Source organism: Phoxinus phoxinus (genome assembly GCF_949152265.1).
Source record: "Phoxinus phoxinus genome assembly, chromosome: 1".
Taxonomy (NCBI): domain Eukaryota; kingdom Metazoa; phylum Chordata; class Actinopteri; order Cypriniformes; family Leuciscidae; genus Phoxinus; species Phoxinus phoxinus.
In genome coordinates this window covers 43,044,087-43,187,544 of record NC_136876.1, presented here as the reverse complement: position 1 = coordinate 43,187,544, position 143,458 = coordinate 43,044,087, and the positions used below count along the sequence as shown (strand labels likewise).

At 40.6% G+C, this 143,458-nt stretch overlaps 8 protein-coding genes across 10 annotated transcripts; 1 reads left to right on the top strand and 7 right to left on the bottom strand.

Moving 5' to 3' along the window:
• Positions 1-14,872: 14,872 nt before the first annotated feature.
• LOC307003009 (tripartite motif-containing protein 16-like) lies at positions 14,873-23,788 on the bottom strand. 2 transcript variants are annotated; one of them, XM_079621046.1, is made up of 6 exons: positions 23,105-23,788; positions 20,290-20,385; positions 19,971-20,204; positions 19,455-19,614; positions 19,116-19,163; positions 14,873-16,402 (listed from the first exon to the last, which is right to left on the bottom strand). In XM_079621046.1, the coding sequence occupies exons 1-6, from the start codon at positions 23,672-23,674 to the stop codon at positions 15,825-15,827; spliced, it is 1,686 nt and encodes a 561-aa protein (XP_079477172.1). In that variant the 5' UTR covers positions 23,675-23,788; the 3' UTR covers positions 14,873-15,824. The 2 variants fall into 2 exon arrangements, with proteins under 2 accessions (XP_079477172.1, XP_079477173.1); XM_079621047.1 differs by lacking the exon at positions 19,116-19,163 and having other exon boundaries at positions 14,879-16,402; positions 23,105-23,770.
• Positions 23,789-36,200: 12,412 nt separating this feature from the next.
• On the bottom strand, positions 36,201-38,395 carry LOC307003596 (uncharacterized protein). The gene is made up of 3 exons (XM_079622244.1): positions 38,122-38,395; positions 37,480-37,611; positions 36,201-37,079 (listed from the first exon to the last, which is right to left on the bottom strand). Exons 1-3 carry the CDS (start codon positions 38,204-38,206, stop codon positions 36,418-36,420), a joined length of 879 nt encoding a protein of 292 aa, XP_079478370.1. The 5' UTR covers positions 38,207-38,395; the 3' UTR covers positions 36,201-36,417.
• A 5,958-nt stretch (positions 38,396-44,353) lies between these two features.
• LOC307003732 (uncharacterized protein) lies at positions 44,354-47,821 on the bottom strand. Its single transcript, XM_079622487.1, has 3 exons — positions 47,538-47,821; positions 46,915-47,046; positions 44,354-45,513 (listed from the first exon to the last, which is right to left on the bottom strand). Exons 1-3 carry the CDS (start codon positions 47,620-47,622, stop codon positions 45,035-45,037), a joined length of 696 nt encoding a protein of 231 aa, XP_079478613.1. The 5' UTR covers positions 47,623-47,821; the 3' UTR covers positions 44,354-45,034.
• A 10,665-nt stretch (positions 47,822-58,486) lies between these two features.
• LOC307003468 (uncharacterized protein) lies at positions 58,487-62,188 on the bottom strand. 2 transcript variants are annotated; one of them, XM_079621888.1, is made up of 4 exons: positions 62,098-62,188; positions 61,815-61,980; positions 61,196-61,327; positions 58,882-59,847 (listed from the first exon to the last, which is right to left on the bottom strand). In XM_079621888.1, exons 2-4 carry the CDS (start codon positions 61,897-61,899, stop codon positions 58,982-58,984), a joined length of 1,083 nt encoding a protein of 360 aa, XP_079478014.1. In that variant the 5' UTR covers positions 61,900-61,980; positions 62,098-62,188; the 3' UTR covers positions 58,882-58,981. The 2 variants fall into 2 exon arrangements, with proteins under 2 accessions (XP_079478013.1, XP_079478014.1); XM_079621887.1 differs by lacking the exon at positions 62,098-62,188 and having other exon boundaries at positions 58,487-59,847; positions 61,815-62,095.
• Positions 62,189-64,841: 2,653 nt separating this feature from the next.
• LOC307003659 (uncharacterized protein) lies at positions 64,842-67,963 on the bottom strand. Its single transcript, XM_079622368.1, has 4 exons — positions 67,873-67,963; positions 67,587-67,752; positions 66,962-67,093; positions 64,842-65,620 (listed from the first exon to the last, which is right to left on the bottom strand). The coding sequence occupies exons 2-4, from the start codon at positions 67,669-67,671 to the stop codon at positions 64,962-64,964; spliced, it is 876 nt and encodes a 291-aa protein (XP_079478494.1). The 5' UTR covers positions 67,672-67,752; positions 67,873-67,963; the 3' UTR covers positions 64,842-64,961.
• A 10,255-nt stretch (positions 67,964-78,218) lies between these two features.
• sco1 (synthesis of cytochrome C oxidase 1) lies at positions 78,219-86,831 on the bottom strand. The gene is made up of 7 exons (XM_079622117.1): positions 86,608-86,831; positions 85,167-85,280; positions 82,480-82,570; positions 82,154-82,351; positions 78,966-79,058; positions 78,759-78,874; positions 78,219-78,599 (listed from the first exon to the last, which is right to left on the bottom strand). The coding sequence occupies exons 1-7, from the start codon at positions 86,764-86,766 to the stop codon at positions 78,465-78,467; spliced, it is 906 nt and encodes a 301-aa protein (XP_079478243.1). The 5' UTR covers positions 86,767-86,831; the 3' UTR covers positions 78,219-78,464.
• Positions 86,832-88,421: 1,590 nt separating this feature from the next.
• tbl3 (transducin beta like 3) lies at positions 88,422-116,284 on the top strand. Its single transcript, XM_079620932.1, has 23 exons — positions 88,422-88,615; positions 88,755-88,806; positions 89,135-89,230; positions 92,280-92,327; positions 92,413-92,554; positions 95,683-95,767; positions 95,884-96,054; positions 96,153-96,228; positions 96,357-96,453; positions 98,009-98,220; positions 98,313-98,454; positions 100,842-100,900; positions 101,047-101,153; positions 103,830-103,965; positions 104,234-104,464; positions 104,803-104,873; positions 105,081-105,237; positions 110,043-110,101; positions 111,148-111,251; positions 112,694-112,765; positions 112,853-113,011; positions 113,106-113,199; positions 114,444-116,284. The coding sequence occupies exons 1-23, from the start codon at positions 88,584-88,586 to the stop codon at positions 114,805-114,807; spliced, it is 2,766 nt and encodes a 921-aa protein (XP_079477058.1). The 5' UTR covers positions 88,422-88,583; the 3' UTR covers positions 114,808-116,284.
• Positions 116,285-117,305: 1,021 nt separating this feature from the next.
• noxo1a (NADPH oxidase organizer 1a) lies at positions 117,306-121,645 on the bottom strand. The gene is made up of 8 exons (XM_079621767.1): positions 121,495-121,645; positions 120,585-120,665; positions 120,404-120,476; positions 120,138-120,321; positions 119,854-120,041; positions 119,655-119,762; positions 119,032-119,149; positions 117,306-118,322 (listed from the first exon to the last, which is right to left on the bottom strand). Exons 1-8 carry the CDS (start codon positions 121,558-121,560, stop codon positions 117,707-117,709), a joined length of 1,434 nt encoding a protein of 477 aa, XP_079477893.1. The 5' UTR covers positions 121,561-121,645; the 3' UTR covers positions 117,306-117,706.
• Between the last annotated feature and the right edge of the window lie 21,813 nt (positions 121,646-143,458).

The window sequence follows — 143,458 nt, the reverse complement described above, 5'->3', positions numbered from 1 at the left end:
GGTATGTTCTTACAGAGCCTGCCAGTCTCTTTAAATGTGCCAAATTACACGTTTCTGCGACATCCTTGCTCTGAGCTATGAGTCTGTGAATTTTGGTTGCTAAGGTGCTCGACAATGGTTGCTAGGGAGGGGCTAGGAAGTGTTGATGTGATTCACGATTGGCTGTTTGCTGCCCCGAGTCAAACGAGCCCACCCTCATGTTTCTATGACTCTTCTATCCAGAGATATCCATTTGATCTCTTTCAATGGAAGTCTATGGAACTTGTTGCTAAGGTGCTCTAAATGGTTGCTAGGGGCGTGGCCTGATAGCTTCACAATGATCCTGAGAGACTGATTGGTCGTCTGAGTAAAATGAGCCCGCCCCCTTGTCTCTATGACACTGTGATCCAGAGTTATGTTCAATACAAAATCGCTTACTATGGTGTAGGACGGCCCATTTCATGGGCCGTCCTATGCCATAGACAATGAATGGGAAAACTTTGGGCCGCTCCTGCCCCCCAGGGGTGCAACTTTTACCCCTTTGTGAGGTATATTCTTAAAGAGCCTGCCAGCCTCTACAAATGTCGTAAATTTCACATTTCTACGAAATCCTCGCTCTGAGCTATGGGGCGTTACGTGCTTTTCGCAATGTAAGTCTATGCGTTTTTTTTCGCTGCTATTTCGCCCGGCGGGCGAACATCGTACGCCCGATCGCTTATAAAAGTCATAGCACACCATTCCCAAATAGGCCGCACGTTTTGACACCTCATTCATGGGTCTGTGACAAAAACTGCGGGAGGAGTAGCGAGACGAAAAAAAAGTGGAAGAAGAAGAATAAGAACTAGAACGTACATTTCCAGAAGAAAATGTGAATGGTGCTTGCAGTGGCAAAACTCGACACTCGGATGCTAGAGTGTGGTACATGATTGCATACGAGCCAACAACCATGTCTGTACGATGTTCTGCTGCTGAGATATGGCTTATTCATGTTGTTCGGGTGGTTGCTAGGGTGTTCTGGGTGGTTGCTAGGGTGTTCTGGGTGGTTGCTAGGCAGTTGCTAGGGTGTTTTGGGTGGTTGCTAGGCGGTTGAAAGGCGGTTGCTAGGCAGTTGCTAGGGTGTTCTGGGTGGTTGCTAGGGTGTTGCTAGGCGGTTGCTAGGGTGTTCTGGGAGGTTGCTAGGTGGTTGCTAGGGTATTCTGAATGGTTGCTAGGCGGTTGCTAGGGTCTTCTGGGTGGTTGCTAGGGTGTTGCTAGGCAGTTGCTAGGGTGTTCTGGGTGGTTGCTAGGCGGTTGCTAGGGTGTTCTGGGTGGTTGCTAGGCAGTTGCTAGGGTGTTCTGGGTGGTTGCTAGGGGGTTGTTAGGTGGTTGCTAGGGTGTTCTGGGTGGTTGCTAGGCGGTTGCTAGGTGGTTGCTAGGGTGTTCTGGGTGGTTGCTAGGCGGTTGCTAGGGTGTTCTGGATGGTTGCTAGGCGGTTGCTAGGTGGTTGCTAGGCGGTTGCTAGGGTGTTCTGGGTGGTTGCTAGGCAGTTGCTAGGGTATTCTGGGTAGTTGCTATGGTGTTACTAGGTGGTTGGTAGTTGTCACAGATGGTTACTATGGAGTTTGTAGCATTTTCTTGGCATGATTTAGCACTTAGCTAATCAAAATTAGCATGTAGCTATTCACTGCTAGCATGTGTAGCATGTAGCAAGTCCTGTTTGCTAGCATGAGTCAAAAGAGCCAACCCCCATCTCTATACGATGTTCTGATGCAGAGATATACGCCTTGCAAAACGGTTGCTAGGGTAATCTGTTTGGTTGCTAGGGAGTGTCTTGGCATTTACCAATCATGAAGCTCCAAAGTCAGTGTGAATGTATAAACCAACCCCCATCTCTATACGATGTTTTGATGCAGAGATATAGGTCTTGCAAAATGGTTGCTAGGGTACTCTCTTTTGTTGCTAGGGAGTGGCTTGGCAGCTGCCAATCATGAAACTCCAAAGGCTGCTTGTCAGTATGAATGATATAAACCAACTCCCACGTCTCTGTGACATTCAGAATGGAAGATATCCCTCTTTGGATTTTGGTTGCTAAGGTGCTCGACAATGGTTGCTAGGGAGGGGCTAGGATGTGTTGAGGTGATTGGGGATTGGCTGTTTGCTGCCCCGAGTCAAACGAGCCCACCCTCATGTTTCTATGACACTTATATCCTGAGATATCCCTTTGATGTCTTTCAATGGAAGTCTATGGAGCTTGTTGCTAAGGAGCTCTAAATGGTTGCTAGGGCGTGGCTTGAAAGCTTCACAATGATCTTGAGAGACTGATTGGTCGTCTGAGTAAAATGAGCCCGTCCCCTTGTCTCTATGACACTGTGATCCAGAGTTATGTTCAATACAAATGCGGTTTCTATGGTGTAGGACAGCCCATTTCATGGGCTGTCCTACACCATAGTACGTGAATGGGGCAACTTTGGGTCGGTCCTGCCCCCCAGGGGTGCAACTTTTACCCCATTGTGTGGTATGTTGTTACAGAGCCTACCAGCCTCTTCAAATGTGATCCAGAGTTATGTTCAATAGAATATCGCTTACTATGGTGTAGGACAGCCCATTTCATGGGCTGTCCTACACCATAGTACTTCATTGGGGCAACTTTGGGCCCCTCCTGCCCCCCAGGGGTGCAACTTTTACCCCATTGTGTGGTATGTTGTTACAGAGCCTACCAGCCTCTTCAAATGTGATCCAGAGTTATGTTCAATAGAATATCGCTTACTATGGTGTAGGACAGCCCATTTCATGGGCTGTCCTACACCATAGTACTTCATTGGGGCAACTTTGGGCAGGTTCTGCCCCCCAGGGGTGCAACTTTTACCCCATTGTGTGGTATGTTGTTACAGAGCCTACCAGCCTCTTCAAATGTGATCCAGAGTTATGTTCAATAGAATATCACTTACTATGGTGTAGGACAGCCCATTTCATGGGCTGTCCTACACCATAGTACTTCATTGGGGCAACTTTGGGCCGGTCCTGCCCCCCAGAGGTGCAACTTTTACCCCATTGTGTGGTATGTTCTTACAGAGCCTGCCAGTCTCTTTAAATGTGCCAAATTACAAGTTTCTGCGACATCCTTGCTCTGAGCTATGAGTCTGTGAATTTTGGTTGCTAAGCTGCTCGACAATGGTTGCTAGGGCGTGGCTTGATAGCTTCACAATGATCCTGAGATGCTGATTGGTCTTCTGAGTAATATGAGCCCGCCCCCTTGTCTCTATGACACTGTGATCCAGAGCTATGTTCAATACAAAATCCCTATGCAATTTACCATAGTAGGAAAAACGCATGCATTTCATGGGCCGTCCTACACCATTGTAAGTCAATGGGGAAACTTTGGGCCGCTCCTGCCCCCTAGGGGTGCAACTTTTACCCCATTGTGAGGTATATTCTTACAGAGCCTGCCAGCCTCTTCAAATGTGGTAAGTTTCACATTTCTACGAAATCCTCGCTCTGAGCTATGAGGCGTTTTACGTTTTTTTCAATGTAAGTCTATGCGTTTTTTTTCGCTGCTATTTCGCCCGTGGGGCGAACACCGCACCCCCGATCGCTTATAAAAGTCATAGCACACCATTCCCAAATAGGCCGCACGTTTTGACACCTCATTCATGGGTCTGTGACAAAAACTGCGGGAGGAGTAGCGCGCCGAAAAAAAAGTGGAAGAAGAAGAATAAGTATGACGGATAACAATAATGATGCCTTGCTAAAGCAAGCACCATTAATAATAATAAGTATGAGCAATAACACTAATGTTGCTTTGCCTATAGGCAAGCACCATTAATAAGTATGTGAGATAACACTAATGTTGCTTTGCCTATGGCAAGCACCATTAATAAGTATGAGCAATAACAATACTGTTGCCTTGCTAAAGCAAGCACCAGTAATAATGAGTTAGGAACTATGCTTTCACATACTGTACCACTTGTCACTCCCACACATACTGTACTCCCCCTCAAACTAGATGTTGTCCCCAACATCCTAATGTAACCTTTGACCTTTAGTGCAAATAAGGGGTTAAACCATACACTATTAATCCACAATGCACCGTTATTTCAGATCAACACTTCCGCTACATTGTATCTTATATAGTGCAGTATTACAGACTGGAACTCTTTTCATACATTCCTTCAAGCACAGGTAACCCAATAAAACCAAACTGTCCTCTCTCTCCAGTGAGTTTTCCATTTGGTTTGACGTTCCTTGTTCTCTATCTGGCTCAGGTGGCATGTTTTCCTCAGCCCGTGTTCTTTCGAGCTCCGGAGGTGTACTACACAGAGGATTCATTGTCTCAGGTGGGCAAAGCTCAGATTGCTGCTGAAGTGACACTGGATAATACTCATCTCCATCGTCCTCTTCTTCTGACTGCTCTGCTTCCTCGATTTGCTCCACATTTCTTTTCCTAGCTCGTGGCTGCACTGTCGTTTCAAGTGGCAGGTGGTCACATGGGAGGAGAAGATTACGATGTAAAATCCTTGATCTCCCTTTTCCTTTCTCAGGTCTGAGTTCATAAACAGGAATATCTGGACTCACTTGGCACACCACTGTGTGGATCGTATCCTCCCAATGATTCCTCAGTTTTCCTGGACCACCACGAGGTGTCATGTTCCTGATTAAAACACGATCTCCAGGCTGTAACACTGAGCTTTTAACTTTACTGTCATGATGTCTCTTACTTCTGATCGTAGCTTTGTGAGCATTCTCTCTTGTGATCTTGGAGGCTTCTTCCATACCCTGCGTCCACTTTTCCATGTAGTGATGGTGATTACAGTTTCCTTGTTCTGAGGTCAAGTTGAATAACATGTCAACTGGCAACCGTGGGGAGTGTCCGTATAAGTAGAAGGGGGAAAACCCGGTCACTTCGCTGCGAGTACAATTGTGCGAGTAGGTCAGTTTGTTTAGTGAGTCTTTCCAGTTACTTTTTTGTCTCTCTGTGAGCGTCTTTAACATCTGAAGTAGTGTTCGGTTAAACCGCTCTACCTGTCCGTTCCCTTAGGGGTGGTAGGGAGTAGTCCTCGACCCAGCAACTCCACAGTACTTTTTCAGTTGTGTGAACAGTTGGTTTTCAAATTCACCGCCCTGATCGTGGTGTATTCTTGTGGGAAAGCCAAATCTCAGTGCATAATCATTAAATATTTTGTCTGCTGCTGTTTTTCCTGACTTTGAAGTTGTGGCGTATGCCCAGTGCTTAATTTGTAAAGTGGGAGGTCCCGGAGCGCAGAGGGGGGGGTGGATCCGGCGACTCAAAACGGGGGTTGGAGGTAACGGAAAAAAAAAAAAGAAAAAGAAAAAAAAAGACACTGCCTACGTAGCTTCTCTGCAGGGACAGCATGTGCTGAGTGGGTGCTGCGCAAAACTTGGTCACTAAATATTTAATATTCAGTTATGTTCATGATCACAATTAAAGTTTTAATTTTATTAAATTGAACAAGCGCAACATTCAGCATTCAATCAAATAGATCTATTCTAAAAGATGTAGGCTATTATTATTAATAATGTTATTTCAACACAATATCTCGTTATTTCGAAATAATATGTGTGCGTGCATCTGTAAATCCGGTGACATGTGTATTGATTTTTATTAATAAACAAGTGTTTTCTCTAAAAGTGTCGACTCGGCTGCAAAGATGAAGTTGACGATCGCCATCTCTGTGTGAACGCGCTTATAGAGAGAAATGAACATAAATAAGCCTAATAATGGATTACTACATAATCAGAGAGTAGCCTTTTTCTTTTTTCGTTTTGAATTATTTTGTTTAAAGACATTTCAAGCTTTGTGTATTTGATGTATCTGTCATGTCTGTGTGAGGCACACACTGAGTTTCGCGGGCGCCTCCGTTATATTTGTTTCGTCGGCCTATTCATTAAATACAGGCAATTGGTTGATGAAAAATTTATTAAAATTAAGATACAATTCATACAAAACGAAATTCACTTTAAAGAAAGGCTTTCTATAACAACTTCAACTTCAACGGTCAAAATCATGTCTGACCCGCTCCATGTCTCATATTGCGCATCCTATCTTACTCGGTCGTGCTGTTCACTTTTCATAAATCAATAACATTATAAAATTTTAACAAATATGAAACGCGCTTTTTTTAATGGCTACAACAGTATAGTAGACGTACATAGCCTACTCTCTATTTGTACAAATTTCTGCACATTAATTTAATTCTGAATTTTGCACACACAAGTTGAAAGGCATTTGTTCAAATCAAGTTCACGGATAATTGTGCATGCATTTATTAGCCTAATCATTATGATACTAAAATCCTAACAAATAGGCTATGTACAAAAAATCAGATGAGCCCATAATATGAACGGTTAAGCATTTTCCTCCCATAGAAAACCATTAGGCTATAAGAACGCTTAATGTGGCTTAATGCAGATTAGAATGTCCCCTTATTTATGTCGAAATAACGAGATATCGATACTAGGCTACTGTGTCCACCGTGGTCTCCTTTTTGATCAGCGGAAACGATTTTTGATTGTTTGGGATCTGACTGTCCAGCGTATTTGAAAAAGTTAAGCAAACTTTCCTGTCTTTTTGACATTTTTCTCGAGTGAAACGATCGAGGCTAACAGCAATCTCAACTCGTACAACAAGCGCGCAAGTCATGCGTCACACACATTGAACACTACACAAACAGTCTTTTTTTTTTCATCTAGGCAATTAATTTTAGTGACACAGCTGGAGGTGCCGGATCCAATAAAAAAGGTTCCGGATCCAATGTCGGAGGTGACGGAACATGTTCCAGCGTGTTCCGGCTCAAATTAAGCCCTGCGTATGCCTGGGCAAAATGTGTAAAGTGGTCAATGATTACAAGAATATATTCATACCTTTACATTTGTCAAGATGCAAGAAATCCACTGAGACAAGTTCGAACGGTTGAGTGGTGACAATGCTCGTCAGCGGGGCTCTTGTCTCACGGCTTGGCTTCTTGTGTTTGAGACATGTGCATTTCCTTGCGACATAATCTTCTATCTCTCGTTGCATATAGGGCCAGTAAAACCGGTCTCGTATCAGTGACGTAGTCCTGTCTACACCTTGTTGGCCCATTTCGTCGTGAAGCTTCTTTAACACAGAACTTTTATATTTTTCTGGAAGCACCAGTTGTTTTCTGCTTGTAGTTTTCCTGTACAATACTCCACCTTCATTCATGTCCAGTTTGTCCCACTCTCTAAGAAGGTATGTGATCTGTGGACTGAGCTGTCTTAGTTCAGGACCTGATGGTTTGTCTCCTGTCAGTTTGAACTGAACCACGGGTCCAACAGTGGGGTCATTCCTCTGGTCATGTTTAACTTGTTCTGCTGTTAGTGGACTGAGTAATGTGTCTGTAGCTAGCATTGCACATTTAGCGGAGATACCCATGGACCAAGATACCCTGGACTCATCCTGACTTTCCACTGCCTGTGTCGCTGCTCCAATCACATCATATGACATTTCCTCTGAACACTCTTTCATAAACATCTCCTCATCCAAAGGCATTCTGGACAAACTGTCAGCATCAATATTTTCTTTACCAGGGCGGTATTTTATTGTGAAATGGAAATCGGCCAGTTCTGCTACCCAGCGGCAACCTATTGCATTCAGTCTAGCAGTGGACAGCACATAGGTGAGAGGATTATTGTCACTGTAGACGGTGAAGAATGGTGCATAGTATAGGTAATCACGAAATGTCTCTGTGATCGCCCACTTTAGGGCTAGAAACTCTAACTTGCCTGAGTGCAAATGGCAATTCTTCTCCACGGCAGTCAAAGTACGGGAGCCATAAGCAATCACACGTAGCTTTCCATTCTGCCTTTGATATAATACCGCCCCTAGCCCCTGGTTGGAAGCGTCAGTATGGAGGGTGAATGGCTGGGAAAATTCTGGGAAACCTAGAACAGGAGGCTGAATGAGACAGTCTATCAACTGTTCCAATATGGTCTGATGCACATCAGCCCACTCAATGGGTGTGTTGGATGGAACTCCTCTACTGTTTTGTTTTGTTTGCCACTTTCTCTTTTTATTTTTCAGGGTCTCAGTCTCGACAGGTGCTTTGAACAGGTCATACAAGGGGCTGGCAATACGTGAAAAATCCTTGATATACTGCCGGTTATAACTCAACAGTCCTAAGATTGCTCTCAACTCGCCAACAGTACCTGGTTGCTTGTCTTTCAGGGCTCTTACTGCAGCAGTATCGGCAGGGTCCATTCTGTTTCCCTCAGCAGACACAATTCTCCCAAGGTACCGCACTTCTGTCTTAAACAGTTCACATTTTCTGGGTTTCAGTTTTATCCCATGCTCCCTCAGTCGTTGCAGCACCTTTCTGACGTCACTGACATGATTCTCAAACATTCTGCTAAACACAAGAACATCATCGAGATATGGCACACATATTTCATCCCTTAAGCCTTCTAAGCACTGTTCCATGCAACGTTGAAATGCTGCGGGTGCATTCACGAGTCCAAACGGGATCCGAACGCACTCATATAGGCCCCACGGGGTAACAAAAGCTGTCAAACGTCTACTTCCCTTTGCCATGAATCCCTGGTGGTACGCCTTACACTGATCCAGCAGTGAAAAAAGGGTGTTTCCTCCCAGGGTGTCCATAATGTCCTGCACTCTGGGGATGGAGTGGCGATCTGGATGGGTTTTCTTGTTAATCTCCCTGTAGTCAATGCATAAGTGCAGAGTACCGTCTTTTTTTCTGACACAAACAACTGGAGAGGAGTAGGAAGAGGTCGACTTTTCAACCCACCCTTGTGCTATCAAGTCCTGTAAATAGTCTTTCATCTCTCTATATAGAGGTTTTGGTTCAGAGAGGTACGTTTTTGACACTGGCTCACCGTCTTTTAATGAAATGTCCATTTGCAGATCCTCCACACAGCCTATGTCATTATCAGACCTGGAGAATTACTCTGACTCTTCTCTTAACATCCGACTGACTATCTGCCTCTGGTGTTCATTAAGGTGAGTCAAATCAACAGGAGGTTCCCATTGTTCTTGGGTAGGGGTGCTTTCACTGGAGTTCTGAGCCTGGACATGATGAATGGATGCAGTTGGTAGGTCATCTGTTTTAAATATGTTGGCAGGATACACTGATCTGGACGACTGTACAGTCCCAATAAACAGTCCTTCCTGACAGCATAATGTCATGACTTGTAGGATTTTGCACACTGACAATAATTTTTGGGGTCATCCCTGCCTTCACTGACACAAGAGTGTCACGAAACTCTAGTCCTTCAGGCCAACGTGGGTTCTCATCAGGTTCAAAGATAAGAGTCTTGTCTTCTCTGAAAGGTGAGGCCTGTACTCGACACTCGACTTGGATGGAGGTACGTTTAGGCACACTGACTCTCTCATTTGCTGTCTTCACATTATGGTCACATGTCTGTCCTACACTCACTGCATTAATAAAAGTTTGTGCTTTGTTTTTCCTGAGATGAGGAAAAGCCATTCTTACTGCCTTCACAAGGTTGTCTTTATCCACGTGCTTTGTTTGATCTCGCAGGCTATCTAAGACAAGACGCTCTATGACATTAAAGCCAATAATAGGACATTGTTGTTGTTTGCCCTTTAACACTAGCATGGGTATTAGCAGCTCATCATCACCAGCAGTAAGTTTAAAGGACACTTCGAGCCATCCAACGTATGGCATTTCTGTTCCATTGGCTGCTTCGATTTGCAAAGGGTCAAGAGGGTCAACTAGCTCTGATACGTCTCTGAGAGGAACATCAGGTAAATGGCTTTTTTTCCATACCTCATCTATCGCACAAACTTGTGAACCTGTATCCCAAAGTGCCTGGGTTTTCTGTTTGTGTAGGAAACACCTGATGACACACTTCTTTCCTACTAACTCACTTACAGTAGGTGTTTTCGCTGGAGCACCATTTTCCTTGCACTTGACTTTATCTCGTGGCTGAGTTGCCTGCTTCTTGATACCTGAACATACATATGGCTTACAAAGTATTATGTGTGTGGGCCAATGGTTTCCCTGACACTCCTTTGAGCAGTATAGAGTGATTTTACAAACTGAACAACATTCTAGTTCTTCACTTCCTTTCTCTTCTTTACAGCCTGCACAGAATTGGGACTTATCAATATCACTGGTTGCTCCATGTCCCGTGGGGGCAACCCCTCTTAGTTTAAAGGGAGTCTCCAAGCGGGCTCTACTGGTCTCTGTGCTTTACAACCTGCTCTGAAGTGTTCACTGCTTCCACACCTAAAACAATGCTGACAGTACTCCTCACCTGCTTGAGTACATGAGAAACACCTTGGCTGAGGGCGTCGTGTTGGGTAAAACCTCTGCGGTGCAAACCTCTGCTGGAACTGGGCCGTCTCTCTCATCCGCCCAGGGCCAAATGCTGGTCGATATTCCTGCACTGCTGTTGGTGACTGCTGGTGGTAAAATTGCATTTCATTTAACTCAGTCTTATAAGGTGAAGATTGTGGGGGTGAAAACACTGGGTAAGGAGAGGGCACAGTTGCTGGTTCTCTGCTTGGTGTGAGGTACTGTGGCGGTGCAGGTGTGGGTCTTTGGATGGTTTCCCTGATTTGACAGATCTCAGCTTTCAAGTCTTTCAATAGCACTATGTCAGAGCCCATTTCTTTGATTTCAGCGAGCAGATCAGGGGGAAGTGTAGCTGGGCTTTGTGTGGTGTCGCTTTTCTTTTCCACCGGAGCTTCACTTGACTGGACTGTATTCACATTAGTTAGAGGTGATGGGGCAACATGTTTCTTTTTGTCCTGCCTCTCTTTTTCATTGGCACATGAAATGTTCAGTTTCTCCAACAGCAGCTCATCTGAGGTATCCGTCTGGAGGAGGTAGGGCTGCAGGTCACCTTTAATATTGTCACTCTGAAGGCCAGTTAGAACTGTATGCATAAACAGACTCTGGACTAGTACTGGGTCATATTTTAGACTTGAATCAGCTTCCTGAGAAGTAAACAGGATTTTTTGTCTTAGGTCCATTGCCTTTATCAGGAAGTTTTGAGGGGTCTCTTTACTATTTTGAACCTCAGAAGTGAGTTGTTTATATAACTCTGTGGCGCCTCTCTGCTGGTAATGACACCTGAGGATCCTACGAAGGGCAGGTAGTGTTAGTTTATCTTTGCCTTCAAGGTAACTTCGTAACTGCAGGCCTGGTGTGATAGCACGGATTACAGCATCAATAATCTCTGACTCTGGGTAGCCTTTGCTGAGCCCACTTTCAATTTGTTTGGCCAGACTAGAAAACGTCAGCTTGTCTTTTTGCCCTGGCTCGCCTATCTGGCCAGATATCTTCAAATCTTTGCGCCACATGGAGCCATTAGGGGGTGCTGGGACCATATTCTTTTCTGGCTCGCTGGAACTGGCAGGGGGGTTCATGCTTGTTTTCATTAGGTCATACATTGCGTTCTCTTTTTCTTTCAATGACAGCCTTAGCGCCTCTACCTCTTTCTGGAGGTTTTCCTGTGACTCGGTTTGACTGGAGATTTCACTTTCACTTACGTTTGTTGCCGTATCGATTTTGTCTATTATGTCGTGTACACTAAGGAGGTCTGACATACCCTCATCCTCTAGGTCGGCCAATTCTTCCCGTTCAAGAAACTTTATTACATGCGAAATCACTTGACTGCGAGTTTTGCCAGTTACATGTTCTTTCCCTGGTCCTGAAATCTGCAGTGCATTGCATACTTTAATCAGCTGTTCGATAGTCAGTTTGTACAACGCTCCTTTAATCTCCAGTTGCAGGTTCTCCAATTCGGACTCCATTTTATCAGTGAGGGCAAAAGCAGTAAAATGAGGATTAATCTGACTTAATTGGCTTTTTGCTACTCCCTAGTGGTCAGTTTTGCTCACTTCAGGATACAAGGTGCCAGGTTCGTCCGAAGACCACTTCCACCGCCCTGCTGAACTCTTTTCTCTGATACCTGGGTTGTTTGAGGGGATGATCGACGCAAGGACTCCACTTACAGTACAGCTCAGGGGTGATCCTCAAGCCAAATATCCCAGCGGGGCCTCCAAATGTTGTACCCTTAAAAAGGGAAAAAGTAACGGGAGAAGGTTTAAGGAACACACATGACGCAGCTCTCGCCTTCGCTCGTCTGTATTGAATGCTAATGTATACAAGAAAACATACATTTCAACATTTGTGCACTCATCAGATTCAGGACAACAGTCACAACCTTTTTAATGCTTTCTAAATAATCTTTTTAACTAAATTACCATATGAAATGTGAATGGTTTTAAACAAAGTTATCAAAATACATTTTAATACTCCTTTTTAAATGAGTTCTCAAGCAACACTAAAATTAATTGTACTTTTAGCAGTATTCAGCAGTATTCAGTATCTCAACATAACATGAAATCACCCTTATAGTGATAAATACACAATAAACTTTACAGCAGAAATATGTGTACGTAGTAGTAACTAGCTTAAACACAAATGACACAGTAAACTCTCGTATATGTCGAGATTCGGTCACGACTGAACCACGAGGTCTCCAGCTGCTAGCATAAAGTTACATATCTTCGCAGTTAGCACGAAACTTTTTAAACAATGCAAAACCGTCTATTTTACGTGAAATAAACCAATCAGAGCGTACTCTCACATTCCCTTTAAGAGCAGGCGCGCTTGTTCCATGGCGGATCGCTATTATAACGGCGGATTTGCCAGGCGCAGTTCACAGCCGAGGAGACCGAAGTTCTCGTCAGGGCCGTAAAACACAGAGAAGTGACATTGGGGATGATGGGAGAAACCCTATGGGATCAAATTCCCGCCAAATATGTAGCGGTCACGTATAAAAAAATAATAAGCGAGAATCAAACATTTAAAAACACATGTAAAAATATATTGCATAAACTGAAAAAAAAAAGAAGCAAAATGATCAGAATAGCAAACAACGTGGTCACGGATCAAAATATAATAAGCGTGAATCAAGAAATAACAAGCATGAATAAAAACTTTAAACACATTAAAAGTTGTTTTGCACAAAACTTAAACTTATGGTCATGCTTTCTTAAAAAGTATGTTTTCCTTGGTTTTATTACTGTGTACTTTGTGCTTTCTTGCATTTTCTGCTCATATTTTACTTTTTTGTACGCTTGTGCTGTTTTTCTCTTCACTCTTATTTCTATGTTCTGCGCTTGCTTTCCCAAATGTTGCAGTTCGAGTTTCATGTAAATTAGGGCGGGCTTAAGCGTCACCATTGGTCCACTAGTTCTAGATTGACAGCTACTCCTCTAGCCAATCAATCGAAGAGGGGAGTTGACGTCACACCAATGCGACTCGTGGCTACTGATGCTTTGTTTATATACTGTCTATGTGATGCTTATGTAGGAGTACAAGCTGTTTATGTTTGTACAATTTCTTCAATTCCGTTATAATATATTAAAATGTTATTTTTCTAATACTTGTATATACTGTTCAAATTCTTATTTGTGCTTTGTTATGTGCATTTATTAAATTAATTATTTTCGCTTGGCATACCAGCGTGATTAAGTCACCGCACACTTCAGTGGGTGGTGCGCGCCCGTGATGCACTTCATTCTGAGTAAATATAACAACAAAGAAGCACTGCTTCCAGGGGAAGACGGCTAAAGCTATCTGAACTCTGGACATAAATAATTAAATTCATCTTTTTTGAGATACATGAGAATGTAAAATGTGCACACTTGTAATTGGTGTTAAACAATATTACTTGCCTCATGATGTCAATATGCTAAGGCTGCTGTAAGTAAAACATCCTGCAGTTATGAAACATTACAATTCGTTGCAAAAACTAAAACGGCCATTGTCTGAAGACTTTAGGACTTTGACCTGTCACCGCTACGCATTGCCTACCTTTTTTTATTAACCTCGCCAAATTTGACCAGATTATTGAAAATGATTGTGTTACAGAGAAGATATACAGAAACCAGTTGAATTTAATACAGTGATTTATTACAAACGTATTGTGTTTACTTACATAGCTACATAATTGCTACTTTAGGATTAATGTTTTAAATATAGCTTAACATTTTAATACAGCACATCTCCATCAGCGATAGGTAACGTTGTTTCTAGAGTGCCGCTGTCCTGCAGAGTTTAGCGTCAACTCCGATTAAAAGCCTCACCTGTCTTAAATATCCTACAGACGATGATTAGCTGGTTCAAGTGTGTTTGATTAGGGTTGGAGGAGCTAAACTCTGCACCCAGGACCGACATTACCCATCCTTGTTATTGATTAAATATGAAAGTAAAACGGCCAGGTCCAGTGCATTAGAGGTGAATGATGGATCATCAGACAGGCAACTGTAACAGGTCGTCGTTAGGATGATGAAGTTAACGATAGGCTACCATATTGCCAGGTATACGTATATACCGGCAACAGGTTGAGTTGCAGGCACACATGCAGTTTAAAGGTGTCCTGCCACGGAATTTTTTTTGCCAACTGAGTTGATGCTGGTCGTCTTCTGTATAACAAGTAAGCATCAGTAGCCACTAGTCGCATTGGTGTGACGTCAACTCCCCTCTTCGATTGATTGGCTAGAGGAGTAGCTGTCAATCTAGAAGTAGTGGACCAATGGTGACGCTTAAACCCGCCCTAATTTACATGAAACTCGAACTGCAACATTTGGGAAAGCAAGCGCAGAACATAGAAAGAAGAGCGAAGAGAAAAACAGCACAAGCGTACAAAAGAGTAAAATATGAGCAGAAAATGCAAGAAAGCACAAAGTACACAGTAATAAAACCAAGGAAAACATACTTTTTAAGAAAGCATGACTATAAGTTTAAGTTTTGTGCAAAATAACTTTTAATGTGTTTAAAGTTTTTATTCATGCTTGTTATTTCTTGAGTTACGCTTATTATATTTTGATCCGTGACCACGTTGTTTGGTATTCTGATCATTTTGCTTTTTTTTTTTTAGTTTATGCAATATATTTTTACATGTGTTTTTAAATTTTTGATTCACGCTTACTATTTTTTTTATACGTGACCGCTATATATTTGGCAGGAATTTGATCCCATAAAACCCACCCAAATTAGTTTCGGTTAAACAGGCGTATAATTTGGGTAAATGTGTAGCCTAATCTATATATATATATTTTTTTAATCTAGATAGATCTTTTTCACATCTTCACGGACACAACAATGATTTCCCTCGTATGTTAATATTTTTCCTTGTAATAATGTATGATTTGCAAAAAATGAACACTGCTGCGTCTGTTTATATTAGAGAATCAAAGTGGATGCCCGTTAACACGCTACATTATGGCCAAGCACGCGCCCTTAAAATACCATATCACTAAAGCGCAACGCGCCACTGTCTCTAGACTGTTTTTTTTCCTGGTCAGTGGCGCAATTGCTTTCTAAAATTGGAAAATAGCACCAGGGAACTTTTGCGCCGGAACACGCCTCCTCTTTGCACTGAACCGCCCCCGCGAGCGCAAGTTCATTCCCTAATTTACGGACGTGCGTCTGTGGAGGGAAAAGTCCGCTGTGCGCGGGTGCAAAATAGGAATGATACATGCGTCGGTGTTCAAAGTCAATTGCGCTGGGTGCAAGATAGGGCCCATAGTGTGAAATATGAAAGTGTTCATGGATTTTGGGAAATGTGGTCATTGAATGCATTTTGTGTGAAAGCAATGAAAAATTATCCACAGTTTCGCATAGACTTCTGTTTCTTCAGTATCGACCGATGCTTGTTAGCAATTGAAAAAAACTTTAATACACACATTTATTCTGATGTGTTATACAGAAGTTCAGCTATATTAATGAAAATTAAAATAAGAGTCTCTGTAATATCTCACTGTTAATGATTTATCGTGCAGCTCTAAGTATTCTGGGTAACATCTCTCTACAATCTATTCTGAAACATCAACACAGTTTCACTGATGATCCAGAACAAACCCTAAACCCAGGATAGAGCGGCTGAGTGAATGTGGTCTGGACTGTGTGGATGAGGCTCATTGTGTCAGAGACGCTGTAGAAGGAAAGAGTTCCTGCACTGTGATCCACACACACTCCTATTCTTCTGTTATCCACACACACTCCTATTCTTCTGTGATCCACACACACTCCTATTCTTCGGCTGATGGGCTTTACAGGAAGATCAGTTTTTTTTTTATTGTGCCAGAATATGTAACTGGAGGAAGAGCAGAACAAACTCCAGGACTGATCATTACGTCCAAACACACACTCAATACCCGATCCCTTCCTGCTGATGCTCTTATATGACACTGATATAAACACATGTTCACCACTGCACTCAATCTCCCAGTAACAGCGTCCACACACACTCTCTCTACACAACACCTGAGGCCACCACCAATCAAATCTGTCTGGATGATCAGGATACGACTGTTGTGTGTCAGTGTAAGTAATCACTCTGTTCCTCTCAGACAGATGGAGGCGTTTATTCACTGTGTTCAGATCCAGAGTCAGCTGATGAGAATCTGATGGAGAGAAAACACATCAGAAACAGGAATTATGAATCTGTCTGATCTTTTAATGTATCTGAACAATGTATCATCAGTGTCTCAGTGCAGCTGATCAGATATCCTGTGCCAAATCATCATTTACATCCGGGATAGGCAACTCCGGTCCTGGAGGGCCAATGTCCTGCAGAGTTTAGCTCCAACCCTAATCAAACACACCTGAACAAGGCAATCAATGTTTTCAGGATTACTAGATAGATACAGGCAGGTGAGTTGTTATCAGGGCTGAAGCTAAACTCTGCAGGACAGTGGCCCTCCAGGACCGGAGTTGCCTATCCCTGATTTACATGATCAATTATAAAACTCTTCTATCATGATTTATTTCTCCTTCTACAGGATGAACATGAACACACTCAGTGAGTTTTTCTGCTTGTTTCTTAGTGACTCTGTCATGATTCTGCCCTTGTGTCCTTGATTTTCTCTAGTCTTGAGGCAGGATCATGACAGAGCCATGTTTTGTGTGAAAGCATTGCGTTGTCTCCTCGGTAGGCATTATTGTTTCATCTGTGTCACCTGTCGTCATTATTAGTTTTTCCCTATTTAATCCCCTTGTGTTTGCTGTCCTGTGCTGGTTCATTATCTTTCATTGTGATTCTTTCCTGAGTGTTAACTTACCTGTGAGTACCTTGTCTAGTGAATTACTGTTTCTGTTGTTAGTTTGTAGTCCAGTTTGTCAAGTGTTAGTCTAGTTTAGTCTTCCTTCGTCTGTCTTGCCCTTGTTTTACCCCCTCGTGGGTTTTGTTTTCCTTGTTCTCTGTGGATTAATAAACCTTGTGTCATATACCGTCTGCATTTGGGTTCATCCTCCACACTTCATAACAGAATGAACCAGCCAAAGAAGAACCCAGCAGACTGTATGTCCTCCCTTGCCAAGCGACAATTGGAGCTCCGGGAACAATGGTGGTCGTCGTCTATCTCCGACACGAAGGGTGGCAAGAGTCCGTTTCCCCCTCCTCTGTCTGAACGAGAGGAGCTGTTTCTTCGCCCATTCCGAGATTTGGTGGACCGTTGTTGTCGGGAGGAGCTGCAGGCTTCCTCCATGAGATCTCCACCTCCCACACTGCCAGTGATCCAGGAGAGTCGCATCTTAGGCGTTGTTACGCAGGAGGAACAGGCCCGCTCCACTTTGACTCCCGAGGCGTCATCTGCACCTGTAGGTCTCCGCGGTAAACGAGGGAGACAGATTTCGTGGGAGTCGGCATCAGAGTCGTCCTCCACAGAATCCTCCTTGCCTGCGGTGGGCTCCTCAGTCCCAGCAACGCCCCTCGTTGCGCCCCCCTTACCGGTCACAAGTCCGGCTACGGTCTCTGCTCCGCGACCCAGGAAGAAGAAGAGGAGGAAGGGAGACTCTTGTCTTCTGTCTCTGTCTTCGCCTGGCTCAGTGTTGACCTTCCAACCCGCTGCAGCTGCTGAGAGCGCAGATACCAAGCCAGCTGCTGTGAGAGCTGCGGCCGATCAAGCTGCAGAAGCAGTCCTGCAATCGGTTTCAGCCCGTAAGAGGATGCCTGTTGTCGTTGCCGCTGAGACTCTAGCTGACTATCTTACTAGTCTTGTCAAGATCCTTGAAGTGCCTGTCAAACCTGTCATGTCTTCTAGTCCCGAGCCCACTGTGTCACCTAGCGCTGTTCCCGAGTCTGCGGCTGGAAGCGCTGTTCCAGGGTCAGCGCCTGTTACCGAATTGGAGATGAGGAGCGTAGATTCTGAGTCCACTTCGGGCGGCACTGGTTCTGAAGCTGCTTCTCAGAGCCCAATCCCTGTTCCCGCTCCACAGCCGCCTGCTACACCCCCTGTCATGTGTCCTGTTCCTTTTCCCGCTGTTTCCCCGGTCAAGATTCTTGTCTCGCCACCCTCAGCTTCCCCTGTCGTGATTCCCGCTCCGCCGCCCACTGTACTTCCTGTCCCGGTTCAACCCCGGACTGTTTCCCCCAAGACTTTACCTCATGTTTCTTCACCCAAGTCTCCCCAGATTCCTCAACCCTCTGCCCGAAGACCCAAGACCCCCAGTCCACCCATCCACCCTGGACTATCCCCCATGAACTCTCTTGTTCCCCCGCCCCCCTCCCGTGTTATTTTTATTGTTGCATCCCAACCCTGTTATTGTTTTTTCATGTTTGCCATTGTTGTTATTTGTCATGTTTTATTGGTTCGTGTCTATGTCTCAGTCTGTAATGTCCCGTGTTTGATGTCCCCTTGAGGAGCGTCTGGAAACCGCTCCTTAAGGTGGGGGTTCTGTCATGATTCTGCCCTCGTGTCCCTGATTTTCTCTAGTCTTGAGGCAGGATCATGACAGAGCCATGTTTTGTGTGAAAGCATTGCGTTGTCTCCTCGGTAGGCATTATTGTTTCATCTGTGTCACCTGTCGTCATTATTAGTTTCTCCCTATTTAATCCCCTTGTGTTTGCTGTCCTGTGCTGGTTCATTATCTTTCATTGTGATTCTTTCCTGAGTGTTAACTTACCTGTGAGTACCATGTCTTGTGAATTACTGTTTCTGTTGTTAGTTTGTAGTCCAGTTTGTCAAGTGTTAGTCTAGTTTAGTCTTCCTTCGTCTGTCTTGCCCTTGTTTTACCCCCTCGTGGGTTTTGTTTTCCTTGTTCTCTGTGGATTAATAAACCTTGTGTCATATACCGTCTGCATTTGGGTTCATCCTCCACACTTCATAACAGACTCACATTGCAGGAAGTCGTTCCTGGTCTTGGGATTCATGTTGGTGAATGTGACTGTGGAAATAAACAGACATGAACAGTGTGAAGAGAAATGACAAGATAAAATACATCCATTTCTAAGACGTTTCTAATCTGATATTAGATGATGCAGGACTCATTTCTGAGAACAGATTAATCTCCAGATGCTCATATATCGTATATATGATTTGTAAATAATATATAATAATATTATAAAGTGGGATGTGTTTAGGAAATCATAGGAACATTTCAGAAACTGTTGTACGTTCATATTTGGACACATATATTATACACACACGTCTGTATAAACGAGGCGCAGGACTTTACCTCCGTCTGAGATCTTCTTGATCTCCTCTTTGCAGAAATCCTCCAGTTTGTCTCTCAGCTGACGGACAGATTCTCTCACGCCATCAAAAGAGGAGAGAGAACTGAAGGAAACGTCGGGTTCGTCTGTAGATTCAGGAGGTGCTGAGAGAGACTGGAAACTCTACAGAAAACAGAAATCATAACTCATCATCTCCACACTTCAGCCAATAACCTGCACTATATCAGATCTGAGCGGCTCTTGTGGACTCGACTTCTCTTCAGTGACTCGCTTCAGTCCAGCACTTTCACACACTCAGCTCATTCTTCTCATATTCATCATTTAATGCTTCAAACTCTAGTATTTCACACTTACACTCCTTGTGAAAAAGAAAGTACCGTGCTTGTAACAGAAATAATATAAAAATATATAAGTGCAGTGCCCTGCTTAAGTTGGTCTCATTCTGCTCTCATGAAATGTTTCTCTGTGAGTCTCTTGCTCAAGTCCACTATGATCCAGTTCTTCTAGATCTCTGTTACCTGCAGGAACTGGATGTGATGGTGTGTGTGTGAAAGCTGCTCCAGCTCAGCGTCTCTCCTCCTCAGATCATTGATCTCCTGCTCCAGTCGCTCCAGTCGTCCTTCAGCTCGACTCACTGCAGTCTTTTCCTGATCTCTGATCCGCTGTGTCGCCTCAGAGCGGCTTCTCTCAATGGAGCGGATGATCTCAGTGAAGATCTTCTCACTGTCCTCCACTGCTGTCTGTGCAGAGCGCTGTTACACACACATCACAATCACACAGTGAGTTCAGTGAGTCCAAACTGAGACGTCTCACACTTCTCTTCTTCTCCAGACTCACCTTATGAGACTCCACCTCCTCTCTCAGCTGATGAAGATCTTTCTGTCTCTGCTGGATCCTCTGCCGGATCTTCATCTGCGTCTCCTTCAGCTGTTTCTGGAGGACAAACCGGTGACAGGGAATGACACAGAAAACTACTGTCACTAAAATTAAAGCTATGAATCCAGAATTGGTGGAGGGTTAAAGATCTAGCATTGTAAGTTTATACTGTAGGTTCAAACCACTGATTCATAGTTTCCTGAAATGAGATTATGAATGAATATGAAACTGAAATGTCAGCAGTATTTCATCAGTGCCAGTTTTATATGAATTCTTCACCCTAAAGTTTTAATTCTGTCATCATTTACTCTCCCTCATGTCGTTCCAAACCTGAATGACTTTCTGTCTATTGTGAGACACAACAGAAGATATTTTGAAGAATGTCTCAGCTGTTTAAAATATGATGACACAATCTCATTGGTTCTTGCATGTCACATGACTAAACATCATGATGTCATCACACAAGCATTAGTGAAATTTTATGTTTTTGATGTCATCGTATTTGATTTGTGCTCTGCGTACATGTGTTGATTTGTGAATCAAAATTGGTCCTTATATAAAAAAAGTAATTTTAAAAGTAGCATCCCTTTAAAAAGTGTATGTATAATATACTTTAAAATAATACACTTAAGTGTGAACTGAATGTAATGTTTACAGACACGTAGTTGCATAATAATTGCCATTAAATTAACATGTATTATAGTTTAAATGTATATGTAAAGCAGTTAGCTGAACTTAACAGTGATTTTTAATTACTTCTTCTGATTAATTGCTTCTATTGTTTCTAAAATAAAGTTATTGCACTATAGTCATATGTACCGACTAAAATATACTGTAATAATGTTGTCCAAATAAAAATATATTAACTTTAAATATATTGAATAACACACTACAGTTGTAATTACAATCAAGTACTTTACATGTTAGTCAACACATCACAATAAGTGCACTTCTTTAAGCTTGACAAAAGAGTCACATTGAAATATTAAATATTAAAATGCCTTTTAAAGTAAAACTTTTAATTTGACATTATTACAAATTGTATTTATAAAGTGAAACAGTCATGAAAATGTACTATCTTTAAAGTGTGTATGTCAGGTTAAATTTTTTTTTTAGATATATTAAATAAGGTTTAGATGTCTGAGTGAAAATGTAATTATCATTAAAATTATTACTGTAACTGCCCTACAATAAGCTTTATAGCCATTTCTGTCAAGATCATATTTTTAAAACGCAGCTGAGCTGTGACGTCATACAAGGGAGCCGTGCCAACAAAGTTCTATTCAAGTATGGAGAGTTTTGAGTCTGAGGAGATGCAAAATCCCCCTCAAACCTATACGATGGCCCACAGCCATACAATTTTGAGCCTCCCAGGCGGGAGACAGATGAGGAGCCAAACAGAAATGTAAATAATTCATATCGAAGAAACATAAATATCTGGTGTGAAGAAACCAGTGGAGAGTTGGTCAGGTGTCTGGTAAGTATAGGCGTAACGGTATGTATTCGTATTGAACCGAAACGGTACGGGTGTCACGGTTCAGTGCATGAATATACACGGAGAATACACAGTATATATAAAAAAAAAAATTAAACTCGCGTGCAAATTAATTAATGCGGAACTACTAGATACGCGGGTTATTTAGGGACACCTAATCTGTAGCTCCGCCTTAGCTCTGAAGCTCCGTGGCTATAATGAACAGGCTGCGATCGATGTCAATATTGCAATGCTGGAATATGTTGGTGTGTGTGTGTGTGTGTGTGTGTGTGTGTGTGAGAGAGAGGGAGAGGGAGAGAGAGGGGCGCGGGCGCGATCGACTGCTTTACTACAGTAGCATACACCGTAGGCACCGCATCAGCTGCCAGTCTCACTCGGGTTTTAAATCCCATTTTATAACTCATGAGATCTCCAACCGCGTAGTCCTTCTCAGTGAAATGGGCGCTGCAAATGACCGAAGTCTTGGATACCAAAGCAGCACTGAAGTCGGCGCGTTTGGTCCGAACAAAGTTGACCCAGGCACGGCACACAGTGGACTCTGTGACCGGTTTTAACGGTGTTTTTGCACCCAGCACAAACGCAGTAATTCACCATCGTGAAAATACGCCTGCGTATACTAACGACCTAACTTAAATAACTAACTAAATAACTAAATAAATGTCCTAATCACTAATTCTCTCGCTCTATCACTCGTGCAATTATCAACACAGCTCAGCGAGCTGGGGAGACGTCTCCCTCGTATGACGTCAAACGATTCGTTTGGAATGAGGAGCAGTTTTAAGGGAGGACTGAAAATAACGAACTTTTTCATCTTATATTCTGCCTTTAGGAATCGAAAAACATACAAAACAATACATCAACTTGTCAAACGTGTATTTCCCCTCACTATTTTGTGTTAATCAAAATTAAAAATTTAACCTGACATACACACTTTAAGTGCACTTAAGTGGCCTTTCATTTCATTGGTATTATATTATCTCCAAGTAAAAAATAAAATAAAAATGTTTAATTTGAAGTACACGATAATACAATTAATCGCACATCTTTTTTAAACCACTAGTTGTTAAGATTACTTTTATGCTTTTTCTCCCTTTTGGAGCTTGAAACTTTTGAACCCCATTGACTTTCAATGTATAAATTAATTTATAAAGACGAGACATTCTTCAAAATATCTTCTCTTACATTCCTCAGAAGTCAAACCGGTTTGGAACAACATGAGTAAATGAGTGAGTAAATGAAGACACTTTCATTTCTGTGTGATCAATCGCTCTCAGTTCATACCTGTGTCTCTGTCCTCTGTGCTGCAGTTGATACAGTTTTGTGTTTTTTATGTTCATACTCTTTACATCGCACACAAATGAATTCTTGATCAGTGACACAGAACATTTCTAGCTCTTTATCATGTTTACGGCAGATCATGTCATGCAGTCGTCCAGTGGCATCGATCACTTTGTGTGGTTTACGAGAGTGATATTCCTCATGACGGTCAAAATGAGTTTGACAGTAAGACTCCTGACACACCAGACAGGACTTGACGGCTTTGTGTTTTCTTCCAGTACAGACGTCACACTCCACGTCTCCAGCTCCAGCGTAACAGTCATCAGGAAGTTTAGTCTTCTTCAGTTTCTCCACCACTTCAGCCAGAATGGTGTTTTTAGCTAAAGCAGGTCTTGGACTGAAGGTCTGTCTGCACTGAGGGCAGCTGTAGACTCTCTTCTCATCCTGATCCCAGCAGTCTGTAATGCAGATCTTACAGTAACTGTGTCCACAGGGAATGGCCACTGGTTCCTTCAGGAGATCCAGACACACTGGACACATGAACTCATCCGGAGAAAATCTGGCTTCTGCCATTTTACTGCATGAATACAGCGAGACACAAAACACAACAGCTCTAAAATAGGCTACTAGTTTCTGTTTCCCTGAACTGAGGAGATGAAATAGTTCCTGCTTCTGTGTTTGAGTGACGTGTGTAAAACAGGAGTGTTTGTAAAGCAGCTTCCTCATTCCTGGTGAAGGAGAGCCACTTTACTGCTGTGTGGTCAGAATCATTGGCACCCCTGGTGATCAAAGATGGCTGTAAAATAAATCTGCATTGTTAATCCTTTTGATCTTTCATTCAAAAAATTTGCTAAAATCTAACCTTTGATTGAATTAAAATAGTTTAATATTGGGGGGGGGATTACATTATGAAATAAATGTTTTTCTCCAAAACACAATGGCCACAATTATTGGCACCCCTATAATTTTTATGAGTAAAATATCTCTGAAGTATATTCCCATTAATATTTTTTTAGCACACCAATGCAGAAAGACCTCCTCTCTCAGGCCAACGAGATAATATGGCATCCTCGACCCGACTTATGGGCCCTCCATGTATGGCCCCTAAACGGGTACCCAGGGACCTTCCTGAGAAGGTCTTAAGCACTATCTCTGAAGCCAGGGCCCCGTCTACTCTGCGCCTTTATGCTTTGTAGTGGTCAGGTTTTTCCAGTTGGTGCTCAAAAAATCGTTTTGACCCAGAGTCATGTGAGGTATCTGTGGTGCTCTCTGTGATGTTATGAGTACATTATGTTAAGAACTCCATTACCCAGCATGCCACAGTAGTTGTGAGCATGGGCAGGAGCCCCATGTAAGGAGGGGGGTGAACAGTTGCCATGCGAGTAGCACAGGGTTGTTGATATGTGAAGAGGAGCTAATAAATATGAAAAACCAGCTATCACGCCTCGACTGCTTATTAAGAGCATAAGCGAAACAACACATGGTGTCAGAAGTGGCCCTGGCAGCTACGGAAGGAAGATTCGCCGCGGAAGCGCCACGAAAAAGAGAAGAATAATCTCCGGTCGCGTGAGTGTAACGGGCTAATAACGCAACATGCTAAAAGTGTTTGCTACGGCGTGTGATGGCTACAAGTGGCAGTGGAAGTGAAACGGGTGACGAGGGACAGATCGAACAAATAGAAGAGGATTTTGTGCCCGAATCGGAGGACAACCAGCATCAGGAAAGGGCTGGGGAAGTCCCGGTACCCGGACGTGCAGTAATGGAGAGGCTGAGTCCACCCACTTCCATGCAACTGACTGGTAATCTTGCTGATAATTGGAAGCGTTTTAAGCAACGATTTAATATATATTTATCAGCAAGCGGAGCAGGGGGTGAGGATGACAAACTGAAAGCTCACATCCTTTTGCATGTTATGGGAGAAGATGCTTTGGACATATATAATAGCTTTCAGCTGGATGAAGCTAATCTGACTTTAGCAGAGCTAATGACAAAGTTTGAAGAGTACTTTGTGCCTAGTCAGAATGTAACCTTTGAGAGGTACAAGATTTTCACCCATGACCAAAAACAAGGAGTACCTTTTGATCAGTACTTAGCAGAGCTTCACACACTAAGCAAAACATGTGAATTTGGCACCCTGAGAGATTCACTTGTGAGAGACAGGATTGTTTGTGGCACAGTGGACAATGCACTCAGAGAAAGACTGCTCAGAGAGACTGGACTGACACTAGATAAGTGTGTCACTATGTGTAGAGCAGCAGAAACCACTCGGGCACAAGCAAAAGAGCTACGGAGAGGTGAAACAATAGTGCATGCCGTAAATAAAGAACAGAGAAAAAAGAAAATATTTACCAAACAAAAAGACCATAAGGAGAAATCTACAGAGTTTAAATGTGGTAAATGTGGAAGCAGTCACAAGCCAAAATCATGTCCTGCATATGGAAAATCCTGTAACAACTGTGGAAGAAGCAATCATTATGCAAGCTGTTGCAAATCAGCGTTTAAACAGAGAGTTCACGCAGTTTATGAGGAACAGGATGATGATGAGGAGTTCATTGTGGATGTGGTGCATGCTCTGGCAAAAGAAAAAGAGGAATGGATTGTGCCAATCGAAGTGAATGAGACGACAATACCATTCAAGTTAGATACAGGTGCCCACGTAAACCTGTTATCTTTTGAAGACTACAAAACATTGATGGTGAAAAGCAAAATTCATCCTATAAAAACAAAGGTGACAGGATATACTGGAGAACGGGTTCCTGTTAAAGGCGGATGCATCGCAACCTTCAAACACAGAGGCCAGCAGATTAGACCACTGCTACTGATCGTGGATACAAGTGCATAACCAATCCTGGGACTCAAGACATGTACAAGGCTCAATCTAGTCAAAAGAGTGTTTGTAGTGACATCATGGGTCAGCTCGCTGGTTGTTGTGCAAAAGAAAACCGGTGCTCTGAGAACGTGCTTGGACCCAAGGGACTTAAACAAAGCAATTAAAAGAGAACACTTTAAGTTACCAACCAGAGAAGAAATCATGGCACAGTTTGCTGGAGCTAAATGGTTCAGTAAACTAGACGCTTCGTCAGGTTTCTGGCAGCTGAGGCTGGATGAGGAGAGTTCGAAGCTGTGCACGTTTAACACACCTGAGGGCATGTACAGGTTTCTTCGTCTGCCGTATGGTATCTTATCAGCGCCTGAAGTCTACCATAAGACTATTCACATGATCTTCGAGCACATACCAGGAGTAGAGACAATAGCTCAATTACATGAACCCTTATAATCGGATTGAAGGCTCAATTGAGCCTTCAATCCGATTGAGCTCGATCCGATTGAAATTTCGATCGGATTGAAAGGGGTGGTTTATTCCTTTTGTAATCCGATCAAGAGAACATGTAAACACTTAATCGGACTGAAAACCAAATCTGAAAGGAATGCGCATGTGCAATGACGTAGAAATTACGTAATGACGTTTGACGCACTGTTGTTTTTGAAGGGAAGATGGCGTGAGGTAAACAAAATTGGTCTGTAGCAGAGACCACGTTGTTGCTTAATATTTTGAAGGACGAAAAAATTGTTGAAAGATTAGAAGGTCGCAAGTCACGCAATAATGACTTGTTCAAGCAGGTTTTTGAAAAACTTAAAGAAGCTGGAATTAACATTTTAATTGCTTGATAAATACAAGCAGCACGGCACAGAACATCACGCGCTCGTCGTCTCCTAATTAGCAGCTGAAGTATGTAAATGTTAAATCTGATTTTTAAAACAAACAAAAAAAGTAATGGTAAGAGGGTGGCTGTTATGCGCATCGTGGAACGGTGGCGGGAATCGTCTAGTGCACTGATTGTGCGTAACTGCGCATGTCTAAAACGATCAAATCAGATGTAAAGCTTGTGACATGTAAACGCGCACATCAAGCCGATTACTTTATTTGTCGTCCATGTAAACACCTTGTTCGGATTCTTTAATTGGATTGATTTCATTCGGATTGAGCCATGTAAACGCAGCTAGTGATGGATGACATCATAGTCTGGGGGTCGAATCGAGAAGAACACGATGAAAGACTGAGAAAAGTGCTAGACAAGACGAGGGAAGTGAATCTGAAGCTTAACAAAGACAAATGTGAGTTTGGAGTGAAAACACTTACCTTTGTGGGAGATGTTGTCAGTGAAGAGGGGGTGAAGCCCGACCCGAGAAAAACGTCAGCAATCAACAACATGGAAAGACCAAACAACAAAGATGAGGTCAGACGGTTTCTGGGAATGGTCACATATCTTGCCAAGTTTGTCCCACAGCTGTCAGCGCAGTCAGCACCTCTAAGGAGTCTTCTTGAACAAAAGAATGAATGGATCTGGTCCCATGAGCAGGAACAATGTTTAATGAAGCTGAAAGAGACTCTGACACAGGAGCCAGTGTTAAAGTTTTACGACCCAGAGAAGAGAACAAGGATCTCAGCAGATGCGTCGCAGTACGGCCTGGGAGCGGTGCTGCTGCAGCAACACGAAGAGCAGTGGCTACCTGTCGCCTATGCGTCCAGGGCCTTGACAAGCGCCGAGTCCAGGTACGCTCAAAATTGAGAAGGAGCTGCTAGCGAGCATGTATGCATGTGAACGTTTTCACCAATACGTCTATGGTCAAGCTTTTGAAGTAGAAACAGACCATAAACCTCTGGTGTCCATCATGTCCAAACCTCTGAATGACTGTCCCGTACAGATACAGCGCATGCTAATCAGTCTGCAAAAATATGACGTGCATATGATATACACACAAGGGAAATACATGTACACCGCCGACACCTTGTCAAGAGCAGTGGATAAGGAGGAACGTGCGGACAGTGAAAAAACTGCAGAAATACAGGCTTATGTGGACATGATTGTGTCGTCTCTGCCAGTGACAGCTGACAGAACAGAACAAATACGGAGGGAGACAAATGTAGACGAAACGATGAAAGAACTCAAGCGCACAGTACAGACTGGTTGGCCCAGAAACAAAAAAGATTGCCCCGCGAAAATACAAGACTACTGGAACTGCAGAGCAGAGCTCACCGTGGTGGATGACATAGTGCTGAAAGGGAGTAAGTTTGTTATTCCATCATCATTACGTAAACAAATGCTCCAAAAGATACACGAAGGCCACCTTGGAGAAGTCAAGTGTAAACGACGGGCGAGAGAAGTAATGTACTGGCCAAGAATCAACCAAGATATCAGCCAGACAACAGCCTCATGTGAACTCTGTCGCATCCACAGGCCAAAACAACAAGCTGAGCCGCTGATGACTCATCCGGTGCCCCACAGACCTTACTATAAGGTCGGAACTGACTTATTTGACTGTGATGGAAAGAGTTACATAGTGGTCACCGACTACTTTTCAAACTATCCAGAAGTTGGAGTGCTGCAGTCAACATCAAGCAAGGCAGTCATCAGCTACCTCAAGACTGTCTTCGCCAGACATGGTGTCCCATGTGAACTGTTTTCGGACAATGGGCCCCAGTTTTCCAGCTGCGAGTTTGCTGCCTTTGCCAAAGATATAATCGAACGGCAAAACACCTGCCAATGTTGAAGCCTGGAGACACGTTGCGTCTCAGGGACATCTCTACAGGCACGTGGAAACAAAAGGGACAGGTGGAGGAGGAAGTTGCTCCACGCTCCTACAGGATCCAGACGGAGAATGGTTCGTCTCTGAGGAGGAACCGCACGGATCTTCAACTACAGCCGACTGAAAAGGACATTACAGCTCAAGAGATGGTTCAGCAGGACACAACTGAATCTACAGAGCTAACTGACAGTGGTCTGACAGCAGTGTCTTCGTCACTATCTGTTGCGACACCTTCCAAACTGTCGAAGTCGCCAGCTGCTGAAAGACAGGCTAGACTTAAGAGAAATGTTCAGCCACCTCAGAGGTTGATTGAGAGTTGCTAAAGTCTCTTTAATTGGTTTTGTAGAACGGATCAACATGGACCCTTAAGTTAATATAAAAAAAATATATATATAAAAAAAGTTTCAATTGTAAAAGTTGTTTACAAGTAAAGTTTCATATAGTTATAAGTAAAAGTAAAGTTTATATATATTTAAACAAATAACAGCACCTTATTATGGCTATGTTTGCAGGGGTACATTTTATTTCTTTATAGGGGGAAAGATGTGATGTTATGAGTACATTATGTTAAGAACTCCATTACCCAGCATGCCACAGTAGTTGTGAGCATGGGCAGGAGCCCCATGTAAGGAGGGGGGTGAACAGTTGCCATACGAGTAGCACAGGGTTGTTGATATGTGAAGAGGAGCTAATAAATATGAAAAACCAGCTATCACGCCTCGACTGCTTATTAAGAGCATAAGCGAAACAACACACTCTCCTTCCTGCAGGAGCTGTTGGACACGGGCCGTTCCCCGTCCACGCTCAAAGTGTATGGAGGAGCCCCTCCTGTTTGGAGTTTGGAATACCGGCAAGGCACTTGAGTATTAATTTCTATGTTCAATTCAATTCAAATTTATTTGTATAGCGCTTTTCACAATACATATTGTTTCAAAGCAGCTTTACAGAAAATGCATTTCAGAAATGTACATACAGAAATACAGTTAGTTAATCATAAATTTAGGGCATAACATATCACCGGCGTTGGGTCGTCTCTTCCAACCCGATCTCACGGCAATTCGTACGAATTTTACGAGGTGGCTAATTCGTACCAATTCATACGACCTCACTCGTACGAATTTGTACGTTTTTTGCTAAATCGTACATATTTTACGATTTGCCAAAATCGTATGAATTCATACGAATGACCTACTCCTGACCCCGCCCCTAAACCCAACCGTCACGTGGGTTTAGACAAATCGTACAAATTCGTACGAGTGAGGTCGTACAAATTCGTACGAATTAGCCACCTTTTAATCACTCGTACAAATTCGTACGAATTGGTCGTGAGATAGCGTTGTCTCTTCACAGGCATCGAGTCGTCTCTTCACAGGCGTCGCGTCGAGTCGTCTCTTCACAGGCGTTGGGGCATCTGAAGTCTCCATGAGAGGCTGGATACATAACTGGAGCTGACGAACTCTATTTGAGTTATATAACAACAAAAAAGGGCAGATGGGAAATAATTAGCGTAGCTGCTGTTCATAATATGAATGCATTTGATCTGATTTAACTGTAGTATAAAAGGTATGAGATGCATTATGTGAATGCTTGGCTAAAGAGATGCGTCTTTAATCTAGTTTTAAACTGGGAGAGCGAGTCTGAGCCTCGGACAATATCAGGAAGGCTATTCCAGAGTTTAGGAGCTAGATGTGAAAACGCCCTCCCTCCTTTAGTGGACTTAGTTATCCTAGCTACGACCAGAAGCCTCGAATTTAGCGATCTTAAAGAGCGCGATGGATTGTAAGCTAATAGAAGATCTCTTAAATACAAAGGAGCTAAACCATTTAGGGCTTTATAGGTCAGTAGCAATACTTTGTAATTGATACGGAACTTAATAGGTAACCAGTGTAGAGATGATAAAATTGGTGTTATATGATCATATTTTCTTGTAAGAACTCTAGCGGCTGCATTTTGGACTAACTGTAGCTTGTTTACTGAGGATGCAGGACAACCAGCTAATAGAGCATTACAGTAATCTAGTCTCGAGGTCATGAATGCATGAACTAACTTTTCTGCATCAGAAACTGATAGCATGTTACGTAGCTTAGCAATGTTTCTAAGGTGGAAAAAGGCTGTTCTTGTGACATATGAAATATGACTTTCAAAAGACAGGTTGCAGTCTAGTATAACACCCAGATCTTTTACTGTAAAGGGTAAAGTAACAGGACATCCTTCTAGATTAAGGTTGTATTGTAAGAGGTTTTGTGGGCAGTTTTTTGGACCAATCAGTAATACCTCCGTTTTATCTGAATTTAATAGAAGAAAATTACATATCATCCAATATTTTATATCTTTAACACACTCTGTCATTTTAGATAATTTAGTGTTATCATCTGGTCGTGATGAAATATATAATTGAGTGTCATCAGCATAACAGTGGAAACTTATTCCATGTTTTCTCATAATATTACCAAGTGGCAGCATATAAATTGAGAATAGCAGAGGGCCTAATACAGATCCTTGCGGCACTCCATAATTTACTGATGTTATCTTTGATTTTCCCCCATTTAAATGGACAAAATGGTAACGGTCTGATAGGTACGATCTAAACCAGCTTAATGCCTGTCCCTGAACACCAGTGTAATTTTGAAGTCGATCTAAGAGTATTTTATGATCTATAGTGTCGAACGCAGCACTAAGATCGAGTAAAACTAGTATTGAGATACAGCCTTGGTCAGAAGCTAAAAGTAAATCATTTGTAATTTTCAAATGCAGTTTCTGTGCTATGATGTGGCCTGAATCCTGACTGAAATTTTTCATAGATATCGTTTTCTTGCAAGAAAGAACACAATTGAGCGGACACAACTTTTTCTAGTATTTTAGACATAAATGGAAGATTTGAAATGGGTCTGTAATTTGCTAGGTTATTTGGATCTAATTGTGGTTTCTTAATAAGAGGTTTTATAACTGCCAGCTTGAACATTTTTGGAACGTGACCTAAAGATAGAGACGAGTTAATAATATTGAGAAGAGGCTCTTCCACTACAGGTAACACTTCTTTCAGTAGTTTAGTGGGTATTATATCTAATAAACATGTTGTTGGTTTAGATGCAGTGATAAGTTTATTTAGCTCTTCCTGTCCTATAGTTGTAAAGCGCTGTAGTTGTTGTTGAGGGGCGATAATTGAGGCTGATTAAGACGCTTATAAGACGCTGTCAAAGATTGTACATTTACAATTGTGTTTCTGATGCTTTCTATTTTCTCAGTGAAGAAATTCATGAAAATATTACTACTAAGATCTAACGGAATATTTTGGTCAGGTGATGTCTGTTTATTTGTTAGTCTAGCCACAGTGTTAAATAAAAACCTTGGATTATTTTGGTTATTTTCTATTAGTTTGCGGAGATTTTAGAGCCTTTTTATAACGTGACATACTGTCTTTCCACGCAATTCTAAAGACCTCTAAGTTAGTTTGTTTCCATTTGCGCTCTAAGTTACGAGTTTCTCTCTTGATAACATGCGTAGCACTGTTGTACCATGGTGCTTTAGTTTTCTCTCTAACCTTTTTTTAATTTAATTGGTGCAACAATTTCTAATGTACTAGAGAAAATGGTGCTCATACTGCTAGTCATTTCCTCTAGCTCATCTGTTTGTTTGGGTTCACTGAGGAGCTGAGATAGATCAGGTAAGCTATTCAAGAATCTATCTATAGTAGTTGGAAGGATTGTTCTGCCTGGTCGTTAACACGGCGCAACATGACACATTTCAGCCGTACGTAGTATGCAAGTTACCATGTAATGATCAGTGACATCATCACTTTGCGGTATAATATCTATATCGGTTGGATCGGTTCCATATGATATAATTAAATCTAGAGTATGATTAAGACGATGAGTGGGACCACTAACGTTTTGCTTGACCCCAAAGGAGTTTAGTAAATCTGTGAACGCAGCCCCTAACGCATCATTTGTGTTATCAACGTGTATGTTAAAATCTCCAACAATTATTGTCTTATCGACATTGACTAATAGATCTGAGAGAAAATCTGCAAACTCTTTTAGGAAATCCCCATAGGGCCCTGGAGGTCTATATACAGTAGCCAAGGCTAAAGATAATAGGGATTTCTTTCTTACATCTAAAAGCGTCACATTTAGCACAAGTACTTCAAATGAATTAAACCTGTGGCCTGTTTTCTGAGTAGCTTTAAGAATATCTCTATAGATTGTTGCAACACCGCCGCCATGACCAATCAGACGGGGCTCGTGCTTATAACAGTATCCTGGTGGATTACACTCATTAAGAGCGAAATAATCATTCGATTTAAGCCAGGTTTCAGTAAGGCAAAGTACATCGAAGCTATTATCTATGACCATTTCATTTACAATAACCGCCTTAGGTGTAAGCGATCTAATGTTTAGAAGACCTAACTTTAGACATTGTTTTTGTTCACTAATATTGAGATTTTCTGGTTTAATCACAATTAGATTTTTCTTAGATCCTGCTGTAGATTTATTATTTGGCCTCACTAAACGAGGAATAGACACAGTTTCTATAAAGTGTTCTACACTGGTACTTATATCAATTAATTTGGGACAGCAAAGAATGTGATTTGGACTTTGACTTACTAGTCATATGGTGTGTAACGTCTTGGAGATGTTGTCCGACAGAACAGCCGCTCCGATTCTGCTGGGGTGCAGGATATCAGCACGGTAGAGCCTAGGTCGCTCCCAAAACAGATTCCAATTATTTACAAAGAGCAGTCTCTGTTCATTACACCATGAAATTAACCATTCATTTAGTGCAAACAATCTACTGAACCTTTCTTGTCCTTGTCGGTACGTGGGAAGCGGTCCAGACACGACGATCTTTGCTTCAGGCGATGTTCTGCGTACCGTCTCGATCAGGCTCCTGTAGTCCCTCTTCAGAACCTCCGTCTGCCGCAGCCTGATGTCGTTCACCCCCCCGTGCAGCACGACAGCTCCGACGCGCTCGTCACCGTTCAGGATCTCGGGGACCTGCGCAGCGACATCGAGAACACGAGCACCAGGAAAGCAGTGAGTGCGCACCATACCTTTACCTGAGGTAGCGCGGACATGCCGGACGATGGAACTGCCGATGATCACAGCGTCGTCGCATTCCGTCTCGCGAAGAGGGGAGAAGCGGTTCCGGGTGGAGATCTCGAAGACCGGGAGGGGCGGAGAGGTCCTTGCTCTGGTCCTGGCTCGTGTCTTCCACTGTGGAATCATCCAGGGTCCATGGTGCTATGTCTGTTTTATCTTCTTGTCAATCCCTTTCTTTTCTACTCAACTTTCAACTAATCTTTCTGTTTGTGAGCTCCTAATCCCTACTATTACTAACATTCGTAAATCCAATGTCACACGTCGGAGGCGGTACAATCCTAACAACCTGCGTACCCTTCCCATGTCTTCTAGTACTATCTTCTCTTTTCCTATTGGTCTCTGGAATTGCCAATCCGCAGTTAACAAAGCTGATTTCATTACATCCATTTCTAGTCATTCAGGTCTCAACATTTTGGCCCTGACTGAGACCTGGATCAGACCAGAGGACACTGCCACACTGGCTGCGCTCTCCACTAACTTCACTTTCTCACACACCCCTCGTGTGACTGGAAGGGGTGGAGGTACCGGTCTGCTCATCTCAAACGATTGGAAATGTAATCATTTACCACCTCTGTGTAACAACAGCTCATTTGAATCACATTCTATTACCATCACTAGTCCTATTAAAATTCATTGTGCAATTATATATCGCCCCCAGGTCAGCTTGGCAGTTTCTTAGAGGAGCTAGATGTGCTACTCTCATCCTTCCCAGAGGATGGCACTCCTCTCATAGTTCTTGGAGACTTCAACATCCACCTTGAAAAACCTCAAGCTGCTGACTTCCACACTCTGCTTGCCTCATTTGATCTAAATTGAGTATCGACTGCGGCAACTCACAAATCAGGTAACAAATTGGACCTTATTTACACACGCTACTGCTCCACTGTCCATGCTCTTGTCACTCCACTGCACACCTCAGATCACTTCCTTCTCTCTCTTAACCTCAACCTGCCTCAGAACACAACACGCACTCCTCCACAGGTCACCTTTCGGGGAACCTACGCTCACTCTCACCTATCCTCTTTGGTCTCATCCACACTTCCTCCACCAGACCAGCTCTCAGCACTAGATACTAACAGTGCAACTGATACTCTTTTCTCCACTCTAACATCCTGCTTGGACAACTTCTGCCCCCGTTCAGAGCACAGGTTATTACATTATTAGCCCTTCCCCCTTCGGCCGAGGATGTGGAGGTTAATCTTCTATGCCCTGTCAGAGCACTGAGAATCTATCTGGAGCGTTCTGCATCTTTCAGACAATCAGAACAGCTTTTTGTCTGCTTTGGTGGCCGATCCAAGGGGGATCCAGTCACTAAGCAAAGACTGTCTAGATGGATAGTGGATGCCATTTCTATGGCTTATACATCAGTGGGTCAGGTTTGCCCCATAGGTATCAAGGCCCATTCGACTAGAGTAGGGGTGGGGAACAACGGTCCTGGAGAGCTACTGTCCTGCAGAGTTTAGCTCCAACCCTGATAAAACTCATCTGATTGTAGCCTTAATGATCCTAAAGACATCGATTAGCTGGTTCAGGTGTGTTTGTTTAGGGTTGAAACTAAACTCTGCAGGACAGTGGCTCTCCAGGACCAACGTTCCCCACTCCTGGACAAGAGGCATGGCTTTGTCATGGGCTTGGTCATCTGGCTTTCCCATTCAAGATATTTGTGATGCGGCCGGCTAGTCCTCGCCTTCCACATTTATGAAGTTTTATAATATGGAGGTGCCTTCAGTACAGGCGAAGGTGTTTTCGGTATGATTAAGGCCCGACGGTGTCTGGTCTTGTCTAAAAATGCTACTGTGGTGCACAATCACATTTAAAACCCGCTTTGACTGGTTATTTTTCCCATACTATAGTCCCGACGGTGTCTGGGTTCATTAGTATATTATGTTGGTTTTATTACTGACACATATTATTCTAGACCCGACGGGGTCTGGTCTGTTATATATATACTGGCTTTTCTGGCTTGTTCTGTGAGCTCAGGGGTCCTGAGTTACAGTGGTAACCAGTTACTTATTGTGCAACGTTTTGCATGGCGTCCCCACTGCGTACAGCTACGCAATACGATGTGACCGTTCGAAAGGGAACTACTCGGTTACTATCGTAACCTCAGTTCCCTGAGAGAGGGGACGAGTATTGCGTAGCCGGCCGCACTATAGTAACCTGGAGAGTTGTCGCTTCAGTCGTTAAACCTGCTATAATGGCGAATATGGGGGACTATTATAGGCTAAGGCCACGACCCCTTGGAGGGCTCTGATGTGTAATGAGGTAGGGCTAGCTAGTGGCAATCTCTCAGTGGTTGGGGATTAATGTAGCATTTCTTTTAACCATTTTGTGATGTTTTCCTGACAGTACTTCCCTGACAAAAAGGATAAACCACCTTTACAAGAACTGCTTAATCAGGGAAGGTTAACAGCTTTTTCAGAGGATATTATCAAGGATATAATTATCCGACGATAACCACATGTACTCCGCAGAAATGGAGTATTTTTTGTACCAAAAATTCCAATCAAGCAAAAACATTTAATTAAACAGAAGATTTATTTGGTGATAAACAGGGAACATTCCATTTGTATAAAGCACTGAATTGATCTGTAAAAGAATTCCGGCATGAGTTTGGCCAAATCAATATCATGATTTACATTTGCCATCATGGTGATTATGACTGTCGTGGCGATCTGACCGTTTTGGCGATCCTGACCGTTTTGGCGATCCTGACCGTTTTGGCGATCCTGACCGTTTTGGCGATCCTGACCGTTTTGGCGATCCTGACCGTTTTGGCGATCGTGATCGTGACCGTTTCGGGCCGCCGTGGTCGGAGTGGCCGCCGTGGTCGGAGTGGCCGCCGTGGTCGGAGTGGCCGCCGTGGTCGGAGTGGCCGCCGTGGTCGGAGTGGCCGCCGTGGTCGGAGTGGCCGCCGTGGTCGGAGTGGCCGCCGTGGTCGGAGTGGCCGCCGTGGTCGGAGTGGCCGCCGTGGTCGGAGTGGCCGCCGTGGTCGGAGTGGTCGGCCCACTCAGGCTGCCTTGGGAGTTCAGCAGCAGGTTTTGGCGGTTCGGCCACAGGCTTCACTGGAGGCTTAACTGCAGGCTTTGGCGGTTCGGCCACAGGCTTTACTGGAGGCTTAACTGCAGGCTTTGGCGGTTCGACCGCAGGCTTCACTGGAGGCTTAACTGCAGGATTTGGCGGTTCGGCCACAGGCTTCACTGGAGGCTTAACTGCAGGCTTTGGCGGTTCGGCCACAGGCTTCACTGGAGGCTTAACTGCAGGCTTTGGCGGTTCGGCCGCAGGCTTCACTGGAGGGATACAGATAGTCATCTTAAGTCGGTCCTTTCAGTGGCATTCGGCACAAAACTCAAATCATGAACAGCAAGGGTTACAGAAGGAATTGTATTTTAAATATTCATCTTTATTAATTTTGTAAAGCTATTCTTTGAAACTGCTAGATGTGCTAAATTTCAGGTATTTTGTCATGGAGTAGGATATGACAATATAATTATAAAAGACGCATTGAGAAGCATTATATATATATATATATATAGTTCCATCTTTCTAATTCAAAGTTTCATGTGTAGTTCAATGTGTTACTTGCAGTTTCTTTGCAATTATTTGTTAAGTTAACTAGCAAAGTCTGAGTGAAAACTTTCAGTGTTTTTTTTGGGAGACCTCTAGCATCCATCATTAATTGAAACTCACTAAACACAGGCGGCACACACGCGCGTCCACAGGGAAATTGACAGCATTTATGTCCTCCAGAGCAGTCGTTATCAGAAGTACATCCTCGACGGGACGGCACGACCGTCAGCATTACCGGACACTGACCAGAGTCTACAGAAGAGGATTCAAGAGGATCGTTAAAAAGGACCAGGGAGTGTTGTAATGGTTTCAGTATTCATAAGTCAGAGGTTTTGAAATATAGGTGTCAAACTTGAAAATATGCATTTATCTGGTCAAAAATCAAGAATAAATTCCATTTATCACTAAACTGTCAATCAGTTTCCAATACAACAAGTGCAGTTACAACCTCCCAAGTGGATGCTGGTGGTGGTTGAGGAGAGATTCCCTGATTGTAAAGCGCTTTGAGTGTACAGTAGTAGCCTATATGAAAGCGCTATATAAATACGCTATATAAATGCATCATTATATTCTACCCCACAACTGGCAAGGTGTGTAATATAAGCACAATACTGATCTAAGACAAGGACAGTTAATGTGTTTTTCATAAATTTACCATTGCAACTAAACGTAGCCTAATGTAGCTACATGTTCAAAAGAAATCATTTTGTAAGGCACTTATTTATACATTTCTTCAGACTGTAAGCTAAAAGAGCTTCTCACCTGCAACTCCAGTGTATGTTGTGCACAAACATACAAACAGGCACAATAAAACAACACTCAACGAGCAGAACACTCGAGCTGTCATCCTCTCGACCTGTGATCTCACAATGAGCTCTGCTGGAAAACGCGCTGAATTAGTTAGTCAGTCAGGAAGGACAGTGAGGCAAACATGTGCTGCTGAATCCCTCAACATAAATCGCTGTTTAAAAGTTTTCTGAAAACGCGTTTTTAAAGATGCAAGGAGGTCTGGGTAACTCCAACCCTGATCAAACTCACCTGCCTGTAGCTTTAGCCTAATCTTGAAGACCCTGATTAGCTTGTTCAGGTGTGTTTGATTAGGTTTGGAGGAGCGGAGCGCTGCGCTCACGCCATGTCGTAATAATAACCGTAATTAGTATTGTGTCTAATGCCTTGTCCAAATACCCAAACTTGCTGTCTTTGATTTAAAAAAAAAAAAAAAAAATTATTGAAGGCAACATTGGGTACAAACGTGTAAAACCATCAATATACAATCAAACATTTATACAGACATATCATACCAGAGACAAAGAACAAAACAAAACAAAACAAAAAAAAAAGAACAAAAAAAAACCTTCCATACTAAATAAAGGTGGAAAAATAAGAATATTAAGAGGATTTGGGGAATAATAGGTCATAATATTTACACAAAAGTTTTCCATTCTTCTTGTTCTTTACAAGCTTGTGTGATTTAAGAAGCATATTAAGTTCCAAATATAATGTTTAAAACATAAGGAAGACTTATTACATTTCTGCTTGTGTATAAAGATCTTAGCATATAAGATTATAAAGTTTAGTACAAACTCCAGGGTGCCATCTTGTGGGAAACAAAAGTAACCGATAATATCTTTCAGGGTGAATGAGTGAGTTATATTTTGAGATTGGAGAAAGTGAGTACCCAAATCTTCCCAAAACCTTTTGGTAACTGGACAATTAAAAAATAAATGAGGAATGGTTTCAGTGTCCACAAAAGCTGCAGCATGTGTCAATGTCTAGAAACTTAGCAACAAAACAATTTGTAGGGTAAATGTTATGCAAAAGTTTAAAGTGGACCTCTTTAGCTTTATTAGAGATACAGTATTTGTGAGGAATCAACCATGTTTTTTCCCAATTGATTTCACTTATTAAGGAATTCCAATAAAACATCCCCCTTGGAGCAATGGAGTTACTCTTTTGCAAATGTCGGCGAATATGCGTATTATTACATTTTTTATCAGACAGTTCTACACCATCCAACATAAGTGAAAGCTGTCTGATATCTTTGTTTCCATAGCTCAGATGATTTTTAATTAATTGTCTGATTCCGATAGGGATGGCATCAGTGATAGATTTAAAATCTTTAAAAGGTGTTGGGAAATCATGAGCTATACCATAAACTGTTCATTAGAGAGCATGGTGCCAGAATCAGCAAATAAGCAGAGTACATGGTTAATTCCTCTATCGAACCACTTAGGGAAGAAGAATACTGATTTATTCCTAATAAGAATGTCGCTGTTGCTCCAAAGGAGAGATTTGTGTGGTGAGAAGTTGTGATTGAAGGATAATTTCCAGGCCAAGAGGCTGTTGGTGGAAGTTGGACAATTTGATAGGTAATTTATTTGGTAGAAAATTACACTTTAGAAGAAACGAGAGCCCACCCAGCTTATTAAAAATAAAGTTCGGAATAAAGAAAAAAATAGAATCAGGATTTCGAATGCACCTTTTTAACCAATTCATTTTGAATGTGTTGACCACATCTATAAAATCCAAAATCTCTAGACCTCCCTTTTCTTTAGGGTTAGAGAGAACATTATTTTTAAGCCTATGAGACTTGTTCTTCCAAATGAAATCTAAAAAAGTCTTGTTGACTTGATTAGCAATTGAGTCTTTTACAAAAAGAGACAAGGAAGGGTAAACAAAGCGAGAAAGGCCTTCTGCCTTGGAGAGTAATACTCTACCTAAGACGGACAAGTCTCTTTGTAGCCAGCAGTTGAATATTAATTTGGTTTTCTGTATCCTATTCGAAAAATTTAAGTTCTGTCTAACTATCATATTTTTACATACATGTATACCTAAATATTTTACATTCTGTTTAACTGGAATGTTACCAATAGCAGAGTCACTACAACACAATGAAGTGGCAACAGCTCAAGCTTGGATCGATTAAGCCTTAAACCAGACGCAGAAGAGAATTTCTCCACCAGTTCAAAGACAATGCTTAACTGGTCCTTGTTGTTAAAAAAAAATGGTGGTGTCGTCCGCCAGCTGTGAGATCTTTATTCCTCCAAAATGTACTTCCTTTACTAAGTGTATAGCTAGTAGTTCGGTTACTAAGATAAATAAAAAGAGAGAAATGTTGCACCCCTGCCTGACCCCCCTATTAATCTGAAATCGTGGAGAAGTATTTTGATTCATTATAACAGAACTATTTATATCTTTGTAGAACATGCTGACAATGTCGACGAAAGGGCTTCCAAAACCAAATGCCTTGATGGCTTGTATTAAAAAAGGGTGTTCGATTGTGTCGAACGCTTTGTAAAAATCAAGAAACAAAACGAAGGCGTCAGAATCAATATTGTCAGCATAGTCAAGCAAGTCTAAAACGAGTCTTATGTTATTGCTAATGTGGCGGTTTTTCATGAAACCCGTTTGAGTTTCTGCCATTATTGAATTTAAATCAGATTTGAATCTATTGGCATATAGCCTACAGAGGCCAGAATTTTATAATCTATAGTTAATAATGTGATTGGACGCCAATTATCAATTAAGTGAAGGCCTTTACCAGGTTCCGGATCAAGGAGATAATGCCTTGCTTCATTGTTGTGGTCATTTCCCCTTGATCAATACACTCCCTATACATGTGCATTAAAGGGAGTTGAATAAGCTCCCAAAAATGAATAGAACTACGCTCGTAGCCCATTTATCCCGGGAGATTTTCCTTTCTTCATAGCAAACAAAGCATTTTTAACCTCATTTAAAGAGAGATCAGCGTCACAAGATGCTTTATAGTCTTCACTAATAATAGGGATACTGTGCTGATTTTTTTTTTTTAAACTTACACTTTCTTCTCTGTTAAAATTAGACTGATATAAATTACAATAAAACGAGCTAACAAATCTAGAAATGTGAGTAAGATCCTTAGAAAGGGTGCCATCAATGTAGAGCTCAGTTACAGAATTTCTTTTAGCATTCTTTTTTCTAAAGCAAAAAAATAATTGGTGTTCTTTTCGCCCTCTTCCAGTAACTTAGCCCTTGATCTAATAAATGCCCCCTTTGCCATTTTTGTGTATATATTTGGTCTATCTGAATTTGGATGGCTTTTAGCTCAATTTCTTCTTCTGGGTTAATGTTTCCTTTTGACATTACTTGAGTTCATTTATTCATCATCATATTTTTTCTTTCTTTATTTCCTAAGATCTTTTTATAGCCAATTGTCTAATTTTATACTTGAAGTACTCCCACTTTTTCTTATGTCCATTATGAATGTCAATCTTGAAGATCTCTTTCGCTAGAAGCTTAACAGAATCATTAAAGGAGTCGTCACTCAAAAGAGTATTGTTAAACTTCCAATAACCTCTCATGCCCGATTGCGGGTCAATGGAGCCTAGTTTCAAAATAATTAAGTTGTGGTCCGAAAGAGGTGCATAAACATGTTTAACCTCATTAACAAATTGAAGAGAAGAAGAAGAAACTAAAAATAAATCAATTCTCGACTTCAAAGTCAGACTTCTATTACTCCAGGTGAAATCTTGGATGTCTGGGTTAAAAAAACGGCAAGCATCAGTCAAGGATAGGTCTGAGCACAGAGAAGAGATTAAATCGCTCTAGGTGGGTATCTATCCTCTAGTTCATCAGGACATTCATTGAAATCCCCAGAATGAATTATAAAGGCATTTACGTATTTTTCCTTTAAATCCCTTAGCTTGCCACTAATGGTATTGAAAAAGTTTTTGTTGTCAAAGTGTGAATTAAATCCATATACATTGCAAACTATGAAAACTATTGTCCTGCTTAACTATTATTGTTATCCATCTTCTGTCACTAGAGGGCACAACTTCCAAAATATCGCCCTTGAAACCATGCACAAGGATTGAAACGCCAGCAGAATGGTTAGAACCATGACTAAAGTGAGCAATATTACCCCATTGAGTTTTCCAGAACCCTGAATCAGAGTCACAAGAGTGCGTTTCCTGTAATAAAATCAAGTCAGCTTCAGACCTTTTACAGAATAAAAATAATGCTTTCCTTTTTGTTAAGTCCCGAATACCTCTCACATTTAAAGACAAGACGTTGAGACGTCTAAACAAAAGTCCATAAAGGAACAGAGATATAGAACAGAAATTACCTGAAAGTGCTATTGAACGCAAAAAGTATGCAAAGACCTTACAAGAAGGTGATGATAACCTGCCTTAAAATAGCAAGAACCCTGTTGTACAAATAGCCGTCAACTTAGAATCAAGAACGTTCGAGATGGCTGCACTTATAGTAAATGAAACTAACATGATCTCATTTAAAGTCCAACAAGGAGATCATATATATTTGTATGAAAAAAATAAACTAAGTAAAATCTGTTAAGGTAGCATTAGTATTAAGTGCTCAACCATCTCAGTCTGTAACGAGCGCAGGCAAAGTGTTCATGCCTGCCTATGGCTACAACAAAAACGAAGATTAATCCAAGTCTAAACGACAAGGTAGCCTGGCTACATACGTTGTATTAAATCTCCAAAACAAAATAGACCATTGAAGTTATTTTCCAAAAATGCCACATGAACAGTGGGTTTATGTGTACTTTAATACCTTTGATAAAAGAAGATGCTCAGCCAACGAGGCTATTCCGGACAGTCAATAACTTTTCCATTGATGACAGCCGAAGCACCGCGGAATGAAGCCTTTTTCCCTTCATCACGCGCCTTCTTGATCAAAGGCCAGAGCTTCTCCCGAGCCGCTCTGTCCTCCGGAGAAAGAGCTTCGGTAATCCTGAGACGATTCTCTTGCAAATACTGAGAGTTTTTAGCTTCTTTCCAGACGGCATCACGAAGGCGACGCAAGGCAAACAAAACTATAGTTGATCTCGCAGCGCCGTCATCTCTCAGTTTCCCCACGCGATGGACGATGTCAATGCCTTGTTTCAAGTCTTCACAAAGCTTTGGTGCCACTTTCCCAAGGATGTCGATTATCATGCCTCTGATGTCTTCATCTCTCGACTGCCTCACGCCGTGCATCGTAAGCGACCACCTTCTACTGTAGCGTTGACACTCAGCAACAGCTTCTCTCATGTGCTTATTTTCTTCTTGGAGCTTTGTATTGGCAACTTTCATTTTCTCTAGTGTTTGCTTGTGTCGTTGAACATCCAGGGACAGCTGTTTGACAGTTGTTGTCAGCTCCTCAACCCGTTTGGAAGTAGCTTCAGTAGTAGCAGAGACTCTCCGGAGTGTTTCATCCTGCTTGCTGGTCATGGCTCGTATCGCCTCCATGAGTTCAGCATTGTCATTTTAATCACGAAATTGAAACATTAAAAAACATTTTACTCTGGTGTGCGAGTGATAGAGCGCGGCAGCAACGAACCAACTGATCAGCTTGCCTTACAGCGTAACAACATTGAATGCTCGGCCGAACAGCTGATCATAGCTGTACAGGGCGCCTTATTATTTTTCATCTCCAGAAATATATCTAGTAGTAGGCTACAGCTAATGCAAGGGCTAGAAATCAATTATTCTTTTGCTGATACTTCCTTATCATGGAGAGTGCAGTTCATGGTTGCATAGCAATGACAGACGCCACGGGACAGCAAGGGCTTGTGGAAAGGAGACAGGACACGCCCGCGCTTTCCACTTGTTTTTACACATCTAGAGAGACGTTGTTGATTAATGTCAATTTGAAGAAGAGCATGGTGTATTTTGTATAACGTTTTTATTTGTTTTTGTTATTAAATGTTTTGAGAACTACGGGACCAACACGCTACTTCTGCTACTTCCATAGCAGCAAGGCACACAGTAATGGCGGCGCTGCTTTACTTCCGTGTTTGTGTACATTCTTCAACTGGGTTTTATATTCAAATAGGGTTGAAAACCTGTGTAAATATTTAGACCATGGTCCATTTATGTGCACAATAAAAGGAATACACTAGCCTACAAAATCGCATCAGGGTAAGATATAAATGAACATTTGAATCTTCGAGTAAGCACCGTTGCTTGGCACCTGGAGTGGTAATCTGGAACACCTGGTTGCGCAATTAGGAAATCTTACGAAGGCTATAGTGCGTCCTTCAGAGGACGCATAGGTTGCAACATTTGAAGTTCACAGCCTTCGAAGGATGCAGCCTACACATTGGGACACAGCTATTGTGGTCATCCGCGCTGTGCCGAGGCACAACTCGCGTAAAATTGATAATTCCACAAATGACTGCAATTGCAGATTTCAAACAGATGGCGACAAAGAGGAAAAGCCACAGACTGCAGCTTTAACTATACATAGGCCCAATACTAGCAAAAAACAAAACACAGATATCTATGGCAATATCTCAGTGGTTGGGGATTAACGTGGCATTTCTTTTAACCATTTTGTGATGTTTTCCTGACAAAAAGGAAAAACCACCTTAACATGAACTGCTTAATCAAGGAAGGTTAACAGCTTTTACATTGGATAATTCTTCCCTTACTATACAGAGAATGACACCTCTCTGGCATTGCAGAGGATAACGTTAACAACCTTGCCTGATTAGACAGGATAAACCAACTTCCTTGACTATACGGAGGATGAAACAAAGTATTTTTGTCCCAAAAACTCCAATCAAGCAAAAACATTTAATTAAACAAGATTTATTTAGTAATAAACAGGGAACATTCCATTCGAATAAAGCACTGCATTGATCTGTAAGAGAATTCAGTCATGAGTTCGGCCAAATCAATGTCACGATTTACATTGGCCATCTTGGTGATCGTGACCGTTTTGGCGACCCAGACCGTTTTGGCGACCCAGACCGTTTTGGCGACCCAGACCGTTTTGGGCCATCGTGGCCGGCGTGAGCATCGTGGCCAGCTTGACAATAGTGACCGTCGTGGGGATCGCGGCCATCGTGGCCGTCGTGGCCATCGTGATCGTCGTGGCCATCGTGATCGTCGTGGCCATCGTGATCGTGGTGGCCATCGTGATCGTGGTGGCCATCGTGATCGTGGTGTCCGGCGCACTCAGGCTGCTTTGGCAGTTCAGCTGCAGGCTTTGGCGGTTCGGCCACAGGCTTCACAGGAGGCTTAACTGCAGGCTTAGGCGGTTCGGCCACAGGAGGCTTAACTGCAGGCTTTGGCGGTTCGGCCACAGGAGGCTTAACTGCAGGCTTTGGCGGTTCGGCCACAGGAGGCTTAACTGCAGGCTTTGGCGGTTCGGCCACAGGCTTCACTGGAGAGATACAGATAGTCATCTTAAATCAGTCCTTTCAATGGGATTCAGCACAAAACTCAAATCATGAATAGTAAGGGTTACAGAGTGAATTGTATTTTAAATATTCATCTTTATTAATTTTGTAAAACTATTCTGTGAAACTGCTAGATGTGCTAAATTTCAGGTATTTTTGTCATGGAGTAGGATATGACAATATAATTATAATAGACACGGAGAAGCTGGCCCAAACACAATACAACTACCTGTATATGGAGCCATACACTGATGTCCACATCCATTGCTGCAACATTTCTCATTGACTACGTTTACAAGCTGTTAAAATTCGGGTTATGGTCACTATTCGGGTTTCTGAAACATTCGGGATAACCCGTTTAAATGCGTGAGCAGAGAGAGTTACTCCTGTATACATGGAATGTGTAATCAGTCGCCAATATCCCGATGTAAACGGCGACGCACGGTTAGCGTCTGGACGTACGGACAACATTAAGACGCAATATGCGTCATTTCCGAATCGTCTTCCTGTATCCAAAGACAACAACAGCAGCAGCAGGCGGATAATGAATAGTTTGGGGCAGATAGCGATAGTCTTTGTTTGCGCTTTGGCGCTGGTACTGATCCAATAAAATACATTATATTCTTGGTTTTCACCACACTAATAAAGAAATTGGTCTCCTCCTCGCTCCAAAAGTGTGGTGCTGTGCTGCGTCTCGCCATGTTAACCTCGACTTGTTTACTTCCGCTATACTGCACGCGGGGTTTTTTTATGCGCCGTCTCTACTCAAAAGACCAAGATTCCTTGCGAATAGAACATGCGCAGAACACACATTTTGATGGGGATATGCCGAAATGCGTTTACAAGACCAAATATTCGGGTTAGAAAAGGGGTACCCCAGGTATAATATCCCGGTTTTTAAAAACCGGGATATGAGCATATCCGGGTTTTTGCCGGTGTTTACATGGCCGTGCGCGACCAGGTTATTGCTAATATTCCGGTTTTGAACGGGTTATTGCTAATATTCTGGTTTTGAACGGGTTATTGGCTGCATGTAAACGTAGTCATTGTTCGGACAGTCACTGTCATAGTAACACAACTTGGCACAATTTCCTCCTCCAGTTTTGGTGCTCTGACACTCTCCTGGCTTTGCTGTTATGAAGAAATGACAGAAAACACTGAATGCTGAAGGTCTCATTTACTGTTTGAAATATATATATATATATATATATATATATATATATATATATAGTTCCATCTTTCTACTTCAAAGTTTCATGTTTAGTTTAATGTGTTACTTGCAGTTTCTTTGCAAATATTTGTGAAGTTTACTAGGAACGTCTGAGTGAAAACTTTCAGTGTTTCTTTTGGGAGACCTCTAGCATCCATCATTAATTGAAACTCACTAAACACAGGCGGCACACATGCACGTCCACAGGGAAATTGACAGCATTTATGTCCTCCAGAGCAGTCGCTATCAGAAGTACATCCTCGACGGGACGGCACAACCGTCAGCATTACCGGACACTGACCAGAGTCTACAGAAGAGGATTCAAGAGGATTGTTAAAAAGGACCAGGGAGTGTTGTAATGGTTTCAGTGGTTATAAGTCAGAGGTTTTGAAATATAGGTGTCAAACTTGAAAATATGCATTTATCAAGAATAAATTCCATTCATCACTAAACTGTCAATCAGTTTTAAATACAACGAGTGCAGTTACAACCTCCCAAGTGGATGCTGGTGGTGGTTGAGGAGAGATTCCCTGATATGATTGTAAAGCGCTTTGAGTGTACAGTAATATATGAAAGCGCTATATAAATACGCTATATAAATGCATCATTATATTCTACCGCACAACTGGCGAGGTGTGTAATAGAAGCACAATGTAGATCAAAGACATGGACAGTTAATGTGTTTCATAAATTTACCATTGCAACTAAACGGACTGTAGCCATGTTCAAAAGAAATTCTTTTGTGTAAGGCACTTATTTATGCATTTCTTCAGACTGTAAGCTAAAAGATCTTCTCACCTGCAACTCCAGTGTATGTTGTGCACAAACATACAAACAGGCACAATAAAACAACACTCAACGAGCAGAACACTCGAGCTGTCATCCTCTCGACCTGTGATCTCACAATGAGCTCTGCTGGAAAACGCACTGAACTAGTCAGGAAAGACAGAAACTGCACACAAAACTACAACGCAAACATGTGCTGCTGAATCCCGCAACATAAATCGCTGTATTAAAGTTTTCTGAAAACGCGTTTTTAAAGATCCAAGGAGGTCTGGGTAACTCCAACCCTGATGAATCTCACCTGCCTGTAGCTTTAGCCTAATCTTGAAGACTCTGATTAGCTTGTTCAGGTGTGTTTGATTAGGTTTGAAGGAGCGGAGCGCTGCGTTCACGCCAGATGTCGTAATAATAATAACCGTAATTAGTATTATGTCTAATGCCTTGTGACTGTCCAAATACTTAAACTGCTGTCTTTGCACTTGACCACTTGTCTACTTGCATGACATATTTCCTCTATTTGGCCCAAGTGTTCAAGTTGGCATAAAGACTGCAAGGGTAGAACTTTTCATTACTCAATTGGACATAGGCCTACTTAGTCTTGTAAAAAATGCAAGTGTTTACAGAGCTTTTATTAATTATATTTTCATTGCTTTGCATTTAATTAAAAAATTGTTATACATGTCTGTTCAGTAGTCGCTATGTAACTAACAGAAAACACAAATTTAAAATTGTGGTGCTTCTAATTAAAGGGGTGATTGATTATGATTTCACTTTTCTAACTTTAGTTAGTGTGTAATGTTGCTGTTTGAGCATAAACAACATCTGCAAAGTTACAAAGGTCAAAGCAAAGGGAGATATTTTATTTTAAAGAAATGGCTTTTTAAAGGACGATGAAGGTGGCTCATCGGCGCTTAGTCTTAATGCTTAGTGTTGTTGTCTTTGGACCTTAGGCTGTGTCCCAATGTTAAGGCTGCATCTCTGAAGGCCGTATTTGAAGGCCGACTGGCCGTATTTGAAGGCTGATTGCGTCACAGCGGCGCGATGAAACGTCAAAGCGGGGCGACGAAGGATGTCCCAATTCAAAGGCTGCACACTTCGGAGTTCGAAGGCCGATTGCGTCACCGCGGCGCGATGAAGGCTGTCCCAATTCAATTCTGCATCCTCCGAAAGGCCGTATTCGAAGGCCGGTTGCGTCATTGCTGCGCGACGAAGGCTAAAGCGACGCCAAATGCACCCTTCATTTCCCTGTGAAAGGAAGGATAGCTAGGGTGCTTCTCAATTATTATTTGTGCATCCTCGTTACCATCAGACTTGTTTGAGATGAGCAAATTCTGCGCAGAACCGATCATCGGTGATCAGCGCGAGATGCATGCCGGTTAGAAATGTGTCCGAGTGCGGTCCGCCTGACTCTGATGTCATGCTGACGTATGTCAAAACACTCTCGCGATCGCAAGGCACACGTGTCGGATTCTGCAGTTGCACGCAGTTGCACGCAGTTGCTCTCGACCGACCGCGCTGATCAAAAGCACGATGGGAAACGACTTGCTGACGACACAGCTTAATGCTCATTGGTTTAAACAACCGTGATGTATTGTTCTTTTTTTACTTTACATTTTTTTTATTTAAAACTCTGATTTCGTGTATTTATGTGTATAAATTATGTGTGAGTATTCCCAAACTCTCTGACAGTGCGATCTCTATGGATTATGTGATTATGTAATTTTTATCAAAAATATAGCCTATAGGCCTATATATAAAAACACATGTCTGTATTAAAGAAAAGAATGATTGATAAACACGTATTTTGAATGGGATTAAATAACAAGTGCTTTGGGTATCTTGTTCATTATGTTTATTTTCATATAAAAGCAACAGATCTTAAATTACATCCAGTTTATTAGCAACACTGTGCACGAGCGTGAATCCCGCGATATCCATCTTTGATCTCACAGGTGTCAGATCCACTACGAGAAGAGAGAACTGTCCGGCTTGCCTGCACTTTTTTCACTCCTCCCCTACTCTCGCATACATTTCAGGCGAGGCAAGGCGCATAGACAGTATATAAGATGGACACAGCGACCCCATAGACTTCAACGGAGAAAAGTGAAGCCCATTTGAAGCACTCACTTCCTGATCGCCAGGCGAACTGCGCAGGCTCAAACTGAGCTTGAACACGTGAGCAACGTGTCTGACAGCTGTCAGTCTTCTAGTAGCTGTGCGGAGAGAAATCTGAATCATTCCCTTCCGAATCTCGCAGAGACGGAGAGCGTGAGTATTAGCTGTCCATGAGCTAGCAGTAGGATCAACTTTATCACTCTCTGTGGGCTACTCCCTTCACTTTATTGGACTTAATGCCTTCACGTCCCCCCGATTGCCTGCGAGCTTCTCCGCCGGTCTATACGGTAATTTCTCTACAGTGCGACAGAGAGTCGCGTGAGTTATGACGCAATCGTTAGCCTATTTTTACAAAAACGGCTTCTACGGGGCCATAACGTAAGGTACAAGGTAATGGAGCCTTTTATACATTGTCGAGTTTCTTTAGAAATAAATAATGGACAAATGGAGTCTTTGGACGCCTCAGATGTAAAGTTATTCGCTGTCAAAGTGACGCAAAAATGAATGGGAGTCAATGGGATGCTAACAGCAGGTGAAGTTCTGCTACAATGGCGGCGCCCGCGGAGGCTTCAGTTTCCGGCGGATGGATTACCCCCTTGGCAAGGCGCATCTCAAACAAGCCTTTTCTTCGCTTCCTCTCCTCGCGTCTCAGCTCCACCCCCTGGAGGACGCGAGGGAAGGCTGCAAGAAAAGAAAAGGAGGACGTAGGAATCGAATGAAAGCTTTTTTTCTACATTGGAATACTTGATCACTCGAGCGTCACTTCAAAGCGTCATCAGCAGCGCTCAAAGGATCTGCCCTTACTTTGTTGAAGTTTGGTTATTTAAATAATTTATAACAAATAATAATAAAGCAAGATACCCTGTTGAAATATGTGTGATGTGTGGTTTATATAAACTGCAAACGTAAAGTATAAATTAAAATGATTGTGACCGATGTGAAGGGGGAGGAGAATTGATAGGCTATACGTGCGTCACGTTTAGTCGATAAAAATCTTCCGCAAAGGATACACCAATGTATCCTCGCTTATGATTCCTCTGGAAGCCTCCTCACTCCTCGATCCTCGCGGTGCAATTAGAGAATCGAGATGCCCTTCAAGATGGCTGAGCTCGATCGGTTTCCGGGTCATAGGATGGAGCGAGGAGACGAAGAGGGATATTGAGAAGCACTTGTAGTGGCTATTTTATGATATTCACTGATCTTTAGTAAAATATAGATGATTCAAAGAATGTCACATGTGTGACTCTCACTTGTTAGTGTGAGAAGATTCTGTTTATGTACCTGGGAAGGCAGAAGGGAGAGACACTCCAGAGAACAGACGAACGAGGACCTCTGACCTAGATGTCAGAAGGCCATTTGATGCAGGGGGGGGCTTAGTGACGAATCTAAACTAGTGTTATGGCTTCCTTGTCTATGGAAAACCACTGGATGGAAAACTACTGTGGGAGGAGGGCTCTGAAGAAGAAGACCTTGAATCTTAGATAAAAGCTGGTTCAGTCTGTCTGGGGGTGTGTCACTCTTCTGCACAGGGTAACAGCTGTGTATTAGACTGCTCCTTCTTGCAAGAATAAATACTTTTAATTTTATAATTTGACTCTGAGTCTCCCTTACGCAGTGATGTTTGTTTGATGAATTTTTGCCACAACAATTTGGTGTCAGAAGTGAGATTCCTTGGACGATGCCTCCTGGACCTGAGATCGGACGGTGTTTGGCCACCTGGACTGAGTAAGTTCCAGCTCTACCTCGTAAACTTGAGAGAGAGAGGCCGGCCGATGTCAGAGCCCCGGGAGGATCGACCACTGGAAATCAAAAGAACTCAAGGTGGCACAGAACAACATCTCGTAAGTTAATTAAATTCAGTTTAATTGGGGGAAGAGTGAAATTGAACCATATTGGCTGAGAACTGTTTTCTGTGGTACGTAATCTGAAATTAATTGAGATCTACGTACAGATCAAGATATTTCAAACAGATACGAGGAAAATAATCTGAAATTAATTGAGGTCTGTGACAGAACAAGATATTTCAAGCAGATAAATAATCTGGAATTAATTGAGAACTGTGACAGACCAAGACATTTCATACAGATAGGTACCTGGAAATGAATTGTTCCACCACGGAGCAAATTATTTTTGGGTGCTGAGGCTAATTAGGGGGAGCCAAGAAAGTCGTAACAGATTTTTTGGTAAACCGTAATTAGGAGGACACTAATAGTGTAACCCGTCCGACTGGGTTAAAAGAAAGGTCGGGTTTGTCGGGGACGCTTGACAAATAAAGAGAACGCGCGTAAAAGAGAAATCCACAGAAAGCAGATAAGCGGTCAATATGGCGAAGTCTCAAAAGCAAGCTTGCGAAATTTGGTACACCGGTGTTTTGTCAAATGAGATGAAATTAAGGGCAGAAATGTATGATATTGAGAACCACAAGATTAAAGATGGTGCGGGAATCAGTTGAACAGGGCAGTGAGAAACAAAGGTTGTTGTGTCTGTGTTCAACGTGTGTAAAAGTGTGAAAATACAATGAGTTGTTGGCTTGAAGCAGATAAAAGAGAACGGAGTCGATGTAGAATGTATTTCCATATAGTAAGATTGAATATAACTGATAAAAGGTTTTATTTTTTCATCCATTAGATGGATGCATGACATTAGATGTCAGAAGATTTTGTTTGTAACAAAAGTTGAAGTAGCAAGCAGCAATAAGGCTGTCTTTGTGAAGGATTGAGATATGAGTAATATGATATTTTGGTTTCTAAAAAAAAACAGTAAGTGGTAAGATAAGTGGCACAGAGACAGTAATGATAATAGTTGTTGAATCGGCAGACTAACCATTTTGAGGAGAAAACAACTGTAGAAAATTTATGTTATGAAAATAACATTTATGATAAAATGTAGGCTATGGAACTATTTATGAACGCCTGTTAAGTCAGATTAAGAAATGGTATGAAAAGTGAGGTTCAGATTAAAAATAATAAGGTATTGAGTATGATTAACGGATTAACATGATATAAAGATAATGAATGTTTCATTAAGCAAAATGGGGAACAATTCTATATTTTAGTGGTAAAATAATGATTGAAATTATGTTTATTTTTGGTTTGACAACCATTATCTTTTGAACCTAAAGACTCCAGCTATGCTGGGAGTACAGCAACAGCGCGTGCTTATTCAGCCCGGCTTCTGGGTGTTAAATGTGTACTTGCTATTGTAATCAGTGTTGTTGATGATAATACCGAATTAGAGAAATGTAAAGACAGATTTTGGAATTAAATAATGTAAAATGTCGGATATTTTGTTGATATTAAGTCATTGAGGGAAAAAAGACATTGTCTGTTTTATAAAGGAAATTATGGGTCGGGGATAATTTCCCTGGACAAGTGTTAAAGTTAAACAGAAACTTTGTGAAAACTTTGTTAAAACAATTTATGCATTTCCGTGCAGAAAATTAATGTTCTGCCAATAATTATGAAAATTATGATTTGGCTAGTGTGACTGAATCCGCCGCTGGTGGACTGTAAGAGGAAGAGAGAACTGCTTATCAGCTGTGTTTACATTCCTGAATGGGACACTTCAAGGGTGTCAGTAAGTTGGAGCTGTTTGAAAGCTCACAGAGAGATCGAGCTATATGAGAAGGGGACAGAGAATGTTTTAATTGTGGTCAGCTGCGTTTAGCAGTAACTGTAAATGACCACTCAGAAAGGTGTAAAAGAAAGTTGATGGAATGTGAAAGTGACGTGTATTAATGTGGGTTTGAAAGTAGAACAGGGTTTGAAGACGATATTAAAGTTTTCGTCTGAGAAAGAACTGATAATGTGAATGCAGTGCTAAGTAAATGAAAGAAAAAAAGAAAGTTGATAGATGGAAGTCGTAAGTAGATTGAAAGAGAAAAGAAAGTTGAAAGATTTAAGTTGTAAGGAAATCCTTTTAAAAGGAAAGAACTAAAGTACCAGTAGATGTAAATTGCAGATAAGCAAAATATTTGTAAAAGTAAAGGTAACTAAAAATATGATTGTCTTATAATGAAACGCTTAAAAAAAGGTTTTGGAAGATCCTAATTGTAGATTGGTAAACCCCTAGAAGAGAAAATATGGAAAATATTGTCAGATAAAGTTGTAATTGAAAACCTGACAACTAAAATGTAGATGTTTTAATGAAACGTTATTGAGAAATAGAATAACTATTTGTTGCTAAATGTAAAAATGTAGAAAGGGATCTGATTAAACAAACAGCTTGGTAGTGTTGACCATGAAGCAGCTAGAAGATGTTTTGGTTTCAAAAGATAAGATTGGGACTTGGCTGAAACTGACTCAATATGAGTGGAAATTTGTAATGTCTAAATTCCCTGATGTATGGGCAAAAGACAACTATAAAATTATTCTAAAATTGAAAAGCGTATGTAATTTCTGGCAAAGATGCCTTAAGCTGCCAGAAAAAAGTAGATAAAGTAGAGAATGTTTAGGGATGAGAAACATTGTACCAACTCCTGAAGGCCTCAGAGTCTCTGTCTCATTCAATGTCAGAAGGCTGTTAACTTAGCCTGTCATGACGATTAAGCTATTTATAGTTGAAAATTATAGCATAATGAGATGTTAAAAGAAATCATGTTAAGGGAAATCATTGCCATTCAGAGGGCAATTAGTACTTAAATATTTTAGATTGTAAAACTGAATGACTTTAAAGGAGTCTTTAAAATAATAATGTAGACCTGAATGACAGAAGTGACATTTTTGTACTTGTTATTTTAGGACCAGTAACGTATTTGTCTGATCTTAGCCTTCACCATGACACAGGACCTATGACCATGCTATAGATGTGCACTGAATAGACGGATGTGAATAAAGTTCACTGAGATTTTGTTGATCCGGACAGGTCTAACAGATTTGTTATTAAATACTGTTGTTATTAACCTGTCTCCCTTAACATTTATTAGGCATGCAGTCCAGATAGAGGTGACTCCTGAATGTGTCTTTCCTAAGCTCCAGAAAACAGCTGAGTTCTGTTGAAGAAAACTGATTGTGTGAGCGGGTCATCAGTGGGTACGAGTGGCCTATCCAACGACGGGGCAGATCCTTCTGGCCAGGGGACTATACCTAAGGCAGGGAGGTCACGCAATAACACTGGGCACCTCCGGATGGAGGTGCCATATGTGAGAAGGTATGAGAGTTGAGCGCTGATTACCGGAGGCCAACCGGGGTCAGCATAGCATTGGGAGGTCAGATGCTGTGTGAGGAATCGCGACGGTCTGACCCGAGAGAATGTAAGTTCCTCTATACCACTCACCAGAGAAAACCCCGCAATTCACTGTATGGCTTGTTTTCAATTGTGACAAGTCTGATGGAAATTATAGATAAAGAGCTAATGTGAAATGTGCTTTCAAGAGCCAGCTGAGACCATGAGTTGATTGTCTTATTTGTTGGGGAGACAGTAACATAACTTATTAATTTATATCAGGAACATGTGTTGATTTTGAACTAATATGTCTATAAGATGGTTTTAACTCCTGAAGGTTAGACATGGTGATAGCTATAGATTAAGACCGTTTTTGTAGAGTTTGGATAACAAAGGTTAGGTGAATTGAGAATTTATACAAGTATTCAAACTAAAGATAACCTTATAAATACTCAGAGCATAATGTATTTTAGATTATTGTAATGGTTCTAATTTGAGTTAAACATTTGTATATTAACATTTATGAACTATTAAGGGTTCTATGATTAATTAAGTTTCAGTCTTAGGAGGCTGTTTGAAAATATTATTTGTATAAGAGAGACTGCTGAGTGGAGGAAGGGACTTGGTACTCTGTTTGTCTTTCTGTTATCAGGCATGGTAAGGCAAGCTTAAACAAAATAATGATAATGAACCAAAACAAAGCAGCTGACTTTTCTGAAGGGACAAAATGAATAATGAACAGATAGAACATTTGAAAGGCCATGTAAAATTATATAAAAGCTACAGAAAGATGTGAAGGTTAAATCTTATTTAAACCTTAAATATTATACTTTTAGAGTTAATATAAAAAAAAAAAGCGAACATTGTAAATGAGCAGTTAACATATGTGTATCTAGCATGAGTGTGTGAGATGGTGACAGCACTTTATGTCTTGTAGGTGTTAAGTGTAGGGCAGCTATTCCGCCTGAATAGTGAGTATATTGTGTCTTTAACCTCTGGAGAGTGTTTTTTTCATTACAGATGTGTTAAGGCAAGTGACAAATTGTAAAGAAGGCAAATGCTGAGTGAATCTGATGAGAAGATGATAGAGAACATGGGACGAGCTTTAAGATCACGCTCCGTCTGGTAGTAATTACTTTTGTCATTCATGATGTGGATTTGAATTACTTTTGGATAAGTTTAGGTATTTATATAAATTGGAATTGTGGAGTAGATCATGGGTTGAAATAAAAGAAGATGTTATAGATTTGACAGCAACAACAAAGATGTGACACATTGGCTAAGTCAATATGAAATTATCCAAAGAGCAATTTATTATTATCGTAAACAAGAGGAGAATGTTTTTGTTTTTGTTTTTTGACTGACATTGACCAAGTCTGTACAGCACGACCTGACCTGATAAACTATTGATGACTTTAAAATGGTTGAAGAGGACTGAGTTGCGAGACAAAACAACAGGCCTGAAAAAAGCAGGATACGCTGTGAGATGGGCTGTTGCCCTTCAAATAGCCTACTTCGATAAGAAAATGAGATTGTGGCTTTAAGTTTCAGAGACAGAGAAAGATGTCTGGAGGAAATTTGTCTGAAGACACTATGTTAAATGTTATGTTAAATTGATGATCGAGTTGTGTCGACCATCAAAAGGGGGATGCTTTATGTTTTATATTCTTTATGGAATAAATGTTGGGAGAACACTATGGGTAATTGGGTAAAAGCCCTGAAAGAAGCCAGTCTTCTGCCTAACAAAACTGCTGTCTGGATGGTTTTCAACAGGTTACGCCAGGACATCGAAGGCCGTGGCAGCACAGACTTTACTATCTGACAATAACCTCGAAATTTGTTTTTCTTTACAGAGAGCATGCAGGATTGGGAGACAGGGCAAAATGAATTTTGCTAACTGTCCTGGCCTGGGTTATTATTGTGGCAGAAAAGTGCTACACCTTGTAGAGAGCATAACCTAAAATTTTCCTTTTGCAGAATGTCAGGATGGATTGCATCAAGCTGAACTGATTCTGTTTTCCAAATGTATGAATACTGACTTGTTAACGTAAGCAAAGTGTTTTTCAGGGGAAAAGGACTTTGACTTTATTAAGCAAGAAATGTCTAATGATAATATGTTTCAGTTTGTAAACAGATGGTGAAAATTCCACAGGTCACACCAAAAGGGATGAGAGGAAAAGACAAGCAGTCACTAACAAAATACTTAAAGTCTCCATTCACAGGTGACAGCAAGCAGGAAGTGGTTCATTCCGGTGGGGGTGTGGTTGTGATCTCAGGAGATCAGTGTGACACCTGGGTCCAAGCCGCTCACCTACACCAACAGGCCGCAACCATCCCATTAGTCCATGGGGCGAGAGGATGTTGGCCAACTAATGAATTAAGAATGTGGTTTTGTGATGATTTTGAGGATTTTATTTGATTATATCAAAATAGGGCTAAGTATTGATATACAGAAAATATTTAAGAAAAATGTTTTCAGGAAAAGAAGATCTATTAATTAATTTAAATTATAGGGATTATTGTTGAAGCTTATTAAATAGAACCACTGCCTGATTGAATTAAAAGTAAAAGAACAAAATATGGTTAGGGAAATGGATATGGGGAAAATGTGTAGTGTATGAGTTATGATTGTATGTGTTATTCTGATCATTTTGTTATTCATGGGTGAATGTGAGAAAACTGGAATGTCTGTTCAATTGAAAATGACAGTCTATCTGGATGATGATGATGGTGAACAAAATTATGCAGATGATTCAAGTAGAGATTACAGTTAAATGTGTTGATGTTTTCTTTTTCTTTCTGAGAACGATGGATATGTTTTGAAACTGAGGGATTTTATGATTTGAATTTTATATGTTTGTTTTCCTACTGTGCTATAATCTTTTTCCTTACTAGTGTGACTGCGGTAGTGAGCCCGGCATTAGTAAACCTATTTACGTGCTTGCTAAAATATTTTGGGGACTTTCCCCCACAAAAAACAGCCTTATGCTTCTTCATTCTAAACCTTTTCTTCACAGGTTCAAGGAGAGTGATCTTTTATGATGTTTTAATGACTTGAACTTGCATTTTATTATTATTGTTATTATTATTATTATGTTTGATTAATAATGATAAAAAGTGAGGAGTGTAGTGGCTATTTTATGATATTCACTGATCTTTAGTAAAATATAGATGATTCAAAGAATGTCACATGTGTGACTCTCACTTGTTAGTGTGAGAAGATTCTGTTTATGTACCTGGGAAGGCAGAAGGGAGAGACACTCCAGAGAACAGACGAACGAGGACCTCTGACCTAGATGTCAGAAGGCCATTTGATGCAGGGGGGGGCTTAGTGACGAATCTAAACTAGTGTTATGGCTTCCTTGTCTATGGAAAACCACTGGATGGAAAACTACTGTGGGAGGAGGGCTCTGAAGAAGAAGACCTTGAATCTTAGATAAAAGCTGGTTCAGTCTGTCTGGGGGTGTGTCACTCTTCTGCACAGGGTAACAGCTGTGTATTAGACTGCTCCTTCTTGCAAGAATAAATACTTTTAATTTTATAATTTGACTCTGAGTCTCCCTTACGCAGTGATGTTTGTTTGATGAATTTTTGCCACAACACACTCCTAAAAGTTGCAGCCTGATTCTACCCCATAAGTCATCGCGTGCCAGTGAGGACAGCATTTTTATTTATTTTTTTAAAATGACGGCCGAGAGTTCGGTGGTGGACAGCAAATTCGCATTTAAAAGTAAGTATTATGGTTTCATTTACTCAAATAGCTAATGAAACCTGAGTTAAAAGCCACAAGTTTTTCTTTCTTAGTTCATCGCCATGGGCATCCACATTTGGAGTCAGCTGCAGGTCACAGAAAAGCCAAGTACTTCAGCACATCATGGGCATCAACCAAACTACGTCATGTCTCATTCACCTGCAAGTAAACTATATTATTATTACAATAATTTTTTTTTAAAAACATGGCTATTGTTAGTAATGTTACTTGCAGCTTTCAGGCTAACGTTACACGTTTGGTGTTGTATGAACTATAGGAAAAATGGAGAAGTATTTTTGTACCAAAAACCCCAATCAAGCAAAAACATTTAATTAAACATAAGATTTATTTAGTAATAAACAGGGAACATTCCATTCGAATAAAGCACTGCATTGATCTGTAAGAGAATTCCCGCATGAGTTCGGCCAAATCAATGACACGATTTACATTGGCCATCTTGGTGATCGTGACCGTCACGGCGATCTGACCGTTTTGGCGACCGAGACCGTTTTGGCGACCGAGACCGTTTTGGCGACCCAGACCGTTTTGGCGACCCAGACCGTTTTGGCGACCCAGACCGTTTTGGGCCATCGTGGCCGGCGTGAGCATCGTGGCCAGCTTGACAATAGTGACCGTCGTGGGGATCGCGGCCATCGTGATCGTCGTGGCCATCGTGATCGTCGTGGCCATCGTGATCGTCGTGGCCATCGTGATCGTGGTGTCCGGCCCACTCAGGCTGCTTTGGCAGTTCAGCTGCAGGCTTTGGCAGTTCAGCTGCAGGCTTTGGCAGTTCAGCTGCAGGCTTTGGCAGTTCAGCTGCAGGCTTTGGCAGTTCAGCTGCAGGCTTTGGCAGTTCAGCTGCAGGCTTTGGCAGTTCAGCTGCAGGCTTTGGCAGTTCAGCTGCAGGCTTTGGCAGTTCAGCTGCAGGCTTTGGCAGTTCAGCTGCAGGCTTTGGCGGTTCGGCCACAGGCTTCACAGGAGGCTTAACTGCAGGCTTTGGCGGTTCGGCCACAGGCTTCACTGGAGGCTTAACTGCAGGCTTAGGCGGTTCGGTCACAGGCTTCAAAGGAGGCTTAACTGCAGGCTTAGGCGGTTCGGTCACAGGCTTCAAAGGAGGCTTAACTGCAGGCTTAGGCGGTTCCGCCACAGGAGGCTTAACTGCAGGCTTTGGCGGTTCGGCCACAGGAGGCTTAACTGCAGGCTTTAGCGGCTCGGCCACAGGAGGCTTAACTGCAGGCTTTGGCGGTTCGGCCACAGGCTTCACAGGAGGCTTTGGCGGTTCGGCCACAGGCTTCACTGGAGAGATACAGATAGTCATCTTAAATCAGTCCTTTCAATGGGATTCAGCACAAAACTCAAATCATGAATAGTAAGGGTTACAGAGTGAATTGCATTTTAAATATTCATCTTTATTAATTTTGTAAAACTATTCTGTGAAACTGCTAGATGTGCTAAATTTCAGGTATTTTTGTCATGGAGTAGGATATGACAATATAATTATAATAGACACTGAGAAGCTGGCCCAAACACAATACAACTACCTGTATATGGAGCCATACACTGATGTCCACATCCATTGCTGCAACATTTCTCATTGACTACGTTTACAAGCTGTTAAAATTCGGGTTATGGTCGGGTTAAGGTCACTATTCGGGTTTCTGAAACATTCAGGATAACCCGTTTACATGCGTGAGCAGAGAGAGTTACTCCTGTATACATGGAATGTGTAATCAGTCGCCAATATCCCGATGTAAACGGCGACGCACGGTTAGCGTCTGGACGTACGGACAACATTAAGACGCAATATGCGTCATTTCTGAATCTTCTTCCTGTATCCAAAGACAACAACAACAACAGCAGCAGCAGCAGGCGGATAATGAATAGTTTGGGGCAGATAGCGATAGTCTTTGTTTGCGCTGGTACTGATCCAATAAAAGACATTTTATTCTTGGTTTTCACCACACTAATAAAGAAATTGGTCTCCTCCTCGCTCCAAAAGTGTGCTGCTGTGCTGCGTCTCGCCATGTTAACCTCGACTTGTTTACTTCCGCTATACTGCACGCGGGGTTTTTTTATGCGCCGTCTCTACTCAAAAGACCAAGATTCCTTGCGAATAGAACATGCACAGAACACACATTTTGATGGGGATATGCCGAAATGCGTTTACAAGACCAAATATTCGGGTTAGAAAAGGGGTACCCCAGGTATAATATGAGCATATCCAGGTTTTTGCCGGCGTTTACATGGCCGTGCGCGACCAGGTTATTGCTAATATTCTGGTTTTGAACGGGTTATTGGCTGCATGTAAACGTAGTCATTGTTCGGACAGTCACTGTCATAGTAACACAACTTGGCACAATTTCCTCCTCCAGTTTTGGTGCTCTGACACTCTCCAGGCTTTGCTGTTATGAAGACATGACAGAAAACACTGAATGCTGAAGGTCTCATTTACTGTTTGAAATATATATATATATATATATATGTATGTAGTTCCATCTTTCTACTTCAAAGTTTCATGTTTAGTTTAATGAGTTACTTGCAGTTTCTTTGCAAATATTTGTGAAGTTTACTAGGAACGTCTGAGTGAAAACTTTCAATGTTTCTTTTGGGAGACCTCTAGCATCCATCATTAATTGAAACTCACTAAAAACAGGAGGCACACACGCGCGTCCACAGGGAAATTGACAGCATTTATGTCCTCCAGAGCAGTCGCTATCAGAAGTACATCCTCGACGGGACGGCACGACCGTCAGCTTTACCGGACACTGACCAGAGTCTACAGAAGAGGATTCAAGAGGATCGTTAAAAAGGACCAGGGAGTGTTGTAATGGTTTCAGTATTCATAAGTCAGAGGTTTTGAAATATAGGTGTCAAACTTGAAAATATGCATTTATCAAGAATAAATTCCATTTATCACTAAACTGTCAATCAGTTTTAAATACAACGAGTGCAGTTACAACCTCCCAAGTGGATGCTGGTGGTGGTTGAGGAGAGAATCCCTGATATGATTGTAAAGCGCTTTGAGTGTACAGTAATATATGAAAGCGCTATATAAATACGCTATATGCATCATTCTATTCTACCGCACAACTGGCGAGGTGTGTAATAGAAGCACAATGTAGATCAAAGACATGGACAGTTAATGTGTTTCATAAATTTACCATTGCAACTAAACGGACTGTAGCCATGTTCAAAAGAAGTTCTTTTGTGTAAGGCACTTATTTATGCATTTCTTCAGACTGTAAGCTAAAAGATCTTCTCACCTGCAACTCCAGTGTATGTTGTGCACAAACATACAAACAGGCACAATAAAACAACACTCAACGAGCAGAACACTCGAGCTGTCATCCTCTCGACCTGTGATCTCACAATGAGCTCTGCTGGAAAACGCGCTGAACTAGTCAGGAAAGACGGAAACTGCACACAAAACTACAACGCAAACATGTGCTGAATCCCGCAACATAAATCGCTGTATAAAAGTATTCTGAAAACGCGTTTTTAAAGATCCAAGGAGGTCTGGGTAACTCCAACCCTGATGAATCTCACCTGCCTGTAGCTTTAGCCTAATCTTGAAGACCCTGATTAGCTTGTTCAGGTGTGTTTGATTAGGTTTGAAGGAGCGGAGCGCTGCGTTCACGCCAGATGTCTTAATAATAATAACCGTAATTAGTATTATGTCTAATGCCTTGTGACTGTCCAAATACTTAAACTGCTGTCTTTGCACTTGACCACTTGTCTACTTGCATGACATATTTCCTCTATTTGGCCCAAGTGTTCAAGTTGGCATAAAGACTGCAAGTGTAGAACTTTTCATTACTCAATTGGACATAGGCCTACTTAGTCTTGTAAAAAATGCAAGTGTTTACAGAGCTTTTATTAATTATATTTTCATTGCTTTGCATTTAATTAAAAAATTGTTATACATGTCTGTTCAGTAGTCGCTATGTAACTAACAGAAAACACAAATTTAAAATTGTGGTGCTTCTAATTAAAGGGGTGATTGATTATGATTTCACTTTTCTAACTTTAGTTAGTGTGTAATGTTGCTGTTTGAGCATAAACAACATCTGCAAAGTTACAAAGGTCAAAGCAAAGGGAGATATTTTATTTTAAAGAAATGGCTTTTTAAAGGACGATGAAGGTGGCTCATCGGCGCTTAGTCTTAATGCTTAGTGTTGTTGTCTTTGGACCTTAGGCTGTGTCCCAATGTTAAGGCTGCATCTCTGAAGGCCGTATTTGAAGGCCGACTGGCCGTATTTGAAGGCTGATTGCGTCACAGCGGCGCGATGAAACGTCAAAGCGGGGCGACGAAGGATGTCCCAATTCAAAGGCTGCACACTTCGGAGTTCGAAGGCCGATTGCGTCACCGCGGCGCGATGAAGGCTGTCCCAATTCAATTCTGCATCCTCCGAAAGGCCGTATTCGAAGGCCGGTTGCGTCATTGCTGCGCGACGAAGGCTAAAGCGACGCCAAATGCACCCTTCATTTCCCTGTGAAAGGAAGGATAGCTAGGGTGCTTCTCAATTATTATTTGTGCATCCTCGTTACCATCAGACTTGTTTGAGATGAGCAAATTCTGCGCAGAACCGATCATCGGTGATCAGCGCGAGATGCATGCCGGTTAGAAATGTGTCCGAGTGCGGTCCGCCTGACTCTGATGTCATGCTGACGTATGTCAAAACACTCTCGCGATCGCAAGGCGCACGTGTCGGATTCTGCAGTTGCACGCAGTTGCTTTCGACCGACCGCGCTGATCAAAAACACGATGGGAAACGACTTGCTGACGACACAGCTTAATGCTCATTGGTTTAAACAACCGTGATGTATTGTTCTTTTTTTAATTTACATTTTTTTTTATTTAAAACTCTGATTTCGTGTTTTTATGTGTATAAATTATGTGTGAGTATTCCCAAACTCTCTGACAGTGCGATCTCTATGGATTATGTGATTATGTCATTTTTATCAAAAATATAGCCTATAGGCCTATATATAAAAACACATGTCTGTATTAAAGAAAAGAATGATTGATAAACACGTATTTTGAATGGGATTAAATAACAAGTGCTTTGGGTATCTTGTTCATTGTGTTTATTTTCATATAAAAGCAACAGATCTTAAATTACATCCAGTTTATTAGCAACACTGTGCACGAGCGTGAATCCCGCGATATCCATCTTTGATCTCACAGGTGTCAGATCCACTACGAGAAGAGAGAACTGTCCGGCTTGCCTGCACTTTTTTCACTCCTCCCCTACTCTCGCATACATTTCAGGCGAGGCAAGGCGCATCTCAAACAAGCCTTTTCTTCGCTTCCTCTCCTCGCGTCTCAGCTCCACCCCCTGGAGGACGCGAGGGAAGGCTGCAAGAAAAGAAAAGGAGGACGTAGGAATCGAATGAAAGCTTTTTTTCTACATTGGAATACTTGATCACTCGAGCGTCACTTCAAAGCGTCATCAGCAGCGCTCAAAGGATCTGCCCTTACTTTGTTGAAGTTTGGTTATTTAAATAATTTATAACAAATAATAATAAAGCAAGATACCCTGTTGAAATATGTGTGATGTGTGGTTTATATAAACTGCAAACGTAAAGTATAAATTAAAATGATTGTGACCGATGTGAAGGGGGAGGAGAATTGATAGGCTATACGTGCGTCACGTTTAGTCGATAAAAATCTTCCGCAAAGGATACACCAATGTATCCTCGCTTATGATTCCTCTGGAAGCCTCCTCACTCCTCGATCCTCGCGGTGCAATTAGAGAATCGAGATGTCCTTCAAGATGGCTGAGCTCGATCGGTTTCCGGGTCATAGGATGGAGCGAGGAGACGAAGAGGGATATTGAGAAGCACTCCTAAAAGTTGCAGCCTGAGTCATCGCGTGCCAGTGAGGACAGCATTTTTATTTATTTTTTAAAAATGACGGCCGAGAGTTCGGTGGTGGACAGCAAATTCGCATTTAAAAGTAAGTATTATGGTTTCATTTACTCAAATAGCTAATGAAACCTGAGTTAAAAGCCACAAGTTTTTCTTTCTTAGTTCATCGCCATGGGCATCCACATTTGGAGTCAGCTGCAGGTCACAGAAAAGCCGAGTACTTCAGCACATCATGGGCATCAACCAAACTACGTCATGTCTCATTCACCTGCAAGTAAACTATATTATTATTACAATAATTTTTTTTAAAAAACATGGCTATTGTTAGTAATGTTACTTGCAGCTTTCAGGCTAACGTTACACGTTTGGTGTTGTATGAACTATAGGAAAAATGGAGAAGTATTTTTGTACCAAAAACCCCAATCAAGCAAAAACATTTAATTAAACATAAGATTTATTTAGTAATAAACAGGGAACATTCCATTCGAATAAAGCACTGCATTGATCTGTAAGAGAATTCATGCATGAGTTCGGCCAAATCAATGACACGATTTACATTGGCCATCTTGGTGATCGTGACCGTCACGGCGATCTGACCGTTTTGGCGACCGAGACCGTTTTGGCGACCCAGACCGTTTTGGCGACCCAGACCGTTTTGGCGACCCAGACCGTTTTGGCGACCCAGACCGTTTTGGGCCATCGTGGCCGGCGTGAGCATCGTGGCCAGCTTGACAATAGTGACCGTCGTGGGGATCGCGGCCATCGTGATCGTCGTGGCCATCGTGATCGTCGTGGCCATCGTGATCATCGTGATCGTCGTGGCCATCGTGATCGTGGTGTCCGGCCCACTCAGGCTGCTTTGGCAGTTCAGCTGCAGGCTTTGGCGGTTCGGCCACAGGCTTCACAGGAGGCTTAACTGCAGGCTGAGGCGGTTCGGCCACAGGCTTCACAGGAGGCTTAACTGCAGGCTTTGGCGGTTCGGCCACAGGCTTCACAGGAGGCTTAACTGCAGGCTTTGGCGGTTCGGTCACAGGCTTCACTGGAGGCTTAACTGCAGGCTTTGGCGGTTCGGTCACAGGCTTCACTGGAGGCTTAACTGCAGGCTTAGGCGGTTCGGCCACAGGAGGCTTAACTGCAGGCTTTGGCGGTTCGGTCACAGGCTTCACAGGAGGCTTTGGCGGTTCGGCCACAGGCTTCACTGGAGAGATACAGATAGTCATCTTAAATCAGTCCTTTCAATGGGATTCAGCACAAAACTCAAATCATGAATAGTAAGGGTTACAGAGTGAATTGTATTTTAAATATTCATCTTTATTAATTTTGTAAAACTATTCTGTGAAACTGCTAGATGTGCTAAATTTCAGGTATTTTTGTCATGGAGTAGGATATGACAATATAATTATAATAGACACTGAGAAGCTGGCCCAAACACAATACAACTACCTGTATATGGAGCCATACACTGATGTCCACATCCATTGCTGCAACATTTCTCATTGACTACGTTTACAAGCTGTTAAAATTCGGGTTATGGTCGGGTTAAGGTCACTATTCGGGTTTCTGAAACATTCAGGATAACCCGTTTACATGCGTGAGCAGAGAGAGTTACTCCTGTATACATGGAATGTGTAATCAGTCGCCAATATCCCGATGTAAACGGCGACGCACGGTTAGCGTCTGGACGTACGGACAACATTAAGACGCAATATGCGTCATTTCTGAATCTTCTTCCTGTATCCAAAGACAACAACAACAACAGCAGCAGGCGGATAATGAATAGTTTGGGGCAGATAGCGATAGTCTTTGTTTGCGCTGGTACTGATCCAATAAAAGACATTTTATTCTTGGTTTTCACCACACTAATAAAGAAATTGGTCTCCTCCTCGCTCCAAAAGTGTGGTGCTGTGCTGCGTCTCGCCATGTTAACCTCGACTTGTTTACTTCCGCTATACTGCACGCGGGGGTTTTTTATGCGCCGTCTCTACTCAAAAGACCAAGATTCCTTGCGAATAGAACATGCACAGAACACACATTTTGATGGGGATATGCCGAAATGCGTTTACAAGACCAAATATTCGGGTTAGAAAAGGGGTACCCCAGGTATAATATGAGCATATCCAGGTTTTTGCCGGCGTTTACATGGCCGTGCGCGACCAGGTTATTGCTAATATTCTGGTTTTGAACGGGTTATTGGCTGCATGTAAACGTAGTCATTGTTCGGACAGTCACTGTCATAGTAACACAACTTGGCACAATTTCCTCCTCCAGTTTTGGTGCTCTGACACTCTCCAGGCTTTGCTGTTATGAAGACATGACAGAAAACACTGAATGCTGAAGGTCTCATTTACTGTTTGAAATATATATATATTATATATATGTATGTAGTTCCATCTTTCTACTTCAAAGTTTCATGTTTAGTTTAATGAGTTACTTGCAGTTTCTTTGCAAATATTTGTGAAGTTTACTAGGAACGTCTGAGTGAAAACTTTCAATGTTTCTTTTGGGAGACCTCTAGCATCCATCATTAATTGAAACTCACTAAAAACAGGAGGCACACACGCGCGTCCACAGGGAAATTGACAGCATTTATGTCCTCCAGAGCAGTCGCTATCAGAAGTACATCCTCGACGGGACGGCACGACCGTCAGCTTTACCGGACACTGACCAGAGTCTACAGAAGAGGATTCAAGAGGATCGTTAAAAAGGACCAGGGAGTGTTGTAATGGTTTCAGTATTCATAAGTCAGAGGTTTTGAAATATAGGTGTCAAACTTGAAAATATGCATTTATCAAGAATAAATTCCATTTATCACTAAACTGTCAATCAGTTTTAAATACAACGAGTGCAGTTACAACCTCCCAAGTGGATGCTGGTGGTGGTTGAGGAGAGAATCCCTGATATGATTGTAAAGCGCTTTGAGTGTACAGTAATATATGAAAGTGCTATATAAATACGCTATATAAATGCCCCATTCTATTCTACCGCACAACTGGCGGGGTGTGTAATAGAAGCACAATGCAGATCGAAGACATGGACAGTTAATGTGTTTTTCGTAAATTTACCATTGCAACTAAACGGACTGTAGCCATGTTCAAAAGAAGTACTTTTGTGTAAGGCACTTATTTATGCATTTCTTCAGACTGTAAGCTAAAAGATCTTCTCACCTGCAACTCCAGTGTATGTTGTGCACAAACATACAAACAGGCACAATAAAACAACACTCAACGAGCAGAACACTCGAGCTGTCATCCTCTCGACCTGTGATCTCACAATGAGCTCTGCTGGAAAACACGCTGAACTAGTCAGGAAAGACGGAAACTGCACACAAAACTACAACGCAAACATGTGCTGCTGAATCCCGCAACATAAATCAATGTATAAAAGTTTTCTGAAAACGCGTTTTTAAAGATCCAAGGAGGTCTGGGTAACTCCAACCCTGATGAATCTCACCTGCCTGTAGCTTTAGCCTAATCTTGAAGACCCTGATTAGCTTGTTCAGGTGTGTTTGATTAGGTTTGGAGGAGCGGAGCGCTGCGTTCACGCCAGATGTCGTAATAATAACCATAATTAGTATTATGTCTAATGCCTTGTGACTGTCCAAATACTTAAACTGCTGTCTTTGCACTTGACCACTTGTCTACTTGCATGACATATTTCCTCTATTAGGCCCAAGTGTTCAAGTTGGCATAAAGACTGCAAGTGTATAACTTTTCATTACTCAATTGGACATAGGCCTACTTAGTCTTGTAAAAAATGCAAGTGTTTACAGAGCTTTTATAAATTATATTTTCAATGCTTTTCATTTAATAATTTTTTTTATACATGTCTTTTCAGTAGTCGCTATGTAACTAACAGAAAACACAAATTAAAAATTCTGGTGCTTAAAGGGGTGGTTGATTATGATTTAACTTTTCTAACTTTAGTTAGTGTGTAATGTTGCTGTTTGAGCATAAACAACATCTGCAAAGTTACAATGCTCAAAGTTCAAAGCAAAGGGAGATATTTTATTTTAAAGAAATGGCTTTTTAAGGACTACAACAAACGGCTGGTAGAGACTACACGACTTTCCATCACAAACCCTAAAATTTACATAAACCCCACCCCCGCGAACACGATTTGTAGATTATCAAGACAGAATATGCTAATCAATAACTAGCCCTCTGAGCTTCTTCGTCAATGGGTTACACTTAGCTTCCTCCCGGTCAAAAAAAACCGAAGCCTTAAAATGTAACTCTTTTTTCCCACCAGGAAAACCATTCAAATATATTTTTGTTCAATAATATTTCGTGATTATTGGTTAGTATTTTTAAAGGTTTTTATGTTACTATGCAATAATTATAAAATTTTTATGAGCTATTTTTTCCATTAGAATTAATATATAAATTGTTTTTTTTTTTTTCAATTTCAGTAAATACAACATTTCACATTAAAATAGAGTGCAGGCCTTTAAAATAAAAAAATGTAAGTGAGTAAAGCGCCATCCAGTGGCGTTATTAAACATTAATGTGTGTAATGTCATGCAACCGCCTGTAGGCTAATAGGCCCACAATAGCTCCCTATAGAGATGCTTTTTGATTCCCATTGTTAATTTTTAGACATTATTTCTCCATTGTATTATTATTTTTTTTTAGATATATATTTAGACATTCTAAAAGACTACTTTTTGATATTTTAAGATATTTTTGTTAGATAAGTATCAGGTTTTGCATTATACAATCAAACAATAACATTTGGTTAGAAAGGGAACACAATGCAAGCATTTTTGTATTTTGTATTTGACAATTTAAAAGTCTAACAAAATAAGGGATGGATAGTGATAATTCAAGACACTTTATACAGACATTTTGCAATTAAATTAATTATTGGTATTTTATTCAGTTTAAAAGCGTAAACAAAACTCGAGTGCTTCATGAGTATATTCTTGGCTAGGGGCGTCTGTGATATTTTTTTGTTTTAGAACTCGAGTTTGGACTCATTTTAATCGTAAGCATCTGCTGAAAATTATGATGTGTAATATAAAACAATCGGAGCATGTTTCATGAAGTTACGAGCGGAAATGTGTCTAAAATTCAGCATCCATATGTGGTTTACACATGGGCTTCTTTTACAAAACCTCACTCAAGATTTTCTCAAGTAAAAAGCCTGAAACAATAATGCTTGTTGTATTCTACTCATTGAGACCTTTCAGATGACACATGACACATGACTATCTGAGCTGTATGATGTTTTTGACATATTGCAGTATGTAGTACAAAAAAGTATTTGATAAATTATGATTTTTTTTTCTTCTATTTATCAGCAAATAACTCAACACTACTTGGGAGTTTTGCACTTATTTGGTGTCTTATTTGCACTCTTGATATTCTAGAGTGTCACACCTTCATTGCTGTACACATTTTTTTTCTGCACAGTGGCTGATTTGTAGTTGGTACCACCAAAAGTTTCTCTTAGTTTTCCTATTTAAAAAAAAAAAAAAAAGCTAAGTGTGACCTTTTTTTACGACCCTTTAACATGGACGAATCATCTCCTTGATTTTTTGGTGTGTTCACATAGGTAATACAAAAAAAGTCACCAAGTTTCATCCCATTCCGATGAAGCAAAAAAAAATTAACATTTCAAAACGTAAAGGTTTTCGGTCGTTTTTGACCAAAGAAGCTCAGAGGGTAGAAGATAACCACATAAGCTACATAAATTCATCAACTAACCATTCAGAAATGTCCTGTTGCTCTACATGTTGTCACTTCTTCTTGAGTCTATCCATCTTTGACTCCGTTGACATCATCTGACTCCGGTTTGAACATAAAAGGCTAAACGTTTCAGAATTTTTTATTGCATGTCTGTGTGAGGTAAAAGGACACAAACTGTTGAAGCTCTGCCCCCTGTGCTGGAAGCAGCAGCTCATTTGCTCACCCTCAAAAACTGACAACTTTAACATGCTATATCAAAATATGGGGTATTTTGAGCTAAAACTTCACATACACACACGCTCGTCATTACGTTGTGAGTCAAGTTCAAAGGTTATTCTTTTGGCGTAAATCGATGCGTACGGCCGTCTGCCGGAAGCTAGTTATTGTAGTCGATTTTTAGATATGGATATTTTCCACCCTGAATTTACGTGGGGCCGCCTTCCCGTGGGCTCACCACCTGCAGGAGGGACCGTAAGGGGCCGGTACTTAGAGGATCGGGCGGCAGTCGAAGGCGGGGGCCTCGACAACCTAATCCCTGGACACGGAAACTAGCTCTGGGGACGTGGAACGTCACCTCGCTGACAGGGAAGGAGCCTGAGATTGTGCGTGAGGATGAGAGGTTGAGGATGAGAGGACTAGAGATAGTCGGGATCACCTCTACGCACAGCTTGGGCTTTGGAACCACACTCCTTGAGAGAGGATGGACTCTTCACCACTCTGGAGTTGCCCATGGTGAGAGGCGGCGGGCTAGTGTGGGTTTGCTTATAGCCCCCCAGCTCAGCTGCCATGTGTTGGAGTTTACCCCGGTGAACGAGAGGGTCATTTCCCTGCGCCTAAGGGTTGGGAATAGGTCTCTCACTGTCGTGTGTGCCTACGGGCCAAACGGCATTGTAGAGTACCCGGCCTTCTTGGGGTCTCTGGGAGGGGTGCTGGAAAGTGCTCCGACTGGGGACTCTGTCGTTCTACTGGGGGACTTCAACGCCCACGTGGGCAGCGACAGTGACACCTGGAGGGGCGTGATTGGGAGGAACGGCCCCCCTGATCTGAACCCGAGCGGTGTTCAGTTATTGGACTTCTGTGCCAGTTACAGTTTGTCCATAACGAACACCATGTTCAAGCATAAGGATGTCCATCAGTACACGTGGCATCAGGACACCCTAGGCCGTAGGTCGATGATCGACTTTGTGGTCGTTTCATCTGACCTCCGGCCGTATGTCTTGGACACTCGGGTGAAGAGAGGGGCGGAGCTGTCAACTGATCACCACCTGGTGGTGAGTTGGATCCGATGGCGGGGGAGGAAGCTGGACAGACTCGGCAGACCCAAGCATACTGTAAGGGTCTGCTGGGAACGTTTGGCCGAGTCTCCTGTCAGAGAGATCTTCAACTCCCACCTCCGGCAGAGCTTCGACCAGATCCCGAGGGAGGCTGGAGATATTGAGTCCGAGTGGACCATGTTTCTCCACCTCCATTGTCGACGCAGCCTCTCGGTGCTGTGGCCGTAAGGTCTCCGGTGGCTGTCGAGGCGGCAATCCCCGAACCCGGTGGTGGACACCAGAAGTAAGGGATGCCGTCAAGCTGAAGAAGGAGTCCTATCGGGCCTGGTTGGCTTGTGGGACTCCTGAGGCAGCTGATGGGTACCGGCAGGCCAAGCGGAGTGCAGCCCGGCTGGTTGTGGAGGCAAAAACTCTGGCCTGGGAGGAGTTCGGTGAGGCCATGGAGAAGGACTACCGGCTGGCCTCGAAGAGATTCTGGCAAACCGTCCGGCGCCTCAGGAGAGGGAAGCAGTGCCCCGCCAACGCTGTTTACAGTGGAGGTGGGCAGCTGTTGACCTCAACTGGGGATGTCGTCGGACGGTGGAAGGAATACTTCGAGGATCTCCTCAATCCCGCCGTCACGTCTTCCATTGAGGAAGCAGAGGCTGAGGGCTCGGAGGTTGACTCGTCCATCTCCCAAGCTGAAGTCCCCGAGGTAGTCAAAAAACTCCTCGGTGGCAAGGCACCGGGGGTGGACAAGATCCGCCCTGAGTACCTCAAGTCTCTGGATGTTGTGGGGCTGTCTTGGCTGACACGTCTCTGCAGCATCGCGTGGCGGTCGGGGACAGTACCTCTGGGATGGGAGACTGGGGTGGTGGTCCCTCTTTTTAAGAAGGGGGACTGGAGGGTGTGTTCCAACTACAGGGGGATCACACTTCTCAGCCTCCCTGGGAAAGTCTATGCCAGGGTACTGGAGAGGAGAATACGGCCAATAGTAGAACCTCGGATTCAGTAAGAACAGTGCGGTTTTCGTCCCGGCCGTGGAACACTGGACCAGCTCTATAACCTCTACAAGGTGCTGGAGGGTTCATGGGAGTTTGCCCAACCAATCCACATGTGCTTTGTGGATTTGGAGAAGGCATTCGACTGTGTCCCTCGAGGCGTCCTGTGGAGGGTGCTCCGGGAGTATGGGGTCCGGGGTCCTTTGCTAAGGGCTGTCCGGTCCCTATACGACCGGAGCAGGAGCTTGGTTCGTATTGCCAGCAGTAAGTCAGACTTGTTCCCGGTGCATGTTGGACTTCGGCAGGGCTGCCCTTTGTCGCCGGTTCTGTTCATAATTTTTATGGACAGAATTTCTAGGTGTAGCCACGGGCCGGAGGGTGTCGGGTTCGGGGACCATACGATTTCGTCTCTGCTCGTCTCTGATGTTGTCGTGTTGGCCCCTTCAGACCAGGACCTTCAGCATGCACTGGGACGGTTTGCAGCCGAGTGTGAAGCGGCTGGGATGAGAATCAGCACCTCCAAATCCGAGGCCATGGTCCTCAGTCGGAAAAGGGTGGCTTGCCTACTTCAGGTTGGTGGAGAGTTCCTGCCTCAAGTGGAGGAGTTCAAGTATCTTGGGGTCTTGTTCAGCTCTCGATTTACCGGTCAATCTATGTTCCTACTCTCACCTATAGTCATGAGCTTTGGGTCATGACCGAAAGGACAAGATCCCGGATACAGGCGGCCGAAATGAGCTTTCTCCGCAGGGTGGCTGGGCGATCCCTTAGAGATAGGGTGAGGAGCTCGGTCACTCGAGAGGAGCTCAGAGTAGAGCCGCTACTCCTCCACATCGAGAGGGGTCAGCTGAGGTGGCTCGGGCATCTGTTCCGGATGCCTCCTGAACGCCTTCCTGGGAAGGTGTTCCGGGCACGTCCCACCGGGAGGAGACCCCGGGGAAGACCTAGGACACGCTGGAGGGACTATGTCTTCCGGCTGGCCTGGGAACGCCTCGGTGCCCCCTCGGAAGAGCTGGAGGAAGTGTCTAGGTAGAGGGAAGTCTGGGCATCTCTACTTAGACTGCTGCCCCCGCGACCCGGCCCCGGATAAGCGGAAGAAGATGGAATGGAATGGAATGGGTGAATTATCCCTTAAGACATGGGACAGTCTTCCGTAGGCTACTTCCTGTTGCGTGCACGCAAGTGGCCTCAAGTGGCCAAGGCATAACTCTCAATTTGGACAAGGCATAACTACACCTCTTACACCTAAACTGTGCAGGAAAGGGGATCTCTACTGAAAACAATTGGCATAAATATGCAAAGAGTATCAAGAGACACAGCATACACGGACAATAATCCACGTGGACAGTATGGGCTTGCCTGTAGATAGAGAAGAAATGGCAGAATATTCTCAGCATACTGTATGTGATTTGCTTTTAATTCATTATGAATCTGAGATGTGAAGGAGATCTTATCGTCTAGCAGAAGTGAATGTGAGCATGAGGTTTTTATGAAATGGAAAATAGTAATGTGATTTACTTGAAAATATTTAAAATAGAAATGTTTATTAACATTAACATTTTCTTTACTGCCTTTTTAAATATGTAATGGCACATTTTTCACATTTACATTGCAAGAAAGGGAGCATAACTGGCGATATATATCATATGGCACACGCTACTTACTAACATCCAAAACAGCAAGATTTAACAAAGATGTAAATCTAACACCACTAAAATGGTAAATATCTTGATGTAGAGGAGAATACATTTTATATCTTTTTGAAGTATTTAAGACTTTGAAATATTCTCACAAAATCATTCTCATTTTAAATATTTTTTATTGGTATTTAGCAAGATAATGCATAATTATACATTCAATGAAAAATAAGAGATTACAGATTGTCTCAATTTAGATCCTCCTAGAACCTTCCCACCAAATTTGTTTTACAAAAAAAGGACAAAAAAAAGAATGATGAAAATAAAGGAACATTCCTCTATCCAGTATCTGTCTTTCCTCAATAAAAGTCAATTGTTGTGTAGTAGGGCTTAACCCTTAAAGACCTATACAGCCGCCGGCGGCTAAAATGAACTATTGTTCTTAAATGTGTTACGACCTGAGCCTTGTGTGTTATTTGTATTTGGTGTTATTTCTCTTTGTGCTGATTTGGTTTATTTTCCTTTCTTCGGAGGTGAATCTCCGCCCCTGCACACCTGCTGCCTGTTTGGTAATGACACTCTGGGTTGAATAAGACGAGAGAGCGTCGATGTGAGTAGAAGGCTGGTGTGGTGCCGTTACCTGTTGCAAGCCGCATGGTCACCGTTTAAGCTCTTTTATGAGCGTGACGTGCACTGGAGGAGAAGGGCTCGAGCGGTGTGTCTCGTGAGCCCTGTGTGCGTCCTGATGTCCAGCCAGCTGGGGATAAGCTGTGTTTTGTTTGTTTTATCTTAATTTACTTTACCTTGGGTTACAGTTTAGTTGAATTGATTCTTCTATCTGTTGCCTGCGGTACGCGAGTCGTGCAGTTATACTAATAAAGTTTAAACTGTATTGTTTGTCTTGAGTGTCCTTTTATAAGGCTTACCCCCTCCCTTAAAGGGATGGTTCGGAGTAATTTCAACCTAGGGTCCTTTGCCAATCCTGCAATACACCCTTCAGCTATCCCAGTTGGGCCATTTGGCCGGCCGCATGGGCCAACTGATTCACCTTTCTGTTTCTATGGACCCATACGTCATCTGGGCTATTTGGTTTACACCTTTAGCCGTTGAACGGCTTCTGATTTTAAGACGACATTTATGTGATTAGAGTTGAGTCGACTAGTTGCTGATGACGTCATTAATGAACAAATACGCCTGTAGCTGAGACTCAACCGCAGGTTGCCTAGTGCCTTTATTTGTAATTTTAACTGTCGAAAACGGAGAGTAAAAGTGGACTTCAAGATTTATTTTCCTGTTGCGCCCTCTATAGGTCATAATCAGCGACTACTAGTCAATGTCAAGCTCATGGCGGAGCATTAACACTAGAACCGCCCAGGGCCGGCAGAAGTGCTGTGCAAACTAGGCAATTGCCCAGGGCGCCAGACAGTAGAGGACTCTGCACCATGACGAGCACGAGCGTCCCAAACTTGTGAAGAACTATCTGCGATCGACAATATCGTTTACATGCAAACAAACAATCCATTAGTAATCGGATTGACGACTCAATCAGACTGAAAAGCCTTCATCTAAACACCTTAATCGATCGGGGTAGTTTATTCCTTTTCTAATCCAATCAAGAGGACATGTAAACACTTGATCGGATTGAAAACCGAAACTGAAAGGACTGCGCATGTGCAATGGCGTATGGCGAGCCCCCGTCATTCTAAAATTCTCCTTACACTTAGCATCTGTGAAGTGGAGGAGGACAACGTCCCACCACCTGTCCTTGTAGTTTTCGTATTCTCATCCACAGACGACTGGTTTTGGGTACGGGGAGGGGCATTTTTACTGGGTGATGCTAAAATATATAAGGAAGCACGCAACGTTTATATTATGACCAGAGATGGATATTAAGTCTGCTGTTTAAAACAATAAAGAACCAACGTAGGAGAATAGTTGTAGTTGTAGTTATGTAATCCTGAAGCAAAACATAATATTATGTATTATGGAAATTCTGTATATTCATGGAGTGTCAAACAAATCTATTCCGATTTGAAGCTTGTGACATAATGAAGCGCACATCAACATTTTTCCGAGAAACGAGTATGTGAACTTAGCATGTTTCCTCAATATATGCAAACATATTATGGTATTTTTCTATGCTTTAGTAGAGTGAAAAAAAAACAGATTAAAAATGGGGCATTTATAGGCCTACCTATAAGCGCCTGCACGTTAATTTGATCTATATAAAGTCTTCATTTTCGCACCGCTTATGTCTGAACGTTCTATGTTACTAGGCAACACTTTTCATCAAAAGAAGTCAAATTATGGATGCCAAACAGGTATTAGAGGCATTAAATGCCATGAGTGATGGTGAGTCTGATGGTGGGGAGATATCAAGGGTGAGTGATGCGTCCTCGGTCCGCTCAGCATCTGGCGGGTCATCTGTTGAACATAGTTGATGACTAAAAATATATATTTCATGACTGTACACATTATTTTGTGAAGAAAGTGGCATAATACAATGACATAATACGTCTTTTAGCCATATCAAAACAGTAGTCATGTGCATGGGTAAATTTACCCACTGGCGGTTTAAGTGTTAAACTCTGTCAACTAGCCTGTACAACCCATATTACATACACAGTTTCAGTTGATTGTATCTGAGGCACAATAACGATATAAATGAATCCGATTAAAGATAACTGAAATAAACATAATCCTCATCATCATTCAATTACTGTCCTCAGCCTACAGTCGAGTTTAGCTGTTTGCCCATTATTGACTGGGATTAATGGAGGATTGAGTCACTAGTTACACCGCTCTAGTTGTTGAGTAAAACAATGGTGAAATGTGCTTTACCAAATGTTTGTGTGGTAAAAAGATGCAGTAAAGGTGAGTGTTCTGTCAATCACTAACAGTTTGACTAAGAAATGGTTGTTTGAAAGTCTTCACCCTGGTAATTGACCGTTCGCAAAGACCCAGCCCCTTTAGTTACTGTTGTTATGTCCGACAAGCTACGCCTCTCTCACAACACACCATGTTCTCACCAAGGGGGTAATCCATCCGCAGGAAACCGAAGCTTCCCGGGGGCCGCCATTGATTAGCAGAACTTCACCTGCTGTTAGCATTCCATTGACTCCCATTCATTTTGGCGTCACTTTGACAGCGAATAACTTTACATCTGAGGCGTTTAAAGATTAGTTTAACATTTGTCCATTATTTATTTCTAAAGAAACACGACAATGAATAGAAACGGCTCCATTACCTTGTATCTTACGTTATGGCCACGTAGGAGCAGTTTTTGTAAAAATAGGCTAACGATTGCGTCATAACCACTCGACTCTCTGTCGCACAGTCGAGAAATTACCGTATAGACAGGCGGAGAAGCTCGCAAACAATCGGGGGGACGTGGAGGCATAAAGTCAAGGGACAAGCCCATAGAGAGTGATAAAGTTGCTTCTGCTGCTAGCTCATGGACAGCTAATACTCACGCTCTCCTCACGCGAGATTCAGAAGGGAATGATCCAGATTTCTCTCGGCACATCTACTAGAAGACTTACAACTGTCAAACAGGTTGCTCACGTCACACCTACGTCGTCAAGCTCAGTTTGAGCCTGCGCACTACGGTCAGCGGTCACTTTTCTCCGTTGAAACCTATGGGGTCACTGTGTCCATCTTATATACTGTCTATGGTTCTCACGCATTGAAAAATACATCACGGAGCAGAGAGGACACTGACAACGCGCTGACAGACAGACCAGCTTACTTTGATATTAAACAAAGTCTCACTTTTCAAATTTGGTCATTTTTTTAAAGAAATGTAAACAATAAATACGGTTTTGTGGCTCTTTAATGTGTCGTGACAGATCGCTGTAGAGCATCAGTTAAAGCTGCTCGTGAACCGATCATCTCTTCCTTCTAGTTAATCTATAGCATCAAATAAACATGAATGAACATCAGGAGGAATGTTGTTTTAACCACAGAAAGGCGTCAGTACACTCCGCTTCTCAAGTTCAAATCCTCCCATGTTAATCTACTTCCTGACTGCTTTGTCGGACAAAATGGCGGATGGTGAAATATGATTGGTCACGGTCAGATCACCTGTCAATCAAGCTCCCAGCGAAGGGTCATTACATTCATAGAATTTACATAAATTATTAATTTATTTGATGTAAAGTCTACTTAATTTGTTATGCAACATGTTCCACACAATTCATCAACACAATGCATTACAAAAATAGCAATCAAAACACAGTTTATTGAAGATGAATCCTCTGAATTACATTGCTGTGTACAGAAATGAATAACAAAGATCAACAAGTTACTGTTGGGCTGCAGCAAAATGGGGAATGCTTCAGAATTTTTGATTTTGTGAATCAGGGTTTCACTTCAAATAAATAGAACATTTCACAGGAAGTGAAATAACGACAGTGTTCTGAGTCAGAAATAAACACTCAAGTGTGTACTGAAGCCTTGCACTTTGACTCATTTTCCATGTTTGTACTTTCTCATGTAGGATGCAATGGATGAGGAGATCTCAGAGGATTTCTTGTTCTGTCCAAAATATTCAAGAAACTGGCCATCAGGTCCCACCAGGTACATTATGATGGTGTGATCTACCTGCAATTACAGGGAAATACAGTATTTGCATGCTGACTTCAGGCTTGTGAGATTATTAGGAATTAAATTCATTAACATAAGGCAAGAGAAAACCAATTTTCTTGTGTCAAGTTTATTACACAAGCCAAACAACATTATTAAGGGGAACCAAAAACTCACAATGTAGTCGTTGTCTTCATCTTTTGGGCCCCGGCTGTAATAGACTCTGTAGGCTCTGGACGCTTGCTCGACCTGGGCGGTTTCGCCTGTCAGACCGATCAGCTTTGGGGAAAACTCTGCATGCGAGATATTAAAAAATATACATGATGAGGAAATCATTTCACAGCATATGGTGAGTGCAGAGTAATAAAGATCATCCCTGCTCACCTTTGACATACGCTGCCATTGCTTCGGGTGTGTCTCTATCAGGATCAATGGTGATGAGGATTGGTGTTAAGTCTGGAAGGGTTTTAATTTTATCTGTGACAGAAATGTAAGACACAAGTAGAGTTCCTTGAAATGGGTCTTGTACTATTTTTTTTATTTTTTAAAGCCACTTTGTGTGCCAACTCATCTGATGTAATAATAATAATAATAATTATTATACATGATTAATTATATTATTATTAATTCTTAATATATATTATGAAATGCATTCACATATATATATATGTTTTAGTGGTAACTTATAGGTACTATATGTAAGTATTTTCATGTATTAATTGTTTTTTTTTTTTTTTGCTAATCAATCTCACCAACTTCCTAGGTTGTCTATGAAAGCCTGTAGACTGATTTTTAAGTGAAGGACTCGGGTAATTTTTGCCAGGAAAATGCCAGGATGTGCTGTTTACACGCTCCCGAGAGCCTCTCTTCCGTTCAATTGCACATGAAATGAAATACAATATTCTGGATAATGCCGAAAGAGACGTTCTGTACTGTAAAGTCAATCTGTCATGCAAAGAAAAGGGATTCATTTGATTTATAGTCTCACATAGTCAGATCTATATAGTCTATAGTCTCAAATATTCTTTGTAATATAACTATCATAACAGTGTGATTTTAATGACCTTATCTTGATGCCGGTGAATCGCAGAGCTCATGCAAACAAATCCACATGATCAGATGCTTTCTTACCGTAAAACTTCAAATAATAGCCGAGTCCCAAATAGACGCCTGTCTCTTTTACACGCCTGGTGTGGCTACAGGTTTGGATAAATAAAGGCCGGTCTCAAATAGAGGCCGGGTCTTTTTTTAGTTTCGGGTTGTATTTAATCTTCTAAAACCCGTCAGATTGTCTGTTTAAGCCAGTTATATGGTGTAGATTGGGCACGCAAGAGAGCCCTGCGCATTTGGGCGGGAGCTGTTAGCGCAAGCAAGGCAGGAGGTATCGCACACCGGACGAGATGCGCCGCGCCGCGTCTATGTATCGCACACCGGACGAGATGCGCCGCGCCGCGTCTATGTATCGCACACCGGACGAGATGCGCCGCGCCGCGTCTATGTATCGCACACCGGACGAGATGCGCCGCGCCGCGTCTATGTATCGCACACCGGACGAGAAGCGCCGCGCCGCGTCTATGTATCGCACACCGGACGAGAAGCGCCGCGTCTATGTATCGCACACCGGACGAGAAGCGCCGCGTCTATGTATCGCACACCGGACGAGAAGCGCCGCGTCTATGACAACTCGAGTTATCGCACACCGGACGAGAAGCACCGCGCCGCGTCTGTGACAACTCGCGTTCGCACACCGGACGAGAAGCACCGCGCCGCGTCTGTGACAACTCGCGTTATCGCACACCGGACGAGAAGCGCGCGCGTGCGGCGTTTATGACAACTCGAGTTATCGGACGCGCACTTTGTCAGTTTATGGTCAGCAATATTGTTATGTTTAAGGACATTATGGAATTAAGATCATGTCTATGTTATGATTGTACTGTACAATTAAATACAATCGTTGCTTAGTCTACACTACAGTCTGAATTCACTTTATCTCAGAGCGTCCGTTAACTCAATTGAGAATATCATCTGAAAATCCGATAGCATCAGCAATTTTCATTCAACCAGCTGATTTCTGTAAATGAATGTAAAGCTAAATGTATATTGCAGCGCAGGGTGAAGTCTCAACACTAAATTAAAGGCCTGTCTCATATAGACGCCTGTCTCCAATACAAGCCGGTGCAGTTCGGCGATTTGGGAAAATAAAAGCCCGGGCTATTATTTGAAGTTTTACGGTAATTGCGGTTTTCTCACCGCTGTCATTTTTGTTGTGCGTTTATTTTGTTATTGAGAAGAAAACACACAGCACAAATGTAAATTTTCATCTAAATGTTGCTCTAAACCAAGTGGACAACGTTGGGATGTTTGTTAAATGGTAACTGTCGCCAAAATTTATCCTAGGCTATTTTTGTTAATCTACCCAAGTCAAACTTTTGTGTAAAAGCATAATTAGATGGAAACTCCACTTTTTAGTTTGACCGTTTTTTCGTTTTTGGTCAAAATACCTTTTGAATGGGAGTGCTAGGGGCACTTCTATGAGAGCATCAAAAATTTTTAAAAAGGCGGCTCGACACAACATTAACTGTGCTTGAAGTATCACCAGGGGCTCTACACATGAACTCCAGCATTGACTACATTGATTGTGTACACAGAGTTTACTAAAAAGAAAGATTTTGAACAACTCACTGTGTTTCCGTCCGCCGGCATTTTGTCAGTCAAAAGTAGTCGATCTGCCGAATGCAGCGTAATGAACTGACTCCATATGAGGAAATGTCATGCACTTGTAATTCCAATGAAAAGCATGATAACTTAGACACTTAGCTCATGGCAATATGAAACAAGCTTTAGGAGCTTTCCATCTTTACTCTCCTTATGTTACGTTGCATTCGGAGATCGATTACTTTTGACTGACAAAATTCCAGCCACCGGAAACACAAACTGATAAAGTGAGTCGTACAAAACTGTTCTTTTTAGTAAACTTTATGTACACAAACAATGTAGTCAATGCTGGAGTTCATGTGTAGATCCCCTGGTGATACTTCAAGCACAGTTTATGTTGTGTCGAACCTTCGTAGTGTAAAATAGCGATTTTGATGCTATCATTGTAGTGCCCCTAGCACTCCCATTCAAAAGGCATTTTGACCGAAAACGAAAATACGGTCAAACTTAAAAGTGCCGTTTACATTCTAATTATGCTTTTACACAAATGTTTGACTCTGGAAGATTAACAAAAACAGCCTAGGATAAATTTAGGCGAGAATTACCCTTTAAAAGAACATCACTGCAAAGATATTTACAACTACTTTTTACTTCTATGAGAAGAACGAAAAAGTGATTCGCCGTGAGTATATCCGGACCTTGAATCAGGTTTAGTTTCTTGTACGTTACGTGTGCACGAGAGCGCGCATGAACAATAAGTTGTTGCTAATAATAAGAGTTTCTGAACTCTACATAGAGCCTGTTTAAGTGTCCAAACATTTTAATATTCAAACATCAAACCTGAGAGCTTTATAGTGTCAATAAAAATCAAAACTGTGGCTCTACATAGTAAAAAAAAAAAAAAAAAGATACATTACCAATCTCATCAACGACCTCAATCATTTTCTCCAGTTCATCAGGACAGATGTCTGGACAGTGTGTGAAACCGAAATATATCAGCAGCCACTGGCCAAGAAAATCTTCATTCTTCGCGGGTTTATTGTTGTGGTCGACAAGCGAGAATGGACCTCCGAGAGCTGGTTTTCCCATCGACTTTGTTCTTTCTTTCTCAATCACTACAACAACAAAAGACACATTAATGATAAAGCTCTCATTATGTTGTGGAGCATTTGCATAATATAAGGATGCAAAAACAATGTGGTGTAGGTTAATCATTTATACATGCATAGATCAGAGTCCTTACTTTCCTCTTTTTCTCTCTTGAAGTATTTCATCGCTAGAAGAAGACCTCCTCCCAGCGCAAATGTGATAGCAAGAGATTTCCATGTAACTGGCTGTGGAAGAGACATCAGTACCATTCATACGTCTGATCAAAATACACCCAATCATTGGTAATCCACAAACAATGTCAAACCCTTTTGTGAAGTGTCCTATTAAAAAAGGTAAAATATTTGGATTGCTGGGAAGGATCAGCACTTGCTGTGTAACTGAGATTATTGTGTCCCGAAGCAAACTTCTTAACCAGTTTCTTTTTTTGAATACCGTACACTGTAAAAGATTTCTGGAAACCCTGAATATTTGCATTCAAAAATGTGAAATTAATACTTCTATCCAGAAAGGATTCATAAAAATTGATCAAACGTGACAGCAAAGACATATAAAATGTTTTTTTTATATATATATGTAAAAGGAAATGTTGTTTTTTTTACTTTCTATTTATCAAAGAATCCTGATTTTTTTTTCTTCACAAAAATGTGAAGCAGCACAATTGTTTTCAACATTGATAATCAGAAAGGTTTCTTGAGCAGCAAATCATTTTATTAGCATGATTTCTGAAGGATCGTGTGACACTGAAGACTGGAATGATGAACTATTCTTCAGATTTGATCACAGGAATGAATTATATTTGAAAATATTACAATAGAAAATTGTAAATAATAATACATTTTTATTCCTGTTTTTACTGTATTATTGATCAAATAAATGCATCCTGTTTGATTATACTAATTTACAAATGCATTCCAAATTTGTTATTTTTATGGACCCTTTTATCCAAAACCCAGGGTGTTGGGAAAACAACAATCTTTCAGTTAGCAGTCATGGGGCCTAATGTATAAAACTTTACGTAGATGTCATCCTTAAAAAAGTGTGTATGCACAAAAGATAGATTTTGCGAACTAACAAAAGTTTTCAGATTTATAAACCGTACTAATGCCAGAACCTGCGCAAAATTCCATTGAGAAATCCTAATCAGCGGAAGATTGTGCGTACATTCCCCCCCCCCCGTGAGATACGGACTATAAATGCCATTTGTGCCGTCACATTACATGACTAAAAATCATTTAGTATCCTTTGTCTTATTTTAGAATAAATATATGCTCAGTCGCATCATTATGGAAGCTTGTTTCCGCCACAGATTTTTTTATTATTTTTATAGAAGTTTATATCTCGCAATTCTGACTTTTTATCTCAGAATTGCGTGATATCAAGTCGCAATAAAGTAAGAATTGCATGATATAGTCGCAATTGTCTTTTAAAAGGTTTTATTCTGTGGCGGAAACAAGCTTCCATGCATCATTGATTACTGTTCTCGCGAGAAATATTTCCTTTAGCAATATAGTTTACAGAGGAATTTCCATATACCTAGCACTCTTCGCTGTCATTAAAGGGATAGTTCACCCAAAAATTATCCTATGATTTACTCACCCTCAAGCCATCCTAGGTGTATATGACATTCTTCTTTTAGACGAATATAATCGGAGTTATATAAAAAAAAAAAATGTCCTGGCATTTCCAAGCCTTAGAATGGCAGTGAATAGTCATTTATGTTTTGAAGTCCATAAAAGTGCATCTATTCATGATAAAAGTGCTCCTCGCGTCTCTGGGGGGGGTTAATAATGGCCTTCTGAAGCGAAGCGATGCGTTCGAGTAAGAAAAATATCCATAGGCTATTTAAAACTTTATCGACTAAAATAACTAGTTTCTGGCAGATAATGACTTAATGAAAGTTGAGTGCTTAAAGGACAATTCGGGTGAAAAATGAACCTAGGGGTTAATAACACATGGTTACCGAGTCGATCGTTCTCTGGGATGTGTTTTCATGATAATCGAATGTAAACAGTTTTATCTCTAAAAACAGATTAGCTTATAACGCTAGTATATGGGACATCAGATATAAGTAAAAAGAAATCATTAGTTAATACACTAACAAGGCTCAAAATAGCCTCACACTAACACGGTAGTATAATGAGGGTCCCTACATGCAAACCGAAGCATTGAGATCTTTGTAAGTGTTCAGACAGTTTAATAAGAAGATACTTTATAAAGACAGTACATTACGCGTATACAGGCAGGAGCCATCTTGGAAAACAGTCTCGACCAGTCGAGCCATGAACGCCATGCTAAGTGAGCTGGTCGATAGGAATTACGTTTATGAAATCTAACGTAGCTCGGCGTTCGTGGCTCGACTAGACTCATATTCGATGTCCCATATACTAGCGTTATTAGCCAATCAGTTTTTAGAGATAAAACTCTTTACATTTGATTATCATGAAAACGCATCCCAGAGAACGATCGACTCGGTAACCATGTGTTATTAACCCCTAGGTTCATCTTTCACCGGAATTGTCCTTTAATAACTCCTTTAACATTGAATATTTTAATAATATTAAATAATATTCTATATTATTATTATTATTATTATATCTAAATATCTAATATCTAAATGTGTATATCAAAGTAAAAACAGAGTTTAAAATCAATCTGTTTACTTCACTCACTCCAGTAAAAGAGCGCGGAGACGTTTTACACTATAAATCCCGATATGTGCGTGGAAATTTGCGTACGCACATTTTCATACCTTTTTTGTGCATTCGCAAGGTTTATACATCAGGCCCCTGATCTTTACATCTTGCTGTGAATGAGGCTTACACCAATCTTCTTGTTGTTGGATTTGTCTCTGCTAGATGAGGGAGGAGGAGGTAGAGTGGACAGCGTCCGCATGTTGAGAAGCGACACACATGGTGCTGTCCTACATGTCCTAAACTGAAGAAGAAAGTCACATACAATAAATGAACATGCTGGAGTTAATCTACACTACATATAACCATCATTTATAAAACAGACACACTTCAGACCAGTGGTTCTCAACCAGGGGCCCGGGGACCCACTAGGGGGCCTCGGCAAACTTTGAAGGGGAATGCAGGATGATTAAAATTTTTAATTCTGTCATTAATTTCTCACCCGCAAGACATTCGTTCATATTCGGAACTCAAATGAAGATCTTTTTAATGAAATCTTAAACGATTTCTGTCCCTCCATTGACAGTCTACGCAACTACCACTTTCAAGCCCCAGAAAGGTAGTAAAGACGTCATTAAAGTAATCCATGGTATGCCAGTGGTTTAACTTTCATTTTATGAGGTGACTCGCGTGCTTTGTTTGTGCAAAAAACAAAATTTTCCTTTTTTTTTTACAAAATATTCTTCTTTGATGGCGTTCACACAACATCTGCTGTCGCGTAATGTAAATTATGGCTTGTTTTGCGCAAAAATAGTACTTGCATTGCTTCATAAAATTGGGGTTAAACCACTGTTGTTACATGGATTACTTTATTTATGTCTTAATGACATTACTTTCTGTGGCTTGAAAGTGGTAATTGCGTAGACTGTCAATGGAGTGACAAGAAATCTCGCAGATTTCATCAAAAATATCTTCATTTGTGTACTGAAGATGAACGAAATTCTTACAGGTTTGGAAAGACACGAGGGTGAGTAATTAATGAGAGAATTAAAATGTTGGGTGAACTATCCCTTTAATATGGTTTAAATTAATTCATAAAAATAAAAAAAGAAATAAAAAAAAGAACATAAAATTAAGGTCTAAACAACTGAAAATGTATATATATATTTTTAAATGTAGGCTAATCCTCAATTCATTCTGAAATTTTACTTAGTATCATCATAAACTATTGGTATTGAACATACAGTTCTTGAAACTTCTGTAATCACAAAAATAACAGTTTAATTAATTTACTATAATGACACTCCCAGTTTCTGTCAATAAAAAAAGGTCGAAAACAAGCATCTGTGTCATAATTACAGCAGAACAGTGATCAGTTACAATTAAAGGTAGGATGACAGACAACACTTTAATAACTCTAATTACCTGGCATATGAAATATCAGGAGTATATTTGATCGAACCATGGTTTTACTTAAAATAAAACAAACATGGTTATTTAAACCATGGTAACCACAAATTAACCACGGTTTATACCATGGTGTTTGTAGTAAAACAGTGTTTATACAAATGGTAATAAATCAGTCAAAGAAAACATGGTTAACGTTACTACATGTTAAGCCAGTGACCTACCAGTGTGTTGGTCTGTGACTGTGTTGATCTGGAGACACAGCGGAGACTTTGAACATTATAACGTTTACTGACACAGGCTGCTCTAAACATCTGACATCTGAAACTGTTTAAACTTGAAACTGCTGTTAAACCCATAGTGCTGATAGTTATTAACATCATGCTTCCTCAACGCGGAAGTGACTGTCGGTGGGTTTACACAACCTAACGGCGTACATACGTCGCAAATGACTGACCCTGAATCAGCTGTTAATATGAAAAACAACGAACTGAGCGGAGAATGACAGCGATCCAACTGATCTGAGGTCTGTTTTAGGACATGACATGGAAAAAGCGGAGGTGACGTAAAAAGACGTGACATCTAGCTTTTTTTTTACTTTTAAAACATGATACAAAGCCGAAAAACAAAAACAAAAAAAACTTTAATGATCACTGGTCAATTTTAACATCACATTTTCCACAACATGCCAAACAATAAATTAGAATAAAAACGATGTGTAAGATACACAAAAATAAAGTAAGGGAGAGGGAGGTTTTTACGTTACAAAACCAACATCTTTCAATAAAGAATAAATACTTTGCTTTAGGACTTTTCATCCCTATCAAATTCTCCAAATACATTGAACAACAAAGCCGGATTGAAAACAAATAAACTGAAACCGAAATAATGTAGGCTATTTCTATCATTATTTTAAACACATGCGCTTGTGAACATTTGAAATATTATTTTACTATCGCTTAAAGACCCACTCCGATGAAAATCATGTTTTTCTAGGTGTTAACATGTTCTTGTGGCATTTTTCTGATGTTAGAGGACATATCTTGAGAAAAATAAGCTCAAAGTTGTATTTCTGAGTATTTCTACATTCAAATGTCTGTGAATCAGTAGCAGACGCTAAAATGCCGTTTAAAATAGACTGGAGTTATGACGTAGTAACTCCACTGGGCGGGGCCACAAGCTCATACTCAAATTGGAACACATACTGTAACAAATAAGTCACTTTTCACCGTCTATCAATCGTCAAAACTAAAGTTTGGAGAGCACAGACTGATCCCGTCAGTAATTACATCATTACATAATGAGAGAGTGCAGCCAGCCTCCTCCAGCCAAGCAACAGGCGACATTCGTGCATGTGAAATTCCGCGCTCGTCCAAGTAGACTTGCACACGCCGGGTGGCGACGAGTTTCGCCTGTCGCAGTCGTTTGTCCTCTCGTGTGTCAAGCCCATCACTCGTGAGAGAGTCAGTCAGTTTTTCAGATATAGCGGTGACATTAGCATCATAATAATCCCGAAATTCCGAGCAATCCACTGATACTAAATATGTCCTGATTGATCACCGTGGGAGGGATGAAATATTGAGACGAAGTCGAGCTGTTTTTTACCGCGACGTCTCGGAGTGAAATAATGATCGGTGATCGGTGATAACTTTGATTAACTTCGGATAATAATAATTAACGTGTATATATAAAACTGTAATGCTTCTCCGTGCCAACGGCTCCGCCCACAACGCAGAGGCGAATTGCTAATGAGCTACTGCCGCTCTGCTGAAGCGAAGTCCCAGAAAACGGCACAGGTTTTGAGATTTTGGCTAAAAATGGCATAATCATAATTTAAAGACCACCGGGAATGTTTAAAAATAGCTCAAAATATGATCGGAGTGGGACTTTAAGCTCTCTCCTTTACTAAATAATTATAGTGATATTATTATTATTTTTATTATTATTTTATTATTATTATTACTACCATCATCATTATTATCATTGTGATTTATTTATTTATTTGTTTATTTATTTCGGCATTCGTGTGTTTGCCACTAGAGGCCACTGTTTTAATCTTGAGTCTTGACGTCATATTCGTGCGACATTGGAATGAACACATGCACCATGCGTGTAAAAATCAGATGTGCATGAATTAAATACACATGCTTTTTAAAAGAGCCATATTATTCCCGAGAAGTCGCAAACATCGTATGTTGTCATGGCTGGACACACGCTGCTGTTTAAATCCAAGTAAGTGTAGTTTCTCGTCTGTTCTCTATGGAAAAGACTCATTCGAAATGTGCAGTGACAAATTGAGATTACTGTTAACTACCTTAATTTGACAACTAGTTTATGATCATCTCGTTTGTTTGTTTGTTTGTTTGTTTAGTTATGCAGTCTCCAGCAAAATAGAGCCGTTCTATAAGGGAGGCAAAGTGCAGGTATGTCCATATTTTTAGTAGGTTTTTTGGTAACACTTTATTCTACAGGGTCTTTGTTACATATGTTGTTATAGTAACTAATAACTATAAATGATGCATACATGCAACTAACCGCAAACCAAACCCTAATCTTAACCCTATACTAAATAAAAGTAGTTACTACTTCATATAAGTCAGTAGGCCTAAATGTATAATTACAATGCAACAAAGACAAATTGAAATAAAGTGTAACCTTTTATAAAAAAATAAAAAATCATATTATTAGACTAGTTGAATGAATTCCAGCTGTTATATCTGCACGTTTGACTGGTTTTGTATCTCCATCCAGATAAGTCGTGATGAACAGCACATCTTCTGCACATGTGGATCAAGAGTCAACATTTTGCAGATCAATACAGGGAAAATCATACATAGTATTGAGCAGGTCAGTCACTTACAGATGTGTTTTAAATGAGTGTTTCTTCAACTGTGGGCACTTTTGATCTAGTTAATTTAGTTGGTCTAAAACAGTGGACATGCATCAATCACAGGAGAATGCTAAATTAAAAATAAGTAAACAAATAAATATTTCCAGCACATCTCATGTTATGTTGTTCATCTTAACTGCACTATTTTGTGGTGGAAATTACATTTTAAGCTTTTTTTATTTTTTATATAATGCATTGCCTCTTTCTAGGGTTAAAATCACTTTCTCAACATAAATATTGAAATGATTTATGCTTGTTTTACTTAGTTTCTTTTTATTGTGTGTTGCCTAAATCTTTAAATCTCCTCATCAGTAGCACTTACACACACCAGACTTTACAATTTTATTTCTACACTGTAAAAACTATTGTTGGTTTAACTTAAGAAAGTAACCTGGTTGCCATTTATTTCAGTTAGTTGAAACAAAAACAAAAAGTTAATACAAAGAAAGAAAGAGATGGATTTAATCAACAGAAACTCAAAAGATTATGCTATTTAAACATTAGTGAATAAATTGATTTGACGTAGGGCTGTTAAATGTTTAATCGCGATTAATCGCATCCAAAATAAAAGTTTGTTTACATAATAAATTTGTGTGTACGGTGTATAATTATTTTATATATTTAAATACACACAGATGCTTGTATATATTTACGAAATATTTGCATGTATATAGATTTATATATAACACATTTTCTTAAATGTATACATGAACGTGTGTGTATTTATAAATACAAAATAATTATACACAGTACACACACATTTATTATGTAACTAAACACAAACTTTTATTTTAACAGCCCTAATTTGACAAAAGTTTTTTTTAAATGTGTATCTCTATATTCTGAAGGTTTGGTCTTATATCATTGTTGGCCTGATTTCTATAACATTTTATTACTAATAATATTATTAAAACATTGACAACAAAATGAAAGAAGAATTTTTAACCTGCTTTATAAAATTTTCTGGAAAATTATGCTAATTGGTGCTGAATTAATTCATCATCTGCATATTTAAACATTTCAGAAAGCTTGTGATACAAAAAAATTATTGTATTAATGTGAGAATTACTGGTAAAGTATGATGATCTCTGTTAGTTAAAATGAGTACCCTGTATAGTGTCTTTCCTTAAAGTCGACAAGAAACCAAAGTTGCAATCGTCTTTTCTTCCGTATTTTGAGTGACGTATATCCGAGTGATGAGGATTGTATATTATATAAAAGTGTAGGCTGGGACTTAGAGCTGCATGATTCTGGGTAATTTGATAAACACAGTCCTCCCACGCTTCTGAATGGTCAACTAAGCAAAACAGTCTGTTTAAAAATATAATTAATTAGAATATTTATTTTTATAAAAATCGGTTTGAATGAATGATTCAATGACAAATACATTTATTAAGTCACTTGTCGCCACCTACTGGTGTAAAATTGTAATTGATACAATCTTTATTTCAAAAGCTGATTATATCCGAATTTTAACCTTTTATCCCAGTTCTTCTGTGATGATTTGAATTATTGTAAGACTGATATAATGATGCTGTGTGGTTGAGAAGACTGTTTGTGAAGCTGTTTCATACCGGCACTGTACATGACAACTACTCTCTCTGGATCAGCGCCAACGCAGATCTGAAGTTTCTCTGTGATCGTACTTGTTAAAGGTTTAATAGACACAGCCGAATCGGTGTCATTTAGGAATAAGATCACATGGGTGTCGAGATTGCAATCTTTCAGCGATTAATCGTGCCGCTCTAGGGGGACTTGATGTTTTCCACTGGGTTTGCTATTGGTGGATCTCATGTTAGTGACAGGTTAATGGTAGAAACGTCATCAGAGAAGAGACGAGCTGCAAGTGGGAGGGGAAGGTATTTTGATTAAAGGGGTCACGACATGAGAAACCACATTTGCCTTGATCTTTTGGTATATAAGAGGTCTTTGTGTCATTAAAACGTCTTGCAAGTTTCATAGCTTAAGACGTCCTCCCCATTATAAACGAATCATTTATTTAATCAAGCTCTAAATACAGCTCGTTCTGGATCCATGGTAAGAAGTGACGTCACGGTACGAAGTGACGTACCAGCGTTTGCATACGACCGCCTCCAGAACAAGACAACTACGCTTAAAGCGCAAGACAACTACGCTCATTTCGTATCGTTGTCTCCCCGCGCGCGCCTCACAAGTGTTCAGTCGACGGACAGCGAGTGGATCTGTGTACAGGGAAATTACGATGCCGCAGATGTGCTGTTCCTGGCTGTGGACAAACAACATCTTTGAATACGCTGCGAAAGATCCAGTCGTCAGGGAAAAATGGATGCACTTTATTTTTTGCGGACGTCCCAGTCACGGCAGTGTTAATTTAAGCGTTTGTTCTATACATTTGAAGGATGACTGTTTTGAGAACAAATCCCAATATGATGCTGGCTTTGCCAGAAAACTGTTGCTCAAAGATAAGTCCGTGCCGACTATTCTGGGCTCAACAACGACGACGCAAACTGTAAGTAACGTATTTAAAACTTTAAACTACTTTTTAAATACGCTGAATCCGCAAATGTTCTGGCTGGGGGCGTTAATAATTGATGCATAGGCACTGACGTTAGCCAATCATAACAGTGGGCGTTAACACTGAACTCTTAAAGGGGAAACACCCCCAAAACAGACTGTTTGAATCAGAGGATGAGAAACTGGGTGGGAAAAGGTCATAAATCACTACATTTTAAAAGTTTTTTGTAAAAAAAACTATAGTAATACTATAATTGCACCTAAGGGAACATAATAATAAAATAAAAAATGTCATGTCATGACCCCTTTAAAGATTACGAGGCTTTTTTAAAGATTTGCACGGATAAATCATTTATAATGAATACATTTAAAAATAGCAATAGGGATGGTAATAAATCTTAATGTGAACTGCGTATAATAAAGTGATATAAAAGTGCCCACAACTGAAGAAGCACCATGTCTGAAAAATACGGCTGCCTGTTTTTCTCACTTTTTTGTGCTTTCTCTGAGCAGGATGATCAAGAGGACATCACCTCGTTCTCTCTCAGTCCGGATGATGAGGTGAGCTCGTTCAGTGATCTGTCATTGGACTGTCTGGTGTTTCGGGATGTCTGAGACTGAGCTGGTGGCTGTTGTTTCTCTGCAGATGCTGGTGACCGCCAGCAGGGCTTTGCTGTTGAAGCAGTGGGACTGGAAGCAGGACAAGTGCACTCGGTCGTGGAGGGCCATCCACAATGTGCCAGTGGCCAGCATGACCTTTGACTGCACCTCCACCCTGCTGGCGACAGGTCAGACGTGAGCCGCCGTGCGCCAGTTTTAATGTCAGCTGCAGTTGTGCTCAAAAGTTTACACACCCCTTGCAGAAAATGTGAATAATTTTAACAAAAATAAGAGGGATCATACAAAATACATGTTATTTTTTGTTTAGTACTGTCCCGTTCAAAAGTTTACACACCCGTGATTCTCAATACTGTGTCGTCACCTGAATGATCCACAAATGTGTTTTGTTTTGTTCTTGAGTCCCTTGTTTATCCTGAGAGGTTAAACTGCCCAATCTGCGAATTCTTCAGTTTTCCAGCATCTTTTGCATATTTGAACCCTTTTCAGCAGTGACTGTATGATTTTGAGATCCATCTTTTCACACTTTGGGATCCAAACACAACTATTTAAAAAAGCATTCACTGGTCCTCAGAAATATCCTTCGGGTCCCATCTACATACTGGTCAAAAGGTTTCACACCCCCCAAACAATTTTTGTTTTGTCTTGTGTACTATATGTAAATGTCTTCTATGTAAAATATCTTATTTAGGACAGTACTAAATAAAAAAAGTACATGCATTTTGTAAAGATGTACATGATTAATCGAAATGAAACCGCACGTGATTATTTTATCCGCAGTTTGTCAGGGTAAGTACGGCTCTGTGGTCGGTAGTAAACGCTGCTCCATCTGAAAGCCAGGGGGCGCTCTTGCGCAGACGCTTCAAATATGCTAAATAAGTAGACAACACACACATCATTCCAGGAAATCCCTATATGGGCATCATACTATCACTGTAGCTGAATAAACAGAAGATTGAAGCGCATTGATTTATTAAATGTTGTCTTTTTTTTGGAGAAGAGGTTCATAAATGCTTATGTTTGAAAAGATGTTTGACGCGTGTTGCTTTTTCAAACGCACATTATAAGTGACTCAAACTCTCAGTGCTTTCAGATGGAGCAGCGTTTACTACTGGTCACTGACAAGCTGCGCATAACAAATAATCGCAGCCTCTGTGATTTCATAATCGCATTAAGACAAATCGGTTTAAGCTCGATTTCATGTCATTTGACCCTTCGTAGGGAGCTTGATTGACAGGTGATCTGACCAATCATACTTCGCCATCCGCCATTTGGTCCAAAAAGCAGTCAGGAGAGTTAGTAGATTAACATGGGAGGATTTGAACTTGAGAAGCGGAGTGTGTTCTGATGTTAATTCATGTTTATTTGATGCTATAAATGAACTAGAAGGAAGAGATGATTGGTTCACGAGCAGCTTTAACTGATGCTCTACAGCGATCTTACAGACACATTAAAGAGCCACAAAACAGTATTTTTTTTAAATATGACCAAATTTGAAAGGTGAGACTTTGTTTAATACGTTTAATATCAAAAGTAACCGAAAAGTAACCTGGTCTGTCCTGTCTGTCAGCGTGTTGTCAGTGTCCTCTCTGCTCCGCGATGTGTTTTTCACTGCGTGAGAACATGGTGTGTGTGTGTGAGAGCGGCGTAGCTTGTCGGACATAGCGACAGTAACTAAGGGGGGCGGGTCTTTGCGAACGGTCAATTGCGATTAATCGTGCAGCCCTAATCGAGCAGATCCCTCTTTATTTAGTTAAAATTATTAATATTTTCACAGATTCTGCAAGGGGTGTGTAAACTTTATAGCATATCTTAATAATAGGGCAAAATGTCATATTAAGATATTTTTAATCTTGTTTAAAGGACAAGTTTGGTATTTTACACTTAAAGCCCTGTTTTCAGATCTATAACTGCGCAGCACTTCTGTGTTGCACGTCACCACGTAGGCTCACAATTGGCCAACGCTGGTCATGTGTGTGATGCGTGTGACGTACAACACAGACACGCTGCGCAGATATACTACGCAAACACACTCAGGCCCACGGAGAATATAATGAATAGTGGAATAAAGTCGTTAGGTTTTTTTTTTTTTTGCACACAAAAAGTATTCTCGTCGCTTGATAAACATATGGTTGAGCCACTGTAGTCACTTGGACTATTTTATCGATGTCTTTAATAACTTTCTGGGCCGGCAAGTTTCAATCCCTTAAAGGAACACTTCACCTCTGGAAAGATGAATGTGTATTTAAAATGGGTCATTTATGTAGAAGAAATGTGAAATTATTTTTGAATTTGGAGCCTTCTAGACTGAGAAAAGCCAGAAAATTTATTTTTGGCTTATGAGGATGAAAGACAACAACTCCCAGAATGTACTTGCTTCGCTGCCCTAGGAGGCCACGCCTACCGGTAAGAGATTGCAGTAAACAACAAGGCTATGCTACTAGTGAGTCTCCGTGAGTCTGCCCAGTATTTTGATGTCGCCCAAAATGTCCAGGATTCGGCTTTTGCGTTCTTCAGTCGCCATTCCTCATGTTTACTGTGACGAGCAGGAACGAGACTGACGGCCGCGGAGAACGACGCGAGGCCGGTGGCGTGATTACTGATGAGTGGCGCCGGCGCCTGTGAGACGCACCGGTCTCGTATCTCTCACGGAGGAGTGGGAATTTTCCTAGCAATGTTAAAACGCACATCAAACGATCACTTGTTTAGCGTTCATGTAAACACTACATTCAGATTCACCAATCGGAATGAATTCAGTTAGATTGAAACAAAAGGTGTGCATGTAAACTATGAATGCGACTGCAGAAAGCAAAAGCCGAATCCCGGACATTTTGGACCATCTCGACGGCCGGACATGTCCGGGAAAAAGAGGATAGTAACCCCTACTACTCAGTTTTCTCCACAGAATAAGAAACTGTTAGCTTAGCTTCCTAATAAAGAATGGCTGACACTATATGTACATTCTGTGAGTGAGATCCCTCTATGGGCGGGTTGAAAACATGCGGAACAGCGCCTTCTACTGGATAAATGATGAGCTAGTGTTTGTAGTCTTACCCTTATTCAAAGAAATTTGACTTCCTGCTTTTTATGACGCAAAATGACGATTTTTGCGTCATAAAAAGCAGGAAGTGGAACACTTAAATCCTTATTTCTCCCATCTCAGGGGAAAATAAGGGAATAAACCATGACCATTAGAAAATGTGACTGGGTTTCTAAAGATACAAAGTCTAATGCAAATGGGTGAAGTGTTCCTTTAAGAAGCCCACAGAGGAATGAATATTTGTTGTTGTGTTTGTAGGAGGTTGTGACGGCACCATCAAGCTGTGGGATGTTGTGAAGCAGTACTGCACACACAATCTGAAAGGATCGTCTGGTGTTGTACAGTAAGTAGTGAAGAAATCATTTCTCCTCAATAGACCTTCTAATTCCTTCCTGTAATGATGTAACACATGATGGTTGTGATGCCACGTCTGAACGCTGTAACGCCTCTCTCTCTCAGTTTGGTTGAGTTTCATCCAGACATCGGCAGGCTGCAGCTCTTCTCTTCCTCTGCGAACTGTGGGATCCGTATCTGGGACCTGCGGAGCAGCAAGTGCATCTGTGTTTTGGAGAGCCACTACAGTGCCGTCACATCGCTGGCCTTCTCTCCTGATGGCCACACACTCGTCAGGTAAATAGGGGAGGGGAACGTCACAGTTCTTGGGAATCTCATCAAGCATTGTCCTCGTAATAGTCCAATTTTAATAAAGTCGTGATGTTCTTTTTTAGTTCTGGCCGAGACAAAATCTGTTCGGTGTGGGACCTGAAGGAGAAGGCGGTGAAGAGGACAGTCCCTGTCTATGAGGTCAGGATGTGACTGTGTCCCATTTACCTTTATAGCTGCTCAATTATTGCCTGTGTATCATACCTGTGAAATAAGCAGGACACGGCCTTGTCGTTTTACATGGATTTCTCTTGTTTGTGGATGTTCAGGCCGTGGAAGGTGTTGTTCTTCTCCCTGGGATGAGCGATTACTCCCAGATGGGTGTGAAGAGTGAAGAGTTACACTTTGTCACGGCTGGCAGCAAAGGTAAACTCTACTAGTTCAAATCTCAAAACATTTACATTTAAAATGGATGAAGATCCATAAAAGCAGTACTGGCGTGCGCAAGTTACAACTCAGCCTAGTTTTGATGTAAGTGGACATAACTTCTGCTCACCTATTCAAAGGCTGCTATTGGATCATTGAGTGTAAACATTTACATTTAGTCATTTAGCAGACGCTTTTATCCAAAGCGACTTACAACTGAGGACTAAAGCAAGCGAGTCATCGTGAAGAGGCAAAAACAACGCAAGAAGTGCTCAAAATACAAAGTTCAGGCATTGCTCAGAGTAGCATAAGCCAGACAAGGGAGGATTAAAGGAAAAGGAAATGAAAAAAATGTATGACGTAAACGCCATATGCAACTGCGCATTACTTTATGACTAGAGACATCTCTACTTACGACCTACTAGCTACATTCTGCCTTGGTGCAGCAAATGGTGCAACGGAATAAAGGACAGAGTTAGTTACAAACTAGCTAGTAGTTACTCAGCGTCTGGTGTGAACTTTGCGTTCCATCTTAAGAACTACACACTTACTGGTATCATCAGTGTTATTCTAGTAGTATTTATATAGTTTTAATTAATAATTTGAATTGGCTTTTATTTTTTTATATTATCAGTTTTCTTTTTAATTTATGTAATTTTGTTCAGTTTTTTATATTTAGCTTTAATTGATCAAATATTTGAAGTATTTAAAAAAAAATTCTAAACGCATTATAAATGTAAGAAATGTATTGCTAAAACACATTACAAAGACTGTGAACTTTGAAGTACTGAATTGTAGAGTTAGACGGTTAAACAGTTTTTCACCGTGGCTTTGTTCAGGATTTTTCAGGATTGGGGCTAAAACGGTGACCCCTGACCCCTCCCCTAACAATATGAACGGAGCACATTCGCATCAGTTCGCCGCTCAATCGCGAGTTACTGTCAGTACCATTAGTTACTACAGCCTACAGTTTGCTAGCTAGCTATGCCTTTGTCACGGAAATGCGTATTATAAATAATAATAATAATATTACCTGGATGCGATCACGTAGAAAACAGATCGGTGTCCTTATTTAAATTTCCGAAAAACGACCATATCAAGAAGAGGTGGATTAATTCTGTGAAGATCCACCTCGATGGAGAGCTGAGGATCGCCGCCAACACCCGCCTCTGTAGTGATCATTTTACACAGGATAGTTTTATAAACTTTCGTCGGAGACAACTGGGATTCACTGATAATCCGCTGTTACTTGTGAATGGGGCCGAACCGACTGTCTCCCGTCTCGGCCTTCATCCTCCCGTCCCGCGAGTGGGCGTGGTTTCAGCGTTTGAGAGCTAATTTTTTCAAGATTTTGATAGCTTATTTTATTTACTTGGCGGCTTTTTTTATCGTTCAAATTTGGCTGGGTGGCTAATAAAACATTTTTTCTGTGGTGTGACAAACTCGGAACACATACTTAATTTAGACTTTTACAGGGACTTTAATTTAATATTTATTTGTTTACGTTTATTATACATTTGTTTTAGTAAGTTTAGTACTTTGTTGTCCTCCGCAGGTGTTCTTCGAGTGTGGGACTCCAGCTCAGCGCGCTGTGTGTTCACGCAGACGCTGCCTGATGCCCCAGCTCTCAGCACAGAGGAGGCCGATCTGGACCCGCGCTGTCTGATGCACCTTCTGCCCATGCCTCAGTCCAACAGACTGGCCACAGTCACCGCAGAGCACAACATCCTCATCTATCAGATGCCCACGCTCACCGTGCAGCAGCAGGTAACCCTCACAGCTCACCTTGCATCAGCATAAGCGTCCGCTGTGTCTGGAACATGGTAACCCATTCGGCTTGTTTATCTCTTCTTTTGAAGTTCGTGGGCTACAATGATGACATCTTGGATGTGAAGTTCCTGGGGAAGGACGACACGCACATTGTTGTGGCCACTAACAGCTCCCAGCTGAAGGTGTTTGAGCTGGCCACTAACAGCTGTCAGATTCTGTATGGACACACAGGTCAGTGAGCCACTAGAGGGCAGCAGCACTCTGGATAATGGATTAAACACTTTAAACACTTGCATTCAAAACACTTTCGGCCTCTCAAAATACCCACACTTGCAATCTTGGCCACTTGAGAGCACATGCACGCTACAGGAAGTGCGTGCACAAGACTGTCTCGTGTCTTAGAAATGCCAAAGCGCAGTTACCTGAACTCACACTAAACCCACACTATTCAAATACCGCTTCGGAAGCTAAGCGTATCCCGTCATGCATCATGTTCGGGAACTCACGTGCCCTGAAATCGTGAGATGTCCACTGTAAGTTAAATGAATTAGATAGCCTATTACATATAATTTTGTTGTAAAAAAATAGTGTAGCGCATTTTATCTGTTCAAAGATGAGTAGGCTATGTGTATTTTGTACAAAATTTGCAACTGCTTTTTATAACTTAATTAGCAGCACCGTTTTTAAATAGTGTCTTTTGTTACATAGTGACTATTGAACAGACATTTAGAAGTTTATTGAACAGACATTTAGAAGTTTATTGAACAGACATTTAGAAGTTTATTGAACAGACATTTAGAAGTTTATTTTAAAATGCAAAGTATTGAATATCAAAATAAAGCTCTGTAAAGGCATGCATTTTTTGCGACACTATTTAAGTGGATCCCATCGGGTGATAAAATGTTCTGCACACGCTTGCAGTCTTCAAGCCTACTTGAACACAAATACATGAAATATGTCATGCAAGTGGTCAAGAGCAAAGGCCGCAAGAGTGGGTATTTGGACAGGCCCTATGTTTTAAGCACTGAACACTTTAGTATTAGTATTGCTGTCACATGACCTCACTACTAGGTCTGCGAGGATTAATCCCTGATTTCACCTGGACGTAATGAAAACACATTTGAGAGCAGTGAAAAAAACATGCATGATGGAAACCAGGGTTATTATAGTTAAATAAAACTAATGCCATAGAAACATTTCTGTTACCTGAAAGAAAATTAAAAATGTAAATACAATATATATATATTACATCACCTAGTTGGCAAGGCAACATTTATCATTTTCATTTAGTTTTTACTTGATGTACTAAAATAGCTGAAACTGGAAACAATACAAATATTGTCATTTTAAAAATGCAAAAGTAATATAAACTAAACTATTTTACTAAAATTGAAAAAAAATCAAGATGTGAAATATTCAAATATAACCCATTTTAAAACGTTAATAATAAATATAGTATCTCAATTCTATTACAATAACTGTGTTACTTGATTTAGTCAAAACAAGAAAATTAGTAGAGGCGCGTGCGTGCGTGTGTGTGTGTGTGCGCGTGCTGTACATGCACTTGTTTGTGGTGTTTCCTACAGCACAAGTTATCATTAGATTCATATCTGCAAATGAAATGTATGAGTCCATGTTAAACACACACACAAAAAATTATTCTCTGAGCAAGGGAGTCTGAATGTCTACCTGGCAAAATAGACTAAAATATTATTTTTGATCAAATATTTGTTCTTGGACAAGGTTTAAAAGGAAGCAGCGTTATTGTTAACTAAAACTGATTCATGTAAGGGGAAAAAGCTCAAATAAATATTAGATGAAACAAGTGGGAAAAAAAACTGGATGAAAATAGAAGTGTTGCCTTGGCAATTAACTGAAACAAGTACTAAAATAATAAAACTAAAATGAAATAAATATTGTTTTAAACTATATAGACAAAAGCAAAATGACTAAATCTTAAACTAAAATTACAATGAAAACGGAAAGCATTAAAATGAAAACTAATATAGAATATTAATAAATACTATAGAAGTATATACAAAAAGTTATACATCACTGAGTGCAAGTAATTTTGTAATTTAGTTAAAAATGCAGCTAATCAGTTAAGATGCCCCACCCTGAAACTAACACTAACCAGTTGCTATAAATGTAACATAACATTTCCTGATGCAAACTGAAAGCTATTGTTATTGTTCGCTCATTGTTTTGAGGAAACCTTTAAGCAGGATGTGGTATAAATAGGTATAAAGTAATTTATAAGTCATAGTGGCCCAGGTAAATAGGTGTGTGTGTGTGTGTGTGTGCGTAAGTTATAATTAGATTTGTAAATTAAATCTGTAAATGAATTCCAGTACTTTGTTCAGTTAATCAAAAAAATAGTCAATAGATGATCAAAACCATCATTAGTTGCAGGCCCTACATACCAGATTTGTAAATTGCATAAATTGTCAACTGTGTAAAAACAAACGGCCTCAAGCTTTAGAAAGGGAGTGTCACACTGAACGTGTTCTTCATGCCCCTCTTGAGTCATCAGTCTACATTGTTGACATTCTCGTCGATGAGTTGAGCACTATTACCTTGTCATCTGCTGATGTTTTGCTCTGATTACCTGTCTGCAGATACCATCTTATCTACTGATGTGTTTCGCAAAGGCTCCATGTTTGCCAGCTGTGCAAAGGTGACTCTTTTACTTTTTTTTTTCTTTTTTTTTAAGAAAACTGTGCCAGCGTCTTTTCACTGGTATATCATGGCATTCAAAATCTCTGAATGCATAGCTTCGCCCACACACGGAAAAACAATGGGTTTATGTAACCTTTTACACAGGACAAGTCCTTGCGGTTGTGGAAGATGGATCCGAACAGCGGCTACGTGCAGTGTGTGGCGCAGGGCAGCGGACACTCGAACGCCGTGGGCTCTATCGCCTGCTCCAGGTCAGACCTCAGCCGCCAGCGTATCACTGTACATAGCGGTTTGATAAGCAAATAAGACATGTGCAAAAACACCTGCGGCGTTATCATACGTCGGTTTCCTAAATGATTGACGCACTTTTTTGCTAATCTGATAACATGCTCTTTTACATTTAAATCAAATAATTACAAAACCTGCTCATAATAACCCATTTTAATATAGTTCATGAACTTTTTAGGGTTGCCAAGCTATTGTGCACCTATTTGCTATTTTGCACCACAGAACATGGTCTATCCAATCAGATTTGAAGGGATAGTTCACCCAAAAATGCATGTACATGACTTTCTTTCTTTAGGTAAACACAAATTGAGATTTTTAGGAAAGTCATCCATAGCTGCATGTGGTCAACCGAGCGGCACACATTCAATGGCGTTATATTGTTGAATGGGTGCCGCTTGGTTGACGCATGAAAAAACACACGCAGCTATGGTGACGGTTATCAATACGACCCTAGTGGATAAATCCGTGTCTCCTGAAGCCAAACGATAGGTGTGTGTAAGAAAAATAAAAAATGTATAACTATAAAGCATTGCATTCGTTTGAGTGTTCATGAGAGGGAGGTTGTGACACGTGAGGTTGCACGAGTGTTCGCGTGAGAAGTGGCGATGCTCTTGTTACTTTTGTGCAAACTTCACAACACACTTTGGGTGTGTTCTCTCTTGGTTCTTTTGGTCCGGACCAAAAATGAAAATGATACATTTGGTGCTGGTTTGCTTGGCGTTCACACTCGTGCTTCGGATGTTTGTGCACAGAAAACTTTCCACACAGCGAGAAATGAATTGAGTTCCCTTTCGCATCTTCTTGCGCTCGAATATTTCAATTGGCAAAGCTTAAAGGGATAGTTCACTTTAAAATGAAAATTCTGTCATCATATACTCACCCTCAAATTGTTTCAAACCTGTATGAATTTCTTTCTTCTGCTGAACACAAAGGAAGATTTTTGTTTTCAAAGGAAGAGAACTTTACTCTCCTTATCGACGGACATATTGTCACCCCCTCCCTTTCTGTCCGAAACCTTGGTATCATAATGAACTCCACCCTCTCATACCAAACACACATCAACCATATCACTAAACTATCCTTTTTCCACCTCCGCAACATTGCCCGCTTTCGCCCCTCCCTTACCTTGTCAACAGCTGAAATCCTCATTCACGCATTCATAACTTCAAGACTTGACTACTGCAATAGCCTTCTATACGGACTTCCTACCAATCAACTACAAAAACTGCAATACATCCAGAACTCAGCTGCCCGAATCCTAACCCACACCCGGTCAAGAGAACACATCACCCCCGTTCTCCATCAGCTCCATTGGCTACCTGTTCATTATCGCATTCAATATAAGTTCCTTCTCCTCACCTATAAGTCCCTCCATAACCTGGCCCCTTCCTACCTCACTGAGCTCCTGGAACAGCACCAACCCACCCGCCACCTCCGTTCAGCTGGCACAAACCGCCTTACTCCGACCGTCCGCACTAACCACCGGACTTTGGGTGATCGAGCCTTCGCTATCACCGCCCCCACCCTCTGGAACTCACTCCCTACATCCATTAGAAACTCAGACTCACTGCCAAACTTCAAATCAGTACTCAAAACCCACCTGTTCAAACTAGCTTTTCCCTAAACCCCTTGTTTTGTTTTATTCCCCATGTGAAGCGTCTTTGAGTGTCCAAAAAAGCGCTATACAAGTTTGATGTATTATTATTATTATAATATTTTGAAAAATGTCAGTAACAAAACAGTTACCAGGTCCCATTGACGTCCATAGTATTTTTTTTTTTTCCTACTATGGAAGTCAATGGGACCTGGTAACTGTTTTCTTACTGACATTTTTCAAAATATCTTCCTTTGTGTTCAGCAGAAGAAAGAAATTCATACAGGTTTGAGACAACTTGAAGGTGAGTATATGATGACAGAATTTTCATTTAAAAGTGAACTATCCCTTTAAACTTTTGTGATGATGCAGCATTGGCCAGTCAACTGTCCTGAGCGTCGTTCATGTTCTTACAACATTGCTAGAATTCATAAACATATTACCGGCCAACTGGCGAATGAGACTGTTTCATGTACTCGCCAACCCGATTTTTACTCTCATTTGGCCCTTGGCGAGTGTTAATTTTTGTCCCTGCACCTATCGTCCGCTGGGGTCTTATGGATTACCGTCACCACTGCTGCTTGTTGTCTTTCAAGCTTCAACCGAGCGGCAGCCATTCACTTGCATTATATAGACTCTCAGAGATGGACTATTTTCCTAAAAATATAAAAAAAGTGGATCTAAAGAAAGAAAGCCATATACAACAGGGATAGCATCAGGGTGAGAAATTGATGAGATAAATTTGAATGAACTACCCCTTTAAAAACCAGAACTATCCATTGTGTGTGAACACAATGGCCAATCAGAGACATATATATATGTTGAGCGTGTGAACACAATGGCCAATCAGAGACATATATATATGTTGAGCGTGTGAACACAATGGCCAATCAGAGGTGTTTAAGAATCTGTTCAACAGCGCTCTAAGTGGTACAATCACTTTTTTTAAATTTAGTCTGTACTTTTGACAACACTACTGTGCAAATAAGTGTTAGTTTTTGAGTTCTTCTAACTCGTACACCTGTTTCACTGTCCCCGTATGCAGGTTAAAGAAAGTCTTCCTGGTGTCAGGCAGTCAGGACTGCACTATTAAGGTGTGGGAACTGCCCGACCCTCCGCCTGCCGTGGGATGTGAACCGGCCTTGATGACGGCAAGACTCACAGAGAAAGCTCATGACAAGGTGGATCTTTGCCCTCGTCACGTTCAATCTCACTCAAGAAATGTGTTTAGCAAAGCTGTCAGGTGAACCGTGGCGAATGTTTTGACAGCACATGCTCGGTTTTCCATCTTTTTTGACATTTATTATGTGTCCATTATGTTGAGATGAGAGTAAAATGCACATTCTTATTGTGTAACCATGATTTATCATTTTCATCAGTATATATAAAATAAAATGCTTCACACATGATTGTCATTTTGTGTTTCTGTCTCCTGTAATATTCCTGGAGGATGTGAACAGCGTGACCATCTCTCCCAATGACAAACTGCTGGCCTCTGGCTCTCAGGATCGCACAGCTAAACTCTGGTCCCTTGCTGACATGAGTCTGCTAGGCGTCTTCAGAGGTCATGGTCGAGGTATTTGGTGTGTTCAGTTCTCTCCTGTGGACCAGGTCCTGGCCACCGCCTCAGCGGACGGCTCCATCAAGATCTGGAGCCTCCAAGACTTCAGCTGCCTCAAGGTAACTTGCACTTTAATGAGAGTATTATTTTACCCCTTATATACCTGTTTTTATTTAATACATTTTGATAAAAGATACTGTAGGCAAATGTTGTTGTTTTTTCTTTAGTGTAACATGACCTTTTAATTTATAGTAGATTAGGAACTGTGTTCAGAAAGCGTATGTTTATGCAAACATTTTTAATTTATGCACATCGTTTCCATTCAGTGTTTTTTTTTTTTTTTGGTGATATCCCAAAATTCGCATGCAAATAGGTGGATGGAAACATACATATTTATGTTCGGTTCAAACTGAAGTTTATAAAGTAGATTCAAATGATTTCTGTTTTATCTCTGCAGACGTTTGAGGGACATGATGCGTCTGTGCTAAAGATCATATTTGTCAGTCGCGGAACTCAACTAGTGTCCAGGTAGGTTGTCTGCCATCTCTTACGTTTTCTGTCTCTGGTCCAAACAGTTTGCATGCACTGTTCAACTATATAAACGTTCACGGTCATATTAATGAGAATATTTGCACAGATTTTATGATGTTTACATAGAGAATTGTTCTGTGCTTGTGGTTCTTAGTCCAAACATGTGCCTTTGTGACCCAACTCTATTTCTCTGTCTTTCTTCAGTGGGTCTGATGGACTTGTGAAGTTGTGGACCATAAAAACGAACGAGTGTGTGAAAACATTTGATGCTCACCAGGACAAAGTGTGGGCCCTGCATGGCAGCAGCAATGACGACCTGATGGTGTCTGGATCAGCCGACTCCACCATCACACTGTGGAAGGTCAGTCTAGTGGTCGACCGATATAGTTTTTTTTATGGCCGATACCGGTAACTTCCAGAGCAGGATGGCCGATATAAAGCCGATATATATATATATATATATATATATATATTACGGCTGTCCGTTAAACGCGTTATTAACGGCGTTAACGCAAACCCATTTTAACGGCGTTAAAGCAAAGCAAACTTTGTCGTTTTTTTCACATGCTTTTGCAACAACTAGTAACATTATTAAAACTACAACACCACACCGGATCTAGCTAGACCAGAAACAAAACAACAGGCACACACTTGTTTGGGCTTGCGAACTGGCCAAAGAGTGGAGCTGCGTCTAGGACAACTCGTATCGCACATCGGACGCGCACTTTCTCAGTTTATGGTCAGCAATAAAAACGCAGAATGGCGCCGCCGGTGTGTGTACACTCATAGAGAATAATGTGTTCAAATTTTAAATACGAGGCACTGCGCGACGCGGCGCTTCTCGTCCGGTGTGCGACCCGCTTTAACGTTACGCTTTGAGTGGCTGAATGATGAGCGCGAGACGTCGAAATGGATGCCAATACGATTCTGAATGGAAAGTTTACTTTTAAAAAGTTGCCAAATGGTTCAATTGACAAGACCAAAGTGATCTGTGTTTTGTCGTTGTGAACTGAGCTATCATCGCAGCACGTCCAGTCTGAAATACCACATGCACACACACAGCTGATGCGTTTCTCAGGGATTAAAGTTCTCCGTCGCTACGACGGATTTCCGTCAATATCAGGGCTCCCCTGTCATTGTCTTAAGTTCACTTTTAATCATTTCAAGGCCGTAAATATGCTTACATTTCTCAAATAGTGTAATAAAGGTCTTCATTTTAGTTTGAATGGGTCTTAAATTAAGGAAGGACGAGGTGTATTCGCCCTGCTGAGGGGGATGTGATCAAAGCCTGGAGTGGCGCTAAAGCACGTTCCTATCTGCACTAAGCATTCTGTGATCACTCCGCTCCCGATCCACTCCGGGTTTTCTATACCCGCTCCCGGAAAACTGCTGTTTGTGCAAAATTGAGGTTGTGAAATGATTGCCTAATGTTAACTCTACTTTGGTGCTGCAATGATATTGTATCGCCACGATAACCGACCTCATCTGAGCTGCTTTAGGGGCCGTTCACATGTTTGCGCTCACGTGCGTTTTAAAAAAAAATGTAGATGCGCGAAAAGTGCGCTCAAATAGAGAGCGACGCTGTTGCAACTCGCCTCACTTGTTTTCCCAGGCAAGGTGAATGAAAAAATCAAAGTGAGTTAGTCTTTAGGGCTTTAGTTTATGTACAGAAGCTTCGAGCCAGTCGCGAATTCCAGCGCGACGCTTCACGACATAAAATACGAGTCTGGCCTGTGAGATGTGTAGCTAAACCAAACAACAGTTTGCAATGACTGTATCAATCAAATATCAGCTTTTGGAAGGTAAGATATACAGGTAAAGATTAGGAGACTGCGAGAAGAGAGAATAGAGATGAGAGAGGAAGAGCAGGTGTTGCATACTGTGCCCATGAGATTAACATTATTATAATGTATTCCTATACATATAAATGTTATATAAGCTCAATTTAACAACACAAGCACCTATTAAATATAATTCCATAATAGTAGTATTGTATTAATATTTGTATGGCCCTCGAATATGAATATATTTCACCAGTAACCACTGGGAGACTTTATTGTTTGCATCACTCCGCTTGTCTGTGTTTGCTCAACTTGCAACATGCCCCCGGCCCGAACATAGACAGTATATAAGATGGACACAGCGACCCCATAGATTTCAACGGAGAAAAGTGAAGCCCATTTGAAGCACTCACTTCCTGATCGCCAGGCGAACTGCGCAGACTCAAACTGAGCTTGACGACGTAGATGTGACGTGAGTCTCCTAGTAGCTGTGCCGAGGGAAATCTGAATCATTCCCTTCCGAATCTCGCAGAGGCGGAGAGCGTGATTATTAGTTGTCAATGAGCTAGCAGCGAGAGCAACTTTATGAATCTCTATGGGCTTCTCCCTTGACTTTATGCCTCCACGTCCCCCCGATTGCTTGCGAGCTTCTCCGCCAGTCTATACGGTAATTTCTCTACTGTGCGACAGAGAGTCGAGTGGTTATGACGCAATCGTTAGCCTATTTTTTACAAAAACAGCTTCTACGAAGTCATAACGTAAGATACAGAGTAATGGAGCCTTTTATACATTGTCGTGTTTCTTTAGAAATAAATAATGGACAAATGGAGTCTTTGGACGCTTCAGATGTAAAGTTATTCGCTGTCAAAGTGACGCAAAAATGAATGGGAGTCAATGGAATGCTAACAGCGGGTGAAGTTCTGCTACAATGGCGGCTCCCGCGGAGGCTTCAGTTTCCGCCGGATGGATTACCCCCTTGGGCCCGAACCCCCCTAGCAAGATCCCTTTATTTATAAAACCCTGTGTACGGCCCTGCTCATGCTGTTCACTTTTTATATAAAAAATAACATTATATTATTTATTCATAATGGCTTGGTTAAAATATAAAATATAGTTTGTGATATTTAGCTAACTTTGCAGCAAAGGCTCTGTTGGCTTTTATTATTTGAGAAATAAAAACTTGTGTTAAATTTATGCAAATATTTTATTATTTGTATGACTACATCACAAAGAGTCAAGTCTTGTAAAAGCATTAGATTGAAAACATTGACATTTCATAAAAGTGTGTAAATAATAGAAACGCAGTTCAAAATGGCCTTTCTTTAAATGCAAATGTTCTTTGAGTACAGTGCTATGCATAAGTTTAGACACCCATGCTAAAGTTGACTAAAAAGAGGAATAAAAAATCATCTTTTGGAAATTGAACTTAATGCCTTAATTTAAAAAAATAGGAAAAATCCAACCTTTAAGGACACCAATTTTCTTTGTGAATTAATAATGTATCGTAAATAAATAAATGTTCTTCCTTAAAATACAGGGTGCATAAGTTTGGACACCCCTATGTTAAATTCCCATAGAGGCAGGCAGATTTTTATTTTTAAAGGCCAGTTACTTCATGGATCCAGGATACTCTGCATCCTGATAAAGTTCCCTTGGCCTCTGGAATTAAAATATCCCCACATCATCACACACCCTTCACCATACCTGGAGATTGGCATGGTTTTATTTCAGTTAGCCTAACAGCTGGTTTGATTTGCATTGAGAGATGATCTTATGGAAAGTACTCCATGCCAATCTCCAGGTATGGTGAAGGGTGTGTGATGATGTGGGGCTATTTTAATTCCAGAGGCCAAGGGAACTTTATCAGGATGCAGAGTATCCCGGATCCATGAAGTAACTGGCCTTTAAAAATAAAAATCTGCCTGCCTCTATGGGAATTTAACATAGGGGTGTCCAAACTTATGCACCCTGTATTTTAAGCAAGAACATTTATTTATTTACGATACATTATTCATTCACAAAGAAAATTGGTGTCCTTAAAGGTTGGATTTTTCCTATTTTTTTAAATTAAGGCATTAAGTTAAATTTCCAAAAGATGATTTTTTATTCCTCTTTTTAGTCAACTTTAGCATGGGTGTCCAAACTTATGCATAGCGCTGTATTTCATTTGTGAAGGTAATGCATGCCATGTACTCACTATACTCCTAATGGATGTGTGACAGGCTGTGGAACGGGGTTTGGCCATGGAAACATTTTCAGTCAAAAGATTTTTTTTTTGCTTTAATCCCTGGTTTCTACGCCCACTCATCAATATCAGTAACATTACCTCATCAGTATTTCTTTCACCCTTTTATTGATGGTCAGTGTTAAATTTGTGTGAAACACACAAGTGAAAATTTTAGTGTGAAATTGAGCACAGTATATGTTATTTTTAGGGCTGTCAAAAGATTAATCACGATTAATCACATCCAAAATAAAAGTTTGTGTTTGCATAATATATGTGTGTGTACTGTGTATAATTATTTATATATATATAAAAACACACAATCATGTATATATTTAAGAAAAAATGGTTTTATATGTATATAATATAAATTATATAAATGTATATACAGTATATAAATGCTAATATTTCTTAAATATATACATGAATGTGTGTGTATTTATACATAATAATTATACACAGTAAACACACATATATTATGCAAACACAAACTTTTATTTTGGATGTGATTAATCGTGATTATTCTTTCAAAATGAAGTAACTTTGGTTCTCGCAAGCTGTTTGAGAGGCAGCTTTATGTGAGCGACACTTATATAGATCAGTGTTGCTTTTTGTGAGAGCGTGAAACCTGCGGCAATGACTAAAATCATAAGAAATACAAGCACTATTCAACCAGAGCGAATGAGACGAGAGGAGGCGGCGTGTGTCGCTTCGCCATTAGAGAGAAGAGCGAGCGAGAACGTGCAGCTTGCATCGGTGTATAGATACTACAGAAAATCAGTATTGGAACCGTTTCAGATATTTCAGTGTTGATGCATATTGAAACATCAATATTTCTGACAATACAATTCCTGAGGATGTTGACAAATGCTTGCATCACCAACTGGAGGATTAATTCATACACCATTCTTATGTAACACACATTATGTGGCCAAACCTATAATTCCTTATGATCCTTATAATTAGCCAGCTGCTATATCTATAACTATGTGAAACTGGATGTTCATCTATACTGTCATGCTCCCAAAAACTCTGGTGTAATAATAATTTGCATTCCAGCCAAAACACTTCTATATACTATACCAATTGTCATGGTTGCTGTGTTTTTGTTTCAATTGTCTACGTGTACTTACCAGTATTGGTCATTATTTTTCTGGTTAGGATGTGACTAAAGTGGAGCTGGCGGAGGAGCAGGCCAAACAAGAAGAGCAAGTCCTTAAGTAAGTCACTGCCTGCTTTATGTAACAAACAGTCAGGCAGACAGATACCTGATGAAAGATTGACAAGGATAAATGTCATAACATTTTATCGCTGGCCAAACCAATCATGTTGTTGAAACAAAATCATTGTTTCTTGAAGCCTTAAAGCGCTTTATTGGTTTACCTGATCTGTATCGTTCCGTGCTTGTCCATTCTTGTCACATGACAGCTTATTTCATAAACATTAGCACTGATTCAATTCTGATATGGTCATATCAATTATTAGTGGAGTTTTCTAATATGAAAGTCATAGTCCATCCAAAAATAAAAATTGTCATTTACTCACCCTCATGTCGTACCAAACCAGCGTGATCATGATTTCAAACACAAATGAAGATGTTTTTAATAAAACCTGAGAGATTTCTCTCTAGACATATTTGGATTGTTTCCAATAATAATTGAACAAAATAGTTGCATTATTTGAATAAACTAACTATATAATCTCTTTCTCTCTCAAAAAAATATATTTTTGTTGAAACTGTGATAAATTTTTTTCAGATTCTTTGAGGAATAGAAAGTTCAATTCACCATTTATTTGAAATGGGAACCTGTTGTAACATTATAAATGTATATATTTATACTCTATATTCTCTCTCTCTTCTGAAGACTGAAGAGACATGATCACTTTATATGATAAACAGATTTAATATAGGATTTTATTCACATTGATCAGCGGTCAACAGATCAAATATGGTCAGCGGAAGATCAAACTTGCTTTCGTGGCACGAGAGTGGATGAACACACTCGATTTTTAATTTTTATGATCTCCTTATAAAACTTTTTGAAACATCAAAATAAGGCTTGTATGGACCTTCAATGAAGAAGCATCTAATGTTTCACTAAAATATCTTTGTGCTTTGGAGATGAATGAAAGGCTAACGGGTTAGTAACGACATGAGTGAGAGTCAATGTCAACAGGACTTTAATTTTTGGATGAACTAATGCTTTTATTGTCTGTCATTCCAAAGGATATTTGAGTGCTTATATATTTTGTGGCATCTTCGCAGGCAGCAGGAACTGTCAAATTTACTTCATGAGAAGAAGTACCTGAAGGCTCTGGGTATCGCTATCTCTCTGGATCAGCCGCACACTGCCTTGCGAGTCATCAGAGGTACTTTGTTTTGTTTCCCTGCATTGAGTCAACCTTCCTGCTTTGCTTTCCAAAAGCATTTATTTTAAATGGCCAGTCTGATTGTTATGAGGTAGATCCACATTTATACTCCATGAACAAGAATCTGAGACACTCCACCACTTCCATTTAAAACTTCATTGTCCTGGGTTTATTTAGTTAAAAGTGAACGAGCTTTAGTTCCTGAATGTTGTAACTCAAACACTGGCTAATTTCTGGTGATGGTTTATGATCGTGTAAGATGATGCTTGGTGTATTATTACTCATTGTCTTGTATTCAACAACACTTCCTTAAGAAATTCCAGCATTGCTCTTTTGGCTGAACTAGTCAAACCTAAGAAATGCCAAATCCATGTCACCATTATGTAAGATGTCTATTTCAAATAAATGCAGATCTGACTATTCATCATTTCTATTCATCAAAGAAAAGAAAAAAAGATGTTGAGCGAACGCTCTCCGCACATAATATACGTTCATCAAATGCTTTCCATTCAAACCCACTAAATCTCATGCTCAGAAATACCGGTTCGTTGGCAGAAACCTCTAAATGCCACTTTCCTTTGCCAGCAAAAGTTCACAAACCAATCAGGAGACATGAATCGAGTCATCTGATTTCAAGGTGAATGACGCTGTGCATATGAACCTAGTTTTTATCCTGTTTAAAGAAGAAAGATTTTGAAGATTAGAAGAAATTTATACTAGAAATGTACATTTCATGACAATGGATTGCTTAGATTGTATTTATTTATTTATTATTTTTTATATTTAGGCTCTCTCTCTCTCTCTCTCTATATATATATATATATATATATATATATATATATATATATATATATATATATATATATATATATATATATATATAAAAACTGTGAAAACATACAACTATACATCTCTTTTATTTCTACATTTGATTATTCAACTTCTCTAGTATTTCTTAAGACATGTGAAATAAACTTTAGGCTACTGTACCTGAAAAGCTTAGTTTATTTTTTTCTATTGTATTTTATCTATTTATTTATTTTCATTTTATTTACCAGTTTTAAATTTGTTTTAAAAGATTTTTTTTTTGTATATCAAGGAATTTAGCTTTTCTGTCTCAGGGCTGCCTTGCTTTATTACAGAAGACTGTCAGTCGTGCGAGTAATGACTTCAGTCAGCTTAAATGGCATTTGTTTTATAATATTAGGCGGACGAAAATGCGAAGAAAAAAAACTAAGTTTTAATTTAGTGAGGTTTCTTCTAGACCTATTAGTCCAATAGTAAACTACAATCAAATCTTTGCATATATTGAATCGAAATTTTATTCAAAATCGAGAATCGGTTTTTAATTGAATCGTGACCCTAAGAATCGATTGTGAGGTACCAAAAGATTCCCCCCACACACACACAATTAATCATGTTATTTTCTTTAATCTTCATAGAAATTCGGCAGCAGGAGGATGGGATACAGGAGCTAGAGAAGACCCTCCTGAAACTCCGCCAGGATCAAAAAGGTACACGCCGCGTGCTGGTGCAGTGCACTATAGTGAAGGTCACCGGGTTCATCGTGACCGCCTTACCTGATTGTGTGTTGTGTTCAGAGTCGGTTCTGCGCTACTGTGTGGTGTGGAACACGAACTCGCGCAGCTGTCTGGACGCTCAGGCCATCCTGCAGGTGCTGCTCACACACCTGAGCCCTGAGGAGATGATGCAGTATCAGGGGGCCCGCACTCATCTGGAGGGCCTCATCCCGTACACAGGTGTTTTATTCAAACCAACACTACACATGATGACATGGTGCTCTCTGACCTGTCCATTAAAACATGTAATGCATTTGAATCCCGTTTCCCGCAGAGAGACACATGCAGCGGATTGGCCGTCTCCTGCAGGCCTCAATGTTTCTGGATTACATGTGGCAGAAAATGCGCATCACGGGTGGTAAAGAGAGGTAAAAACAAGTTCCCAAAACTTCCTGGTTGTGCATTCATTCAATTATTAGTAGTGTTTGCTTAGGGAAGAATCAGTATTATTGCTTATTGTTAAAGAGGTTATGTGGTATTTTTATTTCCTTGATCTTTTGGCATACAAGAGGGCATTGTACTAGAAAAATATCCTGCAGGTTTCAGAACTCAAAACTTCCTTGTTAGTCCAAAAAACAGCTTTTATTTAAACCAAGCTCAATTGTCTATCAAAAACAGGATAGAAAATTGTCTGTTCTAAATTACAATGGTTTTTAAGTGGACCTCATAGACCATAACACATATATGTAGAATTTTTTTTAAATGCAGTTCATGACCCATAAATATTGGTATTAATCTTTGGTGCAAAACAAGTTAGACGACATCTTAATGAAGTTTAATGCAAAACAATGAAACATTGTTTATTTCCTTGGTGATCTGACTACAGTTCTGTAGAATTGAGTGTCTGACATGAGTCACGGCTCAATTCTCATCTACCAAGAAGTGGGTTTGAATCAACACCATTCTCCCAGACTTTCTTTCAACAAATATTAAACATTCCTTTCACTTATTAAAGTATCATTAAACATCTTAATTTCACTGGTCAAACATCTTACCACATTGTCCCTTGCTGTTGCTGTAGTAAGGCTTACTCACTTGGAAGTATGTAAGGTAGTTTTGTAAAGTTGTGCGAAGCTTCTTCAAAAAAAGTTTTCAATTACACACACCTTTTTTTCAATTTACAATACTTTCTTTGACAATCCCACAATCCCCTGCATGAGCACGTCGCTCCTTTAATAGGAATTGAACTGAAAACACCCACTCAGTTCTGCTCCCTTTCTATTCATCAAAGAATCCTGAAACAAACTAAATTTATCATGGTTTCCACAAAAAGCAGCACAACTGTTTTCAACACTGATAATAATCAGACATTTTTCTTGAGCAGCAAATCAGCATTAGAATGATTTCTGAAGGATCATGTGACACTGAAGACTGGAGTAATGATGCTGAAAATTCAGCTTTGATCACAGGAATAAATTACATTTTACAATATATTATAATAGAAAAGTTATTTTAAATTGTAATAATATTTCTGTTTTTACTGTATTTTTTATCAAACAAATGGTGAGTTAAATCTTACAGAGACCAAACTATTGAACAGCGGTGTGGTTGTGGTTCCCCAGTCATTCATTTGAAAGTTTATTCAATATATCACATTTGATTTGTTTTCTAGTGTGAACTTGGACGATGATGAGATGGACACCAGTCCTCAGTCCATATTCATCATAGACAAGCAACCAATGGCGACGACTGACACTCAAGCATCTCAGCAGCAACAGGAAGAGGAAGAGGAGGAGGAGGAAGATTTGGAGGATTCAGAAAACGGAGTGGAGCTTCTTGACGACGGTGTCAGCACGTCTAAGAGTGCTCATGTGAATCTCAAGAAACACAACGGGGTGAATGGAGGCGCAGAGGAAGGTCATGTGTCCAGTGAGGAGAGTGAAGATGATGAAGATGAAGTCATGGAAATTTCCACCAAGTCTCTTACCAACACATTTACAGGTTCTGCCCTTTGCGAAACAGCAACTATAAGATGATTGGCTGCTGTAGCTGTCAATCACAAGCCATTTTATTCAGTACTGTATATTGAAGTGATGGACCATTTCTGGTCTTTCTGAGACACACCGTTGCTGATAAACAGGGGTTTCCTATTTGTATCACCACACCAATTGCAAAATGCTTAGACTTTTGTTTTTTTTGTCATCCTTCAAATAAATAATGGTCAAATCTCTTGAAAAATAAAAATAAATTGTATTACCCTCTCTGTTGGAATTAAGTTGAGGTCTGTCAATCAAAAAAATTTTTAGTAGTAGTAGTCAATGAGCAACATTTAAGAATAGGAATAAATATTCAAATTAAAACCACTAATAAGATGATTTGGGCAATTTTACATATCAAATTCAAAATAATTTAACCAAAACATGAGTATTCTACTTTTTTGAAACCCATTGAAACTTTTAACATTGTACTTTATTTTATCATGGAATGGACAATTTGTATTTGTCCAGAACTTGTGGACAAATACAAGAACTTGTATTCATCACAGAACTTTGATTCATCAAAGAACATTCCTTAAATATCTCACTGAACTTCTAGCACTGTTCAAACAACCATTTCCAAAAACAAACTCGACCCTTCATGCTCTTGCTATAATAGTGCGTGTTGAGTCCTTTTAATGATACCGTGCCTTGTTCCCGCATCGGTTTTCCTGAAACGTGTAGTATCTTGTGCAAACAGTGTGTGTGTGCACTGCTTAAACCAGTATTGAATGTTGGGCATCCCAGATTGCTGCAAGTGTTGGATACACGCATGTGTGACGCACAGCTTGTATGCCATACTCTATCCTCCTTTACCGAATACCAACTACACCTGTTCTCTCTTGAGTTGATCTTGATGTTTGCATTCTACATAATGTGTCTTGACCCCAACCATGTCTGAGTTTACACAAACAAGTAATTTGTCTGTTCTCTCTGAGCGAACGCAGCGGCTCGGAACATGCGGTCCCATTGTGCAGAACAGGATGCCAGAAACCAAGAAACGAATAAAACGTTTCACTTGTTTCAGTCACACCTGGTTATGCAAAAAAACTGAATGAGATCTCATTGTGCCAGATTAAAACACTGAATAGCTTTGACTGCCTGACTGTCATCTAATCAGGTTTGCGTTGTTTTTTTAAATATGCATAAATGTCTTGGTTATTTTTTTTGGTCTGCTCCTGAAGAGTTGCTTGCAAGACCAACTTGCTCCGACACACTTGTCTGGGCGTTTCTCGTGTTTCTGAAGACCTTGAAAAGCTAGTTCAGGTGTGTTTCGTTAGAATTGGAGCTAAATTCTGCAGTTTAGTTGCCCTCCAAGAACAAGGGTCTGTTCTTTATACCTTGCTTAATACATCTAAGATGATTTGACCGATGCCAGATCTTCTAATCGTGATAACTGATCTCTTCTCTGGTGAATTTGGTTCTTTAAACGAATTTGCAGATTTTATTAAAATATCTGTATTAAACTGTCTGAGATTACGGCTCGTTCTTGTGTTCATTGGAAAGGGCAGATATATCGATATTCGAAACCATGATCGGCTATGCAGCGATTGGCTGGCTTCTACTTGGCAAGACAACGTAATGACATTATTTTGAAAAAGACACCTGCCGAAAAACATGACGAATTTCAGGACCTTTATAAGGAGACCGTCAAGCGACCAAAACGACATTAAAGTTGTAATAAGATAAATGAAACGTGTACTGTTTATTACATGTTTCCCACTCATTTCCGTTATTTCACGATTTCTAGTATTCACTCCCATAATAGCGGTCACTGTTCACATGAATGCACGGCTTAGACCAACTGTACATCTTGTGTTTTTAAGACTAAAATTATTAAGTAATTATTTCTTCATGAATAAATCTCTCAATAAGTAAAACTGGCTGTGTTTATATTATGATAGACCAATTTAGATAACATTATAATACAATTTTCAAATACTTTTTAAAATTATTATTGTCCCTAGTTCAATAGGGTACTTTCGTAAGAAAGCTGCATTTGCTGGGACAAACTTTAAATATCACCTCTGCTTAAAAATATAGTCTAATCCTGTTTATATTTAACAAGCCTTCTTCCGAGCAGGTTTTATCTTACGGACCTGTTGCCATGACAGCAACTCCGGGACGAGCTTTGACGAACCAAACAATCCTGGATAATGTCAAATCATCAACAGTAAAATCCAGATAACTGTGTAATCCACATACGAAGAATGGCCCGAGGAGTAGACACTCCCGATTTAAAACCGTAGTAATAATATACTTGTAATTATTAAAAAGTAACTTAAAACAGGAATAGCCAAGTCTGTTCCTGACTCCCTGCAGACTTCAGTTCCAACCCTGCTCCAACACACAAGCCTGTTATGTTCAAGTAAACCTGAACGCCTCGGTTAGCTGGTTCTCGTGTAGGTTAGGATTTGAGTTAAAGTCTGCAGGAAGGTTGTCCTCCAAGAGCAGGATTTGAAATCAATGACCCCTGCGGAAAAGAAAACTCCAAAAATGCCAGTCTTTAGGACAACCATTTTATTAAAATTCTCTCAAGAGTGTACAATGTATAGTATGTGTCAAGATATGCAATGCATATAAGGTACAAGTTATATTTTCCACTATGGAAAAGTTTTTTCTTCGTAGAGCAAAAACTAAGAAAGACTTAAATCTTGGATAAATATTCTGTTGAAGATTGTAATACATATTCTGTGCCTGATCCAAAGAGCGGCATCTCAAGTAGACTATCATTTGCAATATACATAATATTCTGTTCCAAGAATAAGAACTAGACTTAGTTCAAATTTTTCCATCAGGTAATCACATTATTATCACACAAGTGCTTTTGGTAATGAACGGTAACGTCTGTTCTCCTCAAACATGTAACCCAAAGTACTGGACATTGCAGTGAGATGACCTAACTGGTTCTTTGCAGGTTTTGGCGTGTAACGGTGGTGCAGCGTTGGAGTATCTCCTGAGCTTGGGGTCTGGGTGGCATCTTGGGGGTGGAAGGCATCTTGTTGAGACTAGGGTCTGATCGGCTGTTGATCATCTTGCCTTCTGTGGGACTTTCAACGCTCAGGCTGCGAGAAGATTCAAGCGTAGGGGTGCGACTCCGGCGAAATCGCTGTTCTGCGTCCGTACGATTTAGCGAATCGCTGCCGGAGAAGCTGCTTTCATCGCTGAACTCTTCGCTGTCCTCACTCAGACTCCTTTGCTGACCGTTCTCTGCAAATTGCACTCGGATTGATGGAGTCAGAAATGTAATTTGAGTATCCGGCAGCCTACCCATTGAACGTGAAATCAGCTTATCTCTAGGGTCCAGGGTGCTTCCTGGAGGTAGACGCAAGTTGCCCTGGGATCTGCTGAGCTTACGGTCGGAAGCCTGCAGGGAATTGTCTCCGGTATGTTGAAGCCGTGACAAGTCAAGAGTGGAGGTGGTCATCGCCCTCTGAGCGGGCATCATGCGGTTCCGTGGGTTATTGTACGGTTGCAGGTACATAGCTGGTACAAAGCCCGCCTTTCGATTGTACCTGAGGGAAAACGACACTTGCATTAACACTTGCTTGGTTAATTGACATCCTATTAGCCTAAGTAGACTAGTTAAAGCAAGGAAATGTTGCTCCTATTGAAGTAATGTAATAGTTGATAAATTATGAACTCTGCTGGCCCAGTTTGTGCTGGAAAAAAAAAACATAATAAAAGGGAAATTCGGCACTGGGATATCGCTAAATCGTCGGCATTACACAATTGCATTTTCCCCGTTGCCAGGTAGAAGTGTTGTCAAACATTTCAATTCGGCACTGATTGGGTTGTTGCGAATAGTTGGCGCTGTTATTGCATCCCTAAGATCCACAACAATCAGTATTCCCTCACGGTTAAGGCGGTATCTTTGTAATAACTCCGTGTCATTGAGTGTCTCCAACACACTGCGTCGCGCGGACATTTTAAGATGCTTTGTGAATAGGTCTTAGTGAGTTAGGAGTCCTCTCGACTTCTTTTAAGCTGTCCCAGACTTAGGTGCTACTTTTAGGGCTAAAATGCTTTGTGAATTACTCTTAGTGAAAAAAATGAGGAGTCCTAAAGTTATGAGTGACACGCCCATTATTTTTAGGAGTTGCTCCTAAATTCGCCAGTTAGAAGCTACTTTTAGCCTTAAAATTATTTGTGAATACGGCCCCTGGTGTTTATTTCAGCTGGTTACATTGCTCATTTTCAGGAGTAAACAATATTGGGATTTACCTTACTATCCACCAGCCATTGTCTGACTTCTGTAACACCTCCACCACAGACCCCATCTCGACTGATATTTCATCACTGTTTATGGCTTTGTAACTTTTGGCAGCAACATAGAAAACACCTGAAAAAGGGAAAAATAATAAGATTTGTTAAAGAATGTCCTGGTCAACAAATTAGTCCATTGTTAATATACAACGGCAAGGGTTTCCATGAGAATCCTGCAGTTTAGCTCCACTTTTATTAGGACCCTGAACCAGCTAATCAAGGTTTTAGGATCCTTAGAAACTTCCAGGCGAGTGTGTTTTTTTGTATTGGAGCTGAAGACTGCAGGATGTTGGCCTTCAGGAGCAGGATTGGACACCCCTGTTCAAGGGTTATTTGTTTACAATGTAAGCAGTGTACAGTGTCCCAGTGATTTGCAACAAGCAAGCGACCACAATTCATTCATTTTCAGTGAGACTCAGCGGTATACGCATAATTAGGTCATATAAACTGTGGTTTCCAAACAAAGGTTGATTCAGAGCAAACAGAAGAATGTGAAACATCCACACTGCGGCCAAACCGGTTTTATTTCCAGATCAATGTAGCCGTAATAACACACTAGAAACCACTGAAGCATTTCTTACTTCCGCCATCCATCACATCAGGACCGTCATCAGCCATCTCAGCCCTCTGTAGATACGGAGCAGGAAACCAGGCGAGACGCTTGGCTTCGTTCTCCACCAGCCACCATCCTGACAAAAGTCAAAAACAACAAGGTCAGCAAACAATGAAGAGTGTTCTTAGTGGCTCCCTGTCTGTGTATTCGGCCAAATGAGTTCTCACCATTTTGGTCTTTAATGAGCACATCCACAATCTCATCCACTTCAACCTTGAAGGGGTGATTCTTGGTGTCCTTTGTCTCATAGGTAGCTACGCAGCGGTATGTTTCAGTAACAAAAGGTTGAGTAACCCCGTTGTTCGTTCCAAATTTACCACTGTCCAGAGTGGTCTCTGATGGCATGATCACGATACTGCAGAACGAAACAGAATCTTTAAATATCTTTGTATGCTATATCTTTGAAAATGTATTTATTTTCTGCTTTGCTTGTTTTGCAGTATTAGCTTACCAGTTTTTTGCAAAGTCGGCATTGAGGTCCTGGGATTTGGGAAGCAGGAACTGGATGAGCTCCGAGCTCTGGCAGATACGGGGATCGCTCTTCAGCAGTTCACTGCAGTATTCGCCCAGAGTCTTCAGTCTGAGCACAGACTTACTGGGACTCCACTTCTGCATGTTTTTCCGCATTCTTGCAGCTGCAAATGCATTATTTTTTATTACTTAACAATGAGTTCTTGAATTTGCATTGTTTTAAGGGGAAACTAGCAGAGTATTTACCTTTAAATTTGGGAACAATCCGTGTTGACCTTTTAATGGGGTTTGAAGGAGGGAATTTCTTCTTGAGTTGTCTCTACAGAAATAAGCATGCTTGTGTTATTATGCTCAACTAAAGTCAACGTATATACAGTAAAATAGGACACATAAATTGTTTTCAAATAAAATGATGAAGATGACTTACATGCAGTGTCTTGAATTCTTCCAGCGATCTGTACACAGTGATCTCATTTTGATCTGACCAGAGAACAGTGGTCATGTACAACTGGGAAGAATGGGAAGAGTGTGATTAGATGAATTTCAGTACTTCTCTTTACATCAGAGCTCTCACTATTAGTCTTCATGCTATTGTGTATTTAGTTAGGTAAGGAGGCCTACTGAATTAATTACCATACATTAGATAGTCTATCCTTATTTATATCTGATGTGACCCTTAAAAATGACAAATTCCTGTTTTAATAAATGTTGCTTATATTGGTAATACTTTACAATAAGGTTCATTAGTTAACATGAACTAACAATAAACAATAGCCTGCTTCTACAGCATAATTAATGTTAGTTAATATTAATTTCAACATTTAATACATTGTTAAAATCAAAGGTTGTATTTGTTAACATTAGTTAATGCACTGACATGAACAAACAATGAACAGCTGGATTTGTATTTACTAACATTAACAAAAATGAATAAATACTGTAACAAATGTAGTTGCTCATTGTTAGTTCATATTAGTTAATACATTAATTAAACTTATTGTAAAGTGTTACCCTTATGTTTTATTATTATTTAAAGAATAAAGTTAATAGCTTGAAGCGTATTTTAGGTTAACTGACGAAAAAAAATGTTTTACAGTTTTTTAAATGATTCATGAAGCTGTTTGTAATTCCACATTATTGTTATGTTATTATTGCTCCAGTATTTACTTGTATAATTAAATAAATTAATTATACGATATTGATACATTTTATTAATATGTAAAATTGTAATAGGCCTATTGGAACATTGTCAAACATCATCGAGAATTTCATTCAAAACAACGGTAATAGCTTTTTAATAATGAATGCAAAATGTAAAAAAAAAAAAAATGTCTTACTTTCGCTACTTCCTTTTGCATTACTCCAACAAGCTGAATATTGACAGGGTGTCTTTGCTCCTCCATATTGCTCAGGTAATAGGTTGCTGTAGACTAGACAGCCTGTAGTAGAAGTGTTATCTGCAGCTCTTGCTCTGATGTGTGACTGACTGCTGCTCATCAGCGCTCTTTCTATTTATGACAGCTCCAGTCAGAGGCGGGACCATGCGCGGCGCGCGCGCGCTCCCACCGCACATTTCACAAACCGGAGAGTCCGCTATTACATAAACAATATTGCTTCTATCCATCCATTCATCCAGATCTATCCATCTATCTATCTATCTAGATTCAGAAACTGAAAACAAACTGCAACAAAGTCACTGTTTCGGTCTACATTCGACATTGCAGAAAAACTACAATGCCAAGAACATTTTGCCTATATTTTAGGCCGTTAGGGACTACAGGTGGAAAGATATGATAAAGCATCTTTTGGTTATAGGATTTAGTGTAGGCTACTTGTACACTTCTTATCAAATAAACTCAAACTAAGAAAAGAAGAAAAAAACTAAACCAGTTGCGGAACATTACATTGAAATTATAGCAGTTTATACTTTATAGCAGTTTATACTTCAATCATTTAAGCAATTAGTTGACTATATCGCACGTGTATATTAATTTCTGCTTAAATACTGGGTGCACGTGGAGGAATAGCCTATTCCGCGCTCGAGCGCATGCATAAATCTGCTCGCAAAAGTAGGCTAATGATCAGGAAAACGCATTTGGTGTAATTAAATATGCGATCGCGTCAACACGGTCATGTCACATGTATTTGAGACTACATTTGCATATGTTGCATAGGTTGGTATGTTGGTATGTATACACTGTAAAAAAAAATGTACCTCTCCAAGTCAAAATATTCTAGTGACTGGTCACATCTACATTTTTAAATTGGCCCAAGTGAAATTCTGTAAAATAAATTGAATTAATTGTTGCAATAGTTTGTTAACATTGGCTCAATGAGAAATAATATGTCAGACTAATTGAAAAATGTATGTTATCAGTCACTAGAAAATTTTGACTTGCATGTAAGTTTTTTTACAGTGTAGCCTATACAAACATAAGACGTCATGTTTCTTCATTAAAGGATGTCGTAATGGTGTACTGGTTCACGTATGCAAACATCAAACGTTAGGCCTATATCTTTCATGAGGGATAATGTGGTAGGTTGAGTGATGTCAGTCTTATGTCATGAATGATTTGTCATGCCCTTTTAATTGTTCGTTTAACGTTCTTTCTCAAAGTAGTAAAGTCAACGCTTAAACCATGGCTCTTTGAATTGCTTTTGTTTGAGCACACTGCAAAAAAAAAAAAAATCAGATTGCGAGCAGCTGAACCAAGAAAAGCTTAAAATTGCACGGAGCTTAAGCATGAATGGCAGAAGGGAAAAGGCTGCAATTAAAAAACAAAACGAGAAAATAATTTTAATGCGAGTAATAACTATAGATTAATAGACTTAGTTTAAACCCTGTCCGGGAAACCACCCCCAAAGCTTTCGCAAAGTTATTCTTGCCACTATAACTTATGGCTTCCTAAAGACAAGTTTATGCGTAGATAAATGAATAATAATAGATCAGGGCTCAACATTAAACTTATTTTATTTAAGTTTACTCAACAAACTCTGTTTAGTCTGTTTACTTTGTTCAACATATTGTTTCAGAAATGCAAACAATTAAAGATTGAATTTTCAACTTCATTTGGTTGGTTTTACATTGTTTAAGACTATTTGTAAAATAAAATGTGATTATTGAAGTAGTTTTTAAAAGAGGTGACGGTAGATTATTGTTAGTTTGATTCAGATTCGATTAGATGTTCAGGTTACACCCTGATGGTGCAACTTACCCACTGACTCGGATCAACTTACCCTTAACCTGGGGCAAAATGTGCCACAGGAACTTTTTTTTTTTTTTTAGAGCGTTTTTCATAGACGTATTCTGATTATTTAAAATGATAGGAAACATCCGGAAGATACTTTTTTATTGCACTTTTTCCTAATTTTCTACTATCTTGAGGACCACAAGTCAAAAAAAAAGAAAAAAAAAAAGGCTCATCTTACCCCACTCTCCCTGCTTTATTTGAAAACGTCTAAAACCTAATGAAAACACTTTTTACCATGGACTTATAGACAATTTAAAAGTGTAAGCCCTTCTCCACATCAAATAAGTCATCATGTGTCATAGAACAATGCTGATATTTTCATATCCCTGTTTGATGAGCACGTACAAGGAAAACCCCGTGACATTCCAGGAAATAGAAGCTAAGATTTATGTTAGGGTTATAAGGAAACGTATGCAGGTTTTCTTCTCAGAGGTGTGTCCAACACCTTTGTTTGCTTTACATTTTTTCACACCTAACCCTGCTGTCGGTATTGACCCTCCTAACAGTATTGACTGACTCACTGAACAACCCATTATCAGATTTTATTTTATGCAAATATGTTTTTCTCTGCTAATGTTATTATTAAACTTCTTCATTACTCATGGTTACTAAAACCCTTATTGCTCATATTTAGGGATATTTGAGGAAAAAAAACAAAAGCCTCCCACACTGTTTGATAATACCTTAATTGTGGAGGCTTATAAATAAAATGTGAGCTATTGTTATTACCTATGATCAGATTTGCTATTTTTTCCTGGCAGACATCAAAATGACATGAACCCAAGCTCTGGAACCACAATATCCACATCCATGAGATCATTTAAAATTAGATAGATTATTTAATGTTCAAGGTCATATGTCTGTTGCGGGTTTCCACTAAGCCGCTGGTATTGCAGGAGTGAGCAATTATTTGACGCGTACAAATTGAATCCATAAACATAGATGTAAAATGCAAATGGTGTCTTTTTTATTGTGCCTCCATAAAAAAACAAAAAAACCATTGCTTCCAATTAGCTTCCTGTGGTGTCTCATTCTTTCAAGTTCATAACATTTAAATATGAAGTCCTTGCAGATACCGCACACACACATTGTTATTGTTTGTAACAATAACACACATTCAGATTCCCGCACACACATTATTGTTTCTTGAACGTCTCCTCCTTTCTCGTTACCCAAGTGCCATCAATGTCAGAACGCCACCTAATGGACAAATATATAATTGAATGAAAATGGCTCTATGAGTGTGAAGTTATCATTTGCAGCTGTTTCACTTCTTCTCAAGATAAGGGACAAAACATGTTTTAGATGTTAGGTTTAATAAATTAATAAAACATCATTACTAATTGATATATTAGACAAAGGTCTCAGCTAATGCATGTAAACAGGAAAATTGTACAGTATTCACTTTGTAACTTAAATGGTGAACTCCGTCAGACACATTAAAAAGCATGCTATCTTTATTAGCGCTGTCAAAAGATTAATCGCGATTAATCGCATCCAAAATAAAAGTTTGTGTTTACATAATATATGTGTGTGTACTGTGTATAATTATTTATATATATAAAAACACACACAATCATGTATATATTTAAGAAAAATTGGTTATATTTATATATAAAATATTTATACATAATATAAATTATATAAATGTATATACAGTATATAAATGCAATTATTCCTTAAATATATACATGAATGTGTGTGTATTTATACATAATAATTCTACACAGTATACACACATATATTATGTAAACACAAACTTTTATTTTGGATGTGATTAATCACGATTAATCTTTTGACAGCCCTAATTTTTATTTGATTCATCCAACAACCGTGTAAAGTTTTCAATTATGTTATAATGGTGTTCAGTAAAGGAGCTAAGTGGGAAAAAAGTATTAATTCGTTTTTTGTTTTCCTGGTTTAGGGTTATTGTGAACAATCCAGTTCCTAAATTACTTAATTCTCTACCCTCCTTGTTAATATTAAACACATAACTAATGTTCTTAGGTAAATCATGCAGAATATCATGTAGTTCAGTGTTAAATGTTCACGGAGTTGACAAAGGTTCAACTGAGGTTCCAACAACTGATTGACAAGACAACAAACTAAGGCAAGAGAACTCATTTTTTAGATATAATTTTTATTTAATACAATAATCCTTCCAGTGTTTTGTTTGCCTCCTTTTAGTGGTAGGCCTACAGTACATCTCATTCTGGGTCTCCAGTACCTCACAGAATATAAGAGCGTATGTTAGGTTGAGTGTAAAGGTAAGCATTATTATGTGCTGCCTTGCAACAACAGAAATGTTCCCAATGTGAATCCAAAGGATCTGTAGCTTTAGTCAAGCTTTAAATAGGAAAAATATAGAAACTCTTTGGTCATTTTTTTGAGAGAGATGCTAACGGTCTAATCAGATTCAATGATCTATGCTAAGCTATGCTAAAAGTGCTACCGCCAGACCCGGAGATCGGCTGAATGGATTTGAAAACGGTAAAACTCAACTGTAAACGGTCAAACTTTAACTCTAGGGGAGTTGGAAAATGAGCCTATTTTCAAAAAAAGTGGAGTGTTCTTTTAACCACGTTTTATACAGTGGAGCAATTTTGTTTTCTTCCTCTGTTGTAGCTGCCTTAATAAACATTTCAAAAATGGTCAGATTTAACAAATATTTACAGAAACTACACCAGGATGACAGAGTTAACATGTTAAAGCTATGAGCACAGAGACTTCAAAATTGTTTGTATGAAATATAAAAAAATACAAAACTTGCAGGACTTCATGTGTCCTTACGTGTAATGGCTTACAGCTTATGAAAACCCCAAATTCAAAATTATAATATTGTGAAAGGGTTTTCATAAGCTGTAAGCCATAATCATCAAAATTATAACAAATAAAGACTTGAAAGATCTCACTTTGCATGTAATAAGTCTATATAATATATTAGTTTCATCTTTTAAGTTGAATTACTGAAATAAATTAACTTTTGCACCATATTCTAATTTTTTCGAGTTCCACCTGTAGAACACACGTAGATATATCCCACGAGGGCAACCATTCGCACAGAAATGCAGCAGTGTCTGTGCCTTTAACAACAGACGTGAATGGCTAAACGACCTAGTTGAACACCACTTCGTTGGGGCGTCTACAACTGCCGTAAAAGTCCACATGACCTATTTGACACCGCGCACAATTTCAGTTCAAGGTGTAGCCATGACAGAACTGACCAGAGTGCCCAGCACGAGTCGGTCATGTAGAAGAGCGAGAGGAGATCAGCCTTCTTGTGCCACTCGAAATTTTATCGACAGGACATTCTGACGAGCGACTATAAATATGATGGCGTCATGCTGTTATAGTGGTTTCCTTAAAAAACTAAGAGGTTATACAGTCACTGAACAAGTAGCCTACTCTTGCAAAAAGACAAGGCGACTAACAGGGGTTATCTGACCATAAAGGTAAATATATTTCAGGCCCACTGAAATAATACAGTCCCTTGACCAAACCTGTGTGAGAGTCTGTCTCAATGTGCTCACTTAAATGCACTTTGCGTTTCAATAGATATATTCTGACTTAGTGCACTGCACAGCGATCCAGACACATAGGCCATTACTGTTCCTGTCGCCCGTAACGAGCGGGGGACGCGACAACAGACATAAGAGTCTCGCTATCGTCGCCATGAGTGAGAGCAAAGCAAAACACTCTGCCGAAGCTGCAGCCTTGTGCTTCATGAGGACTCTTAAAGGCAGAAACTTTTCGGCTCGAAATGAATGAAAGTATAAGTTACAACTGTGAGCGCCCCGGTGAAATGCGAGCTCGCATCATAACAAAGCCCAGTTCCACTCTCTGGGTGGTTAAGAAGCAGAAGTATGTGATGGTTTAAAGCAGCCCTCAGTAAGATCGGGATTTCTTTGTTGTATCCTCGCGTTTTGCTCGGAGGTTTCTCTCTAGAGCTCCCCCCGCAGCTTCGGAATAGATATTTGACAACAACTGTTAAAAACTCGCTGGCTATTCTCAGACACTAGAGGCTTAGCAGATCAACGACATCAAAGCAGATGGGAAACTCTTTGCAACTTCGTCTTCATTCGGGTTCCAACAGCGTGAGGGAGCGCAATAATGACAGCATTATAGCAGATTTCTTTTAGCAGTAAAGCAATTCTTTACCTCGCGAGACTTGGGATCACACGATACTTACAGACGAAGAGGCCGGCGGGCCGCCGGCCCAAAGTTGCAAACGCTGTTTTTCCGCTCACGGGCACCAGGGGGGTGCGAAACCACCACCATTCAACCCAAAATAAGTAATATAACCCTTCCAGTGACTCCGAAGTTGATCAGTTAAGGTAAAAAAGTTACTTAGTTCACCTTTAATACATTCTCTGAATGGACTTTGATCAAGTCAATCATCCAGATTCATTCAACACGCCAGCTCCGCTCATTTAGAGGAGAGAGAGAGCCGCGTTCAAACATTTCATGAATGTACAGATAGTTTGTTAATTTAAACATTCGTTCACTTAGGTTGGGTACCGGATCTAGTTGAAACACCCAGACATCTTGTTGGTAGAGGGCCAAGACGGCATCTTCCAACACACAGTCGAGCAACGTTGGACTAATAAAATGCAGAGGTTGGATATAATTAGCAAAAAGCATATTGGTGCATATAACATTAAACCTATCAAGATGATAGGTCTGGCAACTCACCATTGGGATGGCTCAATCTGAGGGGCGGGATAAACGATTGTCTTTCAAGTTCCCTCTGCATGCAATAGGATAGCGCTAAAACCAACCAGAGCAACGAAGAAGGTGACGTAGTCAGAGCGGCAAATCCGGTCCGGCAAAACTCTGAACACTTTAAGAATGACTTAAGTGCCGTTCTTTGCTCTTTTCTCAAAGAAAAACTTAACTCCAAGTCCTCCAGAGTCGCGGCCAAAGCCGATTCAAAAGACCAGGAGCAGCCATTCTTTGTTTTCAAGTGGCAGGGAACCGTCGCATTATGTTAAGTCCACCCCGCCTACTCTATACACGATGTGATTGGCCTGACCCAATTTAGGTTTTTCCAGCTCGAAAGTCAACGAAGAGTTGCTAGACTACCCTAGCTGCAAAATACATTTTGCTGCCGCTAGGGTGCATCTAGATTTCTAGGCTACATTAAACCAGCTTTTATGAGTAATATTCCCAGTTTCCAGCGTAAAACTGCGGGAAGAACCCAGTTCACAAAAAAACAAGTTCACCAGCACAAAAACAGGGCAGATAGCTCAAGCTGCTACTGAAATAATTGAAACAGAAGGCTGCATCATGAATGCATCACTTTCGGCCTATACGACCTAGTTGAAATATACGCCAGAGAGGGGCATGACCATGAAATCTCTCAGTCATCCAATGGCTGCTCAGCCATCTTCCCCTGCACAAACAGAACACCAGTAAACCCAGTACACACCTCACATGGCGCGGTGCAAAGCTGCGGCCATACCATGGCTCTCGCCGTTGCAGGCGAGAGGCCGCTGTGGTTTAATCTCTCGGGCATTGGGGACAAGGAGAAAAACAATTTTCTTGATGCTCCTGTGGATTCGAGTGGATCGTTCGGCCCGGCGGCCACGGCGATGAGACAGAGGTGCGACCTCCAGAAGACGGAAGGAGAGGCATTTAACATCTGTCTTCTGCGTAAAAGATCACCACGTCCTTCTGTTCCCCCGCGTCCTGTTCCACCGGCGCAGAACAGAACATTTTTGAATGCGTCCAGGACTGCAAAAGGTGTGGGGAAAGCAGTCATTCACGGCGGCTACAAAGTCCAAGTCCGCTAACCATCCAATGCCGAGTACACCACATTTGTCTCCCCACCTGCGAAGAAGCGGAGGATGTGGAATTTGGGCAGGGAAATGGTTCAGTTGTGTTCAGCCCAGTTCAGCTCCCCCTCAACACACAATGTTCTGTGGATTGCTGACAGTGCAGAATACTCATCCACCAAAGTAATGTGGTCTGATGGGTACAAGCACAAGTTCTCAAGTGTATTGTCACCAACTAACTATATTATCGAGGTATCGAGGCAATTCGGTTGGCGCCTAAAAAGTATCAAGCTCGATATCCAGCCCTACTTTTACCCCCCTCCATTTTCTTCAGAGGAGGAGCAGAAGTTGCACACTTTGTGCCCTGTGTGAGCGTTACGCCATTATGTAAACAGGAGACGATTGTTCAGGAAGAATGATCAGTTATTCATTTCATGAGTCACTCAACGAAATCTATGGCTCATGCCGTTCTCAATGTTGGTTCTTTGGAGAATCGAAAGGTTATATTTCTTTCTTAGCGGGTCTGTTTGGCAACTTTGGAAAGCATGCGTTATGGGAGTTGGCTATATCATTTCCATAGAGAGATACCAAGCTTTTGCTTAAAAGAGAACGTTAGGTTACTTGCGTAACCCCGGTTCTCTGGAAACAGAGCAAGGTATCTGACCAAGATTCACTACTCCCATAACACAGGGGAAGAGCATGTTTAGAATGCCGTTTCGGGTTTCATAGCTGTATATATAGTTATACCAGAAAGACTCAGGAGAGTAAATACGGTGACAATTATCCATTTATTAACAGCCCAGCAAGCAATAAAGTTCTTTGGCGTACACTGTAAAAAAAATTGCTGCGATTATTTAGCACAACTTAAAATCCAACATTGTTTCAACTTTAAAAAGTATGTGTTCAAGCTTGACTTAAAATATTAAGTTTAGTTAACTTAAGTTTAGTTTGGTTAAGTTGGATATTTAAGTTATCTCAACAAATTTTAACTAATCGCAGCCACATTTTTTACAGTGTAGGCCCCGTCCGTAGCTCGCAATCTGAGGGTCCGGACTCTGCATATCCTGCCTGAAGATCAAGGCAGGGGCGCAGCCGACCCGCTGTGAGGTATGGAAGGGACCATCCTGGTGGTGGTGGGGAGGATGGAGGGGAGGATTCGACTTGGAGGATGGTGGTGAATTGGAGCGTCAGCATCTGCGAACTCAGACATGAGTAAGTGACCGGTCTTTTATACCACGAGTGATGAAATGTGATTGGATAGATAAAGGTAAAGTGACGTAACAATTAAGTCTTCCCGGCAGAACTTTATGCTAAAGCATTCATAGAGGGGGTGGGCTCCGTGTCATGAGCTGGGGTTGTAATTGTGAGCTATGGTGTAATTGGTGCTTCCAAAGTCTATCATGCCTGGGGATGTATAGTGAGATACATCGCTCTGTTTCGCAGAGAACCAGGGTTACGCAAGTAACCTAACGTTTGCTAATACTGTGCATATTTACAGATTTTAAGATGATGACAACAGGAGTGAATGAGATGAAATACTATTGAGAGATGACAGAAGTGTTTCCGTTAATGATATATATATCCAGAAACATATAAGTTTCCAAGGTGCAAGATCTATGGTCTTGTTTATGGAATATGATACCGGTTTATTGGAAATAGACAATATAATTGAAAGTCTTATTTTATTTGGGGAATATAATATACATAAAGGAAATTATGTCAACTGTACCAAATGGTAGACTGTTTTCCACTGACTTAAAGATATTTTACAATTCCCTAATCTCCATAGAAGACAATAGTAAAGCTGTTAAGACATCTAGGCTGTTGAAAAAGATAACTTATGTTTCAGATGTATGATTTTGATACAAGATGCAACATTTTGATTTCATTGTTTTATAGTTTCAAGTGTGTTTATGGCTCTGCATTACCCTATTGTTAACTCAATAAAAAATGTTTAAGCCTAAATTCAATCTGTTGATCATAAAAATAAAAAGGCTGTATTCCCCAGTTGCTTGAAACATTGTTGTTAGTCATATAATTACTTGGATCCGTATCTGAAGTCAAACAGCAGTTGACAAATACAGTTTCAAATTCTAGACATGCTGTCTGTGTATGCTGTGTCTCTTCCTAGGCTACGTTTACACGTGGCCGGTTATTTTCTTAAACGGATATTTCACCCTCTCCGTTTTCAGAAAAGTGTTCGTTTACACGAACCCGTGTATATGCCGTCAAGAGCATGCCAAACCTATAGATGGCAGTCTAACGAGAAGCTCAAGCCCACGTTAGCCAATCAGAATCCCCGAAAATATAGGTCGCACTTTTGACGCAGTGCAAGTTCTGTCGCATACTGTGATGTCGACTGCCTAAAACCAGAGCCCGTCTACGGAGAGCCTGTTCACTCCCTATTAAGTCCTATTGTACCGAATTTTGGTTGTAGTTCCACCAGAGTTCCACTGGGGGCGATCACCCCCGAGTGCAAAATGAATGGGAGTCTATGGGGCTAGACGGCTAAATTTGTCCCTTTCAGCCGATTGCCGTTGAGAAATCTCAGATTTTATTGTAGGTTTGGCAAGTTCAACATGGGTTATAGGTCGAAAATTGAATGAACGAGTACTTATGTCCTTTCGATTTCTTACAGGTTGAGTTGTTGTTGCCCATAACACGCTAGCATTCTGCTAATGAATGCTGATTGGTCAGTGAAGGACTGGTTACGACCAGAGATACCGCTTGATGGCATCATGGCATCCGAAGCGGGAACAGAATGTATTCTAGCAGAAACTCTTCTAGCACGTGTGTTTACCTGTGTCAGCTGTGCTGGCGATGCCTCGAGAGAAAAGAAAGTGCAGAGCGCGAAAGCACCAAAGTGACTGAAGGATTGCCGTAAAGCAGTAACTCTGGTCGTACGATGTGTATGACGTCATTGACATTTTGAAAGACTTTTTAAAGCAAATAAGTGACTCTAAAAAATCTAACACCCAGCAATGTGCAATTTCTTTGCATCTCCTTTCGAATACAACATTCAAATTACTAGACAAAAAATTATATCTTGAGAAAAGTGGATTTTGAGGGGTATAGCTCCATAGACCTCCATTCATTCTGCACTCGTCCTGTGAGCGCCCTCATATGGAATCAGAGTGGAACTGCAACCAGTCAGAAGCCGGAAGTGTAGCGAGAGTGAACCTTCTCCCCTTATTAGACATTCTCTGCTAAAACTCAGTTTTCTCAGTTTACATGCAAACGCGCAAACAGAGTTTTCCAAAATCTCCACTCTGGCCGGAGTTTGAAAGAATCGTTTTCAGAGGAGAATTCTCCGTTTGTGTGTAAACGAGGGGCACAACCGAAGGGAAATGTCTCCGTTTTTCAAAATAACCATGTACGTGTAAACGGGGTCCTATTCTACGCAGATTTATGCCAGTAGAGATCCACTTTCCTGTAGGGATGGCTGACGCGAAACAGTCGTTCCGAAGCTTTGCGAGATCCCGAAGCGCAGATGTTTCGAAACACTGATCCGAAGCGCGATTCAAAACACCCATGTCACGTGACTATGGCCAAACGAAGCCTCGAAGTGTTTCACAAGTGTTTCATCAGGTGTGATCCGCCGAATCAGCGTTTGATTGACACGGTCGGGAACAGACCACACAAGCGCACATCTGTATAAAGTGAAATCAACGCATATTGACCTTGTGGATTTTTGTGAGAGGAGTTTGATTTTGGGATTTTTGGTGATATAGTGACATAGTGCGATTTGATTAGTTATAGGCTATTTAGGCTTACATTTAAATTTACACAACACAATGACTGATAGGCTAGAGAAAGACAGAGTGTATAGTGACACATTAATAGCAGTTTCAGTCTGTGTTATGTTATGTAATCTGAATCATGTAATATATACTTCATATAGGCCTATGCCGTCAGTTTAGGATTTGTAAATTGCTGTTTTCATTTTTATTCAGAGCCAGAAATGTCAACATCAGACCCATCATTATCATCATCATTATCATCATCATCATCAACACCAGTAGAAACACAGGACAGTTTATGGGAACTTTTTGATACTCGTATCCATCAAACCCAGATGATACACAATGCTACAGCTGATGGCCCAGTGGAAGTGAAAAAATACATCAACGATTGTATTTACCCAGAACTCATGATCCACTAACTTACTGGAAAGAGAGAGCAATCTTTCCTCATTTGTATGTCCTAGCTAAAAAATATGTTTGCGTGCCAGCAACAAGTGTCCCTTGTGAGAGGATTTTTTCAAAGGCTGGAGAAATTATCTGTAAAAAAAAAGTCCTTCCACAGCAGAGAAATTTATATTTTTTAATAAAAATCTCAAAAAAAGTGAGACATTGTGGCTTGATTTCTTTTAATCAATATTAATTTTGCAAGACCAAAATAACAGCTTACAGTATAAAGCTTCACATATTAGAAAAATACAATAATTAAAAAATAAAAATAAATTTTAATGGCTCGTCAAGGTTGTTTCAGATCAACACCTGCAAGTGACCACTAGGTGTCACCGTTGAGACGGGTGTCGGATTGATTCGAAGCCTCGAAACAATATGACACATTTGGTTCAACTGTTTCATTGCTTCACGAAGCCTCGATCTGCCCACCACTACTTTCCTGTAGAGTTTAGATGTACGAGGTTATTCATGTTCAACAACTTGTAAACTTGGAATTTTTTTGAGAGCTCCTACTTGTACCACGTCACCATTTTGTCGTGCATAGTGTTGCCATAGAAACACTCAATCATCTTCTAATTATGCTAATTACGCAGCGCTCCGCTCCTCCAAACCTAATCAAGCACACCTGAACAAGCTAATCAAGGTCTTCAAGATTAGGCTAAAGCTACAGGCAGGTGAGTTTCATCAGGGTTGGAGTTACCCAGACTTCCTTGGATCTATAAATTCGTATGACAGCAATTAAGCGATTCAGCAGCACAAGTTTTTTTTGTGTAGTTTTGTGTGCCTCGACTGTCCTTCCCGAGTCTGACTGTCTAATTTCAGCGCATCTTCTAGCAGAGTTGGTTGAGAGGATGACAGCTCGTGTGTACTGCTCGTTGAGTGTTGTTTTATTGTGTCTGTCTGCATGTTTGAGCACAAACCACGCTGGAGTCACAGGTGAGAAGATCTTTTAGCCTCATTACACAACCCGAAGAAATGCATAAGTGCCTTACAAAATATGATGTACAGTACAAATAGAAAACTTATGAACTACATATTTGACTGGATGTCTTCTGTCTGCATTGTGCTTCTATAACACATCTCACCAGTAGTGGGGTAGGTTGTAACGGCACTCTGTGTCTTTGAAACTTATCGACAGTTTAGTTATAAATGGTATTTCTACTTGATTTGAAGCAGATAAGTGTATGAGTATTCTCAAGTTTGAGACCCGGCTTTCTCGTTATTTCAGTTGGTCTTATTTTATCATTCTCCGTGTCAAAAGTATTGAGCCGATAGCACTGTTTCAAGCAGGATTGCTTTACAAGTTTAATAGATGAATAATACTTAAAATACAATTCTTTCTGTAAGTAAAACTTGCTGTTTATGCTTTGCGTGTTTTTTGTGCTGTATATCTAAGACTAAAAGTTACTAAATGGACTGACTATCTGAATCCATGCAGTGAAGCCTGCAGCTGAACCGGCGAAGCCTGCAGTGTGTGCCGAAAACTGTCATCAAACTCACCCTGATGCCCAATGTCCTGGCCCCAAGGGGCGTCCTTCAGAGCCTCCAGTGAAGCCTGCGGCTGAACCGGCGAAGCCTGCAGTGTGTGCCGAAAACTGTCATCAAACTCCCCCTGATGCTCAATGTCCTGGCCCCAAGGGGGGTCCTTCAGAGCCTACAGTGAAGCCTGCGGCCGAACCAGCGAAGCCTGCAGTGTGTGCCGAAAACTGTCAACAAACTCACCCTGATGCCCAATATCCTGGCCCCAAGGGGGGTCCTTCAGAGCCTCCAGTGAAGCCTGCGGCCGAACCAGCGAAGCCTGCAGTGTGTGCTGAAAACTGTCAACAAACTCACCCTGATGCCCAATGTCCTGGCCCCAAGGGGGGTCCTTCAGAGCCTCCAGTGAAGCCTGCGGCCGAACCAGCAAAGCCTGCAGTGTGTGCCGAAAACTGTCAACAAACTCACCCTGATGCCCAATGTCCTGGCCCTAAGGGGTGTCCTCCTGGCCATAAAGAAAGTGGCCATGCATGCAGTTAACATTGTTGTTGTTTTTTACCATTGATGTTTAACAAATAAATCTCATACCTAAGCAAGTCTTTTCCTTTTTTTTTAAATGGAAAAACAATTAATTTGCCTGAAGAGTTTCATTTTTATAGTACATTTAATGCAACAGCTGTTGCCAAAGTGCTTGACCATAACTAAATTCAGAGAGAGAAAAAAAGACAAAGTAATGATAAAACACCCATCATGAAGATACACAGCAAGTCTTTAAAGATGTGCTTTTAATATGGCCTTACATTTCGGTACTTTACTAACCTTGTAAAGGTCATTCCAAAGTTTGGTTTCGACATGGGAAAACGTTCTGTCGTCCTTATGTTTGTATTTTGTTCTGATAACAAAGATTTATATTTTTGGATCTCAGATCTAGATGGATTATAAAATGCCAGCATACTAGAAGGCAAGTAGTGGCAAAATTGTGTAACAAGTAACATGATCTTATAGATAATTCTATCTAACCAGCAACTTTTTTTAAAACGGTAATTGACTCAAATTTCTTGTCTGACTTGAACATTCTTGCCAGCATTCTGTATTTTTTGAAAAATAGCAGTAGTGAGTATAAAGCTCTCGCTCGCACATTCCACGGGGGTGATCTCAAGGATGTTTGCTTTCGTATAAGCATCTATCCTGCGCACAGGAAGTATATCAGTTTTTCCTTTCAGAGTGAAGTGTACAAATGTTTTACTCTTCCATTCGTGCTCCGCACAGGTTCAGGAGGTGCATAGAGCCAGTGTTATCAGCGTTAAGACATAATGGGCTTAGAATATCTGCTTATCTGGACGATTATCTGATATGCGGTCACTCACGGAAGTGTGCGGAGGGGGACACAGAGATGCTCACGTCTCATATCACGAATCTGGGGTCCAGAATCCACTATGGCAAAATCCAGCGGATTCCATCTCAGGAGAGACCACCGCATACCGCGCTATGCTCTTGGAAAGGATTATAATGACGTTTTATGAGTGCCTAGCCCGGTTTCGCAGGAAAACCTTGGTATTGTTCAGGACCTGTCTCTGCCTTTTGGGCATGATGGCTTTTTCGCTGTCTGTGGTCCCGCTGGGCTTGCTAAAAATTAGAGACTTCCAGCGATGGGTAGCAGCAAGGTGTCTGTGTCCTCGTCTGCACCTCGTGCGCAGAGAATATCCGCGAAGTGCGTGATGGCTCTTCATCAGTGGAGAGACCCCCACTTATTCCAGACCGGGGTTCTGCTGGGGGGCGTGTCTCTGAGAAAAGAAGTTACAACGGATGCATCCCTGACCTACAGCTGTTTTTCAGGGCAGATCGGTAAATGGAACCTGGACGCCCCAGCTTCGCAAACTTCACATAAATATGTTGGAGTTGATCGCAATCATTCCTGAAACATTCTTGAAAGGGTTTCATGTTCTGGTCAGGGAATACAACACAACGGTGGTGGCATATATTAATAGCCAAGGGGGAATCCGTTCGTTTGCAACTGCACAACTTCAGCTCACTGCGCATGACGCACATACCGGGAGTCCTAAAATGTAGGAACAGATCTCCTTTCAAGGGGAAACCCATTATACGGCGAATGGGTACTCCAGCCGCAGATGATGGATTGGATTTGAGGGATGTACGGCAGGGCTGCCGTAGATCTCTTCGCCTTGCAGGCAAACGCAAGGCAAAGTGTCCACTGTGTGCCTTTGGGTGTGGATGCGCTGGCACATTCGTGGCCGAATGTGTTGCTATGCATTCCCACCACTGAGTCTAATTTCTCCCACCATGGACAGAGTAAGAGAAAACTAATGATCCATCCATCTGATATCCCCTCATTGGTCGGGGAGGCTGTGGCTGGCAGAGATTGTCCAGCTCCTTCAGGGAAACCCTAGGCCGCTCCCATTGCACCGGGACCTGTTGTCACAAGCAGGGGGGTAGATATTTTACCCACACCCGGAACGAGTCGATCTTTGGGTCTGGCCCGCGAACGGTTAAATTTAAACGCATTCAGGCTTCCACACAAGGTTATAAAGACTATTCAAAGCGCTAGAGCCGCATCAATGCGCTCACTGTATGGCCTTAAATAGCGTGTGTTTGAGGACTGGTGTACTCGTTAAGGAGTTATTCCCATTCAGTGCGCGGTGAGTGATGTACTCTGCTTTTTGCAAAGCTTGATGAACAATGGGAGAGTGTTTTCTACTTTTAATGTTTACTTGGCTGCTATTTCGGCTTGTCATCTAGGCTTCGAAGGAGTTTCAGTGGGACGGCACCCTCTTATATGCCGTCTTTTGAAGGGAGTGAAGCGTTTGAGACCAGTGTCGAAACGGCTGGTGTCGCCATGGGACTTGTCCACGGTTCTGAATGCTTTAATTCAAGCCTCGTTTGAACCTCTGGAGAGTGTTCATATTAAGCTCCTATCTCTGACAAAAGTCTTACTTGGTTTTACCAATTTTATGAAATCCGTTTTAACAAGATTACAATCTTCATACAGATGATGACACAATCTCATTGGTTCTTGCATGTCACATGACTAAACATCATGATGTCATCACACATGCATCAGTGAAGTTTAATGTGTTTTTGATGTCATCATATTTGATTTGTGCTCTGTATACATGAGTTGATCAATGATTTGATTTGTGAATCAAAATTGGTCCTTTAAAAAAGTATTTTTTAAACCACTAGGCTAGTTGTTAAAATTTTAACATCCAAGTTTTGTATCCTTTTTGGAGTTTGAAACTTTTGTACCCCATTGACTTTCAATATATAAACTAAACTAGACATTCTTCAAAATATCAAATATCAAGTCAAATCGGTTTGGAACAACATGAGTAAATGAGTGAGAAAATTAAGACACTTTCATTTCTGTGTGATCAATCGCTCTCAGTTCATACCTGTGTCTCTGTCCTCTGTGCTGCAGTTGATACAGTTTTGTGGTTTTTATGTTCATACTCTTTACATCGCACACAAATGCATTCTTGATCAGTGACACAGAACATTTCTAGCTCTTTAACATGTTTACAGCAGATCATGTCCTGCAGTCGTAATCTTTAGTGGCAGAAGTGATAGTTCTACCATATTTGTATACAGGAGTCGGTTTTGCAGCCTTGGCTAAATGGAGTCTACACAAGACGAGATGATAATCTGAGATGACATCGCATTGCTGTAGAATTTCAACGGCATCAACCGTTAAATCGTGGTCCCCCTGGGGTCGGTGGACGCGCTGGCGCGATTGTCTCACTTTTTCTCTTATCAGTGCGAAAGTAACTCAAGTAACTAATAATTTTTGTCCTACGGGCAAGTGTTATACATCATTCAAAACTGTTGAATGTGTACTTTTATTTGTGTACACATAATAAAAACAAAATTATTGCTTTTTGTAAAATAGACATGATGAGCGTTCTGCCGTCTCAGTGTGAAGTTCATTCTGAAACGGGACAGAAAGTGAACTGAAACTTAGCGAATACTTGCCACACATACATGAGATATATGTCTTTATAAAGCTTGAAGTTATTTTTAAACTATGTAAATCATATCAAAAACAAATATTTGAGTAATGAAAGCAACAAGATACTCAAACGCATCCTCATTATCTCTAATGTGACCACACCCACGTGCACACAAGTTATTCACATGCAAATCCTCTATGTGAAGGAACATGAACCTGTAAACGCCCTCATTACCTCTAAACAAAGAATCTCACTTCATCATTCCTCTGCTTTTCATCGGGTTTGGAAGACACGCTGCGAGTTCACCTTGGATTTACCTCAGAAGAAGAAGAAGAACACGATTTGAAGACTGATAAAGATTTTTAAGGTAAGACATTTCTATCTTGTTATTGTTGCACATTGCACAAACTTCACATTCTAGCCTACTAGTTGAACTGTTGCTAGATTAAAATGCATGAAATCGACGGAAACGTTGAAATATGAACAATAGACAGGTAGGCAACCTTTCAATGCTAAATAAATATGCATGTACAACTAGAGTGTCACAGTCTTCGTCTGCACCTGTCTGTCTTAGTCTGTACTACACTTCCCAGAATCCCTTGTGTCTTCACACCTGAACTCACTTCCTCAATCATCCACCTGTTCATCGTCCTCAACATCTGTGTCACCTGTCTTCACCTTGTTAGTGTTCGTTTGTATCTGTATTTAGTTTGCTTCTGTTCAGTCTGTCCTTGTCGGTCCTTGTGTATTGTTACCCTTCTGCCTGTACCAGTTTTGTGTGAGTTTATTATAGTAAAAGTTTGAATTGGAGCTTTGTGCCTCTGCCTTTCTTCACCCGCACCATACCCGTGACATAGAGGATGTTTTTATGATTATGTAAAACAGCATGATATAAAACAGCGTTTACACTAAGATGATGAATATTATAATGTTTAGACCCGTGTTTACTGGTCGTGGATATCTGCTCAAAGATCAAACGTGTTTCAATCGCTTCAGTAAATGTTCTCTGCACGTGCTGTGAGTTTGGGACACTCGCCGCTGTGCATTTGAAAAGCAAAACGCGCCAAACATTAGGCTTCATGTTTTTACTCCAATCTAATTTCATAACGTCATAATGAATGAAAACATTTAAAGGAACATGATAATCCACAAACAAATAATTAGTATGGGTTTGATCGCCTTATTTCAGTGAATCATTTTTTTTTTTTTTAACGTCATTTTCTCAAAACTACAAGCTTTTACAAACATGCTGCTGACATATTATTGTAGCAGAGTTTGTGCTGAATACAGTGTAATCTGACTTTAGCCATAAAACTAACAGAAATAAGCACGTGTGTGTGTGTGTGTGTGTGTGTGTGTGTGTGTGTGTGTGTGTGTGTGTGTGTGTGTGTGAGAGATTGTTTTTGATTGTATTACATGTCAATAATTTAACATGTTGTCTGTTATGTATCTTCCTTTGAGGACAAATAAACTCCTATCTATCTATCGATCTATCTATCTATCTATCTATCTATCTATCTATCTATCTATCTATCTATCTATCTATCTATCTATCTATCTATCTATCTATCTATCTATCTATATATCTATCTATCTACCTATCTATCTATCTATCTATCTATCTATCTATCTATCTATCTATCTATCTAATACTGAAGATATTACCATAAATCACAGCAACTCCTCCCCCTTTGCCTTTCAGACGAGGTTCAAGTTTATAACAATAATCTTGGGGGGGTGGACTCATTTAAAGTAATGTACTTGTCTGGTTTTAGCCAGGTGTCTGTCAAACACAGCACATCTGGGTTATAATCTGTATCATATCATTAACAATAAATGCTTTTGAAGAAAGGGATTGATACCTGTTTTGTATTTGTTGAACATCAATTAAATGTTTACCCGTTTGGGAGGTTTTGGTATTTCCTCATATTTTCTTTTTTTCAAAACACTACACACAAATCTCTGCATTTGGCACAATTTTCATGCAGAAAATCTCTTGTTTTCACATATGCACACTGACTCATCACATGGGCAAACACCCGTCACACAGTTTTACAATGAGCAATCAGAGCTTTAGTATAAAAGGGCAACAGGTGAGCTCTTCAATGGAGCAATGGATGCCAACATTGGAAACAGAGGCAGATGTTTGTTTTTCCTGTAACTGTACAGTAAATTCTTCTTTCTTCTGTTGTTTTATGTAGACCACTGTATGTGCAACTTTGTGTTGGTATAAAATATATAATATAAAATAAAATATTTGTGTGTTCTGAGTATAAAAAACAATATTCTCAAATATTTTACAACACAGTTATATGTACTGTCTGTAGTAAGTGTGACACTGAACAAAAACAAAAGGCCTAAGTCTTTATGATGAATGGAGAAGAAGTGTTTTACATTGAGCACGTCAGTGTTGAACTGGTTCTTATAAATGTCTATTCACATGATGGTTTGTGTGTGTCATTTGAAAACAAAATACCATTTTGAGAAGAAATAACATTGTTTTGAATGTAAAGTTTCATTTTGCAGGAGAATTGAGGGGGTTTGCCCATTGTGTGTGTGTTTTTTTTATTTGTGTGTAGAGTTCTGAGAGTATGAGGCATGCTTTCAGAAAATGTGTGAGAAAAACTGTAATACAAAGCAGTAAACAAATGGAATATGAAAACCACAAATACATTTAAATAATAAATATGCAAAAATATCATAAACATTTTTTGTGTGCAAACAACTCATAATTGAAACGAAACATGCAGACTTTATACTAGTGTTATTTCATTATCCTTGATGTACTATTATACTTTTTGTTAATATTTTGAATTAATTAATTGAATTAATGTTTCTATATAGTTTTTATTAAATTTTAGTAATAGGCTGAGCTACTTTAACTTCATCTTAATGTAAAGGAGAACTGTTGCCTTAAATAGCTAAAATAAGTTTTTTTTTAAATATATATATTTTTTTTTCAGTTAATGTTTATTTTAACTTTTAAAATTAAACATTAGGTTCCCAGCATTTTCTTGTAACACAAAACTGAGTTTACAAACATCAGCCAAACCAATGACAGAGATAAGAATCCTCTTTTGCTTTATGTTACAAATCTTTTAGATTTATGCTGTGATCCGAGTCAAGCCTTTCCTTTAACATTGCATTTTAAAGGCAGTGAGTGCGGTTACACTAACACCGCTGGTCAGCAGCTTCACATATAAGAGTGTCCCAGACTGAGGGACAAGACATCAACCAGAGCAGGACCATGTTGAGTGTTTGTTTCTGTGTGAATTTTCACTCCAAGCTTCACCTTTTCTCCCCTTTGAGGCGAGCAACCTTTTGAAAGTGAGTCCTCTGTGTCAAACATCTGAAGTCCCATTCTCCAGCTGCAGATTGTAATGTTTGCTCACTGGCTAAATCATATTTGACATATAATAACTGGAACAGAGACGGACCCTTCGAACTGTGCGCTTTTTATTATTATTCTGCCATTACACACCTAGTCTCGCGACTCTCGCGAGACTTGCCCGAGGGCTACGGTGTCTCTTTTTGGACATACAGTCAGGATGTTACACAAGATCACTTCTACAATATACAGGTTTCCTTTACATTGACATCTCATCACTCAAGCTGAATGCACAAAAGTGCAAGTGTTTAACATTGTTATGTAACCTGTTCTAACTTGATGTCTTCCTTTAAGGAAGATAAATATTAACTGGCCTCTTCCTCAAGTCCTGCCCTTCCTATTGTGAATCATATGAATCGCTCTTGTTTACAAAGAATAATAAAAATGACGTCAAGACCATTGTGAAACATGCAATGCGTTGGGAAATATTTTGTTGTCATTTTACTGCAGGATTGTCGTTAGCCACATGACATAGGCCTAATTTAGTGATAAAAATGCTAAAGTTATAGCCATATAGGTAATAAACTATTGGGACAAAACTCCAAAGGCACGTCCTCAACTTAACAACTTAATTCCCCTTCCTTGATTTCTGCTACATGTATGTATAGCACAGCAGGCACGGCGCCAGGATTCCAGTTTTGGATGGGCCAGCCCAATTGTGGGTGGGCCTTAAATTAAAAACATTATCCACTGTTAACCCGAAATAAAAATTACTGACTAATATACTGTTATATTATCTGTACGTATACATGATATAGATTTTAATAGCTTGATGTTCTTTAAATATTTTGTAGCATTGTTAAAAAGTTTCGGTGCGTACGGACCTATCCGCGATGGCTCTCCTTGGTTCTGATCAAGAAGAGCGCTTTGGAATCTCCATTAGGCCTACGCATCTCTTTTTATCTCAGAATTACGTGATAGAAGTCGCAATTGCCTATAAAGTCAGAATTGCATGATATAAAGTCGCAATTGCGTGTTATAAAGTCAGAATTATGAGATATAAACTCGCAATTGCGAGAAATATAGCTTCAATTCTGAGAAATAAAGTCAGAATTATCTTTTAAAATGTTTTATTCTGTGGCGGAAACAAGCTTATCTGCTCTATTCAAGTAGAGCAGGGGTGAAAGCACCATTTTTTCAGAAAAACATATTTTGAAAAGATGATGTTTTAGACTGAGATATATTTCTGCCGTGGTCAGTCACTCACAAGTGTGGTTTATCAATACCAGGGGTATTTTGTAAAAATGTAGAAAGACT

Excerpts from the sequence above, each read along its gene's own strand:
- LOC307003009 (XM_079621046.1), bottom strand. The coding sequence starts at position 23,674 with ATGGCAGAAGCCAGATTTTCTCCGGATGAGTTCATGTGTCCAGTGTGT. Across the intron at positions 20,205-20,289 it reads AGGAGGTGGAGTCTCATAAG|CGCTCTGCACAGACAGCAGT; the intron begins GTGAGTCTGGAG and ends TGTGTGTAACAG. Across the intron at positions 16,403-19,115 it reads CAGGAACGACTTCCTGCAAT|ATTCTCATCAGCTGACTCTG; the intron begins GTGAGTCTGTTA and ends TCTCTCCATCAG.
- LOC307003596 (XM_079622244.1), bottom strand. The coding sequence starts at position 38,206 with ATGACAGCTCGAGTGTTCTGCTCGTTGAGTGTTGTTTTATTGTGCCTG. Across the intron at positions 37,612-38,121 it reads AACATACACTGGAGTTGCAG|ACTCTGGTCAGTGTCCGGTA; the intron begins GTGAGAAGCTCT and ends CCTCTTCTGTAG. Across the intron at positions 37,080-37,479 it reads GTGTGTGCCGCCTGTGTTTA|TGAAGCCTGCGGCCGAACCG; the intron begins GTGAGTTTCAAT and ends GTATCCCTCCAG.
- LOC307003732 (XM_079622487.1), bottom strand. The coding sequence starts at position 47,622 with ATGACAGCTCGAGTGTTCTGCTCGTTGAGTGTTGTTTTATTGTGCCTG. Across the intron at positions 47,047-47,537 it reads AACATACACTGGAGTTGCAG|ACTCTGGTCAGTGTCCGGTA; the intron begins GTGAGAAGATCT and ends CCTCTTCTGTAG. Across the intron at positions 45,514-46,914 it reads ATGTGTGCCGCCTGTGTTTA|TGAAGCCTGTGGCCGAACCG; the intron begins GTGAGTTTCAAT and ends GTATCTCTCCAG.
- LOC307003468 (XM_079621888.1), bottom strand. The coding sequence starts at position 61,899 with ATGACAGCTCGAGTGTTCTGCTCGTTGAGTGTTGTTTTATTGTGCCTG. Across the intron at positions 61,328-61,814 it reads AACATACACTGGAGTTGCAG|ACTCTGGTCAGTGTCCGGTA; the intron begins GTGAGAAGATCT and ends CCTCTTCTGTAG. Across the intron at positions 59,848-61,195 it reads GTGTGTGCCTCCTGTTTTTA|TGAAGCCTGTGGCCGAACCG; the intron begins GTGAGTTTCAAT and ends GTATCTCTCCAG.
- LOC307003659 (XM_079622368.1), bottom strand. The coding sequence starts at position 67,671 with ATGACAGCTCGAGTGTTCTGCTCGTTGAGTGTTGTTTTATTGTGCCTG. Across the intron at positions 67,094-67,586 it reads AACATACACTGGAGTTGCAG|ACTCTGGTCAGTGTCCGGTA; the intron begins GTGAGAAGATCT and ends CCTCTTCTGTAG. Across the intron at positions 65,621-66,961 it reads GTGTGTGCCTCCTGTTTTTA|TGAAGCCTGTGGCCGAACCG; the intron begins GTGAGTTTCAAT and ends GTATCTCTCCAG.
- sco1 (XM_079622117.1), bottom strand. The coding sequence starts at position 86,766 with ATGATGTTAATAACTATCAGCACTATGGGTTTAACAGCAGTTTCAAGT. Across the intron at positions 82,352-82,479 it reads CAAGAGAGAAAAAGAGGAAA|TGATTGAGAAAGAAAGAACA; the intron begins GTAAGGACTCTG and ends TTGTTGTTGTAG. Across the intron at positions 79,059-82,153 it reads TGAGGTCGTTGATGAGATTG|ATAAAATTAAAACCCTTCCA; the intron begins GTAATGTATCTT and ends TTTCTGTCACAG.
- tbl3 (XM_079620932.1), top strand. The coding sequence starts at position 88,584 with ATGGCTGGACACACGCTGCTGTTTAAATCCAA. Across the intron at positions 104,874-105,080 it reads GGAACTCAACTAGTGTCCAG|TGGGTCTGATGGACTTGTGA; the intron begins GTAGGTTGTCTG and ends GTCTTTCTTCAG. Across the intron at positions 111,252-112,693 it reads TGCCTTGCGAGTCATCAGAG|AAATTCGGCAGCAGGAGGAT; the intron begins GTACTTTGTTTT and ends TAATCTTCATAG.
- noxo1a (XM_079621767.1), bottom strand. The coding sequence starts at position 121,560 with ATGGAGGAGCAAAGACACCCTGTCAATATTCAGCTTGTTGGAGTAATG. Across the intron at positions 120,477-120,584 it reads AAGAATTCAAGACACTGCAT|AGACAACTCAAGAAGAAATT; the intron begins GTAAGTCATCTT and ends TTATTTCTGTAG. Across the intron at positions 119,150-119,654 it reads TGATGTGATGGATGGCGGAA|GTGTTTTCTATGTTGCTGCC; the intron begins GTAAGAAATGCT and ends TCCCTTTTTCAG.